Source organism: Schistocerca piceifrons, chromosome 3 (genome assembly GCF_021461385.2).
Source record: "Schistocerca piceifrons isolate TAMUIC-IGC-003096 chromosome 3, iqSchPice1.1, whole genome shotgun sequence".
Lineage (NCBI taxonomy): Eukaryota > Metazoa > Arthropoda > Insecta > Orthoptera > Acrididae > Schistocerca > Schistocerca piceifrons.
In genome coordinates, this window is record NC_060140.1 from 637,700,903 (window position 1) to 637,807,421 (window position 106,519).

A 106,519-nucleotide genomic window follows, 5' to 3' on the forward strand; every position below is an offset into this window, starting at 1 on the left:
GCTCAGAAAGGTCTAAATTATGCTGCCACAAAAGTCATTGGTCACTTACCTAATAGCATCAAAGGTCTGATGGATAGCCATATAGCATTTAATAGGAAATTAAAAGAATTTCTTAATGGCAACTTATTCTACTAATTAGATGAATTTTTGGATATAGTAAGTGAGTAATTTCCCCAATCCCCACCAAAAAAAGAAAAAGAAAAGAAAATATTAAGTGTCGTGTAATATTTTGTGTAATATAATATCTTGCAGAGACAACTTTTATTAACCTGACACGTTCCACATCATTACGAAGTGTTGTATTCATGATCTATGGAACAAGTACTAATCTAATCTAATCTAATCAAATGTAATCTAATCCTCATTATCGTACCTGAGTGTACTCGAGACAGATCGGCTACTGCACTGGAATGAAATCCAATAAGGTTCCAGCAAACGCGGAAGAATATGTAGTGTAATGTTTACATGGGGTTTATTCTTACACTACTGGTCATTAAAATTGCTACACCACGAAGATGACGAGCTACATATGCGTAATTTAATCATTATAATTGCTACACCACGAAGATGACGTGGTATAGATGCGAAATTTAACCGACAGGAAGAAGATGCTGTGATATGCAAATGATTACCTTTTCAGAGCATTCATACAAGGTTGGCGCCGGTGGCGACACCTACAACGTGCTGACATGAGAAAAGTTTCCAACCGATTTCTCATACACAAACAGCAGTTGACCGGCGTTGCTTGGTGAAACGTTGTTGTGATGCCTCGTGTAAGGAGAAGAATTGCGTACCATCACGTTTCCGAGTTTGATAAAGGTCGGATTGTAGCTATCGCGATTGCGGTCTATCGTATCGCGACATAGCTGCTCGCGTTGGTCGAGATCCAGTGACTGTTAGCAGATTATGGATTCGGTGGGTTCAGGAGGCTAATACGGAACGCCGTGCTGGATCCCAACGGCCTCGTATCACTAGCAGTCGAGATGACAGGCATCTTATCCGCATGGCTGTAACGGATCGTGCAGCCACGTCTCGATCCCTGAGTCAACAGATGGGGAAGTTTGCAAGACAACAACCATCTGCACGAACAGTTCGACGACGTTTGCAGCAGCATGGATTATCAGCTCGGAGACCATGGCTGCGGTTACCCTTGACGCTGCATCACAGACAGGAGCGTCTGCGATGGTGTACTCAGCGACGAACATGGGTGCACGAATGGCAAAACGTCATTTTTTCGGATGAATCCAGGTTCTGTATACAGCATCATGAGGGTCGCATCCGTGTTTGGCGATATCGTGGTGAACGCATATTGGAAGAGTGTATTCGTCATTACCATACTGGCGTATCACCCGGCGTGATGGTATAGGGTGCCATTGCTTACACGTCTCTGTCACCTCTTGTTCGCATTGACGACACTTTGAACAGTGGACGTTACATTTCAGATGTGTTACGACCCGTGCCTCTACCCTTCTTTTGATCCCTGCGAAACCCTACATTTCAGCAGGATAATGCACGACCGCATGTTGCAGGTCCTGTACAGACCTTTCTGGATAAAGAAAATGTTCGACTGCTGCCCTGGCCAGCACATTCTCCAGATCTCTCACCAATTGAGAACGTCTGATCAATGGTTGCCGAGCAACTGGCTCGTCACAATACGCCAGTCACTACTCTTGATGAACTGTGGTATCGTGTTGAAGCTGCATGGACAGCTGTACCTGTACACGCCATCCAAGCTCTGTTTGACTCAATGCCCAGGCGTATCTAGGCCGTCATTACGGCCAGAGATGGTTGTTCTGGGTACTGATTTCTCAGGATCTATGCACCCAAATTGCGTGAAAATGTAATCACATGTCAGTTCTAGTATAATATATATGTCCAGTGAATACCCGTTTATCAACTGCATTTGTTCTTGGTGTAGCAATTTTAATGGTCAGTAGTGTATAATGAACGGAGTATAGTGTCATTTGTTTCCACTGGTACCCGCGTCCTAACAAGGAAACCCTGTACTAGTTCCTTTTCCTCATTCGGTGCTGTGAACCTGAAGTGAGCTGTCGTTTGTGTCGTATGCTTCCAACTCAACGTAATTTGTAATCAAGTGTTGTACCAAAGGTAAGGTAGAGTGTTTGGAACAATGGTATGAACTTGCACATGTAAAAGGATTGTTTTCTCTATGATATCTTGCGTAGGACATAGAAATGAACTTGCAGACATGCATTTGGTCTTTGGTGCTGCAGGAACTATGGAAGGAGCACGTCGTTTGAACGCAGAACTTTATACAAACAGACGAATACCAAACCAGAGATCATCTGCTGCTCTGGACCGTCGTTTCCGTTAAAGGGGCACATTTGAGGAAGATTTCCATGCTCGATGTCGACCACGGAATGTACTTAATCCTGGTTTCGAAGAACGAGTACTACAGATGTTCGACAACAATCCTTCAGGTAGCTTACGCTCTATTGCTCATGCACTAAATGTGAGTTGTAGCAGTTTTTGGAGAATTCTGCGTGATGATAATCGTTATCCCTGCAAAACCCAAACACTGATTTTCCAATTCGGAACGGCATTGCCGTATGGTTTGTACAGCAAAGAGTGTTAATTCCAGACTTTGCAAATACTGAATGATGAATCGACTTTCACCCTCTAAAGAATGTTCAACAGATGCAGCTCCCATGTATGATCTCGTGAAAATCCTCGAGATATGGCTGCCATCATTTTCGGGCACGATTTTCAGCTAGTTCTGGGCTGAAATTATTCACAACCAAATAGTGGGACATGTATTCTTCCATACTGTGTAAGTGGTCGTGTTTACAGCGTATTTCTCGAACACGTAGTTCCCAGTCTTCTCGAAGATGTGCCGCTTCAAACCAGAGTATTCTTCCAGCGTGATGAGGCACCTCCCCATTTCACAAATCGAGTGACAGGATTCTTGGGCAGATAATACTCTGGACGATGGATTGGACGTAATGGAACTGCTCACTGGCTTGCAAGGTTCCCACATCTAACAACTCCTGCTTTTTACCTCTGGAGCTACGTGAAGGCTCTTGTGCATGAAACTCCTGCAGACACTATGGAAGAACTCGTAGCTCGAACTGCTGATGGTGTAGGAGCAGTCCGATATCAAGCCAATGAAACATTACTCGGTGTCCTGCGTTCCTTGATTCGACAGTTTCAGTTATGCAATCAAGTTAATAGCGCACACTTCGAGTATTTACAGCGGTAATCGCAATGTACAGTGTTGTGTCTTCCAGGCAAAGGAAATGCGCTTTGCCGTTGTCCAGGGCACTACGAGTCAGAGACCCAATGTTCGTATACTGAAAATTCTTGCCTGTATCCAACCTATCATCCCACAAAAGTTCTGTTCTTATTCCTGAAACACCCTGTCCTTGTAGCGTAACATTCAGTAAGTGTGAAATTTAATTTCTATCCTAAGCCGCTTGTGAAAATTTATTACTTGTATATTGGTGTGCAGAGTCTGAAGGGAGAAATCACCTCAAAACTGCATTAAAGAAGCAAAGACATTAGGAACTGGCTTACGGGTAGGAGACAATTTCATGTAACGTAGAACAGGCTGACTTTGCTACACCGAGGTAGTTTAGACACTGACATTTTGTGTCATAATTGGTAGAAGCAATAGAAAAAGGGACAATTACGTCTCTGACAGCAGGTGTTGAATGACGTTTCGTTTCCTGGACATCTCCCAATATTTCGAAATTATACGGTAGGTAGAGAATTTGTTATTCTTAATGTTAGTTGTGTTTTGTTTAAACGTTACCTCTCGTGTCTAAAGACTAAAACTAACACTAGTGTTTGCACCTTTTATTCCACGTCGTCACAGCTTAACAGCGGGGGTTTCCGCCGTCTCAGGTTCGACAACGTTAAACAGTGGAGGAGAGATCCCCGCTCGCAGTTCTACAGAAACAGTGGCTAAATACGTCTTTCCACAAGTTCACAGTCACAGGAAAAAGGAATCAATCAACGGGGACAAATATAACAGCAATATCTCTTGGAGCAGGAAGATTTTCTGATAAAATTATTGGTGATAATTCCATAAGAATTTAAATTAATAGCCCCCTTCCTAGCCTTTCTCTGCAGTTATTCGAGGTGTGTACCCTTGTGTGTTTAGGTGCACAGCAGCACAATTCCAAGCCTTAGTCAAAAGCGGAAGGTTATCTGCCACCGTCATCTTCCACTCTCACCCTCCTCTTCCAACGTCTACACAATACACACTTCACTCTGGACGCACTTATCACATACAAATTTAACACACCTCAGCCAAAAACCGTCAATCGAGCAGGAAGAAAGGTAACCATTCCTGTTAGACTGCAGAACATTTCTTGTCTGCCTTGCAGTCAATGTCATACGATTAAAATTGTTGAATCGTCCCAGATACTCAGTATTTGGTCCATGTTACATCCAGTTCCTTTAGAAATGAAAATCGAGGCCATGTTGTTGTTTCTTTTCCAGTTACATGTCGTTCATTACACTCCCTCACGTGGACGCAGACTGGCAGTTAATATGCTGCTCCTGTAGTCTGAATTAACTCAGAATGTAAAAACAGATTAATACAGTCACAACAATTAATGATATATGCTGCAACACAATGAAATGTTATTTACATTCGTGATTTTTAGAAACGCCGGTTTAGATAGTGGTGTTTCGTTGTACAGCGTTCAGACTTCTATTTTTACGATGATGTCATCTGGTGATGATCTTCGGGCATGAATGGAGCGAATGGTAACGAAAGCAGTGACTGGCACGCATGCATGATGGATGATGTGATATGCCTGAAAGTTGGATACGTCGGAGGTGACGATAATGACTAGTGCCGCACTGACGGAAAGCTACTAACGCTAGAAAGATTAGAATTCTGGAAAGGAGGACAGAATCCTTTTTATACTGATAGACGATAGTTTGTTATTGAACTAATTACAAGACACGACAAAAGCCGAACGCAAGCATAATGCTAAGGATACTAGTGATCACTAGGTTCTAGTCGCCTCCTAGTAATCAGGTACAGAAGAAGTAATAGCTGGCCTACCCCAGGGAGGTGTTATAGGGCCCCTGCTCTTCCTAATCTACACAGGGTGGTCAGCAGTTGCCTGACAAGCTTTTAAGGGTGTGGCACGGGAGGTTGTACTGAGAAATAACTGTTCAGAAAAAAATTCGATACATCGCGCCGTTTCCGAGTTATTTAGAATTGAAGATAGCTAACCAGGTCGTTGATCGCTCAAATTCAAGCACTTGAAAGCCACAAAATGCAGTAAGAGAGAAAGATCTCTGGGTCTGTGAGTTACCACTGGTTGAAATGCTCATTACCAGTTAAAATGGGCCTTTTTCGAAAGTGATAAAATTTAAGCTATGTGAGCAGAGGCTACATTTGTTCGTTCTGAGGAAACCAAATGAAGAACATGTTTGGCGACACCGCTTCTGTCAGGCTGCTTCAATTTCTGCGAGCGACGACCCGATTGGCTGACTCCAGTGCTAAATAACTCGGAAATGGGGCAATGTATTGAATTCTTTTCTTAACAGTTATTTTAAGCCCAACCTGTCAAGCAAGATCTGTACAAGGTTTTTCAGAATGCTTCTGACTACCTTGTACAAGCGATTTAGGAGACAATCTCAGCAGCCCTCTTAGTTTTCAGATGAGGCTGTCGTGTACCGTAAAGTGAAGTCATCAGAAGATCAAAGCCAATTGCAAAAATGAATTAGATAATATCTCCACAGGATGCGAAAAGTGGCTGTTGACTATAAACGATACAAAGAGTGAGGTTATTCACATGAGTACTAAAAGGAATCTGTTAAATTTCGATTACACGATAAATCACACAAATCTACAGGCAGTCAGTTCAACTAAATTCCTAGGGATTACAGTTACGAACAACTTAAACTGGAACGATCACAAAGAAAATGTTGCTGGGCGAGGCGAAACATATCCAGCGTTTTCTCTGCACAACGCTTAGAAGGGTGCAACAGATCTACTGAAGAGACTGCCTGCACTACGCTTCTCCGTCCTTTACTGGACCATTGCTGCGCAGTATACGGAGTACATTGAAAAAGTTCAAAGAAGGGCAGCCTGTTTTGTACCGTCACGAAGTAGGTAAGACAGTGTCATGGATATCATGCTAGTTAGAATGGTAATCATTAACACAAGACGTTATTCGTTGTTACGGCGAGATCTTTTCACTATACTTCAGTCAAGAACTGTCTCTTCCGAATTCGTATCACTTTGTTGACGGCCTCCAACATCGGAGGAAATAATCATTGTAATATTATAAATCAGAGCCCCCTCAGAAAGATTTAAGTATTTCTTTTTCCGCACGCTGTTCTAGAGTGGAACGATAGAAACGGACCCTCTGCCAAGTACTAAATGTGAATTTGACAATAGTCTTGTTCACACGGCTTATTTCACAGTTGTATCCCTATATGTCGAAGCAGTGGAAACGTGCTGTTTAACCATTGTAGACTTTTCAGGTGGATGTATCACTGGCGTAATGTTAACACTAATCATGTAAGCCTATCCTGTAAAATGACTCGTTCCACATCATTTCGATAAAAAGAATCGTTAAAATTATCCACGAAACATGTAACTAACTGACTAATATAGACCTAAGAAAGTAAAAAAAATGGTTCAAATAGCTCTGAACACTATGGGACTCAACATCTGAGGTCATCAGTCCCCCTAGAACTTAGAACTACTTAACCTAACTAACCTAAGGACATGACACATATCCATGCCCGAGGCAGGATTCGAACCTGCGACCGTAGCAGTCACGCGGTTACGGACTGAAGTGCCTAGAACCGCGCGGCCACCGCGGCCGGCCCTAAGAAAGTAAATCGGCAGTGAACTCTTTAAATATAGGTCAAGAAGTCACATCGAATACTGGACTCAATGTAAATAATTTTCTTGATCTCAGACGTCTTTCTTGTTATTCGTCTGGAACACGCTGCTGAAGATACACATATTCAGCAAACTCCTCTCCCAATTTTAATTTTAATTTTTAGACCCTAAAAATGACTTTAAAAAATAAAAAAATTAGAAAAGTATTTTAGGCTGTTCCTGAATCCAGTCAGCTTTTTCCCGGCAAATACTCGTGCACTTACTTACTCTCGCCTTTATGTCACCTGAAGTCAGTGTATCTTGGTAGAAGCTCAGATGGTGTCTAGAGACGTCCCCCTTACCTCAATATCCTAGAATGTAAGAGGCTGTCAAAGATATCAATGATTGTACGATAAATTTGTTCCCTATGCTCTAAGGCAAGTGTGAACATTCTACATACAAAGTTATCTATTCTTCCAATATGTTGCTGTTGTGGCTCTCAGTGCCAAGACTGGTTTGATGCAGTTCTCCATACTACTCTTCCGGTATAACGGATTTTGTGTAACATTCAGTGTATGCAGCACACGGTAACAACATCTTTCTACGCTATACCATGCCACAGCTGCTGATAATACACCCGGCCGTCGCGCAAAGCTGATGTATGTATAGTAGACTGGTGAGTCCCGACCCGAAGCTAATTGTGAGGAAAAATGACAAAGTCGTTTGAAAACATTCGTGGGAGGAATTTGAATGGTCTTTAAAGGGATAAAAGCGACGGAGTTTCGAGAGAACCACCATAGATAATATTTAAGCATTAGTATTTTCTAGGTCACGATCGACGTTAATCTTAACAATTTTGTTCCAAAACGTTAGAAATTTCGAAGCAAGTAGATCAGTTGCAGAACACTATGAGCCGAGAACGATATGTAAGTCTTCTTTGTCGCATCTGACACTACTAAATAAAAACTATGAAGTTTCTTGAACAAATGATTAGACAGACCAGTCTCAAGAAGTGTGCGTATTTTCAGAGAAGTGAGAAAATTACTATCTTACGTGTCGCCGACGTATCCATTGAATAGAAGCAGCAGTACACCAATATTTTCGATGTAGAACATGGCGTCGTTAACGACGTACGCCTCGTCGCACACCCAGTTCATCTGCGACGGCAGCGTCAGGGAGAACCAGGTGTCATCGTAGTCCCAGCCGTAAAGGCAGTGTGTTGTTGACAAATTGGTCTCATTATGCATTTCAGTTAAGTTGTACATCCTACACTTGTCGAATGTTCCGTTAACACTGTGAAAGAAACGCAGATTAGCAGGTTTTAAAATCTATATTATGAATATTTCATTTAGATTTTAATTAATATGTGAAATGCAGTTACTAATAGGTAAAAGAAGACGACTTAACACGTCTGGCATAAATTTAAGCAATTTTAGAAAACGATGTCTGGAATCCATTACCGTCTGCACAATAGTTTGATATATTTGAAAGGGAAAAACTGATAAAATATAAATGAGCCTATGTGCAGTTTCAAAAATGGCTCTGAGCACTATTGGACTTAACATCTGTGGTCATCAGTCCCCTAGAACTTAGAACTACTTAAACCTAACCAACCTAAGGACATCACACACATCCATGACCGATGCAGGATTCGAACCTGCGACCGTAGCAGTCCCGCGGTTCCGGACTGAGCGCCTAGAACCGCTAGACCACCGCGGCCGGCTATTTGCAGTTTCAATCATTGTTTATATTATGTGGTACACACTTAGATCACTAAATTTTGTCAGCATAGGAATCTCACAGCCAACAGGTTGCAAATAACTGTTAGATACATAGACCTACGTTTCGAGACCTCTAAGGATGTCTTCATCAGAATGAAATTATAAGAAACCGTAAAATGACACTGAGTGAAAACAATGGTCAAAGTTTCGAGGAGTTATGCTCAAGTCAAACACCGAACACGTTCAACCCTTTGGCACGTATGCCTTGCTGCGAACAACACCAGTCTTATGTTGTACGTAGCAAGGCACACGTGCCAAATGCTTTAACGTGTTTAATTTTAATTTTAGCATATCTGCTCGAAACTTTGTCCATTGCTTTCTCGCACTGATGAAGATATCCTCAGAAGTGGCGAAATCTAGGTCCATGTACCAAACAATTACTTCCAGCCGGTTGGCTGTGTGATTCCTATCCTGAGAGACAGTCATGTTTAAAACTGAAATAAATTTTATGTTTATTTTGGTCAAATAAAGAAGAATTTAACAGATTTATTTCGCTTTGTAACGAATAGTAGTCAATGTATTTTTGTTCTGAAAACCGTCAGCGCGGAGAAATAATGTTGAGATGAGTCGATGAGGTGCAAAAGCGATCGTGTCCCAGAAACTAAATTTTTCAGGAGACGCAAAAAACTGGATTAGAAACAGGTAAAACGTAGGCTTAAGCTAGATGACGTGCAGCAGCTATATAGAAATTGGTCTCAGGGTGAAACAGTATACGCCATTACAACATACTTGGTCAGTAATCCAGTTTGAATGTCCTGGATATGACCCTTTTTCGAGCCTCATGCTGTTGATGAGGCAGCTAGCTTTCTGTTTACAGCGGGGAATTGCGTCATGCAAGTTTATTGTTCCTATTTATTGCAGCAACAAAAGAGTGTGTTATGAGCATACAGAGTTATTCACAACGTACTCAAAATCGAACCTCTATCAAAATACAGTAAAACAGACTAAGTGGAGTACGCATCAATAATTTTTATCTTATCAATCCGTCGCTGCCCACTGGCAGTCAGGTATGTATTGTAGAATTTTCTTTACATCATCTAAATTCCTTTATTTTATTGGAACATGTCCACTATATGCTTGTTTATCTGGAAGACCTGCCTTACACCTGCCTTTCAGCAGAGGAAGCCGAGAGTCCACAAATGAATAGCCTGGCTTCAGTGACTCCAGGAGAATCGCTATGGAAAACGTAAAGGTCTTACGTAGATGTCTGAAACTTAATTTTTGGGTTTCCATCATAAGAGCACACTTAGGTGGCTCTAAGCACTATGAGACTTAACATCTGAGGTCATCAGTCCCCTAGAACGTAGAACTACTTAAACCTAACTAACCTAAGGACATCACACACATCCATGACCGAGTCAGGATTCGAACCTGCGACCGTGGCGGTCACGCGGTTCCAGACTGAAGCGCCTAGAACCGCTCGGCCACACAGGTCGGCCTCACTTAGGTACTCGTGGATCCCTTTTGTAGCGATTACAAGTGGTGGTAAGTTTCTATGGGACCAAGCTGCTGAGGTCATCAGTCCCTAGGCTTACACACTGCTTAATCTAACTTAAACTCTACTTACGCTAAGGACAACACTCACACCCATGCCCGAGGGAGGACTCGAACCTCCGACGGGGGGAGCCGCGCGAACCGTGGAAACGCGCTGTAGACCTCGCGGCGTAGAGATTAGACTAACAGGTCCTGAGGTCCAGAATATCTTCTGTTTCCACCTTTGTGACGTTTTAAGTTCTGCTTCGGAGACAACGAACATATCATAATTTCATACCCCTCTGGCGTCATTCCCGGACATGTCCCCTTCTCCAACTAAATGTCCATCTAAGAAGCACTTCTGTTGACGGATCATGGACTCTCGTTATACTAAATGATGCGTAAAGTCATAAATGTCACGTATCTCCGGAGATGTAATTTGAAACAAAGAGAGAGAAAAAAAAACGAAACTGGGCATGACCCCTTCCCCAACAGACCCATTCATATTACAATGCACTCATCAGAGTAACAAAATTTCTGAAACTGCTACAGTACTCAGACAGTTCTTAATTTGTCTTAAAGAGGTAAGAGTAGTTTGATATAATGACTAGGAGTTTTTGTTGCTACATTGTCAGTGAACATAAGTACCTTCTCTACCGTGAGTTGGGCTTTCTTACCAGCAGGCCCTAGACATTAGTAATGTGCTACACAGCGACATAAGACTTCTTCAGAAACAAAGAAAATCCTAACGTTACTAGTGTCATTATTAAGTTTAATTAAGTATTTAGAACCTATAGCGATTATTTCCGATAAATCTGAAATTATTACTTACCAGGAACCTGCAATAGCTCGCCTACACTCATCTCTTAACATAGAGCTTATGTATCAATCGCTACTAATTATACGTAAGTCTTTTTGAGGTTAAAGTAGAATACAGTGAATGATATATGTTTCCGAATTACTTATATATTCAGGAAAGCATCACTGTTCGAGTCACGCTTCTGTATATTTTTGAATACACGTAATTGAAAATTTTTTTGTGCATAAAAATATGTAACCACAGTTCCGATGAATAGAACTCTTCAAAAAGTCTTTTTAATATTAATTACAAGAAGCTCTACCAAATTGTGAAGTAAACTGCGCTTAGTGATACACCGACTCCTAAACGTAAAGAGCTTCAATTTTCTCAAATTCTTAGAACTCTGGTTGGACGAAGAAATGATCATTCATATTTCATCCCTTCAGTCTCAATGTGAGTAGCAGAGTGAACTGATACACAAACAATCGTTTAGATTTCTTTTAATGTCTGGCCGTTCCAAGCTGAGAAACGCTATGAAGGAACCTCCATACATTAACAAATAAACAAATAAATTAATTTGGGATTCAGTCAACAATAGTGGATGGCCGAAATTACGAGGTCATGCTGAAACGTAATCCCTCTGATTTTTTATTTGAAAACTCTTCAAGCTTTTCAAATAAAAATAAACGTTGCTAAGATTCCACATTTTTATTCTTCATGTCTACACACTTCCAGCTCTCTGTCTCTAGAGGGCTCCGAAATGCAGCGTTTAACATAGGCGTGTGTAACATAACTTTGTCGGTGCGTAAGAAAGAGCGTGGTGTAACTGAGTTTCAAATTCGAAGACTTCGTTCACACACACAGCACCCTCTCCTTTAGCCAATGCTAGACCACAAACGATCGGTTTGACATCTCCAGCAATCGGACATCTTGAGTTCACTGTCATCGATTATCCTCCATACGATCCCCACTTGGCCCCGTCAGATTTTCATCTGTTTCCAAAACAGAAAGAACAGCTTCGAGGACATCATAGTGATAATGTTGAAGCGGTGCAAGCAGGGGTGATGTTGTGGCTCCTTCAATAAAGTCAAACAATCTACAGTGGTGTTATCAACTGGTCACGTGTTGTGCAATATGTGTCCGTCGCTACGGTGACTGTTCAGAAATAAATATGTAGACATGAAGAATAAAGACGTAGAATGCTGATAAGGACTGTTTTATTTAAAAAGCTTTAAGAACTTTCACATAAAAATGTCGGAGGCATTATTTTTCGGCAATCCATTGCAGTGTCTCGTGAAAGCGGCGCATAAGGACGTGAGGGTCCCTTCACGTTGCGACAATGCTAAACAGGTATTAACGTGGAATTTCAGGTAATTCTGAATGAAATATTCATTTATAGTTCTTTATGGATGGGTATTACCGAGTATTCACTTACAGATAAAATTCCAGTCACGTTCTGTGGGTGACATTTAGGTGAATGCAAAACGCGGTTTATGTCTCGCAATGAAACAGCCTTGAACAATCTTTGCAGTGTTTCGCAGAAATGAAATAGCGGGTGTTGATTATGACAGAAATTCGGAGCAGTCCCGGTTGCTTGTCACGCGTTTCGTAATAGCAGAATGAAAAGAAAATATCTTTGCTGGAAATACACATACATCGTCAGTGATCATCGTGTCTGTCCACTATGTGGAGAACCTGAGTTCGAATTTCAGTAGTAGCAGGAATTTTCTCTTCGTGGGAGTATTGCAACAGCGTGCACTCAGCCTCTTGAGGCCAATTGAGGATGTAATTGAACCAAAAGTAGCGGCTGCGTGGTCAAGAAAGTAGACAATGGACGAAGTGCTAACCCCACGTCCCTCCAGAGCACATTCAATAACACCACTAGCCGAGGACGTCACGGCAGTCGGACGACCCTGATTCGCCAGTCAGAGCCAGAATGCGGAGATTTTCTTTTGCGTTTTGCTCTTTTGTCGAATAAGTGGACTGCACATTGAAAATAAGTTTAGGCTCGTTAATGATGGCTTTTTCAGTAGCGCAAAAACTTCTTATCGATGAGTGAGTGAATCTAAGCATTGATTAAAAAGCTCTTTATATTTTTGAATGACACACATCTAATATGGCAGTGCATATGTCATAAAGTGCATTAAGTTCACCAGATATAGAAAGCTAAGCTCGCAAAATGTTTCTGTCTCCAGCATATATACAATCGGGGTCAGACACTCCAAAACTAGTTACGAAATAATACAATCCGAAAACTCATTTTTAATGTTCTGAGATTGTACACGAGACGTGGACCCACCATTATACATCAGAGACAAACCTGTAGTTAAAAGAACAGATTAACCGAGAATAAACTGCAGTTTAAAAGTGGAACTCATTTTGTAGGCGGAAAAAGATGTTTACCGTGTTTTTGAAAAGGGTGGAGTAGTTGAGGGATAACAAGTTACTCTCTCACCTATTTTTCACATACATAAAATTATTAAAGATTTCATTAAAACCTGATGCACCGTGAGCAAGACTCTAGAAAGCTAATGGCCTGAGCAGACATTGATGGAGCCTAGTAGGGCTCTAAAAGCATGAGGTATTTTTATGATTCTTAGCCCTTAGAAACGGCATGTTGGGAGTGAAAGCTAATGGCGGCGAGCCCGTCCCTTAGTAAATCTTGCCGGACAGGTCCACAGCTGTGCATGAGAGACAGGGCAGCCCCTCGTTGAGACAGGTCTCCAGCACAACAATGCTGCACTACCTGCCGCAGCAACAGCAGAAGACTGGGCTGGAGCTATGGTCTGAAGGAACACATCTACACAGTGGAGTCATAAACTGGGCATTGTGTACAGAGCCACGCATGATAAAAATTAACCTGTTTTCATGTTTGCAGATTGTGCAAATAGGCCAGTGAACCACTTCCTCCAGCTACCTCGCTTGTATTACGGTTATTCAGAAGGTAAGGAACGATCAGTCGCGAAATGGAAAATACAATGAATATCTGAAGAAGCTTTCACAGATGCGTTGGACACTGTGTCTAGTACACCCATTGGTCGCCTCATGTCGCTCTTTTAAGCTCTGAGCTCACAGTGAGAACGTAAAGATGGGTATAAGTTACCGTCTCCCACTAAATATGAGAGCCTGCGGAAAGATTTCGCCTGAAGCTATGCAATCCACATAGCATAACTGTCATGCAGTTCATTCTAGACAACAATTATCGGCCGCACTCTGCAGGAGAAATGAAGATGATCCTGCAGTGTTTTCGATGGGAAATGTTTGAACGCCCACAATACAGCCCATAATTGGCTATCCCCGAGGTTCCTCTCTGCTCAAATGAACCGCTGGCTATGAAGACAATATTTTAACACAGACTACGAACTGCACTTCAGAGTAGATAATTGTCGAAAAGCACTGGCGGCTCTCTTCTATAACGAGGGAATTGAAAAGTTGGTACAACGCTACGACAGATGTCTAAGTATGAGTGGCGACTGTGTAGAGAATTACACTACTGGGCATTAAAATTGCTTCACCAAGAAGAAATGCAGATGATAAAAGGGTATTCTTTGTACAGACATATTACACTAGAACTGACATGTGATTACATTTTCACGAAATTTGGGTGTATAGATCCTGAGAAATCAGTACCCAGAACAACCACCTCTCGCCGTAATAACGGCCTTGATACGGCTGGGCATTGAGTCAAACAGAGCTTGGATGGCGTGTACAGGTACAGCTGCCCATGCAGCTTCAACACGATACCACAGTTCATCAAGAGTAGTGACTGGCGTATTGTGACGAGCCTGTTGCTCGGCCACCATTGACCAGTCGTTTTCAATAGGTGAAAGACCTGGAGAATGTGTTGGCCAGGGCAGCAGTCAAACATTTTCTGCATCCAGAAATGCCCGTACAGGACCGGCAAAATGCGGTCGTGCATTATCCTGCTGAAATGTAGGGTTTCACAGGGATCGAATGAAGGGTAGAGCCACAGGTCGTAACACATCTGAAATGTAACGTCCACTGTTCAAAGTGTCGTCAATGCCAACAAGAGCTGACCGAGACGTGTAACCAATAGCACCCCATACCATCACGCCGGGTGATACGCCAGTAGGGCGATGACGAATACACTCTTCCAATGTGCGTTCACCGCGATGTCGCCAAACACGGATGAAACCATCATAATGCTGTAAACAGAACCCGGATTCACACAAAAAATGACGTTTTGCCATTCGTGCACCCAGGTTCATTGTTGAGTACACTATCGCAGGCGTTCCTGTCTGTGATGCAGCGTCAAGGGTAAAGGCAGTCATGGTTTCCGAGCCGATAGTCAATGCTGCTGCAAACGTCGTCGAACTGTTCGTGCAGATGGTTGTTGTCTTGCAAACATCCCCATGTGTTGACTCAGCGATCGAGAAGTGGCTGCACGATCCGTTACAGCCATGCGGATAAGATGCCTGTCATCTCGACTGCTAGTTATACGAGGCCGTTCGGATCCAGCACTGCGTTCCGTATTACCGTCCTGAACCCACCGATTTCATATTCTGCTAACAGTCATTGGATCTCGACCAACGCGAGCAGCAATGTCGCGATACGATAAACCGCAATCGTGATAGCTACAATCCGACCTTTATCAAAGTCGTAAACGTGATGGTACGCATTTCTCCTCCTTTCACGAAGCATCGCAACAACCTTTCACCAGGCAATGCCGGTCCACTGCTGTTTGTGTATGAGAAATCAGTTGGAAACTTTCCTCATGTCAGCACGCTATAGGTGTCGCCACCGACGCCAACCTTTTGTGAATGCTCTGAAAAGCTAATCATTTGTATACCACAGCATCTTGTTTTTGTCGGTTAAATTTCGCGTCTGTAGCACGTCATCTTCGTGGTGTGGCAATTTTAATGGCCAGTAGTGTAGCTGGAAGGTGTAGCTAACCGTTGCAAATAAAACTTCTGATTTTCACTGTTTTTCCATTTCGCGACCTATCGTTCCTAACTTTCCGAACATCCCTCGTATAAGAAAAATCCGGCGTCTGAGAAACGTTTGGAGATAGAATGTTTATTACACCTCATAGCTAGGACTAACAAGCTCCAAGGCACAGGCGATTTAGATAAAGATCTTTAAGATTCTATCTGTTCGCTTGTTGCCGTGGGAAGAGACACGACTTCGGAAAAAATCATCTTAGCGAAAACTTAAAAAAAAACAGTAATTGGCGGTTTCTTTTTTTTCAGAGGTGCGGGTTTTTAACTCTTGCCCTGGCTCGACATGAGTTTGTGCTGTCGTGTGGGAGGGGAGATTTAGAGCCTCTAGGGCCCCGTGATTGGCTCAAGACGGGTGAAAGCGATGTCGTTCGTACACTTTGCGGGAAAACGGATTTTTTTTTCTGAAGAGGTGCGAGGCACTTGGGTGCAGGACTGTGGTCTAGTTAGTACTTCTTCAGGCCAAAGCTCTGGCATGTGTGTTTGGTACTTGGGACCTGTCCTTAGACTGAATTCACTTGTGAGTAGTTTAGACAGGGGAGCCTGTGGTGAAGTTCTTACCGTATCAACAGTGTGACTTCAAACGTCTCGAACTACTCGTCTGCCAAGGTCACACTTATTCGTTTTTGGTTTACCAGTCTTGACGATGGGTATCCTTGTACGCTCTGTCGTATAAGTGAGCCAAATTGGTCCTTGGTACAAGCAGAAAACGAGTGTGTCACACATTGAAATCTACCTTGATTTCAAAGCTCTGGTTGGGAGTAAATTGCGATCCTTCTGCCTGATCGCTAGACCATGAGATTTTTGCATATCTTTCGTGCCCGCGGTCGTTTCACAGGTGCCGCCTCCACGTCTCACCTCCGCCGCACAAACATCGCCAGCCGCAAGTTACATCGCCGCAGGAAGCAACGTATTGCCGCTCAGGCATTGTCAGGGAGTGCAAATCTCAATCGCTACTTGCTCTCAGCTGCACCTATGTAGAGAAACTTCAGTAGATTTCATCAGTCAAAGTCTGTTCAGCGTCAGATCAATTCAGATTGCGTTTTGCTCATTTTTAAGGCCAGAGTACTTGACTCACTCCACTAGTTAAACTGTCTCTGCCACCCAGGAACCTTGTCCAGTGTAGTCTTAAATCACCTGCTAGTTGTCTACGGTATTCAATCAATAACTTGTTTAGCATAATTTATGTCTGTTATGGGAAAATAAATGTTGTTCTTACATTACATTTTGCCTACATTCACAGTCGTTTAAAAGGTCCCATCAGGATTACCTTTCATAGTGACCGTATCACATATAATGCAAAATCGCTATCATGGAGAACTGGTTGCAGGATACCTGTCTTAAAAGCTCCCAGGGGCACCAACAATTTTATTTTCGGTATTTCGTGTAATTACTGAGTGCATTTAAAAAAGGGCTTCTCATTAAGAGAAATAATCTTAAATTAAAAGTTTAACACTATTAAAAACAGTATGTTTGTCTTGAGGCAGATTAACCTCCTACGTGCAAATCACCAGACTGTATAAATCCAACGTTTGAGACTGAGAGCACTTGGTGACATTCAATAAGCTTCACACACAATTTTAAACTTTTACGAAGCCTTTTATCGTTGATATCCCCACAAACTGACTAAAGGGAAAAAATTAATTTATTACTAAATTTTCGCTGTTAATGATGTCAAATTTAAGTACCAGCCATTACGTTTTAATTTATACCTCTTTACTACTCTCTGTATTCGCAACACAATTGGAAGACAGTTATCACATATACCAATGAATGAACCTGCAGAATTATACAGTCATACGACCTATAGTTCAGGAAATATAACCTTGAGATTTGTGAAAATCTCGCTCCTGCTTAAAACGATGCTCCATACAACTCCAGCATCAGGTACGCCGTTTTAATTTATTAATTCTTTACTACTAACTCTGTTCGCAACACACTTTCAGAGATAATCTACGTACAGGGCGAACGTTAATAGAACCAACAAACAGTAGGAACGGATTCCTGACTGGAAATGAAGGAAAAATGGTCCTATAAACATGCGTCCGGAAGTGCATCGTTGCTACGGTAGATGGCGCTGACGAATGGTAGTTACTATGACCACGTTACGTGTGCTCTTTGTATGTTGCAGGCTGCGTGAATGACGCAGCGTACTGTAAGCAGCAGAACGCTCCGGTATTCATGGCGGAAACAAGTCGACGTGGTCTTTGTGAACGACCAAGAAGATGGTAACGATCGAGAGGCAGCACGGCTATACCGAAACAAGTACCCTCACAGACACCAACCGCACCACTCAACATTTCAAGCTCTTTTTGGGTGTCTGTATGATCATGAGTCCTTTCAGTCAGACGAATGCATGCAGGGAGGTGCCGACATTGTGCATGCTCTGTTGCCTGTGTCTATGTGCCTGTGGTTCTGTCAGTGTGATCATGTGATGTATCTGACCCCAGAAATGTGTCAATAAAGTTTCCCCTTCCTGGGACAATGAATTCACGGTGTTCTTATTTCAATTTCCAGGAGTGTATAAATAAATATGTTAGTACTCTAATGTATGTAGATGATGTCACAATTTTGAATGAAACTGAAGGTGACTTACAGAAAGAAGTGTATAAACCACATAAACTATGAAAAGAGAATATGCCTTCGAATATGAACAAAGAAAAAAAATAATGGCCCATCATGGGAATACCCAACCCACTAAACATAGTAATAGGTAACACACCAATTGAACATGTCTCCAACGTTCATTTTTTATAAGGTATGATATGGACAAGGTCGTAGAACATAAGATTACCAAGCATCAATCAGAGTGTGGAATGATAAACAAAATATATCAGAACAAAATACGAAAGAAAACAAAATTAAAATTTTATAACATCATGGGTACACATGTATTACTATACGGAAGTGAGCCATGGCTCCCCAAATGACACAATAGATATAAACTACACCCAGTAGATACAAGATTTCGTAGGAAAGTGAGAGGTGCTTCCAAAGAAGACCATATAAGAAATGAAGATATTAGGAATGAACAAGATATTTATAATATTAACGTCAAGATTAAAAAAAATAAAACACTATAGAAAAATCACGTACAAAGAATGAGAGGAGATTAAATACCACGTCAGGCCATACTGTGCTGCCAAGAGGAAGGAGTGATGAAGGAAGTCCCAGAACGAGGTGTGTGTGAAAAGCGAATACAGAACAGACACAAGCACCTAAATCTTGAAGTGCAAAAGATGGAAACAAATATGTTTTCATCAATAAGGGTGTTTGTACAGTACGTTTGTTACTGATTAAGGTTGCTAACACTCACATTAGCAACTGTCTTTCTTACGTCTTACACTGGAATCCAAATGATGGCTTCAAATTGTTGCTACATCAGACAGGCTAGTCAAGTAATGTTACTGCGGATTCTTCCAGGTTTCCAGAGTTATATGACATCACACATTTATATAATTCCTATAAATTACAGATACAGAGTTGAAGTAAAAAAATGTCCCACATGTCTTTATATCAGATCAATTTAGTTTCGAAACTTCCTGGCAGATTAAAACTTTGTGCCGGACCGAGACTCGAACTCGGGACCTTTGCCTTTCGCGGGCAAGTGCTCTACGACTGAGCTACCCGAACACGACTCACGCCCCGTCCTCACAGCTTTACTTCTGCCAGTACCTTCGCCAGTATGTTCACAGGAGAGCTTCTGTAAAGTTTGGAAGGTAGGAGACGAGGTACTGGCAGAACTAAAGCTGTGAGGACGGGGCGTGAGTCGTGCTTGGGTAGCTCAGTCGGTAGAGCACTTGCCCGCGAAAGGCAAAGGTCCCGAGTTCGAGTCTCGGTCCGGCACACAGTTTTAATCTGCCAGGAAGTTTCATATCAGCGCACACTCCGCTGCAGAGTGAAAATCTCATTCTGACAATTTAGTTTCGTTTAGCATTGACGTGAGTGTTCCCCAAACAACAGTAGCATGATCTGAGGCTTATACCAGAGTCATTTGTAGGAATGCTTGTGAGGAAAATGGTCTATAATATTTCATAGTTTGATATTGAGTATGGTTGTTATAGTAGTACTTTCATATCATAATCTGACACAGCAGGTTCTGTGGCAAATTCAGTAAGGTAGTAGCAGTAGATTCATACCATAGATTATGTGACATCACTAGACATCACATGTCAGCTCCAATTTGAAGGGCCACATGAACAGAGCTGTGGCTGTGCAAGTGATGCAGTTCGAAGGTTTTTCCAGCAAGAATGAAGCTACATCAGCTACGTCTGGAGCCAATGTGGGGGGCTGTGTGTATTACAAACAGATCGGCGATTACCACAGAGAGAAAAACATGTCAACAGACGGCAGAGTGGAATGGTCAAAGAAAAGTATTGATAGATATACTTGGGTATCCATTGTCTGGCAGACATCTGCAAAGAAGAATGTTTTCCTTGATGGAAGCAAGTACGGTTCCTTCAGTATAGTTTCAGTAAAGCAGTCTATGCTGTGCACTTACTGGAATGTGAGAACTGTGGTTTGACACGAGCAGTTTGTGTGTGTGTGTGTGTGTGTGTGTGTGTGTGTGTGTATCTGTTCAGCATGTGGCTCTCTGCAGGCTCTGCCACATGCTGTAAGTCTGCATATACTACGAGTAGTGTCGTGTTTGTAGGAAGTAGAAGGCTGAATGGCGTAGTGGATATATGCGACAGCTGTGTGCGAGTTTGAGTATATTAATTTACTCCACAATTAAATATTTATTGCACAGATTTCGAGCAGAAGCCTTCAGTTGAATGGTAGGTTTACATGACAGTGATAGGTGAATTGAATTGACTTCATGTTACTGTTGCACTGCTGAGTAATAGACTATTTGGCATATATCAAGCATAGTCAAATTGCAGTGTACGATTCAGCAGGACTATAGGCTCCATTAACTGAAACTCAACTTCTTCTGTATGCTGGATAATTTTATTAGGTTATGTGATTTCATTTGCAACCACTGTAATGGTGTAAATTGATTTTCTCCTTTTAATAGTGTAATTATCGCTAAGTATTGCATATTTTGTACAGTGAAATTCTGTTTGGCCTCTGTTCTTTTGTATAATGTAAGTTTACTATATGATTTTAATATTTTTTATTGTTACTACTTTAACTCTTTAGGGTTATGCAATAAACATGAATTTAAATTACTTGCTACTGTCTATTGTATTTGAAATCTATTGAAAGAGCTCAATAAGTTCGTATCATTGTGTCGCTAACCATTTGACTGATTCAAAACTTACAACATTTTAAGAAAATTTTGTAAACTTAGAATTTGTGTGGTTAGTAAATATGGTATACGGTCAAATGTATATGTGTTCACTCACTTCCCAACCCAGTCATTCCAATGTTTAACTAATATTGATTTTCATTGAAGGTAGGTATTGCTGTGAAAGAAATTTGGTATCAATGTAGATTATATGTTAAATCGCAATCGACCTCTGAGCAAATGGAAAGCATTAGCATCGCATTTTAGTGATTTTTAAGACACTGCTCACATAAGTACATAAGGCAAGCAACATTTCCAGCGGATTTATAAATGTAAGCAGTTTAGGAACCTGAAGTTTTTAGTGATATTTGTAAGGTTCATGACTGTAAGAGGATGGGGGGGTGGGATAGTTGGACTTCTATTCATGGCCTTATTTATTTCGAAAAGATTTCTAAATCATTTTCTCATGAACGTCAGTATTATTTCTTCGACAAGGGTAGCCGTGCAGGAAGCCTTCCGCCAGTCAGAGTAGAGAATGTCAGGAGATGAGTGGTGAAATGACTGCACATGAAAACATGGGGAAAGTCAGCCAGTTTGTTGGACATTGATGTACAACAGACTGAAGTGAAACACTGCCGAAAATCATCTGACCTAGAGTTATTGAACCATGTGGGGGGTTTGATTTTCTAAAGGCTACTCTTAAATAATTCAGATGAAGTTTGAATATTTTATATGAAGCAGGAATATAGTGGGAAACTGAACGATTTGTGCATTGATTATGAGAAAGTATGTAACACTTCTCCCAGTAGTACTATGTGTACAGTGAAATTATAAGAAAATGCCCTATCTTATAATACACTGTGGAAGTTCCCAATGTTACAGTGAAATTGTAACAAATTACCACAAAGTTTCCATATAAATTTTAGAAAATGACTCATGCTGAAGCCAAATTGTAACAAAATATCTCATATTACAGAAAAAATCGGAACAAATTACTCAAAGCACCACTATGCCACAGAAAAATTCACTGAGCACCATTATGCGGAAAAGTACTTTAGGAGCTTTATAGCAGATCCAAAATGACAGATCAGCACCAGCTCTGTATTATTCACATACTGATCATGCTGATATGGGAGCTGTTAATGTGTGTATTATCATGAGTCCCACGATGTTTGATACTGTTAACAAAGAGCTTTTAGGTACAGCACAATCATATCTTTTTTTACATGTTGTCAACTGTGCTAAGTTTAAAATCCAAGAAGGTGCTAAGATTGCAGTCCAGGAGTCACATATGAGGTCAGAATCCAGGCTGTCCATCTAAGATGGCTGACCTAGGATATGTATACAGCCTTCAAAGTTATGTGTCCAAAATATTTGTCCCAATGTCTCTGGTTCTGCAGTAACCTACTCCCAAACCCATCCCCAGTGTACAGGCTTAATGAAGCATCATAAGAGATGCAAACCGAGAGAGAAAATCTGCGTCACACAATTGATTGTAAGCATTACTCAATTTCTCTCCCTGTGTTTATTGTGCTTTTTATTATTGTGTCAACTCTAAAGTCGCCACTGTTTCACAAAAAGGGTTCAAATGGCTCTGAGCACTATGGGACTTAACTTTTGAGGTCATCATTCCCCTAGAACTTAGAACTACTTAAACCTAGCTGACCTAAGGACATCACACACATCCACGCCCGAGGCAGGATTCGAACCTGCGACCGTAGTGGTCACGCGGTTCCAGACTGTAGCGCCTAGAACCGCTCTGCCACCCCGGCCGGCTCCCCACTGTTTCGATAGATTCAAACACACATGTGCTTCTCTGCCACACATAGTGTAGGGTGCTGCTGTGAGCACTGAGACTATGCCACCTCCTAAATGAAGCTGCCTGACTTCTGCTGTGGAGTGACAACAGGATTATTTTTCTGCATCCAGCTTAGAAAATGTACCGACTATTGATGGAAACCACCCCTCTGTGGCCCTGAACGTTTTTGTGTTTGGGGCATTGTATCGTCAGTGGCAGCGGCTAACATCGAGAGGCATTGTACTAATGGTCCCTTCTGAGGGCTGTGAACCCTGGTGTACCACGCTGGATATACAGAAGGGCTTGGTGGCCATAATTATTATCCAGAAAGGTTCTGGTAATGATTCAGAAAACCGTGGATGTAGCTAGCATAAGGGAGGTTTGCTGTTTTATGTTCATGAGTGCGGTGGCTCCAACCTTGCTGATTGCTGTATTTAATCGGAGCTCAGTCACGTGAGCAGCCCTGAACAACATATAACATGTGGCTGTAAATGAAGCGCAGCTACTCACAAAGGTCCAGTATGGGCTATAATTATCGTATGACAGCGAAACGTGGTAGATGTGATAATACGTTAATGCGGAATTGATTTACGTTTGGAAACAAATTAATTCCAAATTTGATCATCAGGTATAAGAAAGACGTATAGAAATGTTTCTGTATGTCATGGATTAGGAACAGGACATGGGACGGGAAGGTCACACATATGAGAAAGACGTAAAATTCATCTTATTATTAACTGTTTCAATATGAGATTAAGAGACACTGACAAGATGATCATATGTAAAATGATGTGATCAACAGTTGCTTACAGCAGTTACAGTGGAATCTGAGCAACATGTTTCTGTATACTGACATTCACATTAATTAGAGACCGAATGTGTCACTGGTAAGTGCTTTTTTTAGATATCCCCAAAGCAAAAAGTCACATGGTTTCAGATCATATGATTTTGTAGGTCATGCATGTAGAAAACCTCTGGAGGTAAAATGTTTATGGAAGGTTGCATTACGTAGATCTTTCACTGGGCAAGCGAAATGAGGTGTTTCCCCTTCCTGCATGAAAATAGTGCTTTCCACACGCTTCCGCTCTTCCGAAGCAGGAATCACGTTCTGCACTAGGAGGTCTCAATAATGTGCAGACGTCATGGTATACGTGAGAGGCGCTCTGGGTATATTCTCTTCAAAGAAGACGGGACCAAGAACAAAGGTGCTTGTGAATCCTCACCGCACAGAATGCAAGGCTCTTCACGCACAACACACTATTTAACAGTAGCCCACTAGTTCTGCTTATTAACTGCACTCTGTAGTGTGAAATGTGCCTCATGACCACATAGATTATTGCCTGGCCACTTGTCATCAACTTCGATCCATACCAGAAACTGAAGAGCAAATTCAGAAAGTTGCTGTAGGTGATGAGGTGCCAGTTGCTGCTCTGTCCGGCTCTTGTCTGGGCGCCAGTGTAAAACAGACCATAAAACTGAAACTTCCTGGCAGATTAAAACTGTGTGCCGGACCGAGACTCGAACTCGGGTCCTTAGCCTTTCGCGGGCAAGTGCTCTACCAACTTTTTAAATTTTTTTTTAATTTTTTATTTTTTTAAAATTTGCCTTTCGCGGGCAAGTGCTCTACCAACTTTTTTTTAATTTTTTGTGAAAATTTCATTCTAGATTCTCAGCTCTTGATGTTCAAGAGCACTGATACGTAATACCGAATGAAAAATTGTTTATCAACAGGCACGTTTTTTTCTTTTTATTGCCTTTAGCGGGCAAGTGCTCTACCGACTTTTTTTCTGACGGCGTTTCCATGGCAACCAAGCCTCTGCCGCGTGGTTGTGACACGCGGCAGCCTTTTTTATTTTTATTTATTTATTTTATTATATGTAAGTACTGAAGCCACTGCAATGTCCTTGCGACGAGCGTGGCAGGCAGTTGGCGGCAAGGAGGTCAGGGGTCAATTAGTCCGAGTCACAGTCTTCGCGTCAACTCGAAATATTTCGCCCCGCCACAGAAAATTGGTCAACTTGCTCATTATCTGCTTGGCTATGACGGTGGGTAGTGGAAAGACCTGTGCCACATAATATGCTCTCGACAGGATACATGTATTTATAAATTTAACCCTCTGAAATTGGTCCATGCTGCGATGGACGTTATCTATTAAAGCACCTTTGATTTTGAGCAAGACATCCCGCCAATTTGCCGTTATCATCCTTTGTGGGGGGACCGTCAGTATCGTCCCAAGAGATTTGTGTTCCGTAACATGGTTAGCCCATTCTAGGCCGACATCGTCAAGTCCCCTTATACGGAGAAATTTGCTTTTAGTTTCATTCATTTTTGCGCTAGAAGCGGAACAATAGCTTCTGAGGTCAGTTGAGTCACATCTTCCCTGTTCCTCACGACGATGCCGACATCATCAGCATATGCACCAATTGCAGTTTTCTTCCCGGCGATCGTTATGCCCGTCATGTGCTCTTGTACTAGCCGCAGCAATTGTTCTAGGGAGATGACAAAGAGCAGCATGGAAAGGTGGCTTCTTAGGGGGACACTCCTTGCGATGGTAATCGGCCTTGTGAGCTGGTAGTCGACGGAGATCGTGGCAGCCAGACCAGTGATCAAATTACGCACGATAGCGATGGAGTTCTGCCGGAAACCCATCCTCCGCATCGTTTCGAAGAGGTATTTATTGCTGATACGGTCAAATGCTTTATAAAAATCGACAAAAAGGAGGCCGCTATTAATGGTGCTGGCAGACGACAGAGCGACGATATCTCTATATTGTGCTGTAGTCTGAAATATTGATCGCCTATAAGCACAAGTTTGCTGTTGCCCAATTATGTTTGCGGTCAACGGCATCATTCGTTTGTTTAAAGCTCTCGCAATAATTTTATAATCTGAATTAAGAGGAGAAATCAGCCGGAAGTTATTAATCTTTTTACAGCCCTTATTTTTAGGAATTAACACGATTTTACATTCTTTAAGTTCTGGTGGTACAAACTTCCCCCGCCGGACGTCGTTAACGGCTTGTGTCAACTTATCACCTATGATACTCCAATATCGTTGATAGAAATCGACCGGAAGGCCATCGGGTCCCGGAGATTTCTTTTTAGGAGAACCGCGAATTATTTCAAAGACCTCATCTGGACTAAAAGCCGAAAATAAGCTGGCGTTGTCGTCGGCCGTAATGTGGAGGTTGTAAACGCAAATAACTCATCCGAATCGCCCTCTTGCGTTGCTTCTGCCTCATACAGGGCACTGTAATAACTGTGGATTTCTCTGATTATGTCGTTTTGCAGAGTGCGGACAGTACCGTTTTCTAATCTAAGTTCGTCCATGAATATCCGTTGTCGATTCTTGCGGTGTTTAATCAGATGATATAACGCAGCCGTTTCGTCCTCGCTGACAGATCTGGCGTTTGACTTAATTTTAAGACCCTCCAGTTGTTTTCTCTTTAAGCATAATAATGTCGCTTTAATTTTCTTGATGTCGGACAATCGCCTGTCGGAGCCATCTACCTGATCATACAAGTCCCGTAAAACCATGTAGTAAAATTCCATTGTACGGTGAACTGCCCGAGATCTCTCTATACTGTAAGATATAATTACTTTCCGTAATTTGGGCTTCGCCTTGCGGATCCACCACTCCAAAACACTCCGAAAGTTGTGTACAGAGCGCAAGCAAAATTCCCAAGCTGTCGTTAATTCGGCCTCGAGCTCTTCGTCTGTGAAAAGGCCGACATTCATGCTCCACTGATTCCTGAACCAGTGAGTTGGTTGCCGGTCTAAGTTTATGCAGGCACTCACACTACAGTGGTCAGAAAAGCTGACTGGAGTTACTTCCACTTGTTGCAAATTCCTCACTATGTGACTCGACATATAGATTCTATCAATCCTGCTGCTAGAATTATGTGAAATGTGCGTGTATTTCACAAGCGTGGGGTACTTAACTTCCCACGCGTCGCTCAATTTCATTTGGAAGACAAGAAAGTTTAATTCATGGGAATAATTAAAATTAGGGGATTGATATTTATGGTGTAATACACAGTTAAAATCGCCTGCGATGATCAAGTTCGGAGAGTCTCTCCGCAATAAGTAAATGATTTCCTCCTTAAAAAACTTTGATCTGTCAGCGCGCCGTGCACTTCCAGATGGTGCATACAGATTGATTACACTGACGCCCATGATATTCGCGCCTATCCGCCGTCCAGAGTCTAACTTTTCTACATCGGTTCATGCCGAATTTATTGCAACAAAAATACTGTTGTTGTTGTTGTGGTCTTCAGTCCTGAGACTGGTTTGATGCAGCTCTCCATGCTACTCTATCCTGTGCAAGCTTTTTCATCTCCCAGTACCTACTGCAACCTACATCCTTCTGAATCTGCTTAGTGTATTGATCTCTTGGTCTCCCTCTACGATTTTTACCCTCTACGCTGCCCTCCAATACTAAATTGGTGATCCCTTGATGCCTCAGAACATGTCCTACCAACCGATCCCTTCTTCTGGTCAAGTTGTGCCACAAACTTCTCTTCTCCCCAATCCTATTCAATACTTCCTCATTAGTTATGTGATCTACCCATCTAATCTTCAGCATTCTTCTAAAGCACCACATTTCGAAAGCTTCTATTCTCTTCTTGTCCAAACTATTTATCGTCCATGTTTCACTTCCATACATGGCTACACTCCATACGAATACTTTCAGAAATGACTTCCTGACACTTAAATCAATACTGGATGTTAACAAATTTCTCGTCTTCAGAAACGCTTTCCTTGCCATTGCCAGCCTACATTTTATATCCTCTCTACTTCGACCATCATCAGTTTTTTGCTCCCCAAATAGCAAAACTCCTTTACTACTTTAAGTGCCTCATTTCCTAATCTAATTCCCTCAGCATCACCCGACTTAATTAGACTACATTCCATTATCCTTGTTTTGCTTTTGTTGATGTTCATCTTATATCCTCCTTTCAAGACACTGTCCATTCCATTCAACTGCTCTTCCAAGTCCTTTGCTGTCTCTGACAGAATTACAATGTCATCGGCGAACCTCAAGGTTTTTATTTCTTCTCCATGAATTTTAATACCTACTCCGAATATTTCTTTTGTTTCCTTTACTGCTTGCTCAATATACAGATTGAACAACATCGGGGAGAGGCTACAACCCTGTCTTACTCCCTTCCCAACCACTGCTTCCCTTTCATGTCCCTCGACTCTTATAACTGGCATCTGGTTTCTGTACAAATTGTAAATAGCTTTTCGCTCCCTGTATTTTACCCCTGCCACCTTTAGAATTTGAAAGAGAGTATTCCAGTCAACATTGTCAAAAGCTTTCTCTAAGTCTACAAATGCTAGAAACGTAGGTTTGCCTTTCCTTAATCTTTCTTCTAAGATAAGTCGTAAGGTCAGTATTGCCTCACGTGTTCCAGTGTTTCTACGGAATCTAAACTGATCTTCCCCGAGGTTGGCTTCTACTAGTTTTTCCATTCGTCTGTAAAGAATTCGTGTTAGTATTTTGCAGCTGTGACTTATTAAGCTGATAGTTCGGTAATTTTCACAACTGTCAACACCTGCTTTCTTTGGGATTGGAATTATTATATTCTTCTTGAAGTCTGAGGGTATTTCGCCTGTTTCATACATCTTGCTCACCAGATGGTAGAGTTTTGTCAGGACTGGCTCTCCCACGGCCGTCAGTAGTTCCAATGGAATATTGTCTACTCCGGGGGCCTTGTTTCGACTCAGGTCTTTCAGTGCTCTGTCAAACTCTTCACGCAGTATCATATCTCCCATTTCATCTTCATCTACATCCTCTTCCATTTCCATAATATTGTCCTCAAGTACATCGCCCTTGTATAGACCCTCTATATACTCCTTCCACCTTTCTGCTTTCCCTTCTTTGCTTAGAACTGGGTTTGCATCTGAGCTCTTGATATTGATACAAGTCGTTCTCTTATCTCCAAAGGTCTCTTTAATTTTCCTGTAGGCGGTATCTATCTTACCCCTGCACTTCCTGTCGATCTCATTTTTGAGACGTTTGTATTCCTTTTTGCCTGTTTCACTTACTGCATTTTTATATTTTCTCCTTTCATCAATTAAATTCAATATTTCTTCTGTTACCCAAGGATTTCTACTAGCCCTCGTCTCTTTACCTACTTGATCCTCTGCTGCCTTCACTACTTCATCCCTCAAAGCTACCCATTCTTCTTCTACTGTATTTATTTCCCCCCTTCCTGTCAATTGCTCCCTTATGCTCTCCCTGAATCTCTATACAACCTCTGGTTGTTTTAGTTTATCCAGGTCCCATCTCCTTAAATTCCCACCTTTTTGCAGTTTCTTCAGTTTTAATCTACAGGTCATAACCAATAGATTGTGGTCAGAGTCCACATCTGCCCCTGGAAATGTCTTACAATTTAAAACCTGGTTCCTAAATCTCTGTCTTACCATTATATAATCTATCTGATACCTTTTAGTATCTCCAGGGTTCTTCCATGTATACAACCTTCTTTCATGATTCTTAAACCAAGTGTTAGTTATGATTATGTTGTGCTCTGTGCAAAATTCGACCAGGCGGCTTCCTCTTTCATTTCTGTCCCCCAATCCATATTCACCTACTATGTTTCCTTCTCTCCTTTTTCCTACACTCGAATTCCAGTCACCCATGACTATTAAATTTTCGTCTCCCTTCACAATCTGAATAATTTCTTATATTTCATCATACATTTCTTCAATTTCTTCGTCATCTGCAGAGCTAGTTGGCATATAAACTTGTACTACTGTAGTAGGCGTGGGCTTCGTATCTATCTTTGCCACAATAATGCGTTCACTATGCTGTTTGTAGTAGCTTACCCGCATTCCTATTTTCCTATTCATTATTAAACCTACTCCTGCATTACCCCTATTTGATTTTGTGTTTATAACCCTGTAGTCACCTGACTAGAAGTCTTGTTCCTCCTGCCACCGAACTTCACTAATTCCCACTATATCTAACTTCAACCTATCCATTTCCCTTTTTAAATTTTCTAACCTACCTGCCCGATTAAGGGATCTGACATTCCACGATCCGATCCGTAGAACGCCAGTTTTCTTTCTCCTGATAACGACATCCTCTTGAGTAGTCCCCGCCCGGAGATCCGAATGGGGGACTATTTTACCTCCGGAATATTTTACCCAAGAGGACGCCATCATCATGTAATCATACAGTAAAGCTGCATGCCCTCGGGAAAAATTACGGCTGTAGTTTCCCCTTGCTTTCAGCCGTTCGCAGTACCAGCACAGCAAGGCCGTTTTGGTTATTGTTACAAGGCCAGATCAGTCAATCATCCAGACTGTTGCCCTTGCAACTACTGAAAAGGCTGCTGCCCCTCTTCAGGAACCACACGTTTGTCTGGCCTCTCAACAGATACCCCTCCGTTGTGGTTGCACCTACGGTACGGCTATCTGTATCGCCGAGGCACGCAAGCCTCCCCACCAACGGCAAGGTCCATGGTTCATGGGGGGGGGGGGGGGGAAATACTGTTACTCTAGCTAAAATGGGATTCAAACATACAGCACACAATGAAACGGATAACGTAAATTTAATGCAGGCGGCAATCTCTTCAAGGAAACAAATTTTAAACAGGTGAATGTTGTTGATAACCTTCATATTTGCACATTGTTCCTAAAATGTGGCGTTTGATGTTTGAGTATTTACAATCTCTATAACTTCCTCAAGCTATGGAGTAAGTTTAATATTAGCTGCATCATTTGGTGTAATTAATACTCAATTTTCCTTATATGTAGTATCTACAAAACCTTTATCCTTTACAAGAAAAAGAAACACTTGGAAAAATCACAGAGCGTGTTCAATTCATGGATTGTGCACTTCTTTACAACCTTTCAAGCCTCCACCACAATGGGAACACATGATTTTATGACCATTACCACTATAAAAGACTCCACCTATCGAGTTCGTCTGGGCGCTGCTTAATAGGTAGCAATCAGCCATGAAGGACGCCAACCTGGCCTCATATGTACTACATTTAGTTTGAGCTAACCCAATTATGCGCTGATCTGCATAACGGTATTACTGTACAAGACGAATGTAGATGTATTTCCAATCTGTACAAGTTACAAGCATGGTACAAAAATCGAGGCATAAAATTTAACTCAGCACAGAATGTCAGTTTTTGTTGTTGTGGTCTTCAGTCCTGAGACTGGTTTGATGCAGCTCTCCATGCTACTCTATCCTGTGCAACCTTCTTCATCTCCCAGTACCTACTGCAACCTACATCCTTCTGAATCTGCTTAGTGTATTGATCTCTTGGTCTCCCTCTACGATTTTTACCCTCTACGCTGCCCTCCAATACTAAATTGGTGATCCCTTGATGCCTCAGAACATATCCTACCAACCGATCCCTTCTTCTGGTCAAGTTGTGCCACTAACTTCTCTTCTCCCCAATCCTATTCAATACTTCCTCATTAGTTATGTGATCTACCCATCTAATCTTCAGCATTCTTCTGTAGCACCACATTTCAAAAGCTTCTATTCTCTTCTTGTCTAAACTATTTATCGTCCATGTTTCACTTCCATACATGGCTACACTCCATACAAATACTTTCAGAAATGACTTCCTGACACTTAAATCTATACTCGATGTAAACAAATTTCTCTTCTTCAGAAACGATTTCCTTGCCATTGACAGTCTACATTTTATATCCTCTCTACTTCGACCATCATCAGTTATTTTGCTCCCCAAATAGCAAAACTCCTTTACTACTTTACGTGTCTCATTTCCTAATCTAATTCCCTCAGCATCACCCTACTTAATTCGACTATATTCCATTATCCTCGTTTTGCTTTTGTTGATGTTCATCTTATATCCTCCATTCAAGACGCTGTCCATTCCATTCAACTGCTCTTCCAAGTCCTCTGCTGTCTCTGACAGAATTACAATGTCATCGGCGAACCTCAATGTTTTCATTTCTTCTCCATGGATTTTAATACCTACTCCAGATTTTTCTTTTGTTTCCTTTACTGCTTGCTCAATATACAGATTGAATAACATCGGGGAGAGGCTACAAACCTGTCTTACTCCCTTCCCAACCGCTGCTTCCCTTTCATGTCCCTCGACTCTTATAACTGCCATCTGGTTTTTGTACAAATTGTAAATAGCCTTTCGCTCCCTGTATTTTACCCCTGCCACCTTTAGAATGTCAAAGAGAGTATTCCAGTCAACATTGTCAAAAGCTTTCTCTACGTCTACAAATGCTAGAAACGTAGGTTTGCCTTTCCTTAATCTTTTTTCTAAGATAAGTCGTAAGGTCAGTATTGCCTCACGTGTTCCAGTATTTCTACAGAATCTAAACTGATCTTCCCCGAGGTCGGCTTCTACCAGTTTTTCCATTTGTCTGTAAAGAATTCGTGTTAGTATTTTGCAGCTGTGGCTTATTAAACTGATTGTTCGGTAATTTTCACATCTGTCAACACCTGATTTCTTTGGGATTGGAATTATTATATTCTTCTTGAAGTCTTAGTGTATTTCGCCTGTTTCATAAATCTTGCTCACCAGATGGTAGAGTTTTGTCAGGACTGGCTCTCCCAAGGCCGTCAGTAGTTCCAATGGAATGTTGTCTACTCCGGGGGCCTTGTTTCGACTCAGGTCTTTCAGTGCTCTGTCAAACTATTCACGCAGTAACGTATCTCCCATTTCATCTTCATCTACATCCTTTTCCATTTCCATAATATTGTCCTCAAGTACATCGCCCTTGTATAGACCCTCCATATACTCCCTCCACCTTTCTGCTTTCCCTTCTTTGCTTAGAACTGGGTTTCCATCTGAGCTCTTGATGTTCATGCAAGTGGTTCTCTTATCTCCAAAGGTCTCTTTAATTTTCCTTTAGGCAGTATCTATCTTACCCCTAGTGAGATAAGTCTCTACATCCTTACATTTGTCCTCCAGCCATGCCTGCTTAGCCATTTTGCACTTCCTGTCGATCTCATTTTTGAGACGTTTGTATTCCTTTTTACCTGCTTCATTTACTGCATTTTTATATTTTCTCCTTTCATCAATTAAATTCAATATTTCCTCCGTTACCCAAGGATTTCTACTAGCCCTCGTCTTTTTACCTACTTGATCCTCTGCTGCCTTCACTACTTCATCCCTCAAAGCTACCCATTCTTCTTCTACTGTATTTCTTTCCCCCATTCCTGTCAATTGTTCCCTTATGCTCTCCCTGAAACACTGTACAACCTCTGGTTTAGTCAGTTTATCCAGGTCCCATCTCCTTAAATTCCCACCTTTTTGCAGTTTTTTCAGTTTTAATCTTCAGGTCATTACCAATAGATTGTGGTCAGAGTCCACATCTGCCCCTGGAAATGTCTTACAATTTAAAACCTGGTTCCTAAATCTCTGTCTTACCATTATATAATCTATCTGATACCTTTTAGTATCTCCAGGGTTCTTCCATGCATACAACCCTCTTTCATGATTCTTAAACCAAGTGTTAGCTATGATTAAGTTGTGCTCTGAGCACAATTCTACCAGGCGGCTTCCTCTTTCATTTCTTAGCCACAATCCATATTCACCTACTACGTTTCCTTCTCTCCCTTTTCCTACTACCGAATTCCAGTCACCCATGACTATTAAATTTTCATCACCCTTCACTATCTGAATAATTTCTTTTATTTCATCATACATTCCTTCAATTTCTTCGTCATCTGCAGAGCTAGTTGGCATATAAACTTGTACTACTGTAGTAGGTGCGGGCTTCGTATCTATCTTGGCCACAATAATGCGTTCACTATGCTGTTTGTAGTAGCTTACCCGCATTCCTATTTTCTTATTCATTATTAAACCTACTCCTGCATGACCCCTATTTGATTTTGTGTTTATAACCCTGTAGTCACCTGACCAGAAGTCTTGTTCCTCCTGCCACCGAACTTCACTAATTCCCACTATATCTAACTTCAACCTATCCATTTCCCTTTTTAAATTTTCTAACCTACCTGCCCGATTAAGGGATCTGACATTCCACGCTCCGATCCGTAGAACGCCAGTTTTCTTTCTCCTGATAACGACATCCTCTTGAGTAGTCCCCGCCCGGAGATCCGAATGGGGGACTATTTTACCTCCGAAATATTTTACCCAAGAGGACGCCATCATCATTTAATCATACAGTAAAGCTGCATGCCCTCGGGAAAAATTACGGCCGTAGTTTCCCCTTGTTTTCAGCCGTTCACAGTACCAGCACAGCAAGGCTGTTTTGGTTATTGTTACAAGTCCAGATCAGTCAATCACGCAGTCTGTTGCCCTTGCAACTACTGAAAAGGCTGCTGCCCCTCTTCAGGAACCACACGTTTGTCTGGCCTCTCAACAGATACCCCTCCGTTGTGGTTGCACCTACGGTACGGCTGTCTGTATCGCTGAGGCACGCAAGCCTCCCCACCAACGGCAAGGTCCATGGTTCATGGGGGGGGGGGGGGGGGGGGGGAGAATGTCAGAATGTCAGTAGTCTTCATTATTTTTCACGAAATATCGTCCATATTTGAGTTGTATGACACTCATGCGTCAAATACAACAACGTTTTGCATTGTCTTCCATACTTCTGTGGAAATGGCAGTGATAACGGCCTGCCTTTGCCAGTGGATCAGTATTGGAAACATCATAGACAAAATCCCAAGCAATTATTTTGTGAACTGAATCGTATTTCTCTTTTAAACTACAGTACATACTTCTTCTTACTCGATGAAGAAAAAATTATTGTCATGTTAAGATGCTTCTTATAAACCCTACACCTCCTATGTCAGGTGATTGACCCTATGTGTACTCATCCGACACATCGTCTATATCATGTGACAAAACACAACTGTGTGTAACTAGAACGATATATATCAAATACACTGGCATTGAATTATGTACAGACGAAACTTACAACTCCCACAGACAAACTCGAGGAAGGTGGGTTGTTTTATAGCGGGAATGGGGATGAAACCATGTGTTCCCATTGTTGTGGATGCTTGGAACATTGAGAAGAAATGCACTATCCATGGACTGAACATGCTCTGTGATTTTCCCAAGTGCAAATTTCCCACAAACTAGGTAAACCTCCTCAAGTTCGCGTGCAAAATCGTTTCACCACTCATCTCCTAACACTCACAACTTTGAGCAGCATAAGACTTCCCACACAAGTGTTCTTACTGAATAAATCATACTAGTATTCGTCAGAAAATAATTCATAAATCCTATGTAAACACTTAAGCTTGCAAATAGGAGCCCCACTACCCCACCTGCCGATAACAATAATGGGAGCCTTTGTACATCACTCACACCTTCATATTCCACGACTGTAAACATTGCAGGTGCGACGGATGTGTTAGATGTCTTATGTGTAACGTAAAGAACACAGTTTATGTGAGGAATCACTTATAAATCATTTCACATGCTATGGTGGCCTAATCATTAGACCTTTTTGTGTTATTGGGAAGGACAACTGGAATTTAACACATCATCTACTTTGTTATCGAATTTCCATCACTCCAAGACCTACCTAGACCAAAAATCAGTGATAATAAAACAACATTACTGCCATCTGTCAAAAAGGTGTGTGGAACAGCCAGTTGAGACTCTACTGACACTGCTGATAGTAGTACTACTGCAGGTAGATTATCTATTTGGATTTTTACTTGCACTACGACTGCTTCTGATAGTGGGAAAGCTATTGGCATCTATAGTACGAATCTACTTCTACTTCTACTGAATTAATCGTAAGACTTACTGTTTGAGTCTATGAAAAGAAAGTAGTACTACAACAAGCACTACTACTTTATCATCTGTGAGACGCTAACTACACATCTTCAAGAACCATTACAAAGGATTCTCCTTCACAAATACCTTTATAATTGACTAGGTTGTAAGGCTCATACTGAGCCACTGTAGTTTGAGGAGCACTCGTGCTGAGGCCTTAGCCATCAGATTCATCTGATGTGGACGCATCTGGAAGTGCTATTGTACTTGAGTTCTACATACATAACTTACGGCAATTATGTAAATGTGTGATGTCGTCTAGGTCTGGAAACCTGGAAGAATACACTGCGGCATTGCTTCAGTAGCATGTTTCGTCTTTGTGAACGCAAATTCAAGCGGCCCCACGGATGTAATTAGTGTCAGCTACACTCGTAACGTAGCTGGCTGTTCATCCTTTGGCTCGGGTTGAGTCCTTAACACGGTCCACTGTTATAATTTTTTTCGCGCCCCCCTCGTTCGGTTTTAGGGAACCAAATGAAGAACATACCTCATGGAAAAAAACCGCAGGATTTGTGCAATATAGGCGTGTTTCAAAATCTAAAATATAATGTCTATCCAGATTTCGCGCCAGTCGCATAAGAGTGGCGTTAATAGCGCCGCTATGAGGATGCAAATCAGGTTTGCTTTAAATACATGCCGTAAAGGTTGTGAGAGTAGTTGACTTTGAGATTGACTTGGTGAGTTAAGTTAGTCAAGAATGCCTTCAAGACGACAAAGACGCCATTATTGACACTTCACTGAGTCTGAACGAGGTCGTGTAGTAGGGCTACGCTAGGACGGATATTCCTTTTGTGATACTGCAGAAATACTTGGCAGAAATGTAGCCATTGTAGGTTACTGTTGGCAGCGATAGTCACCAGAATGTTCGGTTGCAAGAAGACCGGACTCTGGACGGCCACATGGCACTACGAAGTAGGACTGATGACATTCTTAAAGATATCGAGAAATCGATGTATTGATATTTTAAAAAAGTACCTTATCTGCTCTCGTTGTGTCTAAAAGAATTATCGACGACATACCGACATATCGCCGTCAAAGTTATATAAAAAAAAAGAGAGAATCGGCTGCACATTGGAAATATCCTGACAGTTTTAGAGCTGTACATTTAAGTATTAAGTATTGATTTATTATTTGATATTCTGTACATCAACAAGCTAGCAGACTGCTTATCCCCCTTAGAGAAACAACCGAAAGGAAAACTTTGCACGTTTATGCTTAGTGATAACGACATTGCTAACAAAGGCAACTGTATGTAAATGGCACAATATAAGGTGTCAGATGGATTCGTCATTCAGTTTCGTCGTACATTCGTATTTGTCTGGAACACTTCACATCGAATCCCTGTTTTTTTCATTTCTGCGAACGCCAGCGAACTAGCATTCGTAGTGTCAAAATTGCGTAGTGAGGTTAAACGTTGCAATTTCTTTTGTAGCACCGAGCGCCGATTATCTCACACGTCTCCACCCACCGCAAAGAACAGTCTTGTTATTTAGATTTTTGTTCATCAGTTTCAGCAAGTGCCTTTCAAGGATGTCGATGTGAAGAACTAGCAGACAAGTTGCGTTAAATATTGTTTTTTTAACATAACTGATCTGCTGTTTCTTCACACCGGATATCTTGTTATCGCATTCTCACTTCCAAGACCTAGCGCAATCGGACTTCTTCTTTGTGTTCAAAAAATGGTTCAAATGGCTTTGAGCACTATAGGATTAAATATCTGAGGTCATCAGTCCCCTAAAACTTAGAACTACTTAAACCTAACTAACCTAAGGACATCAGACACATCCATGCCCGAGGCAGGATTCGAACCTGCGACCGTAGCGGTCGCGCGGTTCCAGACTGAAGCGCCTAGAACCGCTCGACCACCTTCTTTGTGTCATCTATACTTGCTTCACACAGTGAAAGAGAAAGATGGGACATGGTGAAAGCACAATAAGTAGTAAGACTCTTTCACAGAGTGAAATTGAGATTATGTTCCACTACAAATTAAAAAGAACAATTTCAAAAATTTAGCAACAATTGCGAAAAAACATAATTTTAAATACAAATATCGGTACTCGATTTGCGATTTCGAAATAGATATATCGGTGAAATATTATCGCCGGTATATGTCGACACTCTTTGGAAAAATATCGATTTATCGATATTTTATGAACAGCCGTTCTACGGACTAGGAATAACACCGTGTTCAGTGCATGGCTCTAGCACAACGTACTGCATCTGCAGCAGAAATTTGTAAGCAATTCACTCCACAGTGACCCATTCAACTGTTACAATTCGGTTACTTCACCAACAGCTCGGGGCCAGACGCTCTATACTACATATTCCACTGGGCACAAACCGCGATATTTACTACTTCAATGTTGTCTGGCGAGAGCTCACTGGAGAAGACAGGGTGGAGGTCTGTTGTGTTTTCTGATGAAGGCTGGTTCTGTCTCGCTGAAAGTGACGGCCGGGTGTGGGTTATAAGGCCAGTTGGCGGTCTGCAACAAATCTGTATACATGCTAGTCACACTGGACCTATATCTGGAATTACAGTCTGGGTTACGATTTCGTATGGCAGCAGGACCATTCTCGTGGCTATCCCACGCACACTGACTGAAAATTTGTACATGAATCTGGTGATTCCACCTGTGGTGCAGTCATTCATGCACAGCAATCCAGGGGGTGTTTTTCAACAGGAAACATACCGCTGTTGTAACCCAATGTTCTCTGCAGAATGTCGTCTTGTTGCCTTGACCTGCTCAATCATAAGCTCTGTCTCCAATAGAGCACATATGGAACATCATCGGATGACAATTCCAGTGTCATCCAGAACAAGCGTTAACCATCCCTGTATTGACAGACCAAGTGCAACAGGCATGGAACTTCATCCCGCAAACTGACATCTGACACCTGCGCAACACGTTGTATTTAACATTCTGGTGTCTACACCAATTATCACTTTACCAGCATTTCACATTTGCAGTGGCTTACCTCACACTTACATTAACCTGTGATTCTGCAGTGGTAATCAATTAAATATGTGACCTAGAAATTTCATTTCTCTTCATTAATTAATTTTTGTTACTGCGATTGTTCATTCGTCAGTGCATTTTTATTTCCTATTCTGTTGCTTTGCGCAATTTTCTTCTTCATTTTGGTTGATCTCCATCCTGATGCTTACATACCATCATATCAAATCTTTTGCCCCCACTTTCCTTTGTGCTAACCATACTGCATGGTCATTTAAAGTACCACTATGTTCTTACTTAGATGCGTTGGTCTCAGTACTGCTACAGGTTTCTATTTCATCTCATTTCAGATCACATCTACATTGCAGGCAATTACATGACACATAGTGGAGGGTATTTCGTATCATTAAAAGCTGTTTCGTTTCCTATTCCACTCATAAATGCAGTGATATGACAACGACAATGTGATTCAGTACTAGGTCTGATTTCTCCTGTCTTCGTGGACTTCACATGATGTTTATGTTGAAGGCAGTAAATGTCATATTGTTTTGGATTGTAGTACAGGGGGTAAAACATTCTGCCCAATGGTCTTAGGGCTGTGGTAGCCAATGTGGTAGAACGTTAGGTGCCACTCCTAGCACTGTCATCATCTGACGTCGTTGTGCCTCTGGACAAAAATACCATCCCACATTGCTCTGGAAACCGTCTTACTTGATTTGCATATGTTCTAACTCAGTATCAATCTCTTCGAAGTTACCATTTATTGTGTTGGAACGATGGGTTATGGCAACTGCCGAACCGTAACCAGATATGAATTTCATGAACGTTTGACGCCATATACCTTCGGAAACCTAACAAAAGTTGGTGTCACGAAGAAGCGACGCTGTAATGGGTGTAACAGGAACTCAAACATGCTGTTAAACATATCTCCACTTGCGCTGTCCACACTATCCAACTATAACCTTGCTTAGATATGAGTACTGAAAAATTTCTATCACACCAAAAGCCTACATACAACTAGAAAAATCTATAAATAATACAGGTCTATATCAAAAAAGTTTGTGGTCTTTGCAGTCCGTACGCGATTACTATGCTGGAGTTTCATCCCTTAAAGTTTGCGAACAAAGTGTGCGTAGCTTTAACCAAAAAACCTTGCTAGGTGAATTTATTTCATATGTTGGCCATAGATTTTCTACACTGGAATGTTAAAAGCATCGCATTCCACATGACTAAGAGGCCAAAACCATCCTGTTCTAAAAGTACAACACAATCAAGAGTAAATCATGTAGCCAATAGCTGTGGGGCACACAGCTCATTTTGGGCTGGCATATGCCTACATCCCAGACTGATGATGTGGTGTAAGGGCACAAACATCCGCCAGGCTCCGACACTCCGATACACGGCCTGGTCTGGCGTGGTTTGGAGTGGCTGTTGACTGGGATGGCAAAGTAGAAATTCTGCAAGCAGATGAGGGTGGTGTATTTAATCAATTTAATTGCAAGTGCATATCTTCCCCCTTCCTGCCCTTCTTCACGTGACAGTAGTGATTGACAACCACACAGGCTGCACCAGTGAGCTGTAGTTTTAAACTTACGGTAAGGGCTCTAATTCTCACAAGCATGTAGGCTAGGTAAGTGGACTTTTTAAAAAAATTCTCTCCATTTCAGTCATCAGACAAATGCATTATTGAATACACCACCGTTTCAAACTTAGGAGAAGTGGATTCCAATCTTAGATGGTGTCCGTTTAAACATCACAAGTGTGGTGAGGAGAAATAATTCAAACATTAAATATGAGCATAGCACTATTAAGCTGTTTTGAATTTCACCCTTTTTTCTGATTTCCCACCAGTTTACACATAGGTTTAAAATTTAGAACACAAGAAATCTGACTTCCATGCAACTTGGCCCTTTTGCGAAGGTGGCCCATCTAAGATTGTGGCATCATAAGGTGGAGGAAATCTGACATCGTTGTAGGCTGTGCTAGAGTAGGACATATTGGATTCCATACTTAGCTCAAGTGGCCTACTTGGATTTCCAACGTATAGAATATTTGCCCTTCTTAGATGTTTTAACTTTCCACTAATTTACACTTTGGGCAGGTACTGTACATCCACAGTGACATCAGAGGGCGGGAGTAAACAACGGCACTGTTACGAATTTCCCAACGTTTTATAATTATGGCAAATGACCTATGCGAGAGGGGTGGGGGGAAGGGGAGGGCAAGAAATTGAGCAACGGCATATGACTGCGTCATTTATAACATCATCGGAAATCTGGCACAACAGCAGAATGAACTGAAACTCTCTTAGCCTTGCGAGTCCCAGGACCAAGTATAGACTCAGCTCATAATGTATTAATGACGAAGGGTAGACTAAAGCTGAAGCCAATAGTCCAGAAGAAATATTGTGAAAGGAAATGTGATATTGGACCACTGAAGAAAGATAAGGCTTGTTTGGAGTTGTGTTGAACCAGCTCAGTTCAAAAAGAATAGCCCCATCTCTAAAAAGGGCAGTCACAGAAGATGAATACACAAATACAACAACAATAAAGCAAATGGTGAAGAAACTTTAGGTAAAAGAAGAAATGCTTCAAATGATTGAAGAAATAAAGACGTACAGAATTGTTTAAAGGGACAAAGAAATGCAGCAGTGCAAGGCAGAAAGGAATTGAGTAAACGTGAAGTCCAGTATAGCCATGGCCAAATGGCTCCTGGAAAAATATGAAGAAATGATCATAGAAAGGATTAACTCAATAAATAGAAAGTCAAACCAATCGTCGAAGAAGTTAAGAGCAAGAACGTTTGTAAAGTGCAACGGGAATTAGAGCAGACAGTTGGGGAAACTACATTCAAGGCCACTACGAATGAAAGAAACTAACGTGATAGAAGAAGCATTGTATGTCGATATGGAAGCTGTGGAAAGGCCAGTATTAGAATCAGAGTTTAACAGTGCGTGGGAACGCTGTCGATCAAATAAAGCCGAAGGTACAGACAACATTACTTCGGAATTTCTCAAATCATTTAAGTGTGTGGCAATCAGACAATTATTCACATTGTTCAGAATCTATGAGACTCAAGGCATACCGTCATACTTTCGGAAAAATATCATCCACACAGTCCTGAGATAGGAATCTACAGACAAACTGCACGATCAGCTCAACAGCTCATGTATTCTAGCTGCTACCAAGAATAATATACAAAAGGAGAGTGTAAAAGAAAGGCAGTTATTATATTACGTTACGTTATGTAATGAAACAAAATAAACCAAGGTGAATTCATATGAATTGTCCTCCTAGAAAAAGCGTTCGTCAGTGTAAAATGGTGCCACATGTTCGGTATTCTGTGAAAAATTGTAGGGAAAGACGGATAAATACAATACGTACAAGAGTAAAGAGAGAACAACAAGCGTGGAAGACCAAGAACGAAGTGCTCGGATTAAAAAGGGTGTAAGGCAGGAATGTAGTCTTCCGCCTCTACTGTTCAATCGATATACACTCCTGGAAATGGAAAAAAGAACACATTGACACCGGTGTGTCAGACCCACCATACTTGCTCCGGACACTGCGAGAAGGCTGTACAAGCAATGATCACACGCACGGCACAGCGGACACACCAGGAACCGCGGTGTTGGCCGTCGAATGGCGCTAGCTGCGCAGCATTTGTGCACCGCCGCCGTCAGTGTCAGCCAGTTTGCCGTGGCATACGGAGCTCCATCGCAGTCTTTAACACTGGTAGCATGCCGCGACAGCGTGGACGTGAACCGTATGTGCAGTTAACGGACTTTGAGCGAGGGCGTATAGTGGGCATGCGGGAGGCCGGGTGGACGTACCGCCGAATTGCTCAACACGTGGGGCGTGAGGTCTCCACAGTACATCGATGTTGTCGCCAGTGGTCGGCGGAAGGTGCACGTGCCCGTCGACCTGGGACCGGACCGCAGCGACGCACGGATGCACGCCAAGACCGTAGGATCCTACGCAGTGCCGTACGGGACCGCACCGCCACTTCCCAGCAAATTACGGACACTGTTGCTCCTGGGGTATCGGCGAGGACCATTCGCAACCGTCTCCATGAAGCTGGGCTACGGTCCCGCACACCGTTAGGCCGTCTTCCGCTCACGCCCCGACATCGTGCAGCCCGCCTCCAGTGGTGTCGCGACAGGCGTGAATGGAGGGACGAATGGAGACGTGTCGTCTTCAGCGATGAGAGTCGCTTCTGCCTTGGTGCCAATGATGGTCGTATGCGTGTTTGGCGCCGTGCAGGTGAGCGCCACAATCAGGACTGCATACGACCGAGGCACACAGGGCCAACACCCGGCATCATGGTGTGGGGAGCGATCTCCTACACTGGCCGTACACCACTGGTGATCGTCGAGGGGACACTGAATAGTGCACGGTACATCCAAACCGTCATCGAACCCATCGTTCTACCATTCGTAGACCGGCAAGGGAACTTGCTGTTCCAACAGGACAATGCACGTCCGCATGTATCCCGTGCCACCCAACGTGCTCTAGAAGGTGTAAGTCAACTACCCTGGCCAGCAAGATCTCCGGATCTGTCCCCCATTGAGCATGTTTGGGACTGGATGAAGCGTCGTCTCACGCGGTCTGCACGTCCAGCACGAACGCTGGTCCAACTGAGGCGCCAGGTGGAAATGGCATGGCAAGCCGTTCCACAGGACTACATCCAGCATCTCTACGATCGTCTCCATTGGAGAATAGCAGCCTGCATTGCTGCGAAAGGTGGATATACACTATACTAGTGCCGACATTGTGCATGCTCTGTTGCCTGTGTCTATGTGCCTGTGGTTCTGTCAGTGTGATCATGTGATGTATCTGACCCCAGGAATGTGTCAATAAAGTTTCCCCTTCCTGGGACAATGAATTCACGGTGTTCTTATTTCAATTTCCAGGAGTGTATATAAGCAATATCGGAAATAAAAGAAATGTTCAAGAGTTATATTAAAACTCAGACTAAAATTATATCAGTGTTAAGATTCGCTGATGACTGTGCTCCCCTCTGTGAATGTGATCAAGAATAATAAGATCCGTTGAATGAAGTGAACAGTCTAATGTGTGCAAATTACGAACTGAAGGTAAACCGATGAAAGACGAATATGATGAGAAATAGCAGGAGTGGGATTAGCGATTCATTTAGTAACAAAACTTGGGACCTCGAAGTAGACGAAGTTAAGGAATTCTGGTACTTTGTGAATGAAATAACGCATGATGAGCGAAACAAGAAGGACATAAGAAGCAGACTAGCTATGGCAATAAGGGCATTTGTGGCAAAAAGAAGTCTACTTGTGTCAAATATAGGCCCTAACTTGACGAAAAAATTTGTGATAATCTACGTTTGGAGCACATAATTGTGTGCTAGGGAAACATGGATTATGGGAAAACCGTAACAGAAGACAACAGAGTTGTTTGAGATGTGTTCCTACAGAAGAATGTTGAAAATCAAGTGGCCAGATAAGGTAAGGGGTGAGGAGCTTCTCCGCAGAATCGGTGGAGAAAGAAACATGCGCAAAACACTGTCGAGAAGAAGGGACCGAATGTCTTAAGATATCAGGGAATAATCTCCATGGTACTGACAGGAAATGCAGAGGGTGGAAGGCATAAATTGGAATATATACAACGAGTAATTGATTAAGTAGTTGAAAGTGATACTCCTAGATGAAGAGGTTGACACAGAAGAGGAATCTGTAGTGGGCTGTATCAAACCAGTGAAAAGACCGATGAGTCGAAAAAAAAGTGAATTGCAGCATATTCGGCGAAACAAATGCTCTCTTGGGCAGAGCTACAGTGGCAGTGGCGGAAGTCTGGGAAAACAGAGTTTTCCAAATCAGATGTCCGGAGCTGTTGACTTTGATCCCTGAGGTACTCTACATTTAACACCAACAGCGATCATGTTTAAATGATGTAACTTTCCGGACGTCCTGTCGTTCCCGAACCCCGACTCTACCCTGGCACTTAACAGAATCAGTTTTCCAGGTCAACAGATCGCAGTGTGGTGTGTGTGGAGAAGAGTCGAATTGATTAAAGGGGTGGTAAGTGTTTGAAAAATGCTCCCACTTACCTTTTTTTGATAAATCTCTGACGTGTGTCAGTTTAGTTAGGGAGTCCTTAGAAGGTGGCGTAATAAACGTATACTATGACTGGTTGCGCTTTTCCATCCGAGATTTACAGAGATGAGACAACCCATCCTATTATTTTGGAGAGTCGTCGTGTAGAATATCTTACTACCAGTTTTTCCACAGAGGTCTCGTGGTTGATGTCCATCAGAGAAGCAGTATCAGCGCCGTCGGAGTCGCTGAAAACTGCAGCTCTATACCGTGTAGTGGGAAGCTGTATTCGTCGAAATAGTCTGCGCGATGTTCTTAAGATGTGTTCATTTGCGGAAAACGCCGTTATCTGCTGATAAATGAAGAAATATATTCCTTATTAACTGAAAAATAGAAATTCTTTGAGAGCACGGTCTTACGACAGAACTAGATCGAACGTCATCCTATTGGCGACTGGCGACTTCGTACTTACAATCATGGAACATGGTAACTGTTCTTACAACTTCGTTATCTTAAACAGTGTTCATTTGTTTATTGAAAAGACTATTTTCTCGTATCGCGATGTTGTCGTAAGAAAGTGTTCGTGATGAATAGGCTTCTCATAATGTATATGTAGTGGAAAGAGTTTTATAAGTAAATGTTCAATGTAGAAAATCAGTTGCAACGCGCATAAATGGCTGTGATTTCTCTACGTGCCATGCGCTGGTATATCTATCTTTAACACAGATAACCCGAGTATCTCACTTTATCGTCTACCGTCAACGCCAAATGGTACAGCGGCTGCTTCAGCCAGCGGAAAATCTGAAATACACATATCAAAAAATGTTTTGCATCACCCCCGTTCCTAGAACTCCTAAAGGTAGACGTTGACTGTGGGTATTGTATCACAGACACAGTCTCTTTCAGAGATGTCACTAAAACCGTCCAAAATGTAAAGCAACCATGCATGGGCTGCGCCTATTAAGACAGAGGGGTCCGACAGCCGATTAGTTCCAGTCGTTCCACTAGGAAGGAGGTATAAGGCTCATATTGTCTGTAGTTCAACCATGCCCAAACGGTCAATAACGCAGTTCGGTCGCGTCCACATTGTTACTTTTTGATGGAGGACATACAGAGAGACAGGAACTGTCTATGACATGCCTCGCTCAGGCCGCTCAAGAGTTAGTTCTGCAGTGGATGACAGCTACCTACGGATTATGGCTCGAAGTAACCCTGACAGCAACGCCACCGTGTTGAATAATGCATTTCGTGCAGCCAAAGGACGTCTTGTTACGACTCAAACCGTGCGTAATAGGCTGCATGATGTCCATGGCGAGGTCCATCTTTGCAGCCACGACACCATGCAGCGCGGAACAGATGGGCCTAACAACATGCCGAATGGACCGCTCAGGATTGGCAACACGTTCTCTTCACCGATGAGTGTCGCATACGCCTTCAACCAGACAATCGTGGGAGATATGTTTGGAGGCAACCCGGTCAGACGTTCAGCGTTAGTCACACGGTCCAGCGACTGCAGCAAGGTGGAGGTACCCTGATGTTTTGGGGTGTCATTATGTAGGGCCGACGTATGCCGCTGATGGTCATGGAAGGCGCCGTAACGGTTGTACGATACGTGAATGCCATGCTCCGACCGATATTGCAACCATCTCGGCAGCATATTGGCGAGGCATTCGTCTTCATGGACTACAATTTGCGTCCCCATCGTGCACATCTTGTGAATGGCTTCCTTCAGGATAACGACATCGCTTGACTAGAGTGGCCAGCATGTTCTCCAGACATGAACTCTATAGAACATGCCTGAGATAACTGAAAATGGCTGTTAATCGACGGCCGGCGAAGTGGCCGTGCGGTTAAAGGCGCTGCAGTCTGGAACCGCAAGACCGCTACGGTCGCAGGTTCGAATCCTGCCTCGGGCATGGATGTTTGTGATGTCCTTAGGTTAGTTAGGTTTAACTAGTTCTAAGTTCTAGGGGACTAACGATCTCAGCAGTTGAGTCCCATAGTGCTCAGAGCCATTTGAACCATTTTGTTAATCGACGACGTGACCCACGAACCACTCTGAGGGATCTACGCCGAATCGCCATTGAGGAGTGGGACAATCTGTACCAACAGTGCCTTGATGTACTTGTGGATAGTATTCCACGACGAATATAGGTATGCATCAATGGAAGAGGACGTGCTACTGGGTATTAGAGGTACCGGTGTGTACAGCAGTCTGTACCACCACCTCTGAAGGTCTCGCTGTATGGTGGTACAACATGCAATGTGTGGTTTTCATGAGCAGTGATAAGGGGGGAAATGATGTTTATGTTTATCTCTATCCTAATTTTCTGCCCAGGTTCCAGAACTCTCGGAACCGATGTGATGCAAAACTCTTTTTCATATGTGTTTTCCCCCTGCTATTCGTTCTGCAGTGCTGCCTGAACTTTCTAATTGCTCCTGATATCTGCATATGTGATATAAAATTTTAATTTGGAAACCGAGGAAACAGAATGTTATCTGGAAAGGTGTTCTGCTAGTGAAATTAATTCACATGCATGTATTACACTGAGGTGATGAGAGACCTAATAACCTCCTTTTGCTGGTCGTATTCCAGTAACTTGACGTGGCATCGACTTAACAAGCCACTGGAGGTCTCTTGCATAAATATTGGACCAAGCTGCCTTTATGGCTATAGCGAAAGTGTTGCCGATGCAGTATGTTGTGCACGAACTGACCTCTACGTTATGTCCCACAAATGTTCGATGGGAATCATGTCGGGGGATCTGCGTGAACTAATCATTTGCTCGAATTGTCCAGAATGTTCTTCAAACAAATTGCAAACAACTGTGGCCCATTGACATGACATCGCTGTTTGGGAAAATGATGTGTACGAATAGTTGCAAATGGTCTCCAAGTAGCCGAACATAACCATTTCCAGCCAATAGTCGGTTGCATTGGACCAGAGGAACCAGTCCACTCCATATAAACACAGCCCACAACATTATTCAGCCATTACCTGCTTGCAAAAAAAAAAAAAAAAAAAAAAAAAAAAATGGTTCAAATGGCTCTGAGCACTATGGGACTTAACATCTGTGGTCATCAGTCCCCTAGAACTTAGAACTACTTAAATCTAACTAACCTTAGGACATCACACACATCCATGCCCGAAGCAGGATTCGAACCTGCGACCGTAGCAGTCGCGCGTTTCCGGACTGAGCGCCTTAACCGCAAGACCACCGCGGCCGGCAACCTACTTGCACACTGCCCTATTGGTAACTTGGGTCCGTGGCTTCGTGGGATATGCGCCACACTCGAACTCTACCATCAGCTCTCACAAACTGAAATCAGGGCTCATATGACAAGGCCACGGTTTTCCAGTAGTCTAGGATACATGGTCATGCGCCCAGGAGAGACGCTGCAGGCGATGTCGCGCTGTTAGCAAAGGCACGCCGCGTCGGTCGTCTGTCGCCATAGCCCGTTAACGCCAGATTTCGCCACACTGTCTTAAAGGATACGTTCATCGTACGTACCACATTAATTTCTACGGTTATTTCACTCTGTGCTGCTTGTCCGTTAGCACTTATAACTCTACACGAACACCACTACTCTCTTCGGTCAAGTGAAGGCCGTTGCTAACTGCGTTGTCTTTGGTGAGAGAAAATGCTCAAATGTGATATTCTCGGGACACTCTTGACACTGTGGATCTCGGAATATTGAATTCCCTAACGCTTAAAGTAGTACAAGAATTTTGCTGTTTGGGGACAGGATATAAAATGTAGACTGGCAATGGCAAGGAAAGCGTTTCTGAAGAAGAGAGAATTGTTAACATCGAGTACGGATTTAAGTGTCAGGGAGTCGTTTCTGAAAGTATTTGTATGGAGTGTAGCCATGTATGGAAGTGAAACGTGGACGATAAATAGTTTAGACAAGAAGAGAATAGAAGCTTTCGAAATGTGGTGCTGAAGATTAGACGGGTAGATCACATAACTAATGAGGAGGTATTGAATAGAACTGGAAAGAAGAGAAATTTGTGGCACAACTCGACTAGAAGAAGGGATCGCTCGGTAGGGCATATTCTGAGGCATCAAGGGATCACCAATTTAGTATTGGAGGGCAGCGTGGACGGTAAAAATAGTAGAGGGAGACCAAGAGATAAATACACTAAACAGATTCAGAAGGATGTAGGTTGCAATAGGTACTCGGAGACGAAGAAGCTTGCACAGCATAGAGTAGAATGGAGAGCTGCATCAAACCAGTCTCAGGACTGAAGACCACAACAACAACAACGACTTCCGAAATGGTATGTCTCTTGCGTCTAGCTCCAACTACTATTCCGCATTCAAATCCTGTCTATTCCCGTCGTGCGACCATAATCACTTCGGAAACGTTTCCACATGTGTCACCTGAGTACAAACAAATGACAGTGCCGTCAGTGCACAACCTTTTGTGCCTCTTATACGCGATGCTACCGCCATCTGTGTTTGTACATAGAGCATGACTTTTGGTACCTCAGTGTATGATTACATAATTTATTCCTTGCACAAGCGAAGCGGATTTCTTTTCCTACTAACAGGACAGGTGTGTGTTCTGCAGTCTAGTGCTATTGATAGTATCTTAAATAGAATCAGGTAGCTCCCCCCCCCCCCCTCTCGCCGTCACTCTGCGCAATAATGAGATAAATGTCTCTTTGAAAAAAAAATTACGTAGTTTAACAGAAGCATGTTCAATATTTTCAAGATAGCTGTGAGGAAGGATACACTGAACTTGTGTGAAACTATACAAAGGAGCGTATGCACGCAGGCGAGCTTCGAGCGCGCGCGTACACACGAAAGCACACATACACGAACACACACACACACACACACACACACACACACACACACACACATACAAACAAGAAAAAATAGATGCTACACGTTGCCCATCTGCAGCTAGTCACCCTATAAATCATTTTAAGAAAGGTCTAACTCGAGGAGAAACGTTAGAACAGAGACGGGACGGCTCACTTCAAGGAAGCAGCTTGCATGTCAACGTGCTGGCAGCTGGAGAGACTGACCAAGAACGGCCATGTAACTCACCTACTGACTGCGAAAACCGAGCAAAAATGAGGGAGAACTACGGGATGCTGGTGGTTTCATTAGCTCGCAGTTGCCGTTTTCTTTTGAGGGTGGCTCTCCTCCCCCTACACCCCCTCCCCACTCCCATAACCTCCGGTCTCCGGTATGAACAAAAGCGGGGTTGACCTGAAAGAACCACTCCCAACTTTTCCGTAGCCTAGGCCGACGGCGAGGATTCCCTACACTTGGCAAAGCGAGGCCAACTTGTGCCGAACGCAGCGGAAGATTATCGAGTTCGGAATCCTAGGCGCCTGTCAGACATGATAAGCTCCCTTTTTACCACCTTGAGGCTTTCAACACAGCTGTCTCGCCCTTGATCGCATTTAATTTAATGTGCTATCTATGACACACTATATGCGAGTTGAAATGGCAGAGATTTCAATGGAACTGAACACCCAAACTGCTATTACACTTTAAAGTAAATATCGTTAATCAGCGGATTAATTTTGATTTTTAAGCTACAGATTTTCAAAGAAAGGTGGCAGTTGCCTTTTCGAATCCATTGTAGAAACGAAGAGCTACAAGATGGATTATGTTCAAAGGAAGTCATGACAATACTCCGGAGATTGACAAGCCTCCATGGTGATTTGGGCTTGCAGCAGGATAATGTCAGAATCTTGCCACGAAATTTAGGATGCTAACGATTCTGCTTTTTTCACTGTATGTGAGTCTCTCATGAAGATAATGGTTGTCATCCGAAAAATTGTGGCAATCTGTCGACGTCAAGTATCTGGCTGCAAGTCGGACTGATCATGAAATACTAATTACGTGGTAAAGACTTCAAGAATCAAGTTGGCAGGACTGATACAACTGGATCGCGACACGTTATCTGGCGATTTCGGCTCAACAAGTTTTTAACAGTTTGGAGTATCTACCATCTTTGAGAAACTATTCGACGAATTCTACCTTAGTTGTATCAGCCAAGAGAGTATAATTTATTCAATGACTACGTATTTTTCGGGTCCTAAAGAACGATTTGATAACATGGATGGAACGAAACTGACAAAAATTGGGAGTACAGATAGTAATAGTGATAGCAAGCACTGTCTCTTTCGACTCACAACCAATTTCAATTACCTGGCATGGTCCATGCCTCTTTAGGCGGTTTGTAGTTTTAGTGTGTTCCGAACAAGGCGTGGTTATCCGCCCCAAAATCTAGGTCAACATCCGGTTTCTATTTGAATTTGAGGCTGATTCTTTATAATCATTAAACATCTTTATTTACTGTTTTGCACATACTTTAACTTTTTTTCAAACGTAAAACTGAAACTTAGTTACCCAGAAGAAATGTTTCGACTTAGTTGGTAATATGACAGATGTTTTGTATTAATGGGTAAATTACACTACTAGCCATTAAAATTTCTACACCAAGAAGAAATGCAGATGATAAACGGGTATTCATTGAACAAATAGATTATGCTAGAACTGACATGTGATTACATTTTCAAGCAATTTGGGTGCATAGACCTTGAGAAATCAGTACCCAGAACATCCACCTCTGGCCGTAATAACGGCCTTGATACGCCTGGGGATTGAGTCGAACAGAGCTTGGATGGCGTGTACAGGTACAGCTGCCCATGCAGCTTCAACGCGATACCACAGTTCATCAAGAGTAGTGACTGGCGTATTGTGACGAGCCAGTTGCTCGCCCACCATTGACCAGACGTTTTCAGTTGGTGAGAGATTTGGAGAATGTGCTGACCAGGACAGCAGTCGAACATTTTTTGTATCCAGAAAGACCCATACAGGACCTGCAACATGCGGTCGTGCATTATAGTGCTGAAATGTAGGGTTTCGCAGGGAACGAATGAAGGGTAGATCCACGGGTCGTAACACATCTGAAATGTAACGTCCATTGTTCAATGTGCCGTCAATGCCAGCAAGAGGTGACCGAGACGTGTAACCAATGGCACCCCATTACCATCACGCCGGGTGATACGCCAGTATGGCGATGACAAATACACGCTTCCAATGTGCGTTCACCGCGATGTCGCCAAACACGGATGCGGCCGTCATGATGCTGTAAACAGAACCTGGATCCATCACAAAAAATGACGTTTTGCCATTCGTGCACCCAGGTTCGTCGTTGAGCACACCATCGCAGGCGCTCCTGTCAGTGATGCAGCGTCAAGGGCAACCGCAGCCATGGTCTCCGAGCTGATAGTCCATGCTGCTGCAAACGTCGTCGAACTGTTCGTGCGGATGGTTGTTGTCTTGCAAACGTCCCCATCTGTTAACTCAGGGATCAAGACGTGGCTGTACGATCCGTTACAACCATGCGGATAAGATGCCTGTCATCTCGACTGTTACTGATACGAGGCCGTTGGGATTCAGCACGGCGTTCCGTATCAGCCTCCTGAACCCACCGATTGCATACTCTGCTAACACTCATTGGATCTCGACCAACGTGAGCAGCAATGTCGCGATACGATAATCCGAAATCGCGATAGGCTACAATCCGACCTTTATCAAAGTCGGAAACTTGATGGTACGCATTTCTCCTCCTTACACGAGGCATCACAAAAACGTTTCACCAGACAACGCCGGTCAACTGCTGTTTGTGTATGAGAAATCGGTTGGAAACTTTCCTCATGTCAGAACGTTGTAGTGTCGCCACCGGCGCCAACCTTGTGTGAATGCTCTGAAAAGCTAATCATTTGCATATCATAGGATCTTCTTCCTGTCGGTTAAATTTCGCGTCTGTAGCACGTCATCTTCGTAGTGTAGCAATTTTAATGGCCAGTAGTGTATTATAAAATTTTCCATGCTGCATGTGAATACTTTTCTGATTTGAGGACACATTTCATAACGAGTTATTACCTTAATTTTGTCTAGAATTTTAGTTTTAATCTTTATTCATTGGCACTTAATCCATGTTTAAGGAGTAAAACTTTTCCCATGTATGTGGCGTAAATAAAAGAACGCAAAAAACATACGAAAATTTGAAACAATCAGCTGTACTAAATGGCTAGAAAGATATGATAAATTATAGTTATTTACTATCAAATCATTAGAAACATTCTCAGAACGATGTCTACAGAGAAGATGAAAAGTTGATGATTCGTGTAACTTTTTAGAGTGATCTAGTTTCTTAGAACAACTGTTAACCTGTACAGCTTAAATATTTCAAATTGCTGATGTCACATATTAATGAATTTGCAGGACTACTCTAAATTTTGCTTTTAAAAAGTACATCTGTTTATGACATTTGACTGTACGTTACGCTTATCTGATTGTGTCATTCACTGCCAAGTACAAGTATCGCTCTAATAAAGGAAGATGTATTTATAATTTTGTTAGAAGCATTGACAGAAGTAAGTAACGAAATTTCTTACACTTAATGGAAGTAAAACGGATTTATTGCATCACATAAAACGGCAAGAAATAATTTCAAGTGTGTATGGACCTACATAAAGAACAACCCTAGAGACTGAACACCTTGTAGGATTTGACGCTAGTCGTGTTATCACAATATTTCAGTGTGAGAATTCTGGTAAAAAACGCTATTGCAGAAGGTTAGTCACGTGTCTCGTGGTACCAGATTACGTATAATTTATAATTCACAATTAACGTTTTTCACATAATTCTTACCTGGGAATTGTAATGGTCTTCCACTCAGCAGCTGAAAGGTTAGTCTGATCCCTGCCTGGAACGTGACACCAGTGATCAGGAGTTTGCACTGCAAGATGGTACACAAGGGCGCACATCACAGTGAAGCATGGACCAACACACAAGTAAATGATATTCAGCCTCTTCTGAAACTTTCCTCTGGAGCCAATGACATCTAAGACATCTTCGAACGCTGGAGTGGAAACATATTTAGTGCTGTATGTCACAGTCTTCATGTCAGCCTGTAAAAAAACGAGTTATTATTTTCCTCTTAGTGGTACTTCTCCTCCAAGTATTATCTAAGGACGATGTCACTTCCAAAACTTGAACAAGAGAAAGAGAATTATGTAGGTTATGGACAGTCTTTAATATCATTACTCTGAATGGGAAATATAACAGAAAAAGGAATTTTATTGTGTTATTTACTTATTGAATAACAATCAAAGAACTTGAGAACAATGCACGAAGCTAGCTGTAAGAAAGGAACTAACATGAAACATGTTAAGAAAAGTTTAGGATCAATGCTAAAAGTCATTAATTTCGGACATGTAGTAGACATGTTGAAGTTTGCTACTGTATTCATAGACAGTGCTGAACTGACGAATAATTTCATTCTGGAATAGCTAAGTGTATAGATTAATGACATCTATTTTTCTACTTTCAGGTAGAAGTGCACCTGGCAGAAGTGCAGAAGTTAAATAATAGCGCCCATGACGTCAACAACCACCAACTCCAAAACTGCATGTGAATTGAACAAAAATAAAAATAAACAATACTGAAGCTGTTCTCAGATGGGTACGAAAAATGATGGCCTAGAAACTAGTATTTGAAAATTGAAATAAGTTTATCTCTAGTACTCCAAGGCTTAAAATGAAACTCAATATTGTCTGTAGCAATATTTAATTTTCCTACTGACTGTTAGAAATTTCTGGCTTTTGACATTATCCTTAATCGTTTCACAACTTTGTGTCCCTTGTTCCTCCCTTTCTTACAGTTTGCCATTGTTCCATGAATGCTCTATAAACTCACAATGCTTCGCCCCCTCTGCAGAGAGGCATTCAGGGCAGCTATTTTTCTTTAATTTGAGTGCACTTTTGCAGTTCCTGATTGTTGTCATCCCTCTCGCTCTTTTCTTGTGCGGGAATACTGATGTACTTATAGGTGCACATCGGAAAAACAGAAAACATTAATCTAAAGGCTTTAGTCATCCCAAATGAAATTATTGGCATAATTGCATAATTATTAATCTCTACAGCGTTACTGTACAATCTATTGTAGCATCAGCACATGACTACTTAGATCTAGATTTATGAAATATATATATGACGCATGGTCTAGGGGTACCGTCTTTGATTCATAATCAAAACGTCTTCGGTCCTGGGTTCGATCACCGCAACTGCCTAAATTTCGATAAATAATCAGCATTGGCGGCCGAAGACTTCTGGCATAAGAAGTCAGCCTCATTCTGCCAACGGGCTTGTCAAAGAGGGCGCAGGAGCGGATAGAGGTTCAGGGCACTCTATTGTCCTAGGAGTGGGAAATTGCCCCTAAAGGCGGAAGAATCAGCAATGATCAACAACATGAGGATGCAGATGGCAATGGAAACCACTGCATTAAAGACACGTAACGTGTATCCACAGGACATGTGGCCTGTAATTGATGAAGTGTCATGATGATCTCTCCATTGGCAAAAAATTCCGGAATAGTCCCCCAATCGGATCTCAGGGAGGGGACTGCCCAGGGGGAGGTTACCATGAGAAAAAGATTGAATAATCAACGAAAGGATAAAGTCGGGGCGTGGAATGTCAGAAGCTTGGACATGGTAGGGAAACTAGAAAATCTGAAAAGGGAAATGCAAAGGCTCAATCTAGATATAGTAGGGGTCAGTGAAGTGGAAGGAAGACAAGGATTTCTGGTCAGATGAGTATCGGGTAATATCAACAGCAGCAGAAAATGGTATAACAGGTGTAGGATTCGTTATGAATAGGAAGGTAGGGCAGAGAGTGTGTTACTGTGAACAGTTCAGTGACCGGGTCGTCCTAATCAGAATCGACAGCAGACCAACACCGACACCGATAGTTCAGGTATACATGCCGACGTCGCAAGCTGAAGATGAACAGATAGAGAAAGTGTATGAAGATATCGAAAGGGTAATGCAGTATGTAAAGGGGGACGAAAATCTAATAGTCATGGGCGACTGGAATGCAGTTGTAGGGGAAGGATTAGAAGAAAAGGTTACAGGACAATATGGGCTTGGGACAAGGAATGAAAGAGGAGAAAGACTAATTGAGTTCTGTAACAAGTTTCAGCTAGTACAAGCGAATACCCTGTTCAAGAATCACAAGAGGAGGAGGTATACTTGGAAAAGGCCGGGAGATACGGGAAGATTTCAATTAGATTACATCATGGTCAGACAGAGATTCCGAAATCATATACAGGATTGTAAGGCGTACCCAGGAGCAGATATAGACTCAGATCAAAATATAGTAGTGATGAAGAATAGGCTGAAGTTCAAGACATTAGTCAGGAAGAATCAATACGCAAAGAAGTGGGATACGGAAGTACTAAGGAATGACGAGATACGTTTGAAGTTCTCTAACGCTATAGATACAGCAATAAGGAATAGCGCAGTAGGCAGTACAGTTGAAGAGGAATGGACATCTCTAAAAAGGGCCATCACAGAAGTTGGGAGGGAAAACATAGGTACAAAGAAGGTAGCTGCGAAGAAACCATGGGTAACAGAAGAAATACTTCAGTTGATTGATGAAAGGAGGAAGTACAAACATGTTCCGGGAAAATCAGGAATACAGAAATACAAGTCGCTGAGGAATGAAATAAATAGGAAGTGCAGGGAAGCTAAGACGAAACGGCTGCAGGAAAAAATGTGAAGACATCGAAAAAGATAGGATTGTCAGAAGGACAGACTCAGCATACAGGAAAGTCAAAACAACCTTTGGTGACATTAAAAGCAACGGTGGTAACGTTAAGAGTGCAACGGGAATTCCACTGTTAAATGCAGAGGAGAGAGCAGATAGGGAAAGAATACATTGAAAGCCTCTATGAGGGTGAAGATTTGTCTGATGTGATAGAAGAAGAAATAGGAGTCGATTTAGAAGAGACAGGGGATCCAGTATTAGAAACGGAATTTAAAAGAGCTTTGGAGGACTTACGGTCAAATAAGGCAGAAGGGATAGATAACATTCCATCAGAATTTCTAAAATCATTTGGGGAAGTTGCAACAAAACCCTCCAAGTATTTGAAAGGCGGAAAGTATTTCATTTTTCTTACCCTTTAATTTTCCATTATTAAGAATGTGACCCACCATACTTATCTTATTAGTAATTGATGAAGTCAAAATGAACAGAACTGATGGAGAAATATAAGAATGTTGAATTCTAGATAGAATATAATTTCCTTTCTTTATGGTTATGAAGTCAATCACTTTTGAAACACAATTATCGATTAACTTTCTATAGGGTTTTCCATTGTATTTGGGATAATATGTGCCATCAACTCTACTAATACCAAAGCTTATGTATAACTGTGCATGGTTAGGAAGCAAAGATCAGTCACCAATATTTCTATTAATTTCTATGAGGGTTGGATCTTTAATAGTGGCAATACTTATTTACAGCTCATACAAAATAGATACGTGTTTCTAAGTTTTACTGACTTTCAAAGTCGTCACCAGCATTGTGTATAACTCATTGCCAGCGATGTGGAAGTGATAGGGTACTCTTAACAGTGCCCGTTGTGTTGACAGTTCGAGCAGGGCAGTCTATTGCCCAATGAATTTGTAGCAGTTCTGACGTGAATGCTGTGAAGTGTTTCTTTCAGTTTAGAAATCGAGTTGAACTCATGAGGGCTTAAGTCAGGGGAGTGCAGTAGGTGGTACAGAACCTAGCGGCCCCATCAGTCAAACAAATCAGTAACAGCTTGCACTGTACGTGCTTCAGTATTGTCCTACAAATGATGGTCAGCTCCTGCAAAAAGTGTCATCACTTCAGTCTCTAAGCTGGTCATAGGTTGTGTTCCAAAAATGAACAGCGTAGAGACAGAAGTGATGACACTTTCTGCAGGACCTGACAATCAGATTGCAGGATAAGGCTCAAACATTTACAGTGCAAGCTGTTGCTGTGGTGTTTGACTGATGGGGCTCCTAAGTGCTATACCACCTACTGCACTCCCCTGACTTAAGCCATCATGAGTTCAACTCGATTTCTAAACTGAAGGAAACATTCCACAGCATTCGCTTCAAAACTGCTACAAATTCGTTAGGCAATAGATCGTGCCACTCGAACTGTCAATACAACTGGAACTGCTAAGAGTATCCTACAACTTCCACATCACTGGCAACAGGTTATAGACAATGCTGGTGACTAATTTGAAGGTCTGTTAAACTTTCAAACAAATATCCATTTTGTACGAGCTGTAAATAAATAACTGCCACTACTAAAGTTCCAACTCTTGTAAATCCTAATTGGTTAAATTTAAATTATTTTTACTTTTCTCATTTACTGATAACTCTCGATTTTCTTCATGATTTTCTTAAGAAAAATTGTTATTAAATGTAAGCAAAAGGCAGACTTTTGCATCAAAAAATAGCTGACCTTAGTCTGCAATTAAGGATTAAGACATTGCTAAAATAACTGTTACAGAAGCACCATTAAAATCTATCAAATTGTCATTTTCATCGGTTATAGTAATTTCTAAATGTTGAACAGGATCAAAATCGAAATTTTTCCAAACAAAATTGGTTCATAAATTATTGGTCCGCCAAAATCAACGTTACTCTTCAATGAAGAAGTAATATTCGTTTCTTGATGAAAATGATCAGTATGTTTTACAAATATTCCATTAGAAAGATTAAAATTTTTATTATTTTATTTGAATGGCACAATTATGGGACATTGTTATTCATAGTCTTTTTATTAGCTACAACAATTTGTCCACTAAATTCAAGCATACTTTCAATACTATCCTTGATATCCATATATTTTAAATAGTTACTCTGTGTAAAATTTCATCTACTTCAATGTGAATATTTGGCTTTTTTGTATGAATAATTTTTTTTAAGTTCATGAACTATAGTGATCAACACGAATTTCAACTGTTTCATCATCACACAGTTAATAATTTTTTGATGTAATATATGTAGTTTGTAATGTTGAATAAAAACCAATTAGTGCCACATTTTTATACTGTCTCATAGATACAATCAATCTTTTTTCGAGAACAGATGATTTGTCACACAACTGAAATACACAACCTATGTCTATTAATAAAATATTATTTGATTTAATGAAACCTTATAGGGAACTGAAAATAAGAATTCCTGGGAAGAAGTTAAAATATAAGCATGATAAAATTTTAACAAATTCTATCTGATGTGCAACCAAGTTGTCTTGTAAAGGCAATGTTAATTATTTATAACTATATTTTAGCACTTCGATGTTTGAATTGGAATAAAGTTAACTATTTGCATATTTATTCTAAAAGCTTAGGTCAACCGAACTACTCAGAGTTTATAAAAAGGTGTTAAAAACTTCAAGATAAGCATAATGAAAAAATTTCTACTTTTGTTAAAGTAATGGTGAAATCATTCCATTAGATCAATGTGAAAGTAATTCAGTTGTACTTTTTTATGACTTCATTCTTGAAAATCAAGAAATAGTTAAGGGATCTTTTACTAGAGGTAGACTTAAAGGAATAGATTGTTTTTACTTTGCTCAGACGTATTCGAAAATACCAAAGCAATTAGTGAGAAATTATCTTAATTTTTGAAATATGATGCAACAAGATGACTCATCATTACTGTTGATTCCCTAACAACATAACTGTTAAACATTTATTTTAAACTAAAAATTTAAAACAAAATTGGTTGATGGTTTTCATCTTCAATAAATCTTTATAATGTACAATCCTGAAATTGCTAATAAAGCTAGATAGAATAGAAGAGTAAAGGAACAAATAAAAGTAGAGTTTAAACAATGGAAATAACAACCAACAGAATGAGAAAAATAGAAAAAGGAAGAGCAACCTTTTATTGATGCAATAGAACATGTAAAACTAAGAATAGAAAGTTTAGGATTAATGTTCTGAAAGCTACTGACGAAAATAGAGAGACTGAAGAACAAATGATTCCCTATCGTCATCATATAGCATATAGAACACTTTGGAGATTTATCAGCAATTAGGCAACTACACAATTGGTCAAAAGATGAAGTGGTGGGAAGTATTACTATAAATCAGCTGGATTAGGAATACAAGATGCATTGACTAAATGCAAAGAAAAAATAAAGCTCAAATGAAGGTGCAGCTAAAAAAATTAAAGGTTGATGATTATTTTAAAAGGGTAAATATATGTGAAATTATGTTAAAGTGTATCAACAACAGTTTACATACAACGTTTGGTTTACAACCTGTTAGTCATTTCAAAAATGTTGGTAGTTTACCAGTTAATTTCAATTATGATAAAATCACTATTGGTCATAAACAATATGAAGCTACAGATGGATTAACTAAAAAACATATTACTATGGGCGATTTGAGTGAAAAATTTGATAGTCTTGATTGAAATAACTATGCAAATACTTTTGTACACATCAGGGGCATTATATCCTGATAATAATCCACATAAAATCAAATCAAGTAGAGTTAAAATAAGAATTATTGATAAAAGAAATTCTTAATCACTGTTTGTCAAACATAAGAAGATAAAAAATAGTTGATACAGAATCAAATTCACATGAAGTAACAGATTAAAGTCTCATAAAGAAATATAGAAAAACCATTCGAATATGTTCAGATGGATAATGTCTGTTAGTTAATCATTAGATCAGTAATTTATGATGAAAAATGAGCCAGATACAAAAATTGTTATAATGAAGAAGCTGGAATAAGTCAAACATTAACTAATAAATTTAGTAAATTTTATCATAACCAATCCCAAAGAAATTCCATATCTACTTAGATTTGCTAATAATTTTCCTCACATTTTTGGAAAAGCGAAAATTATAGAAAAGTATTAGTAAGCATTTGGATTAAGAAATTACCATCTGAAATGCATCATAGTAATTATAATAACTGTTGTCTTGGCACAAAATTAGAAGAAAGTGTATTTAGAGGTGGTGAAGGATGAAGCTTGTAAAAAACATAATATTACATAGCAAGATAATAAAGACTGAGAAACTAGACATCAAGCTCACAAAGAACCTCAGTTAGCTGCAGGAGAATGAATTCATGCTTCTGGCCCTTCAATCACGAGAAAAATTAGCAATAACAGCTATTAGATGAATAATATATGGAAAACTTGATGTTGATGTTAATGGATGGAGTTTGTGAAACTAATAATAATTTTTATATATAAAATTGAATAACTTCAGTTTTGATTACACTTTGCTGCATAGTGATAAAACAAACTCAAAATCAGTCAAAATTCAATTAATTAATTAACAATTAAAAAGAGTCCATAATTTTTCAACTAATGCATAAAAAAGAAAGATAAATAAAACGACAAAAAATGGAAATGTAATCATTACATTTGGTATCCCTATTGTCAAGAAGGTTACTGAATATCCAAAAAAACAGAAAAAAGTTATGACTAACAAAACATGAAAGAGGATTTTACCATTACTGCAGACTGCATTACCATATCAAGCAACAATTGGTTCACTAGCTGGTGGCTCTGGAGCCATTGCCAATGTGGCAACAAATAAAAAGCAAGCAGATAAAAATTTAGAAAAACAGAAAAGACATAATCTAGTAATAGAAAGTAAGAGTAAAGAATTTGAAAATGTAAAAGAAATCGATGACGAAATTAAAAATATAGTTATCCCTTATCTAATTTTGATATTTAAGTATTAGTTAAAAATTACAAATTAATCGCATACATGGTGTATTCATGATTGATGAATTACACAAAAGACCAAAGGACCTTGAATATGGAATAGTAAGTCTACACACATCTGTCCATGTAGTTAAAAAATTACAAATTAATCACATACATGGTGTATTCATGATTGATGAATTACACATTAGACCAAAGGACCTTGAACGTGGAATAGTAAGTCTACACACATGTTGGAACTCATTTCATTTGGTGTTAGAAATCAGATAATATGAAATTGGTTTTTGATACATTTGATGATAACATAAAAAGAATTAGTAACTTATTTGGGAAAAAATTACTCATATTATAATGCTGAAACAATACAGAATTTAAATGAATGTATTTGCCAACATTTATATTTATTTGTTTTAAAAACATTGTCAGATAATTATAGGTTCAACGATATTTTGATTTTAATAAATGGACATTTTTGGAAAAACTACATTATTCTAAAAGTGATCTGAATACTGGAAAAATAAACTTAGACTACATAAAAATGAATTAGAAGCAAAAATGTAATCAAAAGTAGAAAGTACAATTAAATAATTTTATATGGAATTACATCACATATTTAAAGTAAGTAAAAGATATGTTGATTTTAAATGTAGAAGATTAGTAAATTTAAAAGACCCTATAAGTGGTTATGATACTGCTATGAAATAATATTAAGAAAATGAGTTAATCAATTTTGTTATGAAATCTAAATACACAAGGATTCTACCACCGTTCAGTGTCTTTGTCACTATATCACAGTTTAACAAAAAGATCAATCAAATTAATAAAACAAATGTAAATAATTACTTTGCAAAATCCGAAGTTGAGACAGCTTATTCAGATTACTTCTCAAAGACACATTTAACACAGTATCTGAGTCATTTAAGTGATCTTCAGAAAACTGAAATTTCAGTTTGGTAGTGGTAATGAAATATTCAAATATACATTTGAGTACGATGTAAAACTCAATAGAATTATTTTATTTGGGGCCAATATAAACTTATTGAATTTAAAATAGAGATAAAAGGATGTTATGTTGATGAGTTGGAAACTTTATATCCAGCTCAGTTCAATAATCCATTACTTCAAATGAAAACGACAAATAAAATATTTACAACTCAGTGTGTTAACACTATCTGTTTTAGGTGAATGACTCATGTTTCACGAACTTATTTTAGAATCAAATGATATTGAAACAATGGCATAAAAATTTTAAACAAATAAAATTTTTATCTGTGTAAATGGATAACCATATATACATCTTGATGTGCAAAAAATTTAGTGAAAGACATAATCTTCAGAGACCAGCGAATGAGAATTGAAGACAGAGAATTGAATGTTGAATTTGCAAATGTAGAAAGAGTAAATTTGTTAAAAATGTAGTTGAAGTGGTGAATTCATCAGTAACTCCTTTAAATATTTGTGCAGAAATTATTAATAAGTTACATAAACCAATGGGAATAACATTTTAAAAGAAAAGATATTGTTTCATTTGGTATTAATGAGTTATGGCAAACAGATCTATTTGAAAAGGACTCTCGAAACTTAAAGGGAATTTCAAAAATATACAAAGGAAAAAATATTTATTAACTGCCACTGTTCTTTTTTCAAAATTCCCTTGGGCTAATCGAGTTATAGATAAACTAGTTAAGAATGCAAGTGATGCTTATCAAAAAGTATTTAAAAATATCATATATCAATGACATAATTAGGTCTCTAGATCACTCACCGAAAACTTTAGAAACAGATAATGGAAAAGAATTTTATAGCAAAGAATTTCAAGAATTGGTGAAATAATAATATTAATCATTTAAATTATGTAAGTGTGTTACTTGATCTTTCATTCCACATTCCCCATTCTTTTAAATCGATGATAAAACTTCTTCATAAACCCAATATTGAAAATTTTCTGCAGAAGACAGTTTGGATCTCATGATTAATGGTTCATTAATAAATATTGTTGAATTTTGTACATGTTTGAATGATGTAACTTCGTTGCTGCAGAAATTTTCAAATCTTTTACAACCTTTTTTTTTAGCATGGAGATGTATGGCATCTCAACAACGTTCATATCCTCAAATAAATATTTCCAAAAACAATCAATAATAATTAACACTCGCTTGTCTTTATATGTAAGGTTGTTTCTGATGAGATCAATAATATTTCATAAAATTATTAAAAGTATTTTTTTAATAGAAATTATATATAGATCAGATGAAACTCTGAAATTTCTTTATGATTCTGGTTACTCAAATATTCAGTATGATACCAAATCTACTGAATTGAGTGATGATGTATTCACAGAAGCTTCAATGTTATTCAAATACACATACAATCTGGAAACAAATGGTGAGTTAAGTGAAGAACCTTCAAAATTAATGAATACTCCTATATGTGGTACAAAGGATTCATTTGGTAGCTATGGAACTAGTGTGAATAAATAGAATAAAAAGAATTTAAAAGGCTTCTATAGAGGAGCAACTAGATATGTATTAGATATAAAAGAAAATGTATTTCATTTGTGGCAAAAAGATATACTGATATTAGATTTCATCTTGATAACTTCAATCCTGATATTTTAATTTCTAATAAAAGACAATTACATAAAAATAAATTATATGGTCACCAAGTCCAAAGAATTCAGATGGAAAATAAAATATTTAGGTTATCCATTTCTTCCAATCATGAATCGTGATCTCGTAGAATTAAATATGGATGATGAAGAGTTGTGGTAATTAGAGATTGACAAAAATACACCAAAACATCAGAAAATTTATTCGAATTTTAGTTCATAAAATTAATGACTCAGTAGGTTTATATCATACAGATGTTTATGAATCAACAATGTGACTGTACTATAATGGTTCACATTTAGAATAATTGCAAGAGGACATAGACTGTTTTCAAGGTTTCTATGGTAAAAAATATCAACACAATCGACTATACCGAAATATGCACCAATTGTACCACCTATTAATACAAATGAATTAGTCAAACCAATATGTGAAATTAATAAATTCGATTACTTATTACATACCAATGGGATTTTATATACTTTTTAATAATAAGTGTATTTTATAAGAAGTTATATTTTAATAAGAAGGTAGTGACTGTATTCAAAGTTAATAACTATTTAGTTAACATTCTTACCATCAGATTAACAAAGTCTAGATGCATTGTATCAAAGACACAATAGTGTTGTTATTTTATTTGTTGATTATATGAAGTATAAGACAAATTTACAGACATTAGAATTAAACCCTGACCATCTGAAGCCAATCCAACTGTGTAAATACTGTAACACTGAGAAGTGAATTGATAATTTTACTTCATAAAACTACATAAAAGATGGTTACAGAACGATGGGTAGAAAATGTGTACATCCACATAATGTATAAGTCTACAATGAACATTAATTCCTTGTGTATGTGGAAAAATGTTTCCAAATATTGTTATATAAGTTATATACAACGAATTCCCACTGAAGATCATTCGAAAATATTATTAACGATGAATGACGATAAAAAACAATAAACTGACACATCAACAGAGAAATAGTAAGTTTTACAAGAAATTTAAGGTTTAAATTGATGTACAGGAATCCACCACATAGAGATAACCATAATAATCAATTTAAAAGGTGTGTTTTAGATTATATGACGAATATGGAAAGACAATCATGCCATACTTAATTTTTAAATACCTATTAAGTAAGAATAATTACCAGGCGTTTTTTTTAAATCTTAGATTTGCATAAATCTGATAAATTTTATTTTTAATAAATAGAAGACTAAAATGGAGAAGTTCACAGCTGCTCCACTTTGTGATTATTGTAAAAGAACTGATTTAAATGGTTATAGCAAATTAAGTACATTATATTTGATTACATTCATACATCCATGAAGAACTCTTTGGGAACAGCTATCTCATGTCTATGCTAATATTTTCGAAAATAAAGAAGATTAACCATAGAATAATATATTTCCGTTTTCTGCCAATGTCCTTGCACAACAAAAAACAGGAAAACAGTTAATGATTATCTTGTTGATAAACTATTTCATGAAAGATAACAATTATGAATTTTGAAATAAATATAAAGCGAATTGAAACTAATCATTTCTTAAGTGTGATTATTGTGAAAATTGTAACAGATAATGTAAGAATACATCATGGGTTGAATGTAACTTTTAAATGTTTTGTAAGTTCCAAATTCAGACAAGTAAAAATATTTTGGAATTTAAGTATGACACAATGAACTATAGGCCCAGAAATGAAAGGGAGTTAATTAAAGAATTTAAGAATGGCAAACAAGATTTTTGTATCAGGAATTCGTAATTTTCAAGCTCATGGATGTAGATGGACATTAAACACAATTATTGGCTTCCAACTAGGAATTACAGATATGTTTCACTGAGAGGATGATCTTACATTGAATTACCAGATAACATGAAAAATAAAAAAGTATGTATTAATGTAAGTAATAATGATTAGAAATGTCTTCTGTGGTCTATAACATCCTGTAGATAAAAATGCAGCAAGGGTAAATATAAAAATGTTGGTAATGATATCGAAAATTTGGAATTTCCAAAATCTAGACATGTTTCAAGTGAAATTAGTTGATATGAAACAGAAATTTTATTTGTGATTTTTGCTTATTCCATTTCAATAGTAAGCAACAACTGGATAACGTTTCTTAGTCGATAAACAATTAAAAGTGGAAACAACAGAAATGTTCATATGTACATTTTAAAAATTATCATTATACACAAAATTGCAATTGTTTTTTGTGCTTATTCTGGAAGTTTACTTTTGAAGATGGATAACATTCAACTATGTCCAGAATATGGAGGACCAAATTTATTGAATGTATAAAACAAGAACTAGAAAATAGTGTATGTATTTATTCTGAGATTGAAGTAGTGTAACCATTAATTCCTGAAGAACAATCAAGATAAACTACATTTGTACACTGTGTAAGTGTCACTACTCGAGAAAATTAAAAGGTCCGTCATCATGTTCATTTCACTGGAAAACTTATGAATCCATTATGTAATAATTGAAAACATCCAAGTTTTTTTCCAGTTTCTTTGCATAATATCTGAGGATATGTTTCACACCTGTTTCCAAGAGAACATGGTTATTATAAAAAAAGAGATGGATTTAACACATAATAATGAAGATGGATACTACAGTTTTGGTAAGAAGACTAAAAATTTGAAGATGTGGTTTATTGAAACAATTAATATTTTGGCTTCTTCACTCGAAAAACTTTCATTAAATATGAAGAGAGATCAAACGAAAAACATTAGAACATTTTTCCCAGAAGAACTGTTCAGACTAGTGATCAGTACAGTTTTTTTATCTGTATAGTTACATGGATTCTTGGAAGAAATTTGAAGAGACATAATTACCGGCAAAGAAGATTTGACAGTAAACTGAATGAGTGTGAAATAACTTATGAAGATTATAAACATGCAAAAATAGTTTGGAAAGAATTTCATAACAAAAATGTAGGTGAATGTCATTATCTGTATATCAAATCTTTTGTATTGTTATTGGAAGATGTGTTTCAAAATTTTAGAAAAGCTTGTATAAATGCTTATTTTTTAGATCTATCTTGGTATTTTGCAGCACCTGGTTTATCATGGGAGGCAATAATAAAAATAACTTAACAACCACTATAATTATTTCATGATTATTGTGCGATTGTTACTGTTGAAACAGGAATGAAAGGTGGTATACCAGAGAGTTGTAAAAGATATGACCATGCAAATAATAAATAGATGAAAGGTATGATGTAAAAATAAAATCAAATTATCTGGGATATCTAGATGCAAACATTTTATATGAGTAAGCTATGAGTCAGTTTTTACTATATGGCGAATTTGAATGTGATAAGCGAAATTCTCTTGATTTTAGAAAAATAAGTGATATTTCTGACACTTCTCGAGTTGACTGCTTTTTAAGTTGATTTAAAATATTCAAAAAACTACAGGAGATATGTAAAGATTTACCAATTACTCCTGAAAATAAATTTGTACCAGAAGCTAAAGAAAGTAAATTAATGACTGCTTTGAATGACAAACATGATTACGTAGTTCACTAAATTACTCTTAAACTTTACCCATCTTTAGCAATGAAAATAACAAAAATATATACAGTCTTAAATTTTAAATAGTCTCACTGGTTCAAAAAGTATATAGACTTAAATACAGAAATGAGGATGAAATCAAGGAATGATTTTAAAAAAAATTTTTGAAAAATGATGAATAATTCCATGTTTGGAAAAACAATGGAAAATTTAGGACACAGGGTGCATATGAAATTAGTAACAGATTTGGAAAAATGTGATAAATTGATATCTAAAACAAACTTTAATAATTATATTTATTGATAATCTGGTTGCCACCCATATAATAAGACAAAAATTATATCTCATAATCCCATCTACGTTGCTATGAGTGTACTTGAGTTCTCAAAGGATCTGATGTATGATTTTCACTGTAAAATAATGAAACCAAAATAGGCACAAAATATTAATTGTGTCATCAGGATATGGAGAGTTATATATGCATACTACAAGTTAAAGGTTTCTATTATGTCAGGAATTCGATGATTGATTACTCTGATACTAGGTGACTATCCAACAGATAATATTTATGATGTTCCACAAGTAAACAAGAAAGTTTTAGGAGAAATGGAAGACTAATGTAATAGAAAAATAATTGAAGAATTCTGTAGATTGAGATAAAAAATGTATGCTTATAAAGTTAGTGACAAATAAGAGAATGATATAAATGATTTAACAAATGTGTTGTTAAAAACTGAACAAGCTTAGAAATTATGAGGATTGTTTGTTAGCAATAGAAGATAGTATTGTCCTCAGGACGATGAAATAAATGTTCTGGAAAATAAAACAGATACATTACCATATGTGCACTACACACTGTAAAAATGTAATATAAATTTTTCTACATGTATATAAATGGAAGCATTTCTGAAACCGCTCAAAAACATTAAGATTACAAGTTTGTCCTAAAAGATAAGTGAGGTACAAGTAAATGATTTATATAACATTACTGCTTGTGAACATATACCTGCCAGATATGGAGTATTTTTACCTAACAGATTTTTAAAAATAACTAGTAACCAAGATCTTCAATTTTTTGAAGAAGTGAATATCACATTGAGATATAAAGGAATGAAGAAACTTAAAAATATTGATAAAGAATTTCATGATTTGGAATTTACACAGAATTTTTTAAAATTTTTTTTTGCTGTTAAATTTTATGATCTTTAAAAGGACAACACCAGGTAGTGTAGCATGTTTATGGATAAGAAACTATTACAGAATTCTATACGGAAATACATCGAAAAGTCTGCTATTGAAATATATGTATAGAGACACCTGGAAATGAAAGTTACTTGTGAATGTGGTACAATTGTATGTAAAAGTACACTAAGAACATGAACAATCGACAATTCATAAAAATCTTATCTCTGATAAAGAAGAAAGAATGAAAAACATTTTGGGTAAGGAGCAGAACGTATCAAAACTGTTTTCTTACATTCACCTTTTATATAAAAAGATAATTTTTATAGTAAGAAAAATATTCATTCTTCTTATTTTTGTATTTCTTTTATATCAAAATATACGTTTTTTAATTCAAATCAATGAGTTATACATGTATAAAGGACGATAGTACTAGGAATCAGCAAGTACAGGATAAATTTTTCAAAGAAAAGAGTTAGCACGTGAAACGAGGGAACGAGTTCTCTTTAAGAAATTGAGCCAGTACCTTCTGTTTTCTGCTACTCTCAATAGGTTTAGCGCCATCCTGCATAGTCATCTGCCGACCACTACATGGATGGTGTCAGGTGGATACAGGATAGCACAAACTCAAGTAGGAGTCTGCAACTGCAGCATTATGTACTGCTACTTGCATTCTATGTATCATCTCAGCTAAGGCCGCTAGACGTTGTGGCAGCTGCAGGAAGTTTCACAGTAACAAAACTGCAACTTTCCTATTGACAAACATCGTCTGAGGTGATGCAGGGGTCGTACCTGGCTAACAAAGCATATACTTAGGTCTGGTGACCGAATATGCAGGCGCATAGCCCTGAATACAACACATACATCTCCCCTTAAAAAGAGACAGTGCCATCATCTCAGAGATGTGCTGCACCCAGGAGAAGGGACACATCACAGACACTGACGAAGACTGTCAAAAAGAAAATGAACAAAGCAGTACAATCAAAAAATGGTCGAAAATGTGCCTGAGAAATGACCAATATATGGCTGAACACTAACACAACATCGCGTTCAACAAGCAGTAAACATTAACCAAAAGCAAAAAAAGAATCTGAATAAGAATGCAATGTACAACTGATAATACTGCTGAGAATGTGGTGCAGGACCACTGAATTCTGAGATACGAGAATAGGAAAAGCACACAAACATGTGACAAGAACTTCCAGACGTTCAGTGCAAGGCACATGAATATATTGATCTAAAGCACTAAACATCACAATGAAATGATTCCAATGATAGAAACACTCAAAGTCCATGTAGGGGAACAGCAACTGACCTCAGCAGGCATTGGGGGAGGAGCCCTGGCGTAGGGAAGGTTTGTGGGAAAAGTTTCGTGAAAGTACAACCAAAGATCCAGACGAACACATGACGGAATCGGCGTCACGAGCAGGGTCGGTGAGACTAGCAGTGTGGCTGTCAGCAATTGCAGGATCAGCAGTTGAGTTTTCTGCAGTGGCGCCGGCCGGGTCGGCCTTGCAGGTGGCGGCGTTGGCGTCTAGAGGGCTTCCCCTGGCAGGGTCAGCAACGACTACACAAGAGAGCTGGCGTCGGCGTTGACAAGCCTGGTGACGTCAGGAGGGCTGGCCATAAGGTGGCTGGTGATGCAGAACTGACAAGAAGGAATTTGGCATCATTGTTGACACGGTATGTGATGGGGGGAGGACCAGTGATGACTGGACTGACAAGAAGGTGGGCGTCGTCGTCGACAGAGCTGGCGATGACAGGGGGGCAGGTCGTGTCAGGGTCGGCAGCGACTGACCTGGCGACGACAGGGCTGATGAGTACAGGTCCAGCCACAACAGGGCTGTTGTCGACAGGGCTGCTTTCTGACTGCGTCACTAGGAAGGGACAGGTCAATGGCCTTGGGACTCCTGTTATAGAACTCTGTGAACGCAAAACCAGATACTACACAGTGCGACAACATTGTAACCAACTTGACCAAAGGTGGTCCAGCCCGCCAGTCACAAAACTCGTGGACACCCATTCTAGACATTGTTCATTATTAAGCACACTCAAATATGTGCAGAATACAGTCAGTTTTTAGGTACATGTATCTGTCGGCCAAAGGCGACTGTCAGTTATTGTCCTCCAAACCAGAGTCTGGAAATAACTGACAACAAAAACAAAATATATCTGTACCCCCACATAGCACATTCACCCAGTGGCCTAGGGATAGCTTCTTTGATTAGTAATCAAAATCATCAGCAGTGGCGGCTGAAAATTTCCGGCACAAGAAGTCATCCTCATTCAACCAACGGCCTTGTGAAAGTGGGCTGAGAAGCGAAAAGAAGTTCAGAGCACACTGTGGATGTGTTCGGCGAGTGCTTCGCTTGTTTTGGCGTTTTTGGTGGGAAAAAGTGGTCGGAGTGATCTGTTACGTTAAGCAATAAAGACTAGCTCGGAGACTGTAGTTTGGCCGTGAGAGTTTTTTTCTGTGATAGTGAATGTATTCTTGCGTGCCGTGTGCCAAGATTCGTCGGCGGAACGGAAGTCCACTGTCTTCTCTGTCGGCTGCGACGCGTTGCGGCTTTTGCTGACAGCTGCGGTCTACTCAGCAAACGCCGTCTACGGGAAGCTGGCTGCAGGTATTGTCAACTGCCGGTTGCCTCTTATTTCTTGGTGTTACCTACTAACAGCGCGGCAATATGTGGAACATACCACAGAGCGTGCTGCGTTTAACGGAACTGGTTACACTCGATTTACAGACGAACTACACGTGCAGCGGATCCGGAATTCGGGAACTGGCTACCGTACAGCAAATTTCATCTGGTGCGCACTCTCTTTGACTCACTTTGTGAAGCATTTGCGACGCATGCATCGGTGTTTGACTAAGTTAAACTCCACGTCTGCGAATATACACCGACACTGGAGCATACAACCAAGTCCACGCTGGCGGCAGCCACTGCTTCTTTCGAAAATGCCGCATATTAGTCGGAGGACGTCGAAACAGTGACGCAACTCCGACGGGCAAGAGCACATGGGCAATAAGACGAGTGGTATCCAGCAAAGAGTTAATTCCAAATGAGATCTGAGCGAAGTTCCAGAACCAACTAAAACAAAAAAGAGTGTCAACCACGATTGCATGGCAGCTTAGAGACAAAATCTGGGCACCCGCACTAGGTCAAGCAAGGCTTTGTGGACAAAATGAATAGCTCAGAACTAAAAGCACCAGACTCAGAAAAGAACTAGAGGTTGCAAACACACCAGATGCCGAGGGATGCATTCAGCGGCTGAAGAAAGAAATAGCGGAACTCAAATCTGCAGTGGCTGTGGCTGCCGGTCCGACTGCAGAACCTAAAGGCCAATTACAAGAACTCATTCAACAAACAAAAGCTAAACAGTCCAGCACACTTTTCTTTAAATAAGAAACCAACGAAGATGCCAGAACCATTAGAGAAACAATTACTAAACCAATTAACCCCAAGCAAGACAAATTAAAAGTAAATCAATCAGTCCTGCAGTAAACACGGTAACAATTGAAACAGAATCACAAGTAGACAAGAAAAAGACAGGTTAAGGAAACTAGGAGTAAACAAACCAAGAGGTTCAGAACCCTGCTGGCAGTGCACCAAGTCTCAACATATGTAACTGACCAGGAATTCTTAGAAGAGCTAAACGAAATAAACCTGAGTGAACACATTGCTGAAGACGAGCTCTGTAGCGAGCGTCAAATAAAATTTAAAACAGGACTAAAGCACAAAAGGATAGTAAATAATATTTTAGAAGCGTCACCAAGAGTACGATTACTGCTGCTTCCAAAGGAAAGGGTTTTTATTTAGTTGAATCTTCGTATATCAATGACTTTGTTGCTGCACAAAAGTGTCTTAACTATTGCGGCTTCGGTTGCCCATCGAATCGTTGCGACAAGGACGCAGTACGCGGGGCATGTGCAAAACCAGGCCACAAAAAGTCCGAATGCCGGCAGGAGAATCCTGTAGGCTGTACATTATGTAATCGCGGACATAGAACAAGGGATAAGGCAGGGGGGCCAGACTGTCCTACATACAAATAGCTCTACGAAAGACAAATTGAGCGCATCAAGTGCCATGTTCTGGACAACGCCCATATTAATTGCTGTCACAAGCCCACCGCCCCTAACACACACACAGGAACAAACGTAACTAATAAAACAAACAGGCAAAGTTACAAATGGCCGTAGACTCGGATGAGAGGCTGGTGGTGAACTTTGTGTCGCGGCAACACATGGAGTTATTACAACCCCTAAATGCATATATTAATACCAATGTAATGCCTCTGTTCTGGGAGACAATACAATTCAGGCACTTCAGCATTACCGACTATACAGACGATATGTGCATGAATATGAAGTAGTCAGGCACCTGAAACATCACGTTTGATTGGACCATCTTCCAGGCTGGCAGGCTGGTCTCCTTTTAGGAGTTGACGAACTGGAGGACGAAATACTACGAGATAGTACATAGAAACGTAACGACGTCCTTGAACACCCTGAGAACGAAGATATCACAGAGTTCATAAGAAATACAACGCCACAGACATAGACAAATGCGCACTGGGCCCGCAAAAAGTAGAATATGATACAACGAAATGTAGACCCTATATAACACCAGTTCTCTTTGTCTACGGGGGTCAGCATACACAGAAAAAAAAAAACAAAAAACCAGTGAGGTAGCTGAACAGAAAGACACTTCGAGCAGCGGCACAACTCCAGACACAACCACCCCAGAAACAGACAAACACTAGTCAGCTTACATGACCAAGTCCCTGGTAGAGATCCAAAACAACATGTCACCACCAGCGGAAATGCTCAGAGAAAACACATCAAAACTCCACACTTCCAGAAACCATAAAGCGGGGAAAACATGGTACACTATAAAGTTACTCGAAATCGGAGTAACAAATGAACAGTGAAGAACACCAACCAGACCCAACCAAAGTCCCCAAGCTGAATACCGTTAATCACGTAGATTACGAAAACTTAGAAGTTAACCTACAGCTTAGCAGACTACAAAAAAAAGGATGTATTTCAAACATCTCTTCGCTATGTAATACAAACAAAGCATGAAAACTGGGATAAAAGCTGCTTCCAAACTACAGAGCAAACTGACAGGATGATCTTAAGAGTTGAAAATCTCCCAACGAACCCCAAAGAACTACCTCAGCTTTTAGGCGACGCATGTGCGCGAAGAGGAGTGGGCCTAAACCTAGGGAAGGTATTCAAGGACTTCGTGAGGGCACATGGGCATGTGTTTCTGGATTTTAAAGAATCCACACCCAACTATTTTTAATTCACTTGATACCCCTTCTGAAGGTAATACACTAAATTACCAGGATCTTCCTGTCAGGAGGAAGATTTCGGGGCTCCCCTTACATTACACCACAATGGCAGGAACACCAAACGCGAAAGCCGCTATAGTACTCATATTAGACAGTAAAAACATCATAGAAACACTGATCACCCAATTTTGCTCTGAACACATCGTCACAGCAGAAATAACAGACTGACAGGATGTATGGCTCAAGTCGTCTATATACGCTCAATACTCGTATGATATAGAACCTTTCTTAGACAAAATAAGAGACATTGCACGACATTCAGAAAGAAAAAGGCTCTAATCGACATCAACGCAAAATCCCCCTTATGGACCTCAGAACTGACGACAGAGGACAGCTACTGCTTGACGTGGTAAATGAATGCAACGTCTTCATACCGAATAGGGAGGAAGAGCCACTTACCTACTGCGGAGACGTCGGTGACGTAAGTAACATGATCTTTCTCTAGGGGACGCAAAATCTCTTCCACTGATCAACACATGGAAGGTATTAGACAGAGCCACACACAACGACCACAACGCAATCGTCATAACAGCAGACAGACATTTCAGTACACATAACATGGTCCATGAACAGCGGTATTTACTCATAGGAATGGCCTACTGGCAAAAAGCTCGAGATATTGTTGAGACGTCGTCACTGCACACTGTTCAAGGCATTATAGATTACAAAGCGCATGTACTGCCAGAGGTCCTACAAAGAGCAAAGGAAGCAGCTACACTACAGGCAAAAACTGCATGGGGACAGAAACAGCCGTGGTCGACAGGACTGGCAAGATTAAGGAAGGATTCATCAGACAAAAGAAAGTAATACCAACAAGCAAAGACAGCTCCTGAAAGATTGATAAGACTCGACCTGTATCGTGACGCTAAATGGAAATACTAAAAACAAGCAAGACTACTACACCAATTTCGTCAAATCCCAGCCACAGAATGACATCTGAGGTTAACACTTCAAGATAGAAACAGAACGGTTAAGACACCGACAGCCCTGTCGACATGCGCGACTGCTACGGTCGCAGGTTCGAATCCTGCCTCGTGCATGGATGTGTGTGATGTCCTTAGAATAGTTAGGTTTAAGTAGTTCTAAGTTCTAGGGGACTGATGACCACAGCTGTTAAGTCCCATAGTGCTCAGAGCCATTTGAACCATTTGATTTGAACAGCCTGTCGACACTAAACACACTGACGGTAGGATGACCAGAGGATGGAGAAGCATAGCAGAATATGTCCTGAACAGGCTCCTCTCAGATGACGACCCCAACAAGACGAGCGACACCACACTGACCTAAGAGAGACGATGGGCAACGGTACACCAGTGACAGTGTAACTATACCATTCTTTCCCCTCCCCAGGGATCTCACCCCCCCCCCCCCCCCCGCACCTCCCAGGCGCTTGTCCTGCAGAGAACCGGGAGAACACTCCCTCCCCCCTCCTCCTCACTCCTTCCGCATTTCTCATGCCAGATCCTCTTGCCAGCGCTAGCCACGACCCACAATCATCCGTCTGCAGCCTCCTCAGGCAATCAACACCCAAACGCACCAAGCTGCATCTTGCACAAGCAAATGTCCAATCTCTGCCAGCTCACTTCGACGAGTTCAAATATATATTTCAAACTACTAATATACACGTAATTGACTTGCCTCAAACCAAGTATTCCCACAACTTCCGTAAACCTAGACGACTATATCTTTCTCAGGCACGAGACAGATGAAACAGACTAGAGGGTGGAGTAGGGGTGTGCATATGCCCTGATTTAACACCTGCTATGCTACATACATCCGACAATAATGTAGATAAACAAGAGGAATATATGCTCATAGAGATCAAAGTCCTTAACAGAAAGTTCTTAGTATGTGTCCTTTACAAACTTCCTAAGGGAAGTGGGTTCGCCTGCTTCGAAACTGCCCTCTCAAGTCTCGAATCGTCATATGGACATGTAATTATAGCAGGTGACACAATTTTCTGCGCAATAGTCCTTCCAGTAGGAAATTGAAGAGGATGCTTTCTTCCTCAAATATGACGCTAATTCAGCTGGCACCTACTCATCACACGACTAACAGTCACACTTTCATAGATATATTTGCAACTTAATCTCCAAACAGAATAATTCACACATCTCAAATATCTGCACCTGGCATGTCTGCCCATGACATTACTTTCATGACATATTCACTAGAATGTCCTAGAAAGGAACAAAAACTGTCTACATACCGAGACTTCAAACGCATAAATTTGCCTGAAATTTACGTTAAGCTTAGGCATGTCCGTACATTAACTGACAATAGATGTAGACCAGCTATCCTGTGGAAAAATCTTCGTAGTCTCAGTTTAGGAAAAATAAAAGTGGCAGAAAATCTCATGGTCCTAGCTGAAGAACTAAACCGATTCTTCACATTACCTACAACCACAACTGAACCGATAAAGAAAAAAACAGAGAACCATTACTTCATGGGGATGAACGACTGTTCTATCTACAGCACGTTACTTGCAATACTGTCAAGAAAGCCAGCATGCGGATTAGATCAGCATCTACTGGACATGATGGCATCAGTATCCAGATGGTAAAACTTATTATTGATCCACTACTGCCCTCTGTAACAGACATTATCAACGATTCCTTAATCACAAATGTCTTCCCTGAGGCCTGGAGACTGGGACAAATTAAGCCACTGCCTAAAAAGGACATTGCCATAGCACCCTCTGACTACCGCCCCATCTGCATTCTTCCTGCACTATGAAAAGCAACTGAATACGTAGTCCATGACCAGCTCACCAGCCCGCATCTCGTGGTCGTGCGGTAGCGTTCTCGCTTCCCACGCCCGGGTTCCCGGGTTCGATTCCCGGCGGGGTCAGGGATTTTCTCTGCCTCGTGATGGCTGGGTGTTGTGTGATGTCCTTAGGTTAGTTAGGTTTAAGTAGTTCTAAGTTCTAGAGGACTGATGACCATAGATGTTAAGTCCCATAGTGCTCAGAGCCATTGAACCAGCTCACCAACTACCTAACTACTGACAACCTACTAGACGAATACCAATCACGTTTCCGTAAACATCAAAGCACAACATCCCCATTGATGAAGGTCATGACCTGAAATTTGCCATGTATAGACAAGAAGCGACTATTATTTGCTTCTCAGATTTCAGCAAAGCGTTTGATACTGTCGACTTGAACATCTTACTTGCCAAACTTAGCGGTCTAAATTTCTCACCAAGTGCAGTGCAATGATTTTGCTCATACATGATGTCTCGTCAGCATCGCGTCCTGTCTGGGAATATAAAATCACAATGGCGGCAGGTAGTGTCAGGTGTTCCTCAAGGCTCAGTATTAGGTACTGTATTCTTTTCTCTGTATGTCAATGATGTGTCATCAGTTCTGACCTATTGCAAATAGCACATGTATGCTGATGACCTTCAGTTGTATCTAAGTGCAAAACCAATCAATCTTAAGAAAGCTGTTGAAAATTTCAGTCCCGACCTCAATGCACTATCAAAAAATAACATAGGACTAAAACTCAACTCACCTATAACCCAAGCAATTCTTGTTGGTCACTCTAAGCTCATTATCCAAAACATCGGGAATCCACAACATATCTAATCCTAAATGGAACAAATAAAAATTTCTCTCCCTCAGCAAAGAGTTTGGGAGTAATAATAGATGAAAGTCTAAATTGGACAGAGCACGTAACTGCAGTGTGCAAGAAAGCAGCAGCATCCCTTAATGCCCTACAAAAATATAAAAAACTTTTCCCTTTCGATCTGAAAAAGAAATTAGTACAAACGCTTATACTCCCAATCACCGACGACAGCGATATCATCCTACAAGGTCTCTCTCAGGAAAATTCGCGACGTCTGGAGGTGGTCATGAATGCCTGCGTCCGATATATCTGTGACGTTCGACTTTTTGATCACATTTCACCAGCATATGCACAACTGTCCTGGCTGCGTGCAGACAAACGTAGAGATTCCATACAATCTTAAAAATGTACATGTCCCTCATATATCTCCTCGCTCTTAACGCTTATGTCTGAACAACATGACAGAAACACACGTTCTCATCATAATAAAATCCTCTCTGTTCCACTACATCGCTCAGTCACCTTCTAGAAGTTCTTTACAGTAGCAAGAACCCGACTCTGGAATAACCTCCTTCGTTATATTAGAGAACTTAAAAAATGTCTGGCTTCAAAAAACAGTTAATGACGTATCTACCTAGCAACAGTAATGCCTTCCTCTGTACATGAATGCACTTCACCCCATTACTTCCTTCTTTCCTATTAGATCTTCCTCAGTTCCTAGTTTTTTCTTAACTGATGCAGCCTCCTTAAATCTCCCTTCCTCAAAACTCGCTATACCAGTAAACAACTACTTTATACACCAGTATATTAATGTACATCTGCACAAATCTTCATTACTATTGCCAATTTTTCTCGTGTTTACCATTACTATTTCATTTTTTCTTTTACTGTTAATATTATTGCTTTTATCATAAATTGTATGTATAGCAGCTGTTGCAAAAATACTGCCAGTGTTTACTTTATTAGGTCTTAGTCATTAATCTTTGTTCATATTCTCTCTAGGTTAATCTATTTTTCTTATTCAAACTACTGTCATGACGTAACTATGATGTGTGAAACGCTGCCTCTGTGGAACACTGGTCCAATGTAAGAGAGGGCCTCATGACCCTAATCTGATTAGGTTAAATAAATAAATAAGACCAAGAAACAGCTACTGAATAGCACGTAGTGTCCTGACATGCAACATACACCCAAACACAGTAAAATAAATTAACAGAAACTATTTCAGATAAGAATAGCACAAAGTTCTAGCAAGATCTGCTCATCTTAAATAGGTAGAAATAGGCTATTATCCACCAACAAGCTACTTATATGTAACACATCCAAGTATAGTATACCACTTCACTCTACATATAGCAACTTACTTTCACCACTGTAGTGTATTAAATTTTTTTTAAAATTCTTCTTTGACGTTTGCGTTATATAAATTATATTCTCATCAACTAGGCAGAAACAAATTACACAGAACCACTTTAACAACGGTTAAGCATTCAATTCTTTCTAACCTTAGAGAAATTTTTATATATTATGTTCTTCATATTATTTACAAAAGCATTAACAACTGTATACCAATAAGTTTGTAAAAACAGGAAGACTTTTCTGTTAGATTTAGAAGCATTTGACCCACCTTAGATTTCAAGGAAGTGGGTTACTCTGAAAGAAATAAAGAAAAACTTTATTGCCCTTGGAGTGGGAAACTGCCCCTACAGGAGGAAGAATCAGTAATGATCAACGACCTGAGGATGCAGAAGGCAATGGAAAGCACTGCATTAAACAAATATATTGTGTATCCACGAGACATGTGGCCAGTAATTCACACTGTGTGAGGATGATCTCTACATTTGCAAAAGATTCCGGATTAGTTCCCCATTCGGATCTCTGGGAGGGAACTGTCAAGGGGGAGATGACCATGAGGGAAAGATTGAATAACCAACGAAAGGACAACATTCTACGAGTCGGGGCGTGTACGATACGTTACGAATAGGAAGGTAGGACAGAGAGTGAGTTTCTGTGGTCAGTTCAGCGACAGGGTTGTTCTCATCAGAATCGATAAAAGACCAACACCGACAGCAAGACTTCAGTTATACATGCCAATATCTCGAGCAGCGGGTGAAGACATAGAGTAAGTATCTGGGGACATTCGACAGGTAGTTCAGTACATAAAGGGAGATGAAATTCTCATAGTCATGGGGACTGAAATGTAGTTGCCGGGAAGGCTGTAGAAGAAAGGCTTGTGGGAGAATAATGATTCAAAATATGTATTGGAATTTGATACACGTCTTAATCTCCTCCTCCACCTTCTCTTTGCACTTCTCCTCCTCCTTGGCAGTAGAAACGAAAGAGGAGAAAGACTAATTGAGTTCTGCAGTCTATATCAGTCGGTATAACGAATACTCAGTTCAAGAATCACAACGGGCGAGAGATATGGGAAGATTTATTACATCATGGTGAGGCAGAGATTCCGTAGTCAGATACTGGATTGTAAGGCCTACCCAGGAGCAGATATAGATTCAGATCACAATTTAGCTGTGATGAAGAGTAGGCTGAAGTTTAGGAGACTACTCACAAAAAATCAGTGCTCAAGGAAGTCGGATACATAAATACTAAGCAATGAAGAAATACGTTTCAAGTTCTCTGATGCCGTAGACACTACAATAAGAAATAGCTCAGTAGGCAGTACAGTTGAAGGTAAACGGACATCTCTAAAGACGGCAATCAAAGAAATTGGAAAGAAAACCGTAGGTACAAGGAAGCTAACTGCGAAGAAACAACGGAGAACAGATGATATACTTCAGCTGACGATGAAAGAAGGAAGCACAAAAATATTCAGGGAAATTTCGGGAAACAAAAATACAAGTCAATTAAGAACGAAATAAACATGAAGTGCACGAAAGCCAAGGCAAAATGACTGCATGAAAAATGTGAAGAAATCGAAAAAAAAAAGATTGTAGGAAAGACGTATTCATCACATAGAAAAGTCAAGATTCCCATTAATAGACGCACCTGTTCTCCACTAAAACTAATCTTACCCTCAGGAAGGCCGCTGTCATATGAACGAAACCTTGGTTTTATAGCTCACGTATTTTATTGTATTTCGTATTACACAATGATGCACTACAACACCCTGAAGAAGTGCAGTCACCTATGTTCCTGTTAAATGCAAAGCCTAATAACGTTGTAAGTATGTCTAATCAGCGAACCCATCAACGCTTCGAAGTTGTCAAATATGTATTGGAATTTGATACACGTACTAATCTCCTCCTCCCCCTTCTCTTTGCACTTCTCCTCCTCTTGTGTCTCTTTTCCCAGCTCTTCCTCCTCCCCCTTTCTCTGCCCACCGCCCACTCCACCATTATTTATCCTTCTACTCCTCTCTACGTCCATTTGCTCTCTCCCTATCCATCTCCTCTTCCCACACTCTCTTCCAAAACCTTCTCTCTGTATTTCTTCTCTTCCTGTGTCTCTTTGTCCTCCTCCTCCCCCCTCTCATTTCCCCCCTCCTCCCCCTTTCCTTGCCATCTACTCCTTTCCCTCACTCTATGTCCATTTCTCCACCCCGGCCATGCCTGTCACCTCTTCACCCTCTCTCTGATCTTAAGCTTTGTTTATTACTACTGCAAACAAACGTTGCTAGCGAAATGAAAACATTTAAAATGAGTGGGTAAACTGACTGGGATAGTTGGTCTTCAGGGTATGAGAGAGATCCCTGCAGCTGCTGGATCTGTGAGGATACTAGCGTCAATGACAGATATCGCACATTTTAGTCCGCAAATGCGTACTACTTCAAAGTTTAGAGTGAAACAATCTAATGGGAAACCTGCTATCGTACGTGAAACTGATTGCGAGAAAGAAAAGTAAACTTCCCCTTTTCACAGGACAGCACTGAAAAGCACAGCATTTTCTTTCTCGCAGTTGGTTTTTTGAAGTATAGTGAAGATGGTAGTATAGACTAAACCAAAACAGAGAAGCTCCTGTTAGCATGGACTCTGGATATCAACTGCGTTTTTTTAATAATGGGAACCCCCATTTTTATTACATATTCGTGTATTACGTAAAGAAATATGAATGTTTTAGTTAGACCAATTTTTTCGCTTTGTGATAGATGGCGCTGTAATAGTCACAAACATATGGCTCACAATTTTAGACGAACAGTTGATAACAGGTAGGTTTTTTAAATTAAAATACAGAACGTAGGTACGTTTGAACATTTTATTTCGGTTGTTCCAATGTGATACATGTACCTTTGTGAACTTATCATTTTTGAGAACGCATGCTGTTACAGCGTGATTACCTGTAAATACAACATTAATGCCATAAATGTTCAAAATGATGTCCGTCAACCTCAATGCATTTGGCGATATGTGTAACGACATTTCCTCTCAACAGCGAGTAGTTCGCCTTCCGTAATGTTCGCACATCCATTGACAATGCGCTGACGCATGTTGTCAGACGTTGTCGGTGGATCACGACAGCAAATATCCTTCAGCTTTCCCCACGGAAAGAAATCCGGGGACGTCAGATCAAGTGAACGTGCGGGCCATGGTACGGTGCTTCGACGACCAATCCACCTATCATGAAATATACTATACAATACCGCTTCAACCGCACGCGAGCTATGTGCCGGACATCCATCTTGTAGTAACATCGGTAGAACATTACGTAGGAAATCAGCATACATTGCACCATTTAGATTGCCATCGATAAAATGGGAGTCAATTATCCTTCCTCCCATAATTCCGCACCATACATTAACCCGCCAAGGTCGGTGATGTTGCACTTGTCGCAGCCATCGTGGATTTTCCGCTGCCCAGTAGTGCATATTATGCCGGTTTACGTTACCACTATTGGTGAATGACGCTTCGTCGCTAAAGAGAACGCGTGCAAAAAATCTGTCATCACCCCGTAATTTCTCTTGTGCCCAGTGGCAGAACTGTACACGACGTTCAGAGTCGTCGCCATGCAATTCCTGGTGCATAGAAATATGGTGCGGGTGCAATCGATGTTGATGTAGCATTCTCAAGACCGACGTTTTTGAGATTCCCGATTCTCGCGCAATTTGTCTGCTACTGTTAGGCGGATTAGCCTCGACAACAGCTAAAACACCTACTTGGGCATCACCATTTGCTACAGGTCGTGGTTGACGTTTCACATGTGGCTGAACACTTCCTGTTTCCTTAAATAACGTAACTATCCGGCGAACGGTACGGACACTTGGATGATATCGTCCAGGATACCGAGCAGCATACATAGCACACGCCCGTTGGGCATTTTGATCACAGTAACCATACATCAACACGATATCGACCTTTTCCGTAATTGGTAAACGGTCCATTTTAACACGGGTAATGTATCAAGAAGCAAATACCGTCCGCGCTGGCGGAATGTTACGTGATACCACGTACTTACACGTTTGTGACTATTACAGCGCCATCTATCACAAAGCGAAAAAAGTGGTCCAACTAAAACAGTCATATTTCTTTACGTACTACACGAATATGTAATAAAAAAGGGGGGTTCCTATTTAAAAAACGCAGTTGATAACCGTTTGACCTATGGCAGCGCCATCTAGAGGGCCAACCACAGCACCATCTGGTTTCCCCCTTCAAGCAAAACGAGTTTCGTTCGTTGTAGTTTTTTCGTTTGATGCTCATTTCGTGAGATATTTGGTTCGGTCACTATCAATGGACCACCCTGTGTATTACGTATGTACTAGTTGATGTACCTGGCACTGCCTGTGTATTCATTTTCCCAATATTTTATTAGAGACGAAAACTAAATATGAGCAGTGTTTGTCGTGTAATATCAAAAAATGTTCATTTCCATGTGTTTGTGAAAACACCTTTGAAGTTAAGAAACAACCTTAGAAAGAAATGTGCATAATACACAAATGTATATCTACATTATACTTTTCAAATACGCTTGGCGCCGCTCCTTCGCGTGTCTTAAAATGCTAGTTCTCTATAGCAACGCCTCTATATAGCTCTACAGACCGCTACAGTTTTCGCCTACAGTCGTTTGTGCTACACCGTACAAGATGGAGCAGATTTTTACGTCTCTCATTGTTTATGACGACATATCTCCTGAAATTTTACGGGGAGTGCTGCATTATCATGTTCGTGACCAAATCGGCAAAGGGTCCCTCTAACACCCCCAGCTCGGCAACACCCTCTGCAGAACCTACGCGCCTTTATTGAGCACTTTACAGATGTACCTCTCAGAACTTAGACACCGATTCAGCATAGTAACTGCTCTACCGTCTGAGTCTTACGCAACTCATTCGACACATCTTACGTGCGGTTCCCCTACCTTCAGCAACTACAGCAACTGGGAGACTAAACTGGTATCGAATTTTCCTACGGGTACATTTTGAAAGTGCCCAGCAAAGGTGCATGGGTAGCCCCAAGAGTGTTGCCGAATTAATGGGTCCTAGAGAGAAAGTTTTGCCGTTTTATTCACCCACATGATAACGTAGCGCCCCCCTCCCCCGTTCCAGCCACGAGATCACGCCACAATATGACGTGGAACAGGTGCGACGAAATAGCATAAAATCTCTCCGCTGCTTCGCATCACGTTCAAACTTCATCGAATGGTTTTGAACGGCCCCTAGTGGCTCTACCTTGTACACCAGAGCAAAAATTGCATTCGAACTACATTCCAAAGGAGTCAGATCAACTTCAATGGAGTTGCAGCTCCACTCTGTCCATAGAGTAGGGTTGAATCGCCCAAGAGGTGGCAGCAGTGTCAAAAGTTGTCAAGAACGTCGTCCTGTTGCTTATAGAAGGGCAAACTGTCCTTTTCGACAGTGAAATGAGTGGTAGTCAACACACCCTTTTAAAACACCCCCTGAGACATTTTCGCGTCGACTCTGAGCAGCTGTATGTTTGAAATGTTTTCTTCGGCCACCCATAGGAAAAGTGCGTCATTTCAACGCTGGATGTCCAGTTCTTACCTGCAACAAAGAGGCGGCAAAAGACGAGATGAAATGTGGGTGAGAGGGGTTGTGACGACCTCTACATCGTGTGAAATTTCAGCTGTGGCGCTGAGCAGAATTGTGGTGAAATTTTGTGCCAATGTCACTTCGTTAACCCAGCTTAAAGCTCACATGAACGTCTAAGCTGTGGCCTTCTTTCGTATTTGTAGACACCCAGCTGTTTGAAGCGTCGCTCGGATCTAGTGTCATGTTGCAGAGTACCACGCTTTTGCACCATCATAGAAGGTTTTAGGCATCTTTAGCCAAATATCAAACTTATGCCTGAGAACAGGAGATAATTACGGGGTTTCGAGAAAGTGATCCTTAAATTTTGTTACGCAATGTATGTTACATACACTTTTAATATTTTTGATGATATATTTGCGCAGTGGACAAATGTGCCTTCTGTCATACATCCTGTAACAGTTTCTTTTCACAAGAAGGAAACAAAGACTTGAAAAAAGATCGTAGAACTAGGAGCGCCCTCTCAGCAATGTACAAGCCATTCGCAACATTATTAGCAACGTTAGAATCAAACATTAAGCTGTGCTCAGATTCCTTTGTGAGTAAGGCGCCTCTTCGTGAAAAACAGGAAGGTCGGTCTCCACTTTGTTACAAATTTCCATTAGTGAAGACGTAGTCATTGTATTGGAATTCAGCATTTCTGAACGTTAGTTCACTGCTCACATTCTATGTCATTGCAGCGTCACTGATTTCATCCTCATGACCTCCATTCATTTCACGTCAGAGAAAGTAACTCAATTGGTATCTAACATTGACTAGAAAGATTACTCCACATGTGTGGTCTTGTGGCCCCTCTTCAGGCCATAAGTAATGTACGGCTGTAGTTTTGTGTCGAATGTTTGTTGTCGTTCTGTCTGAAGGCATAGATAAGGGGCTATGTGATCGGAAAAGGTCGTAAATTCTCCGGCCTCTTACTATGGTCGAAAGTACGTGATTGCTTCGTACATGGACAGAAACTTATGATCATAAGCACTCGATTTCCATTGAGAAGTGGGAGCTTATGCGAGACGAAGTGTTTACCAAGAGTCACAAAACCGCAGCAAAAGCTGTCTGACAGGCATCACCTGCAAACGCCAATGCAGGGTGCGCCCGAGGTGCAGCATGGGCTAGGATTTGCTTCGCTGTATTAAAAGCAGCCTAATCTCATTTGACAAGTGGGCAGTGAATTCCCCTTAGTCTTTGGTCCAGCAGGCGTTGCAGTCAGTGGCTCCTGAAACTCGGCTGAGTAGGGCAGATGCCGCAGGTGAAAATTCAATATTTCCAAGAAACGACGTACATCTTTGGTGGCTTCTGGCCTTGGGATCTTCATGATACCTTCAACTTTCAGCAGTAGTGGCAATTACCCTTCAGGAGAAATAAAACGGCCTGGAAAGCTGATCTGAAGTTTACCGAAAGCATGCTTAGATGTGTTCATATCGCGCTGTGCTATACAACTGAAAATCTCCACCAGGTGTTGCTGACGCTGTGCCACTGTAACCGAAAAGGGGACGATATCGCCCAGGTATGCAAAGCAGAATGACAGTCCCTGCATCACAGAGTCAGTGAACCTCGACCTTGTTTAAGCGGCATTGCTCAAATCAAATGTCATAAAGATTCTCGAAGAACCCGAATGTAGCGACTGTAGCAGTCTTTGGAATATCTCCATCCGCCACAGAAATTTACATACAACCCTTTACATAGTTTAATAGGCAGAACACAGTTGTACCACTGACAGCATACTTGTATTTCAATAACAGAGTCTCTGGATATGCATGTGGAATTCATCTTGCTTCCAGCACGACTAATCACCACCCGGGTTTAAGCGCTAAGCTCTTTGAGTACCAGATGGAGGAGTTAAGCCCGAGGACTACAAGAAGGGCGAATAACATCTACCCTGAGCACTCAGTTAACTTAGCCTTTTCGATTGCGAGATTCGTGTCGTATCTACCTCGAGCCAGGTGGTTGGGTAATGAGTGGAAACCAGTCGAGCAATTCCGCATATTTGCTTTTTGCCGCCTGCTATAGTTTGGCGCTATGAATCGCTGCACTAAGTCGGAATACAGTAGTAGAAAATTCGATGACACTGTTAGCGAGCTGTGCATTTGCTGTCTCAGATAACAGGGTGGTAGGATAATGGCCGGAAACTGGTTGAGCAACTCGGCGTATCTGCTGTCTGCCTCCTGCACTACATTGGCGCTATGGGTCGCTGCAGTGCGTCGGCATCCAGCAGTGGAAATTCTGGTGACACTGTCGACTAGGTGTGCATTTTCTGCCTCGGGTAACAGGTGGTAACACGCCAAGAAGTCGACTCCGATTACTGGTACCGTGACATCTCCTACAATAAAATTTCAGACAAGACACGGCGCAGCCACATTGAGCGCAATATATCGCATGCCGTAAGTAGCTATCGATGAGTCGTCAGAAATCCAGATCGAAGTTGGGGGCCGGCAGTTGAGTCCATGGGAAAATTCAGAAATATGGACCTGTATCCAAAAAGGAATTTTAGTTTCGTCACTAGCAGAGAGACGCTAAGAGACTGTCAAGTAATCGGATGCGCCTATGTCAGAGACTGCCACTGCCGTCTGCATAAGGGCAAGGTGAAGTGCACTAGCGCCCTTGATCCCCAAAAGAAGCCAATACTTTGCAGGTGACAGCACCGCGCCACTTAGAACCGACGAGCTTTTCTGGGGTACCGATCTATATTAGAGAAACTGCGTCGAGCCAGCAGCTCACTCATTTGCTTAGCCAGAGCGTCCACTTCGTCTGCCGTCCGCATCACTGCTGATACGAGAGACTGATGCTGGTACTGCAGCAGTGCCGACTGCTGACGGCATCGTTGCATCCTGATCCTGTGAGACAGATATGGAAGGCCCTCCAACAGGCATTTCTGGCTGAGATGCTACTACGGCTTTAATCTGACCCGAAAAACGCCTCTCCCAGAGCATACGAAGTCGTGTGTTGGGTCCAGTTCCCGCATCAAATTTACTACGCTGGTGCCTCAAGGGAAGGGCACCCACCCTCGGGGACAAGGGGGCCGCGGCCTCCTCCTAGAGAAAAAAAAATGTATGCAGGTTTTTAAAAGGGTGGAAAACGGAACTTTTATATGGCTACTTACAAGTCGCCATTTGTCTTCCAAAATATTAAAAGTTCTTCATACACGCAGGTATAACCTGTTCCCATCCCCCATGCATACAAACTATGCCTCAGGTACTGCGACGGCTGACTGTATCCGATGTCTTCTTGCGTTAACGCTTGACGCACACGCTCCACCTGTGATGCAGATAGTTGGTGAATCGACTCTGTCTTTATTTACAGTATGATTCTTCTGCAGGAGGTACTGCGATGACTTCTTCAGCATCAGCCACAGAGTGGTGGTCGATCTGTTTGACCAACAGAGCAAACATCGTAGAATCCGTAGTTACTCTTGCTTAATGAAAACTACCTTCCACATGCGCAAACCAGAGCACCGTAATGTGACGCCGAAATTGTCGCCGTCTCACAGCAAATAGCGACACTGTCGGAGCTTCAGTGCCGGCGTTGTCTTGCATTTTAGAATTTTGCGAATTCTGTAGTTAAACTCTAGAGTTTATTCTTCTTCTTGTTAGTATCTACAGGCTGATCACATCACGATGGACACTGTCGCAGTGGCTTTGGCAACATCATTCCTATTTGTATATTCAGGTACGTCTGTCAAGATAGCACACAAATTACCGGCGCTCATATATGATTAGATGTACTTTTCATTCCATTAGACACATAGTAAAGGGACCCTCCAGGTAGTAAGATACGTCAGGAAGACCACAACACACAATACATGCTACAAGAGAAAAGAGGTATGCTAACGTATCTTCCACGGATCTCATGTAAAATGGTGCTCATGGATGTAGAATAAGATAAAAAAATCTTACCACATTCTCATTTAATAGGTAATAAGTAACTTACCACAAAACATGTAAAAGTTCATTATACTGAGGTACGTATTCTTAAGCTATTGTAGCCATGAATCATGATTCTTCCAATGAATCTGTCGGGCATATGTCTTACTTGCGATTAGTTTTGTATAGTCATTCCAGTTTAAATCGCTCCGTAAGCATATTCTTAGATACTTTGTGGAACTATTTCCAGTAGGCTGCTTAGCTGAACAAACATAGATACAAGGAGGTAATTGCTTGGATTACAGAAGACTTATATCAATTGGTCGACGAAAGAAGGAAGTACAAAATTATCCAGGAAAAGACAGCAACACAAAAACATAAATCCATTAGGAATGAAATAATTAGCAAATTCAGAGCTGCCAAGTCGAGATGGCAACGGGAAGATGTCAAGAAATCGAAATACAAATGATCGTCGGAAGGACTCAGAATATAGAAAAGTCAAAATAACCTCAAGTGAAATGAAAAGCGAGGGTGGTAACATTAACCTTGCCGTTACCGTAAGGTTAACATGACATGAAAAGGAACTTTGTTCTTCCATAACTTTTTCACTAGTTGAATGACATTATTCCAAACTTGAGGACTTTATTTCTGTAAACATTCCAAATACCTTGAAGTTCAAATTAAAAAAAAAAAAACTCCTTTTCTCCCCCTTGCTAAAACTTAATTTGTAGCATTTCTGTTCCTTGGGTATACATGACTTGGGGAGCTTAAAAATTCGCAGAATGTACAAATATCGTAAGTTATAGTGAAGTTCTATTTCTACATGCCTGAGGTATATGCATGACAAAGTAAAAATATTATTCCTTATTGTTGAAATATGTGGAGGTTATACATTAATGCAAGTTGCTAATTGCCATTAAATTATTATAGCACATTACTATTATAGCAAATTATTATAGCACATTATTACAAACTGTTAGCATCTGTAAGAGCTCTGTGGGATAAGCTGGTGGAAATACTTTCAAAACTATATAGTCCTGGGTTAAATTTAACCGTGGATGAGCAACTGATGGCTTTCTAAGAGTGTTGTCCATTGAAACAATATATATCGGTCAAACCCTCAAAGTATGGAAAAAATATGGACATTATGCGACAACACTACTTCATATGTTTCGAAGACACAAATCTACACAGGAAAATTACCCGGGAAAACAGCAGAGAAAAATCAAGGTATGAGGGTTGTCATGGATGTCACACATGATGAGCTAAAAGGACAGTTTCTTCACATCATATGCATCAGGCCGAGCACTTCTCAAAAGACGTCTTGCAGTGCTTGGGAAAGTGAGAAAAAATAACAACAAAATACCTAATACTATATCAAGCAAAGAAGATGTTCACACTTCGAAGTTCTTTATTACTGAGGTTATCATGATCGTATCTTACGTTCCAAGGAAGAACAAACAGGTTGTCCTGATTAGCACAATGCACAACAGTGAGGCAGTAAGTAACAGAGTATACACGAAACTAAAAATGATATTGGACTATAATGCACAATCTCGTGCATCAGGGGTAGTGGGGAGGGGCGTAGATTCTGGTTTTAGGGAGCTTCGGGTATGTACAATGTTGTTGGCTGTAATACTACTTGGGACACTCAAAATTGGTATTCGGAACTCCCCTGTGTACTTTTATACTTTCCCGTAATAGCAATATTTTTTATCCACTTTAGTTTATTTTTATTCAGCCTGATTATTCTGGCTATTAATGTAAGCAGTTTATCAGCAATTTTAGAACACCAGTCGTTTATAATATAAGTCATGGTTTGTTTTCATGACAATGTTAAGTGATTGAACACTGTCGTAGCCCCTGCAGGCGCCATCTGACGAGAGCTGCTTCTATTAGTCTTAGGGATCTTGTATGGTTTCCTCTATTTTATAGAACACCGCGCACTGTTTTTAAGGCTTTGACAGGGGATATTTACATACTGTGGTATTTGTATGCGCGGTATGGTTCGAATGGCTCTGAGCACTATGGAACTCAACATCTGAGGTCATCAGTCCCCTAGACTTAGAACTACTTTAACCTAAGGACATCACACACATCCATGCCCGAGGCAGGATTCGAACCTGCGACCGTAGCAGCAGCGCAGTTCCGGACTGAAGCGCCTAGAACAGCTCGGCGACCGCGCCAGCTATATGCACTGTATCTCATGTACCCTTAGCTGTCAAACATCAGTAAGTTGTTTTATATTTTGTTGGCAATCCAGTCTCACTAAATGGGGTCGCGCCATTGTAATGACATTTTTTATTTTTTCCGTAGGTCCATCCGAAGATGCCTAATTAAAGTTCAGGTGCCTCACTTGGAAGTAATAAAACATTTTAACACTGTAACCAAAGCTGCTTGTTTCATCACTCCTGGCTGCTCCTTACACTGAAACCATACTGTCACGAAATGAACAGTCAGTGGATATTGTCAGAAGAATACAAGCAGTCCACCAACGCCAAGCTGTGGTGACAACCAAAACTGTAAGAGTGCCAGGTGCAAATTCTGCCCATCAAGTTGTGAGAACGAGAAGATCAATGAAGTCTTCAAATTGTAACAAACATGGTAGTAAAGCTCACATTAGATACCAACTACTCTAAGGAATTCTAATGAAAACTCTATCCTAACCTTTCCCATCTTTGACATTTTATACGCTAAATGAAACAGCTCATTGAGGGACAGAGCTTACATCGTTATTGATATTGTTGGCTAGTATTACTGTAAAATCTAGTTGTATTGTAACAAATAAATATATATTTAAAATTATAATAACTGTTAACAATTTATAATCATCATGTGCTTAAAGTGCCACACCGAGAGCATATGTGTATAACTGTTTTTTAAAGTAGCTAGCAGGGTTAAGAGATCAATAGAAATCCCACTGTTAAGCGAAGATAACTCATCTGTGGAAAAGAATACCGGGAGTCTTTATGCGGGGAAGACGTGACTGATGACGTGACAGAAGAAGAAACCGGAGTTGATGTAGAAGAGATAGGGAGTCCAGAATTAGAATCAGAATTTAAAAGAACTTTGGAAGATTTATGATCGAATATGGCAGAAGAGGTAGACAACTATCCATGGCAGTTTCTAAAATCATTGGCAAAAGTGACATCAAAACGACTATTCTAGTTGGTGTGTAGAATCTATGATATTGGCGACTTATCATCAAACTTTCAGAATAATATCACCTACATAGTTCCGAAGACAGAAAGAGCAGAGAAGTGTGAGAATCAGCTTAACAGATCATGCATCCAAGCTACTAACAAGAATAATGTACAGAACAATGGAAAAGGAAAATGAGGGTCTGTTAGATGACGATCACTTTGGCTTTATGAAAGGTAAAAGCACAAGAGAGGCTGTTCTGACGTTGCGGCTGATAGTGGAAGAAAAACTGAAGAAAAATCGAGAAACATTCATTTCTTGGCCTAAGAAAAGCGTTAGACAATGCAAAAATGCAAGGTGTTGGAAATTCTGAAAAAATAGGATTAAGTAATAGGGAAGACGGGTGAAATACTATGTACAACAACTAGCAGAGAACTATAAGGTTTGAGGACCATGAACGAAGTGCCGGGGTTGGTAAGATTGCACGACAGGGATGCAGTCTTACACCCCTACGGTTCAGTTTGTAAATCGAAGAAGTAGTAACAGATATAAAAGAGAGGTTTAAGAAGAGGATTAAAATTCATATTTAAATGATCTTGATGTAGAGATTCGCTGATGACATTGCTATCCTCTCCGAAAGTAAAGAAGAATTACAGGATATGTTGTACAGAATGAGCTGTCTAATGAGTACAGAATATGGCTTGAGAGTAAATCAAGATAAGGCAAAGGAAATTAGAAGTAGCACAAATGAGAACAGCGAGAAGCTCAAAGTGAAAACTGGAGATCACGGAGTAGATGTAGTTAAGGAATTGTGCTTCCTTGGAAGCAAATTAACCCGTGACAAACAATGGAAGGAGAATGTGAAAAGCAGAGGCACTCTTGGCGAAGTGAAGTCTATTGTTATCTAACATAGGCCTTAATTTGAGATATAAGTTTCTGAGAATGCGCGTTTGCAGCACAGAATTGTATGCTATTGACTCGTGGACTATGGGAAAATATTAACAGAAAAGAATCGAAAAGTTTGAGATTTGTTGCTACAGAAGAACGCTGAAAATCAGGTAGACTACAAGATAAGGAATGAGAAGGTTCTCCGCAGAATCGGCGAAGGGAGGAACATATGGAAAACACTGACAGTAATAGGGGACAGGATGACAGCACCTGTGTTAATAGGTCAGGGAATAACTTCCATGGAAGTAGAGCGAGCTGTACTGTAAAAACACTATAGAGGAATACAGAGACTGTAGTACATTCAACAAATGATTGAGGAAGTAGCTTGAAAGTGATAACCTGAGACGAAAAATTAAAAAAGAAAAAACAGAAAAAGCCTTCTCTCAGGCGAAATCAGAGGAACAGTACTTACTACCTACATAAAGCTGAAGCTTAGGCCTATGCGTTGCAAAAGCGAGAATCCATTGCTTACAAAAGTTGTGAATTACCTTTTTACTGGCTGTACTTTGATGATAAAGATTTTGTAGGTAGAAACAAAATTATTTATGGCGAAAAACCATAAGAACTCTCCTGACAGCAGCTATGAAATTTCTGCTGTTGTTGTTGCGTTCTTGCATGATATTTAATATTATCTAACGTGTGTTATGTGAATGCAGGAGCGGGAGAACATTAACAAGAAAATGGAATAAACTAAAGTCACATTACGTCACAGTTATAGGAAGGAGTGTATAGTATTGGACTAGAGTCGTGCTAATTAGCAGGGCCGGTTAGCTGGCGAGCAAAGCGGAGCTGGCGACTACTGTTCTAGCTCCGGTTATTTATTGTGCACTCATAGGAGGCATGAGAAAACGCGTGAAGCGGTCATTTAACAAACGACAGCGGACTTATGTTGACATTGTTTGTTCAAATTAAATACTGGAAAGTCACGGATTCTTTTAACAGAAACGTCTCAGCTGAGAGTATTTTTATGGTTCTGATCAAAGAACTATTATTTTAAAATACGTAAAAACGGGAACTGATACAGCTTCTTTGGGCGGTGCCATGCCACATGTGTTGATAGTCTGACTTCCACAATAATTTAGAGCGATCCTATAAAGATTATTATGATGGTACGGGGGCCAATATAAAAGAAATCTTGAAGAATGAACAGGAAAAAATTCCAGAAAACGAATTTGGTACATGCAGTGGGTGATTAATGATATTACGATAATACGTTGTTCACCATTTTGTTGGACCATAGTAATTATTCCTTGAAGTGAAAATAGTTGATCAATATGTTTAGTGTCTCAAAAAGTGTCTTAAGTGAAACAGATACCTCACCCTATTGTGGGATTCGACATTACATCGAAACCACGCAACCAGCAGTTACGGAAAAACCGATACGCAATATCCCGCAGTTTTAGTAACAGCCGTCTATATGGATAGGTCGTGCAGTGCAAAGACAACAGTCGAGAACGTATTTTGAATTCATTGTGCTATTACAAATAATCGTGTTTAGTGTAACAACTCTTCCTCTAGTCGAAGAGCCGCCGTCATGGCCAGACTGAATTGCTCTTACCTGAGTTGCTCTTACCTGGACAACAGATGGGTCGTCATGGTGTGTATCCTGTGGCATTATGACGTGTGCCTGCTCCGTGGAAACAGTAACGACTGTTGCCAACATTCTGCGATATGTCGTATCATCTTCGCTTCGCGCGTACTGTCGCCCAGTGAGTGACAGTTTATCGTTGCTGCCTCAAGTAAAGCCACAAATTCTTGTTTAGTAAATTGATAGCGAACCGGTAAATAACTGCCTAGCCGAAGCTAGGAAAATTTACACACAACCTGGCAAGTTTGCTGAAACTTGCAAGAATTTCAAACGAAAAACTTGAAACAAGAGGTGAAGATTGCTTCATTCTTGTACTGTGTAAGATTTACATCATTAAGACCGTCATAATTACTCTTTCAGTGGTGGAAAAGAATTTGTCAAAATATTAATACACGCCGTTATGGTAAAACATATTTGGGTAAAGGCAAACACGTAGGCCCTAACTATGTTTTTGATGGATAGTAAGGTAAAAGGCGCATATTGATAATCGAATTTTATACGAATATGAGCACGAAGATTGAAATCTAGGATGATTCCCTCTCTATTTTCAGCGTCTTTTTTACGGTGGAAGGAAGTTCAAAAAACAGTTCAAGGTATATCAATTTTTCTGTTAGTGCCACAGGCGCTGCCATGAAGTTATTTGATTAAATTGTGTGTCCGATAGGTAATGATGTGGAACGAGTCACCTTACATGCTACATACGTGTGAGTTGTTTGTATTTTTGGCTATAACTGTGCAGCTGCGACAAAGTGAACGGTGAACGACCATAGATCAGATGATTAAAGAATTTATTGTGCCGTAGTAATACTTCCGTGTAGTTGATACTTTTTTCAAGAAATTTATCTAAAATACATATAACATGCAATTAGATGAAAAAGAAGCGGTGAACGAGTGAAGAAAAATGGTACGCAAAAAGAATCGATCACCAGTGAACTCGTTCCCAAATCTGAACGAGTATGCCCTCCTCTATACCAGCAATTCAGAAATGTAATCATAATTTTTGCCACAAAATTTTGCAAAACTATTAAAATTGCCTAGAGATTACAGTAAAACTGTAGCATGTCTATCAAGAACTCTAAAAAATGTATTTATCTCGAAGGTTGAGTGACACTTTCACAAGTAGTGAAAGTGGGTACGTCATTACTGCAATTATATCATAAACTGTTATCTTCAGCCGAAGAGATCGTGAGTGTTTTCTGTAGAACCCTCGCCAAGGTATTCAAAATTGTGATCAATATAGTTTCGTGAATTCGGCAATTTATTTTTCTTAGAAGATTTAAATTTTCTCGGGCAGTATGGTTTCTTATCTCGAAATTCTACAGAACAACTCAAATTTTGTACAGAGAACTGTAGAACTAAAGTACAGTGTCTCTATCAAGAACTCTAAAACAAATATTCATCTCGAAAGTCCGGTGCCAACTTTGGTGACTCATACGTCGACGAATTATTATTAAAAATCGTACTTTCAGTTTCCTGAAAGCTACTGTCGCACTGACGTAGCTACGTTACACATCGTTATGTTACAAGCTATAATATGGAGCTATGTTGTGACAGACGGTTGCAAGTCCGTCAGCGAAGTATGAAAGTCAACCGATTAATGTGCGTGACTTACAATACTTCAAATGATATTGACAACGGAGCAAAATATTCTTAGGCATTACTTTTGAGCGCGCCTTCGCCATATCTGCACAAAAAGCCTTCATTAGGGTTTTAAAAATTTTTTTTTCGAAATTGTGCGGATGTACTTCAATTTTGTACAGAGAACTCTAGAACTACAGAAAATCTATCAAGAGCGGAAAAATAGGTGTATTTTCAAAACTCGGAAGAAGGAAGGAAGGAAGATGGGTTTTAACGCCACGTCGACATCGAGCTCATTAGAGAAGGAGCACTAGCTCGGATTGTGTTAGGGATGGGGAAGGAAATCAGCCGTGCACTTTCAAAGAAACCATACCGGTATTGTCATGGAGCGATTTAGGGAAATCACAAAAACCCAAATCTGGATGGCCGGACGCGGGTTTGAACAATTGTCCTTCCGAATACGAGTTCAGTGTTGTAACCACTGCTCCACATCGTTCGGGCAAGTCGGATGCCAACTTTACAGTAATTCAGATTATGTACAAAGACCTCTAGCGGTATAGCCTACAGCCAGCTGCACAAGTAGTGAAAACGGGTCTCTCATGATTGCAGTTTTCTCATAGACTGCTATCTGCAGAGAAAATGCTATTAGAGATTTCAGTGGAACATTAGGCGAAGTATTCGGAATTGTGATCACAATTCTTTTTCGAAAACTGGCACATTTTACAATATTAAAATATCTTGCGTACTACTGCTTTCTTTGCAAAATTCTGCAGAACGATTCAAATGCTCCACAGAGAAGTCGAGTATTATAGCACATCAATCAAGAACTCTCAAAAACAATGGATATTTCTTGAAAGTCGGGTGCCAACTTCACCAGACTGAGGCAGCCGCATCATGAGGCTACTAGAAACATATTAATTCGGTATACTTCTTTTGATTATGCTAGAATTGTATTGTACTGGTATACCCTTTCTGAATATTTAACATAAAGGACGCCGTACTTCTAAAGACACACAAGGAAGATTCAAGTACGTATGGAAGTACACAGACAACCAGTGTGTGAAAGTGTCATAGAAGGGTAACCGATGATACTGGTACCGTTTACCCTCCGCCATGGACTGCAAAGCAGCTTGAAGGGTATTTGTGTAGATGTAGGCTGTCGCAGGTGATGGAGCTGCCTATAAGAAGACAGTAGCGACTTGCGGATTGACCTGTAGGGAATTTGGTGCTGCGGTGTTTGATGGTTGACCTGAACGTAAATAAATCTAAATATTGCTCATAACGCATCAGCAATAGCGACGGAAGTCTTCCAGCATAAGAAGTCACCTTCATTCTGCCAATGGTCTTCTCAAAGAGGAAGGAGGAAATGACAAAGGTTCGGTTACTATGATCAACGGCATGAGTACGTAGATGGCCCTGCATTAAAGACACATAACGTGTATGCATGGAACATGTGGCCTGTAATTGAAAAAGTGTCATGAAGATCTCTCCATCGGCAAAAGATTCATTACTAGTCCCCCCATCGGATCTCCAGAAGACGACTGCCAAGGGGTAGTTGACCATGTGAAAAATACTGAATAACCAACGAGAAGACAAAGTTCTACAAGTCCTGGCGTAGGATGTAAGGAGTTTGAACGTGGTAGAGAAGCTAGGAATTCTGAAAAGGGAAATGCTAAGGCTCAATTTAGATATAGCTGGTGTCAGTGACGTGAAATGGAAGGAGGACAAGGATTTCTATTCAGATGAATGTAGAGTAACATCAACAGCAGTAGAACATAATATAACAGGTGTACAATTTAGAATAGGCAGGTAGGACAGAGTGAATCACTCGAACAGATCAGAGGTAGGGATGTTCTCATCAGAACCGACAGCAAAGCAACACCGATAACAATAGTTCAAGTATATATGCCGACGTCGCATGAAGAAGATGAAGAAATAGAGAAAGTACATGAGGATATTGAATGGGAGATTCAGTATGTAAAGGGAGAGGAAAATCTAATCGTCGTTGGGGATTGGGTTAGAAGAAAGAGTTAAATTTCAGATGATAATGGCGAATGTTCTGTTCAAGAATAACAAGACCAGGAGATCAGTTAGATTAAATCATGGTCAAGCTAGATTCCTAAATCAGATATTAGCTCTAAAAAGGACAATCACAGAAGTTGAAAAGGTACAAGGAAGGTAACTGCGGGGAAACCATTGTTAAAAGAAGAAAGTTGATCGACGAAAGAAGAAATTACAAAAAATGTTCAGGGAAATTCAGGAATACTGAAATGCTGGTCACTTAGGAATCAAATAAATAGGAAGTGCAGGGAAGCTAGACAAATGGCTACATGGGAAATTTGGAGAAATCGAAGAAGGAAGTGATTGTCGGAAGGACTGACTCAGCATACAGAAAAGTCCGAAAAGCTTTCGTTGAAATTAAAAGGAAGGGCAGTAACATTTAGAGTGAAATGGGAATTCCAATGTTAGCTGGAAAGGAGAGAGGAGATAGCTGGAAAGAGTAAACTCCGTGCCTCTATGTGTGGGAGGATTATCTGACGACTTGACAGAAGGAAAAACAGATGTCGATAGGAAAGAGATAGGGGATCCAGCATTAGAATCAGAATTTGGAATACCTTAGAAAGATTTAAAATCAAATAAGGCAGAATTTCTAAAATCACTGGAAGAAGTGGCAACAAAATTTTCGGAGAAATATGATCGACAGAATTCCCAAGATTGCAATAGCCGGCAAGTGCGAGAATTACAACAACTCATGCATTCAAGCTACTGACAAGAATATACAGAAGAATAGAAAACTAAATTGAAGATGGGTTAGATGACGACCAGTTTGGCTTTAGGAAAACTAAATTCACCAGAGAGGCAGTTCTGATGTTGCGGTCGATAATGGAAGCAAGACTCGTTCATGGGACTTGTCGGCTTAGAAAAAGCGTTCCGGAATGTAAATGTACAAGATGTTCCAAATCCTAAGAATAACAAGGGTGAGCTGTAGGGGAAGACGACAGATATAAAATATATACAAGAACGAAGAGAACAATAAGGGTGGAAGATCAAGCCCGAAGTGCACGGATTAAAAAGGATGTAAGGCACTGGTGAAATCTTTCATGCTGCTGTTCAGTGCGTAGGTCGAAGTAGCAATGACGGAAGGTTCAAGAGTTGGATTAAAATTCAAGGTGTAAGGATATCAGTGTTTAGATCCGCTGATGGTAGCTATCCTGAGAGAAAGTGAAGAAGAATTACAGAATGTGTTCAATGATATCAACACTGTAATCAGTTCACAATATCGAGTAAGAGTATATCGAAGAAAGATGAAAGTAACGAGAAGCAGCATAAATGAGAACAATGAGGAACTGAACACCACAGTTGGTGATCACGAAGTAGTTGAAGTTAAGAAATTCTACTACCTAGCTCGCAACAAACCGCAATGGACAGAGCAAGGAGGACATGTAAAGCAGACTAGCACTGTCAAAAAGGGCTTTCTTGGCCAAGAGAAGTCTAATAGTATTAAACAACGCTCTTAATTTAAAGACGAAATTTCTGAGAACGTACTTTTGGAGCACGGCAGTGTATGACAGTCAGACATAGACTGTGGGAAAACCGGAACAGAAGAGAAGAGAAGTACTGCTGATGTGGTGCTACAGGAAAATGTTGGAAACTAGGAGGACTGGTAACGTAAGGAAAGAGGTTCTTCGCAGACTCAGCGAGGAAAGTAATATATCGAAAACACTGTCAAGGAGAAGGGATAGGATGATAGGACATCTGTTGAGACATCAGGGAATAACAGCATTGGTACTTGAGGGAGCTGTAGAGGGTAAAAACTGTAGAGGAAGACAGAGATTTGAATACATTCAACAAATAATTGAGTAGTTGGTGTCATAGGCTGAAAGTGGTGCTCTGAGATGAAAAGGCGGGCACTGTGGCACAAGAGAAGAATTCGACGCGGGCCGCATAATGACTAAAAAGAAAAAAAAAAAAAAAAGCCTAGATACCTTCTCCACTACACGTCAGATTCATTATACACCGTAATATGGTGGTGGTGGTGGGTAGTGTTTAACGTGCCGTCGACAACGAGGTCATTAGAGACGGAGCGCAAGCTCGGGTTAGGGAAGGATTGGGAAGGAAATCGGCCGTGCCCTTTCAAAGGAACCATCCCGGCATTTGCCTGAAACGATTTAGGGAAATCACGGAAAACCTAAATCAGGATGGCCGGAGACGGGATTGAACCGTCGTCCTCCCGAATGCGAGTCCAGTGTGCTAACCACTGCGCCACCCCGCTCGGTACACCGTAATATACCTGCAAGTGAGTAACGAGCCAGCTAAAGGTAGGATATATAGAGCAAAATGATATGTCAGGGCCGGCCGAAGTGGCCGTGCGGTTAAAGGCGCTGCGGTCTGGAACCGCAAGACCGCTACGGTCGCAGGTTCGAATCCTGCCATCCTGCCTCGGGAATGGATGTTTGTGATGTCCTTAGGTTAGTTAGGTTTAACTAGTTCTAAGTTCTAGGGGACTAATGACCTCAGCAGTTGAGTCCCATAGTGCTCAGAGCCATTTGAACCATTTGATATGTCAGGCTCAGATTCATTTTGCAGGTATATTAAGGGAAAGTAGATCCAAACACGAGAGAACTGGTTTACTGAACACTACTACTGATAACATAGCTTTACATGATTGTTTGTTGCTGACCTGCTAAGCAGTCACTTCAGTTTATATAATACGGTAGATGGCTATAAGACTACTGGGAACTTCTAATTAGGTTAGTTTTGTAGGCCAAAGAGAGAGAGAATTGTTGGACGTGAAAAGCAAATTACATTTCAAAATCCATAAGACGGCTCTTGGAGACGAAAATACTACGTCACAGACTTTGGTTTCAATGGGGAATTTGTTAAGGGCGAGAATATGGGAAAAAGCGATATCATCCGCGAAGAAGCGGCCAACAAAACACGTTCGTCAACAGATCACAGCATCTTACACTTGTAAAATGACGACAACAGCAGGAAATTGTGGAGGTTTACGGCAGATATTCTTTCCATGTACCATTCATGAATAGTATGAGGACAGAAGGTGCTAAAAGCTGAGGAAAACCACCTGACAGCTTTTGGGAGTGTCGCTGCGAGAGCTAAATTTAAAGGCAATGTGATCCATATGTCATAATTTATACATTCGACGATGACCGTTCTGTCGAAATGAGGGAGAAATAGCAGAATTTGCAAACCGCAATCAGACGTGAATTTCGTAAACATTTTAGCTGACGTACCTCTGAGGACCTGTAAGGGTTTGTGTCACATAGAACTGATGTTGTATTTGATGTAAATGGTGCAACTTCAAGCTATTAAGGAGCTAGCATGAATTGAGCCTATATTAACGCTTCTGTGGGTTCGCATGTAGATATTAAACAATTGATATCGAATATATGCTCCGCTAATATGAAACCATAGGATGGCGTGTGGTAGGTCTCTGTCGTATCTGTTTTTTAATATGAATTGGAAATTAAGTGTGTTGAGGATTATATAAGGAAATGTCCAAACCCAACATTATTCATTTAGGCTACAGGCACACAATGATCTCTCTCATCGTCGATGCATCAACGGATAGTCAATTTGCCATCTCACTAGTCTCCTACTGGGCGACTGGCAGGAGATGGGTGGGGTGAGCAACTTTGCTTCTGGTCAAGGCAGCGCGAGGCCTATACTCTTAATGCGTTTATTCATGCATGGTGCGAGCACCATACGTCTACATGCGCGGGGTGGCTAGCTGGCCCTCATTCGATTGTCGTAGCTGGTGGAGCTGGGTTAAGTACAGCACGCGATGTGAGCGGTAGACATTTCTCGCGTTAATGTGTCTGTATACATTTAATCAGACTGCACGTCACTGAAATGGAAGCGAATCCTCGAGTAAATTTTTACTCTGACTACACTGTGGTTTTACCTGCCCGCTCTATCCAACCCACCAGCATGGACACATATGTGAATGTGGGAAGCATGGAGGATCAATGCTGCAGCCATCGCTTCCTTACGTTCATACGCCGGTGGAGGGGAGGATCTCAATTTGCTTATTTCACGTGTTGGCGTTGGCTGAAGCGTTGTAATATCCACACACATAAATCTGACTGTCCATACACATGACAGAGACCATAAAGAGCACATCAGGCAGCATAATTTTGCATGCTAGATGGTGTTTCATTTAAGCGTAGATGATGCAATCAATACTATGCTATCCCAGAAGTGGTGGAAGTTTCCACTCCCCAAGGGCTACGCAATAGCAGTTGCAAGCAGCGGCAGCGGCAGTTGGGGGCTGGAATGTGTGCGGGATGGTTACACAGAGGGCATGCAGGCGTGCATGGAAGCTGCCTGTTAATCAACGCGACGCAATGCGGACGGTTTGAGAGAACTCATCCATAATTTAGCTCTTTTTAAATCAAGGGTTTCCGATTGTCCGTGGTGCTTTCAAACGGCTCTAAGCACTATGGGACTTAACATCTGAAGTTATCCGTCCCCTAGACTTAGAACTACACTCCTGGAAATTGAAATAAGAACACCGTGAATTCATTGTCCCAGGAAGGGGAAAATTTATTGACACATTCCTGGGGTCAGATACATCACATGATCACACTGACAGAACCACAGGCACATAGACACAGGCAACAGAGCATGCACAATGTCGGCACTAGTACAGTGTATATCCACCTTTCGCAGCAATGCAGGCTGCTATTCTCCCATGGAGACGATCGTAGAGACGCTGGATGTAGTCCTGTGGAACGGCTTGCCATACCATTTCCACCTGGCGCCTCAGTTGGACCAGCGTTCGTGCTGGACGTGCAGACCGCGTGAGACGACGCTTCATCCAGTCCCAAACATGCTGAATGGGGGACAGATCCGGAGATCTTGCTGGCCAGGGTAGTTGACTTACACCTTCTAGAGCACGTTGGGTGGCACGGGATACATGCGGACGTGCATTGTCCTGTTGGAACAGCAAGTTCCCTTGCCGGTCTAGGAATGGTAGAACGATTGGTTCGATGACGGTTTGGATGTACCGTGCACTATTCAGTGTCCCCTCGACGATCACCAGTGGTGTACGGCCAGTGTAGGAGATCGCTCCCCACACCATGATGCCGGGTGTTGGCCCTGTGTGCCTCGGTCGTATGCAGTCCTGATTGTGGCGCTCACCTGCACGGCGCCAAACACGCATACGACCATCATTGGCACCAAGGCAGAAGCGACTCTCATCGCTGAAGACGACACGTCTCCATTCGTCCCTCCATTCACGCCTGTCGCGACATCACTGGAGGCGGGCTGCACGATGTTGGGGCGTGAGCGGAAGACGGCCTAACGGTGTGCGGGACCGTAGCCCAGCTTCATGGAGACGGTTGCGAATGGTCCTCGCCGATACCCCAGGAGCAACAGTGTCCCTAATTTGCTGGGAAGTGGCGGTGCGGTTCCCTACGGCACTGCGTAGGATCCTACGGTCTTGGCGTGCATCCGTGCGTCGCTGTGGTCCGGCTCCAGGTCGACGGGCACGTCCACTTTCCGCCGACCACTGGCGACAACATCGAAGTACTGTGGAGACCTCACGCCCCACGTGTTGAGCAATTCGGCGGTACGTCCACCCGGCCTCCCGCATGCCCATTATACGCCCTCGCTCAAAGTCCGTCAACTGCACATACGGTTCACGTCCACGCTGTCGCGGCATGCTACCAGTGTTAAAGACTGCGACGGAGCTCCGTATGCCACGGCAAACTGGCTGACACTGACGGCGGCGGTGCAGAAATGCTGCGCAGCTAGCGCCATTCGACGGCCAACACCGCGGTTCCTGGTGTGTCCGCTGTGCCGTGCGTGTGATCATTGCTTGTACAGCCCTCTCGCAGTGTCCGGAGCAAGTATGGTGGGTCTGACACACCGGTGTCAATGTGTTCTTTTTTCCATTTCCAGGAGTGTAATTAAACCTAACTAATCTGCCGGCCGCAGTGGCCGAGCGGTTCTAGGCGCTTCAGTCTGGAACCGAGCGACTGCCACGGTTGCGGATTCGAATCCTGCCTCGGGCATGGATGTGTGTGATGTCCTTAGGTTAGTTAGGTTTAAGCAGCTCTAAGTTCTAGGGGACTGATGACCTCAGATGTTAAGTCCCATAGTGCTCAGAGCCATTTGAACCATTTGAACCATTTGAACCTAACAACCTAAAGACATCACACACATCCATGCCCGAGGCAGGATTCGAACCTGCGACCATAGCAGCAGCGAGGTTCCGGAGTGAAGCGCCTAGAACCGATTGGCCACAGCGGCCGGCCGTTGTGCTTATAGCAGTAGCTCAATTGCGGGTGCAATATTTATTTATTGTTGTTCTGTATGTGTATGTATCTTCTTGAAAAGTGTGAGAAAACCTGTAGAATAGCTACGAAACTGGAAAAAGTGTCATACGTTGGTGTGGTTGCAGGGCATGAACAGTGTTGGTATTTTTTGTTAAACATTTAAAGTCCGTTATTTGAATTTTTCTTGTGGCCAGCTCAAGTGGTAAAGACAGAGCTCACCGACTGCGAAATCGTCGACAAAACCGTGAATGTTTCGTACAGAGCCGAATGGAGGGTCTCAATCAAAGACTCAGGCGGTTCTGCGACCGTATAGGCTGCAGTTTCCTCGATTTGCACCACAGAGTGGTGGATTCCCGTGTGGCGCTTAATAGGTCAGGGGTCCACTAGACACAGGAAGCGATTACACGGGTAGCGGAGGCTGTGTGTAGGAGACTGGGCGGTTTTTTAGGTTAGAAGGTTACGGGAAACCACAGAACGACCGTCAGTTAAAAGGGTGCAGGACAAACACAGGAAGGTAGACCATGAGTAATCGGTTTTGTAGCTGTAAATTGTTGTAGCTGTGTTGGAAAAGAATCAGAGCTCCAGACGCTAATAGAGAACACTGACGCTCAAATCATTAAAGATACAGAAAGCTGTCTAAAGACAGAAATAATTTCAGCCGAAATTTTGCAGATGACCAAAACGTGTTGAGGAAGGATGGATTAAATACAGTTGGTGGTGACGCGCTCATTGATGACAGAAGTATTTTACCTTCTAGTGAAATGGAAATGGATAGTTCCTGTGAGTTAGTACGGATAGAGGTTATACTTGATAGCTGGAATATTTGGTTCGTTTTACCGACCCCCGACTCAGATGATTTATGATAATTCTCGTTTATTGTTCCAACTCAGTTGCACTGTGTTGTGATATTACATGTTTCGAGCCTTCTGGATCATCTTCAGAGCTAACAGTTGCGCCAGCAACCAGCCTTGTCTACTCAGAACCAGAGTACTGTGTTTAGTGACGGTACTGTGGTGTGTGATTGTGGTTCTGAGTAGACAAGGTTTACTGATGCAACTACAACATCTGACGATGATCCAGAGTGATCGAAACAACTGATTTAATAAAAATGTGCAACTGTGACGGAAAAATAAATGAAAATTATCGTAAATATCTCAACAGTTGCTGAATCTCTCAAAATGATTTTGTCAACTGTAGTCACATGATTTAGTTAGTGAACGAGTTCGAAGAAAACTTGAATCTCATTTCAAATAGGTTAACCACTCTTACAATGGAAGTTGGTGGTGACTTCAATCTACCCTCCATACATTGCCGAAAATACACGTTTTAAGTCGGCGTTAGGCATAAAACGTCTTCGGGAATCATTCTGAAAGCATTCTCAGAAAATTACACTCCTGGAAATGGAAAAAAGAACACATTGACACCGGTGTGACAGACCCACCATACTTGCTCCGGACACTGCGAGAGGGCTGTACAAGCAATGTTCACACGCACGGCACAGCGGACACACCAGGAACCGCGGTGTTGGCCGTCGAATGGCGCTAGCTGCGCAGCATTTCTGCACCGCCGCCGTCAGTGTCAGCCAGTTTGCCGTGGCATACGGAGCTCCGTCGCAGTCTTTAACACTGGTAGCATGCCGCGACAGCGTGGACGTGAACCGTATGTGCAGTTGACGGACTTTGAGCGAGGGCGTATAATGGGCATGCGGGAGGCCGGGTGGACGTACCGCCGAATTGCTCAACACGTGGGGCGTGAGGTCTCCACAGTACTTCGATGTTGTCGCCAGTGGTCGGCGGAAAGTGGACGTGCCCGTTGACCTGGGGCCGGATCGCAGCGACGCACGGATGCACGCCAAGACCGTAGGACCCTACGCAGTGCCGTAGGGAACCGCACCGCCACTTCCCAGCAAATTAGGGACACTGTTGCTCCTGGGGTATCGGCGAGGACCATTCGCAACCGTCTCCATGAAGCTGGGCTACGGTCCCGCACACCGTTAGGCCGTCTTCCGCTCACGCCCCAACATCGTGCAGCCCGCCTCCAGTGGTGTCGCGACAGGCGTGAATGGAGGGACGAATGGAGACGTGTCGTCTTCAGCGATGAGAGTCGCTTCTGCCTTGGTGCCAATGATGGTCGTATGCGTGTTTGGCGCCGTGCAGGTGAGCGCCACAATCAGGACTGCATACGACCGAGGCACACAGGGCCAACACCCGGCATCATGGTGTGGGGAGCGATCTCCTACACTCGCCGTACACCACTGGTGATCGTCGAGGGGACACTGAATAGTGCACGGTACATCCAAACCGTCATCGAACCCATCGTTCTACCATTCCTAGACCGGCAAGGGAACTTGCTGTTCCAACAGGACAATGCACGTCCGCATGTATCCCGTGCCACCCAACGTGCTGGCCAGCAAGATCTCCGGATCTGTCCCCCATTGAGCATGTTTGGGACTGCATGAAGCGTCGTCTCACGCGGTCTGCACGTCCAGCACGAACGCTGGTCCAACTGAGGCGCCAGGTGGAAATGGCATGGCAAGCCGTTCCACAGGACTACATCCAGCATCTCTACGATCGTCTCCATGGGAGAATAGCAGCCTGCATTGCTGCGAAAAGTGGATATACACTGTACTAGTGCCGACATTGTGCACGCTCTGTTGCCTGTGTCTATGTGCCTGTGGTTCTGTCAGTGT

The 106,519-nt window shown here is 41.1% G+C and overlaps 1 protein-coding gene across 1 annotated transcript; it reads right to left on the bottom strand.

Moving 5' to 3' along the window:
- Positions 1–7,866: 7,866 nt before the first annotated feature.
- LOC124788911 (solute carrier family 22 member 9-like) lies at positions 7,867–88,473 on the bottom strand. Its single transcript, XM_047256193.1, has 3 exons — positions 88,343–88,473; positions 53,328–53,587; positions 7,867–8,110 (listed from the first exon to the last, which is right to left on the bottom strand). Exons 2-3 carry the CDS (start codon positions 53,579–53,581, stop codon positions 7,867–7,869), a joined length of 498 nt encoding a protein of 165 aa, XP_047112149.1. The 5' UTR covers positions 53,582–53,587; positions 88,343–88,473.
- Positions 88,474–106,519: the final 18,046 nt, after the last annotated feature.

Bases quoted from the DNA above. Each gene is read 5' to 3' on its own strand.
- LOC124788911 (XM_047256193.1), bottom strand. From the start codon at position 53,581: ATGAAGACTGTGACATACAGCACTAAATATGTTTCCACTCCAGCGTTC. The intron at 8,111-53,327 runs GTAAGAATTATG...TTTCTTTCACAG, and splicing joins AAGACCATTACAATTCCCAG to TGTTAACGGAACATTCGACA.